Source organism: Gossypium hirsutum, chromosome A12, assembly GCF_007990345.1.
Source record: "Gossypium hirsutum isolate 1008001.06 chromosome A12, Gossypium_hirsutum_v2.1, whole genome shotgun sequence".
Lineage (NCBI taxonomy): Eukaryota > Viridiplantae > Streptophyta > Magnoliopsida > Malvales > Malvaceae > Gossypium > Gossypium hirsutum.
The window spans coordinates 94,347,953-94,473,449 of NC_053435.1; the positions used below are offsets into that span (position 1 = coordinate 94,347,953).

A 125,497-nucleotide genomic window follows, 5' to 3' on the forward strand; every position below is an offset into this window, starting at 1 on the left:
AGTTGATCGGTTGTGTCCAGATGTTAGGCACACAGTGCACAGTTTGGGTTCTCCCGTCTCCCTGATGTCTATGTCATTTCGAATTCTCGTCAATTGTGGTCGACTTTAGGATGTTTATGGAGACTATGGTTAGGCACCATCTCCAAAGCAATGGAACTTCCTAGTTTGAGACGTCGAGGATTACAGGAAACTCGTTCCCCTCATATACGCAATGTGCGTTGCAACGTGTAGATCTCGTCAATGAATTGTTCAACATTTAAGTTTGCTCTCGCACACACTGTATGAACATGCTCGCACATATATCGGAGAGTCTGATATCTCACACACTCGCAACGCCTAATTCATAAATTAACTATGTATGACCTAGGAGGAAGACCCGAGCTATGACTGATGTACTCTTGAACTACGAAAGTCTCCAAGTCACGCGAATACAATTTTGCGTTCATCTTTTGCGCCTTTCGACTATTTACCGTCATGGCCTTTCGAACGGCCTCAATGTACATGTGTCCAACTTCGATTTGCTTAGCTTGTCTCGACCTCATCCCAGGCATCAATGTGGCCAACTTGTAGAATGTTGTCGAGAAAATAATAGAAATTGGCAGATGATGTGTGTGCCTCAATACAGAGTTAATCGCCTCTACCAAGGTGGTCGTGATCTGGTTATATTGAAACCCCTCATCGTAACTTTGAGTCTATTGTTAGTTTTCCATGCTACCCAGCCATGTCCGGAGATTGTTGGTAAAGATGACATTTGAGATTCAAGCCTCGCGAACTTTTGGCTGAATTTTTGCAGTTCTAACTTATGAGCTACATATGTAATTTGGAATCAGTATTTTAAAAACTTATAGGTTGATAAAATTTGAAAAGGAATTTTTGAAATAAATATAAACAATATTTTTTACCCATGTTCACAAGTTTATTTTTTCATTTATTATTCTTATAATCTCTATGGAAGTTTACAGCGATGTGCCAGATGCAATAAACAAACCTCCACAGAACCCTCAATCACTTATCACAGTAAGTAGTCTCTTCGATCTGTCCAATATAAGGCAAACGTTGTCTTTTCTGACAACGTGCATCCGCAAATTTCTGAGGAAAAAGTCCCAGGACTCGAAGCATTCACTCTCCACGATGGCGAAAGCGATTAGAAGCACATTTCAATTATCGTTATGTGCAACAACAATTAGGAGTATTTATGTGTATTTACTGTACAACCATGTCCCATCCACCTACACACGACTTAAGTGTCCAAAATAATCAGTGAAAAACTTGTTTCTCGATTGTATCTCCCGGTTCGGGCCTTTATACGACAGTGTTTGCAAAACAGTCATTATCCCGGGCACATACTCCCGCATCGCGACTAACCACCCTTGAAGCTCCTTGTATGACGTAACCCAGTCACCATACAACTCTTGTATCAGTATTTGCTTCGCCCACCATGCCTTTCAATACGACATTTTGTACTTGAATCGAACTTGCATGTCAGCAATAAAGACCGACACCTGAATGATAGGCACTCTTTCACAAAAAGGATGATGCAATTGCATATGAATTTTTGCATCTAACTTTTGATGGTCTTGCGACATACAAGCAGACGTGCATGTGTGTGGGCCTTCTAGTTTCCTTATCATCCACATTTGTGTTCGCTGCATTAACGCAGCTCAAACACGCCAGTTACACCCACTTAAGGCTTTCCAACATTCTCCAACATACAAAGACTGCGTCGACTTCGTTACTTTATAATCCACACCTAGATTCAAGCTATGTTGTTTAATTGCATGTAAACAATCTTTCTTGTTATCAAATTGTTATCATAAGAACAACTCTTCACCGTCGAATTCATTATCAAGTAAGTGAGTCGTGTAACACTCGTAACCCGTATTCATCGCCGAAACAGGGACTGGAGTTTACAGATAAAATAAATAGACATTTCATATAATATGACATTCATGTCAAAAATCAATCAAAATCAAACATATTGTCCCTTATACGAGCCCTCAGGGCCCAAAATACGCGTTAGAAACAAGTTAGGACTAAATCAGGTACTCAAAGAATTTTTTTAGAAAACATTGAAAATTTTCAAGGTTACAAAAGTCACACGGCCGTGTGGCCAGGCTTTGTGACTCACACAGTCAGAAGACATGCTCGTGTCTCAGGCTGTGTGGGCATTCAAAATAAAAACACACGGCCGTGTCCAGCCCATGTCCATACCAGTGTAACTCTCTGACTTAGGTCACACGGCCAAGTCACACGCCCGTGTGTTAGGCCATGTGAGCATACTGACTTACATTCTTATGAAGATACAGGGGACACACAGCCATGTCACTCAGCCGTGCGTCACATACCGCTGAGACACACGTCCGTGTCTCTACCCGTGTGGACAAAAATAGGCTATTTTCTAAACCACATTTCTCACCCAAATTGACACCAACCTAGTTTCAACAAATTGCACATCAACAAGCCATAATAAAGCATTCAACTCAAGTTAAAATCAAGTATTAAACATGTATTATCACTACATACAACCAATATGCCCTTAAGCACCTCAAATGACAACTTAAAAATATGTTAACCAAGTATCCAAACTTACCTAATTAATTTATCTTACCAAGTTACCAAAGTTCACTATAATTCAAATACATACATATAAATAACACTCATACTAACATCACAATTATACTTTAATCTCATACTAATATGTAAGTTGATAATATAAACAAAATATTATTTATATTATTTACATAAATTAAACTTTGACTAAGACCATACAAAAGCCTATATATGCTATATAAATCGTATTTAACGTTTCAAAAACTACTGAGATAAGCTGGATAGTGTGACTTGAGTGTTGATCTGATTGTCTAACCTTCCGAAAATCTACAATGACATTAAACAATACAAGTAAGCTTAATGAAGCTTAGTAATTCCGACAGGTTAAACAAAAATCTTATCGAACCTATTATAACAAGTCAAATAAATAAAATCTTTTATGTCAACTTTCTATCATTCACAATTTCAATTGATAAATACGTCCATATTCAAATCAATACAAAAATAAATAACATGTCTTTCAAATTCATTAAATAAATCATTTCACTGAAATCTTTCCATTCGAAGAATGACTTACGGATAAGAGTATATCATTAATAGAAGCTCATAAGAGCTAGTCCTCCCGAATACACCAATAGAAGCTCGAAAGCTGAACAGAAGCTCGTAAGAGCTTAATAGAAACTCATAAGAGCTGATCCATCCATTTACGCCAAATAGAAAGTAAAACAGAGAATTCGTAAAAAATGTTGAACCCCGATTTACTTGGAAATAATGCCAATATCTCCCTCTAATACCATCATACACCAAATCACGGATGTACTCAAATCCCGCGTTCAATTCAAACCAAATATCCAATTCAATATTATAATTCAAACAATAATTCATTTTCAACAATAGATTATATACATAATACCAATCATAAATTTCTACAAATGTTAAATTTTAACCGTACGAACCTACTTGAACTAAATTGTAGTAATTGCAGAAGTTTAGGGACTATTCCGCTATTTTTCTTTTTCACGAGTATATATAGGATCTTGATCTAAAATATAAAAATTACTCATTTATTAGCATATATTTCATTTCCAATTTATTTTACAGTTAATACCCTTTTATTTTTTAAATTTATGCAGTTACCCCAAACTTTTATAATTTTTGCAATTTAATCCCTTAATTAGTTCATCTATCAAATTAACTAATTTTCTCAATCAATAATCTATCAAAATATTTTATGCCTTCATACAGCCCCTAATAAACCCAAAATTCACTATCAAACCCTAATATTTTGGCATTTTCACAACTTAATCCTAAAATCAATATTTAACAAAATCACTTTATAAAACCATCATACAACATAATCAAAGCTCTAAATCCATGTTATTCATAAAAAAACATCTAATATTTATCAATGGAAACTTCCAAAATTTTTAATAAAATCAAAAAAGAAGGTACGGTTTAGTTAGACCTAATTGCAATAATCTCAAAAACATAAAAAGTACAAGAAACGGGTAAGAAGTGAACTCACATGAAGCAAAAATATGAAGAACCAACTTAAAGCTCTCTCTCCTATAGCATTTTAAGCCGAAATTGAAGATGAATTGCATAGAAAATTTTAAAGTTCAATTTGTTTGTTTTAATTTCATCAAAATTACCGTTTTGCTATTCCATCACTTTATTTTATTATTTTCTCTTCATATGCGGCCTCATCACTTTAATTTAGGTATATTTATTACTTAAGTGCTTCTATAATTATTTATCAAGCCATTTAATCTCTTAATTATTATAATTAATAAGTTTTACACATTTTTCAATTTAGTCATTTTTAATTAATTAACTATCGAAATCTTAAAATTTTTCAATGAAACTTTAATACCACCTTAATGAAACTCTATAAATACTTATAAAAATATTTACGGCTCGGTTTATAGAAACGAGGTCCCGATACCTCACTTTCTAAAACCACTTGACCTAGGGTCTTACCACTCGAACTTAATAAATCATTATAAAATATAAATTACCAATTCAAAATCCTTTATTTACGAACTTATTGACCAGATTTGGTAGCCTCGAATCACTGTTTCTGACACCACTAAAAAATCAGACTATTACAAGCCGGCACAATGTTTGTATATTTCGGGAACTTGCGTGCAAGAGCCGCATCAGGATCCACATCAGTTCTGAAGGACCCTAAATTATTCCTTATAACTATACCAGGGCCCATGTTCCCGGTCGAATGGGGGTTTGCATTTTCACCCTCTACCAAGCCTTTTTCGTTTATGTCTTTAGGGATGTCATCCAAATCGGGGTTACTGAAATCATCGTTAGGATCACAGTGAGATTGATCATCATTATCGGACCCTTCATCACCATCTTCTATGGTGGCCAACACCTCTGGATGAATCTCTAGACGAGTAACGAGTTGGAGATGGTATACGAACATCCACCGGTGTGTGGATTTTCGAGGGGTAATAAATTGCTATCATTGTCTCTAAATGATCATTATCTTCAAGCTCTATTTCGAGAACTTGAACGAATTTGTTGAAATTGGAAATTTGTAAAACAGTCTCAATATTTGCTTCCCGCAACGGATAGTTATTTTTGTATCGATTTTTTATTTTAAATCCACTAGTGAAACACGCTTGTTGAATCTCATTCTTATTTTTTTCTAACTTTGAAATATACAACCTTTTTTCAGTTGTATTTATCATTTCTCTATCGAAATGAATAACAAACAAAATTTGGGAACTCAGCTTTAAAAAATTTTGCTTTCTTCTTAACAAATAAAAAATTGATATTTTTAATCTCGATTTTCAACTAATAAAACAAAGAAAAAAGCAAACAAAAACTCAAATGGAAGACAAAACATTATATATATCTGATAAATTTGGTGTCTGCCATCAATATCCCAAAACCAAAAAAAAATAATAATCTGATAAATTTGGTGTCTGCCATCAATATCCCAAAACCAAAAAAAAATAATAATCTGATAAAGTTGGTGTCGGCCATCGGCGTCCCAAAACCAAAAAAAAAAATAATCTGAGAAAGTTAGTGCTAGCCATCTGTGTCCCAAAACCCAAAACAAAAATTTTAGGACCCGAAAAAGGTGGTGTCGGCCATCAATGTCCCAGATAAAAAAAATTTTGGGACCTAAAAAAGGTGGTGCCGATCATCAGTGTCCCAAAGTAAAAAAAGTTTGCTTTGGGACACGAAGAAGGTACTTGGTGTCGGCCATCTACTGGCTGACACTAATTTTTTTTAAAAAGAACTTTGGTGTTGGCCATTAGATGGCTAAAATCCAAATTTTTTTTTTCAAATAATGGTATTTTTGTATACTAGTATAATACGATTTAAAAAAATACCTTGATGCCAGCCATTCATGTCCCAAATTTAGATTAGTCATTTTTTTTAAAGCCTGACACAATCATCAGGTAATCATGGGGCCAAAACATGAAGGGTGCCGGCCATTGGGTTCCCAAAACTCAAACTTACTGTTTATTTTAAGTTATTTTAGGGAATGTTTTCAAACCGGGATAATTTTTATAAATATTAATTTTTTTTAGATAAAATGGGTAAAATATCCTCATTTTGATAGATAAAAGTCATGATTTTCTGTAAAAAAAAGTCATTAAATTAGTTCTAACTTTATTTAATTAATAAATATATTATTTATTTTTATAAAAATAGATTTCAAGGCTAAAAAGTCAAGTCCACCTTAAGCAAAATATCATCTATTTATCAGGTCTAATCCAATTTAATATATACACAAGACTAATCATCAATCAAACAATATTCAATTTAAAAATTATGAATAATAATTTTAAATCACTTGTTTTTATTTTTAAATAGAAAATTGTATCTCTCAATGGTTCAAAATTTTAGCTTATTTTCTCCTTTATATTGTTAAATATATATATTTTTAATTTTTATAACAATAAAATTATTTATGAATGGTTGGTAAATTTTAAAGTATTTGTACTAAAAATATATATGTAATAATAAAATTTACCTTTAATATTTACAAGTTTTTTTTTTCAAATTGATCTTTATTTATTTTTTAAGTTAAATTAAACTAATTTTTAAAAATAGTTGAATTGTTATTTTTTATAAAAATATCATATTTTTAGACATTAAAACACACATCACAATTGTAATGGCCCAAATTTTACGGTTATCGGGAAAGTAAATTTTCGGGTCTCCATTTCTAAAAAAATAGATTCGTAAATATTTATTAAAAATATTTACGAAGTCAATTGAGTGGTTAATTAGACTTTAATTAAGTAAATTTAGCTTAATTAAGAGTAATTAGTGGAAAGGATTAAATTGAATTAAGTGTGAAAGTTTAATTATAGAATAAAGAAAAGTGAATGGACTAAATAGGAAATAAGCCAAAAGGGGTGACAAATGTATGGTTAAAATAAGTTAAATGTGTACAAATATAAATGGTACACATGTATTATACATGTGTATTTACTTATTATATAAGTAAAATAATAATAATTAAAGTATATTATATTAATATTATTTTATATTAATTAATTAAATAAATAAAGGTTATGACAAGTGTAAGGTGATAAATTAATACATGTGTATTAATAAATATACACATGTATAAATAATAAATATTATAATAGTTTAATAATAAAATAAAGAAATGAAATAAAGAAATAAATGAAATAAAAGAAATGAAAAAGGAAAACAAAGCAAACGAAACAGAAGAACACGGGAGAAAGAAAGGAAAGAAAGGGAGAAAAGGGAAAATCAAGATTTTGAAGCTTTAAACTTTAATAGGTATGCCAATTTATCCCTTTTTACTTAATTTTGATGTTTTAAAAGCTTTAGAACAAAGTTTTGATGAAATTAAGTTGATATTTTGAAAGTTATTAGATTTATAAATATTGTTCATGTTGAGTAAAATGATGAATTAAGGGCTAAATTGATAGAAATTCAAGTTAGAAATGAAATAAGGATTGAATTGTAAAGTGATTCATAAGTTTTATGCTTTAAGGACTAAATTGAAAGAATTTCGAAATTATGGTTTTATGATGAAAAATAGATAATTATGTCTAAGTTTGGTTAAAAATTGAGTAGAAATAAAGTATGATAAGATAGAAAAGTAAGTGAATTTAGTTAGGATTAAATTGACATTAAAAGTAGAAAATCAACATTTTGCACTAAGACTATTTTGGACAGCAGCAGTAGTCTAAGTTTAAAAAATCACCAAAAATTGTAGAAATTTAATTATAGGATGAATAAAATATGGAATTAAAGCTTATTAAGTCTAGTTTCTTATAAAAGAAACGGTTTAAGCAATTGAATTGTAAATTATGAGATATAATAAATTTTGTGAGACAAGGTCAGAATGAATTCGGGTTCCCCTATTTTGACTTTGGAAAATCACCGAAAATTGGAGAAAAATAATTAGAGGGTTAAAGTTATATGTTCAGAATCCCTAATGAGTCTATTTTTAGGAGAAATTAACGGGAATATTATCCAAGTTCTGTACTGTGAGATAATTAATTTTTAGTGAAGAAGGGTCAAAACTATCAGACAACAGAATAGGGGTGAATTTAAAGAATAAACTGTACTTAATGGCTAAAGCAAAAATTCTAAAAATTTTATGGTAAGAAGATTTGTGAGTCTAGTTTCAGGAAAAATTAACGGATCTTAATTTAGAATTCTGTGACTCAAGATATAAATTAGTAATGTATTAATAATTACGAATTGTATTAATTTCGTAGTCAATGTGGTACCGAAAATCTCGGCTAAGAAAGGACAAGACAAAGTCAAGGGAGTTAGCTCGAAAATTACGGTTTGTATTTATATAACGTGAACTTAATATTTAATTATTGAATTTATTATTTATTATGTATGGTAGGTGCATTGATTAAATTATTTGAAATAAAATGAATATTGATTGAAATTGAAGGGTGAATTTGAATTGAATTGAATTGAATGAAATGGAATGAAACTGTAATATCCCGAATTAGGGCCTAATCGGAATAGTGGTTTCGTGACCATAAATCCGAGATAGAAATAATTATTTTATAATTATTTTTAGGTTTATGATATGATTGCATGATTGTGTGAAAATTTCGTGATGAAATTCTATGCCTAAAGTGCTTAAATTGAAAGTAGGGACTAAATCGAATAAGTTGCAAAACTTGCATTCTAGAAGTTTTTAGTATGAAATTGTTTTGGAATATTAATGAGGAGGTCTTAAATAGAAATTTGACCAATTTTAAGTTCATGGACAAAATTAGGACATGGAAGGAATTTTTGGAAAGTTTAGTAGTAAGGGTATTTTGGTCATTTAGTTATTAAAATAAATTAAAACAAAATTAAAAGCCAATTTTTGTCCATCTTCTTCATTAGGCCGAAATTTCAAGGGTTCTCCATAGCCAGGGTTTGTTTCAAGCTTCCAAGCTCCATAGTAAGTGATTCCAAGCCTCGTTTTTAATGATTTTTACGATTTTGAGATCATGGTAACTCGATAAAGCTTATGTTAGCAATAATTTAACCTAGGGTTTATATTTGGAAAAATACCCATAGGTGAAATTTGTGTATTTTGATGTTTTATGATAGAATATGAAGTTTTAAATTATGTTAGACAACTTGTACTACTCGATTTTAAGCAAAAACGAGTAAAAGGGCTTAATCGGTAAAAATACCTAATAGTCACAAGTACATGTTAGAGTGAGAATTTGATGTTGCCATAGAAGAGAAAAGTGATCAGCATGTTGTAAAACATAAGAATAAGGAATAAATTTTAATCCCGAGCCTAGGGCAAAAATATAAATATGCAAAAGTTTAGGGGTAAAATTGTAATTTTGCCAAAATTTGAGTTAAGGATTAATTTGATAATGTGAGTATTAAATAAGCTAAATGTGTTATTTTAGATCAAGAAAGACGTGGAATCGACCTCAATCGAGGAAAAGAAAAGATTGTGGACTAAATTGCAAAATCTTTGTATTTTGGTACCAAGGTAAGTTCATGTGTAAATAATGTATCATAATGGTTATTTTTAAGTTATTGATGTTAATTATATGTTATGCTGAATTTTATTATGAAATGTATGCTTTGTGGTTAATTTCAAATAATATGTAAATTATGTGAACTACTTGTTAAATATAATTGTTACCGAGTATTGATTTCGGCATTCTACGGAAGACGGCAAGGATAAGTGTTCGAGGAAAAATCCCGTTTGAACCTTAGGAATAGATTAGGATACAAGTGACATGTCACTAGGATGATTGAGCATCCGAACTCGTTGAGTTGAGTCCGAGTTCACTTATGGATGCGAATGTCTGAACTCGTTGAGTTGAGTCCGAGTTCGTGAGATGTAACTAGGCATCCGAACTCGTTGAGTTGAGTCCTAGTTCACTTATGGATGCGAACGCCTGAGCTCGTTGAGTTGAGTCCGAGTTCGCTTATGGGCGGGTTACATGATTGCTTGATTGCATATGTGGCACTTATGTGCAAGTTATTCATGTATCCGAATTATATTCCGATGTGTTCAACGGGTAAAGTTCTACTCAATGGAGGAATATTCGAGATGTAAAGAGAAGTATTGGTGAGTGATGTGAAATGGTTATTTTGGACAGGTATGTATTTAACCCTCGGGTTGAGTATTGATACGACCACGATAAGGTAATAAGATGATGAAAAATGATTAAAAATGTGATATGTGTTTTAGTGATACATGCTAATGTTGATTGGTATGACTGTTTGTTATGTTACTTATTATTTGCATATGAACTTACTAAGCATTTATGCTTACTCCCTCCTTCTTACTCATTGTAGTTTTGGACAAGCCAGCTCAGGAGTCGGGATAGGTCGAAGGCTCAGTCACACTATCCGGAAGACTTTTGGTAATGGCTTGTAAATTTAAGTATGGCATGTATAGCAATATATTTTTTTTGTGTAAATGATCTTATGGTATGGTGATGGAATGGTTGAGGAAATGCTTGATAATGATAAATTATGAAAATATTTAGTTTAGATTATATTTGATGTTAAGGAAAATTATTAAGATACTTAGTGAATAAAAACTCATAAAAGGGATGAAATTTGCCATAAACAGAATACTGCAGCAACACTGACGCGAGTTTAAAAATTTACTAAAAATCATAGAAATTGAACTTGGTGATGGAATACATATCAAATTGAAGCTTATTATGTCTAGTTTCACATGAAACAAATGAAACAGGTAAAGGAATTATATGTTACAAGATATTTGAATTTTAGTAAAACAGGGTCATAGCAGTTTCTGAATCCCCTATTCCAAATTTAGAAATTCACCATAAATTTTAAAGATATAATTAGGTAGTGTATTTTATATTCTCAGAATCCTTATTGAGTCTAGTTTTATTAGAAACAAACCTCATAGTCATATGGATTTTTTACAGAGAGAAATGTGGTTCGTAGTAAACAGAGGTCAGACCAGTCAAGTCCTGAAACAGGGGTAACTTTAACTAATAAACTGTACTAATTCGCCCAACCAAAAATTCTAGAAAAAAAATTAGTAGATAGGTATATGAGTCTAGATTTAGGAAAAATTTACGGATCTTGATTTTGAGTTTCGTAACTCGAGATATGATTTTTCTTGTGACTGTGATGCAAGTAGCTTAAAAGCTGTGAATGTAGAAATAAATAATCCAAAGTTCTAAATATGTTAAATTAAGCTTAGTAACACCTCATACTCGACTCCGGCGACGGTCTCGGGCGTGGGGCCATTACATTTAGTGGTATCAGAGCAGGTTTAGTCGGTTCTCGGACTACGTGTTGTATGTACAGATTTTGCTATACATGCCATATGTATGAATTGTGATAGTGTGACGACTTCTGACCTTTTTAAATGATTTTTATATAGTAAATGGATCCCGATCCAGCTGTGGCAGATGAAGTAGAGAGTAATGCACCAGCTCCGGCTGAAGGGGCAGCGCCGACTGAAAACCCACCTCCTACTGTTGGTAGGGAGGAGGAGAAAGGGATCGGGAAGCCTTTCTCCAAATGATGAGTGCATGGTACTCTGAGTTCGTTCGTACGAACCCAAATGTACGACCTCCCCCACCTCCCCCAATTCCTCAACCTGTACCCCCGATGCCTCAAGGTATGGATATGATAAAATTTCACAGAACCCCCGTTGACAGAATTCGTAAACAAGGGGCTGAAGAATTTAGAGCAAATATTGATGATGATGCAGAGAAAGCAGAGTTCTGGCTTGAAAATTCTATCCGGGTATTTGATGAATTATCTTGTACACCTGAAGAATGTTTGAAATGTGCTACATCTTTGTTGAGAGATTCAGCCTATAATTGGTGGAAGACTTTGATTTCGGTGGTACCAAAAGAGAGGGTAACCTGGGAATTCTTTCAAGAAGAGTTTCGGAAGAAATATATTAGTGAAAGGTTTATTGATCAGAAATGTAAAGAGTTTCTTGAGCTGAAGCAAGGTAATATGACAGTCTCAGAATATGAAAGAGAGTTTGTTCGATTGAGTAAGTATGCCAGGGAATATGTTCCTACAGAAGCCAAGATGTGCCGACGATTTGAAGACGGGCTCAACGAAGACATTAAAGTATTTGTCGGGATCCTTGAACTAAAAGAAATGGTAGTACTGGTTGATCGAGCTTGCAAGGCTGAAGAACTACTTAAAGAAAAGAAAAAGGTAGAGGCTGAGACTAGAAATTGGAAGAAAAGACCGATGAGTAGTTCATTTTCACAGCAACCTAGAAAGTCAAGGAATATGAATCCTCGTTCCCAAGCTTCAGCTGGACAATCATATGAGAATTATAAGAAGCAAAATGTGGGTCCTAAATCTCAAAATACTTCTGCAGCCAGTGTAGGGAACTCGAGATTTGTTAAACCCGAGTGCCAGCGATGTGGTAGAAATCATTTTGGTCCGTGCAGAGCAAATGAATGTTTTCGATGTGGTTCTCCGGATCATTTTATTAGAGACTGCCCAAAGAGAGCTGAGAAAGAAAAATTTCAGAATGTAAAAGCTAGTGGTGCAGACTCGAGGGGAAGGTATCCGAGAAAAGTTGGAAGTGAAACAAGCAGTAAGAATGAAGCCAGGGATGCACCGGTTAGACCTGAAGGAAGGGCTCCGGCTAGAACTTATGCTATTAAAGCGCGTAAAGATGCTTCCTCACCTGATGTGATTACCGGTACATTTTCTCTCTATAATGTTAATGTTATTGCTTTGATTGATCCCGGTTCTACTCATTCATATGTGTGCATGAAATTGGTGTCTAGTATGAATATACCTGTTGAGAACACAGAATTTATGATTAGAGTGTCGAATCCGTTAGGCAAATGTGTGACTGTTGATAAAGTATGTAAGAAATGTCCTTTAATGATTCGGGATCATTACTTTCCGGCCGACTTGATGTTGTTGCCGTTTGATGAGTTTGATGTTATTTTGGGTATGGATTGGTTGACATTGCATGATGCTAAAATAAATTGCAAAGAAAAAGTTATAGAATTAAAGTGTGAAAATGGTGAAACTCTGCGGGTTGAATCAGATAAATCAGAGGCATTGCCTAGTGTGATTTCTTCAATGTCGGCTCAAAGATATCTGAGAAAGGGTTATGAAGCTTATTTGGCGTATGTAATTAATACAAAAGAAGTTGAAAAGAAAGTTGAATCAGTGCCGGTTGTGTGTGAATTTGCGGACGTATTTCCAGAAGAATTGCCGGGTTTGCCTCCAGTCAGGGAAGTAGAATTTGGTATTGATTTGATACCGGGAACAGCTCCAATTTCGATTGCTCCGTATAGAATGGCACCAGCAGAGTTGAAGGAATTAAAGTCGCAGTTGCAAGAGTTGACTGATAAAGGTTTTGTGAGACCGAGTTTTTCACCTTGGGGTGCTCCCGTGTTATTTGTGAAAAAGAAGGATGGTTCTATGAGGTTGTGTGTTGATTATCGGCAGTTAAACAAGGTGACAATCAAAAACAAGTATCCGTTGCCAAGAATTGATGATTTGTTTGATTAGCTAAAAGGAGCGACATGGTTTTCAAAGATTGACTTGAGATCTGGGTATTACCAACTGCGGGTAAAGGAGTCGGATGTGCCTAAAACTGCTTTTAGAACAAGGTACGGTCATTATGAATTTTTAGTTATGCCATTCGGGTGGACAAATGCTCCTGCTATGTTTATGGATTTAATGAATCGCATATTTCGGCCATACTTGGACAGATTTGTTGTGGTGTTTATAGATGATATTTTAATTTATTCAAAAAATGAGACAGAGCATGCTGAGCATTTGAGGATAGTTTTGCGAACTTTGAGAGATAAGCAGCTGTATGCTAAGTTTAGTAAAAGTGAATTTTGGCTCCGGGAAGTTGGATTTTTGGGTCATATTGTTTCAGGTGATGGTATACGGGTTGATCCTAGTAAAATTTCAGCCATTGTTGATTGGAAACCACTGAAAAACGTAACTGAAGTTAGAAGTTTCTTGGGGCTAGCTGGGTATTATCGGCGGTTTGTAAATGGATTTTCTATAATTGCTGCTCCTATGACTAGACTACTCCGAAAGGATGTTAAATTTGAATGGACGGACGAATGTCAACAGAGTTTTGAAGAATTGAAAAAGTTATTAACTGAAGCACCAGTGTTGGTACAACCCGAATTAGGTAAAGAATTTGTGGTGTATAGTGATGCTTCTCTAAATGGTTTGGGGTGTGTACTCATGCAAGAAGGAAAAGTGGTGGCTTATGCTTCGAGGCAGTTAAAACCTCATGAGAGGAATTATCCTACTCACGATTTGGAATTGGCTGCAGTGGTGTTTGCTTTGAAGATTTGGCGACATTATTTGTATGGTGAAAAGTGCCGAGTATATACCGATCACAAAAGTCTTAAATACTTGATGTCACAAAATGACTTGAATTTGAGACAGCGAAGATGGTTGGAGTTATTGAAAGATTATGAGCTTGTTATTGATTATCATCCGGGAAAAGCGAATGTGGTTGCCGATGCTTTAAGTAGAAAGTTGTTGTTTGCTTTGAGAGTTATGAACACTCAGTTGAAAATGTCAGATGACGGTTCGATTCTAGCAGAGTTAAGAGCAAGACCGATGTTTTTACAAGAGATTTCTGAAACTCAAAAAAATGATCAAGATTTGCTAGCCAAAAGAAAACAGTGTGAAGCTGATACGGGATCAGATTTCAGAATTGGTTCTGATGGGTGCTTAATGTTTAAAGATCGGATTTGTGTACCGAAGAATGAGGAATTGATTCAAAAGATCCTACAGGAAGCACATAGTGGTTATTTCTCGATTCATCCGGGTAGTACGAAAATGTATTATTTGTAAATATATTATTTGTAAATATATGACCTTTCAAAGATGACCCAACAAGCTCAAAATCAGGGTTTTTTACATACATAAATGTAAAAAATTTATATACTAAAATAGGTTGACAGTTGAATTATTTACGAAAATAGTATTTTTTTAGTCATGTCTATCTGACAGACGCAACTTCTTTTTTTAATATTAAAATATATTTTTTTTGTTTAATAAAATATTATTAATTTTTTTTCGGATCAGTATATAACCCGTGTATAGATACGAAAATGGTATATAGGTTGCGCTTATCTGATAGACGCGACTGGTTGTGCTTATCTGACAGGCGCGACTTGTTGAACCTATCTGACAGGCGCGACTGGTAGGTCCACAGGCGTGTCTGGTGCTTAATTTTTCGCTTATATATACCCCTCAAAAATCAAATGAGCAACTAACACAAAATTTAGTAAAACGGTATTTTAGTTAGTAATTTTAGTTTATTTCTTTTTAAATAGAATGTAGAGTTTTGTTAGTAATTTTAGTTTATTTGAAAATTATTCTGTTAGGTTATTAATTTTGTTAACTTCTGAATGAAAATTTTTGCATTAAAAAATTTATGTAACATTTTTGTTATTCGAAACTGTTTTGAGAATTTTGAAAATTTTTTAACAGATCTAGTGTTGAAGATGGAGAATCATTTTTTTGTATGTGTTTATTTCGATAGAGAAATTTTGACACAACCGACATTATATACTGGAGTATTGGAGGTTGGCGGAAGCTGCGATTAACAGATACGAGCTGCATTTATCCAGAAGTCACAGATGTGGGAGATACAACAATTTTTTGGGCCTCACAGATGCACTTCAACACATATGAATGAAGATCATCGAAAACTTGATTCCAAAACTATTTGTACGTGCATCATGCTAATGGTGAAAGACATGCCGACCATTAAAGTTTTGGTACTGATTGCCGAAATGCAAGCACGATTCTAGTATCGAGTATCATATCGGAAGGCATTGATAACTAAACAGATGGTAATGAAGCAATTGTACGGAGATTTCGATACATCGTACAATGAGTTACAGGGATAGATAGCCACTATGAGAGAGTACGTGTCGGGGACTATAATTGAGTTGCAGACACGATCTTATTACAGATACATCGTACAATGAGTTACAGGAATAGATAGCCGCTATGAGAGAGTACGTGTCGGGGACTATAATTGAGTCGTAGACACGATCTTATTACGGCTTGAATGACCAACTATAACCAGGAAAAAAAATTTCCATTGGATGTTCCGGATGTTTGAACCATTTGTGCGCGCATTTCCCTGCTGCAAGCCATTTGTGCAAGTAGATAGAACCTGGCTATATGAAAAATATACACAGATCCTATTTGCGGTTGCTCAAGACGGCAATAGGAATGTGCTCCCGTTAGTATTTGCCATCGTAGATAAGGAGAACATGGAATCATGAGAATTCTTCCCTACCAAATTGCGGAGGTATATTAATAGCAATAATTAATTGCCGCCATTAGGCGTTTCGGTGTGCCATAGAGATCCGTTTACTGCATCCGACACATCGTGACTAACTTTTATCGAGACTTTTAGAATGCAGACTAAAAATGGGTAAATGATTACCTTATCTTTTTAATATAAGTTTTAATGTTTTAGGGAAACTCTGTAACTTATCTTTTCTTAATACATATACAACGCACGAGCTAGAGCCACACATTTTTCACTAAAAAATGACTCAACTTGAGAGTGACATGGAGGGCCAAATGAATACATCTTTCCGACAGTGGTTGGGTACTATGGAGCCGTGACAATGGGCTTAAAGATTTGACGAGGGCTTTCGTTATTGTTAAATGACCATAAACCTGGTGGAGGGGATCAACATTGTGTTGTTAAAAACACGACATTTTCCGATTTCATCTATCTTCTCGGCTATATTGTATAGGTTGGTTACCTTGATATCAAGAATGGGTCAATAACAAGTCAACTAGATGGAGGCGGGACACATGTTTGTCGAATATGTCAGGGATGTAATGGTTGCAAATCATCGGAGGGCGAGGTCGATGGCTGTAGAAGTATATTCACGACGTAATAAAATATTTCAAGTTACAAAGACCATCGGTTGTCAACCCGGTATACCACCTAGGTCTTACGAAGTTGATCTCTGAAACAGACGGTGCGATTGTAGGAGGTTTCAGACACTTCATTATCCCTTTGCACATGTCGTGGCAGCTTGTGCTAAAGTTTCGTTCAATGTAGAATAAGTTATCGTTAAAGTGTACACCCTTAAACTCACATTTCATGTATGGGAGAACGAGTTCCCCATGCTTTTTGACCTATCTACTTTGGAGGTTCCTCCGACGGCTTTCGAGCTTTTCCCAGACAAAAGGTTGCATAGGAACCCGAAAAATCGTCCGCAATCATCTAGAATCCATAACGAATTAGACATTAGGAAAAAATCTGAGGAGAAGCTTTATGGCGTAAGCAGATTAGCCGATCATAATCAGAGTAAATGCTCGTTCTGAAACTACCATATTGGACAATCGTCGCGTTCGAGTAGAAATTGAGATGTTTATTACATGTTGAGAGGATTGAATCTAAAATTTATCTACAATTTGTTGCAGTTAATCTAATTTGACTTACATAGTTAGTATAAAGTTTATTTATTTAAACTGCAAAATAAAATAAAAAACCATAAAATTGATAAATAAAATGGCAAAAAAGTCATTACATAAATACAAATTTGGCTATTTAAATTGCAAAAAAAAACTAATTAAATTGATAAATAAAACGCCAAAAAATTCATTACATAAATATGAAATTATTTGTATTACAAAACCCCCTAAAATTGATGGTTTGATGTGTGGTTCTAGGGGTATATTTTTGTGGAGCTCGACGTTCACGTTACGGGCGATTGCGATGATCAACGTTCTTTTCATCCATATGTAGGGATGTGTGAAAAATCATGAGCTTGAGCTTGAGCTAGGAGGAGTCGAGTACGGTGGTGGATAAAGACCAGTAGGAATGGTGTACGGCGGTGGATACCGGCCGAAAGGAGCGGAGTATTGAGGTGCATACAAGCAAGGATGACTAGAGTACTGAGGTGGTAGTGGGCTGAAGATATCAACCTCTGAATGATATCTGTGGCCTGGTGAGCCCAGGAAATAGTTATCGCCCCCAAGTCTGGATGATAAGAACTATCCTCAGAGTATAGTTCCGGCTTTGCCTCCGGCTCTGGCTCTAGTGCATGATGCGGATTTGGAAGGGGTTACCCAATTCGTGTCTTATGTGGAGGGACTACCATCAACCGCCTATCAAACAAAAATGGTTTCCCTATTTCACAGTACCAATGTATGTACTCTAACGAGGACTGCAAATTCAAAGCACGATATATCTGAGATACCCTCTCCAATCGGTTGTTCCACATCGCAATATATTCTTCATGCACTTCTCCCAATCATTTTCATACTTCCCGCTCCTGTTCATCCCATGGATCACGCCAATCGTACTGGCAGTATCGGGATACATTGTATGCAACCGAATTTTCGAAGTACTCGATGGCCATGATACCACTCCATTATCTAAAAATTGATAACGGGTGTGCTAATGCATTATAGGTTTGAGTGGACATGGGCAGATGAGGGAATAATAGCCATGATTTTTGGAACAAAATGCGACATCCAAATGAACTACACAGTTAATAACATTGTTATATTAACGCGGGTCGAGTGAGATAAAATAATAAAATTAAGCTTATATTGGAAAAACTTTTCACTCATCAGACGGTATATCAGAACCGATTATGACCTCTCGATACCCGGATTAGTGCTCCATCTACGAAAACAAATTGCTAGAACAATATAATCTGAAAAAAAGATAACTAATTGTTATAACGAGTAAAAATTCATCACCTATTAACAAGTGGAAATATATATGATTGATGACTAATGGATGCCATGAATGACATCAGGTAAAGTGCCCACGACTGCAGCAGTGTGAGGCATCCACCTATGTCCATCGCAGAAGGATCTGTCGTCTGAAAAAGTTCGCGATACAGATGGCTAACACTGCGGACCCCTAACTGTGTGAACGAGTGTTATGCAAATTGGATTATAGGGGTAAGTACATCAAGTGGACCGTATTGTCGTTTGTATCCGGCATGAGTACACCCCCTATAAGGTGCATAATGTAAGCTCGAATGGCCTGTATCGCCTCCCATTCATTGGCAGTACTCGGCAAATACTAAACATTGGCCGTGACTACATTCCCGTAGATGGTGAGCCCTAGCTGTAGTGTAACACCCTCTAGAGTGATGGTGCACTCCCCACACGATAAATGAAATGTGTGGGTCTCCGGACCCCAGCGCTCAACTAAAGTAGAAATAAAGTCGTATCGCAGATTAAAAGTGCGAATCAATGCACTGATCCAAACCCGGTTAACTCCAAGTATGACATTAGGCGTTCATATGACAGAAATCCTACACTATTAACACTCAATACGCGATACGGGTCCTGACATTATTAAATTAAAAAAATAGTTAATACAATATAATTTAATTTCGCAAATAACATGAGTATCAAATAAAACTTTTATTACCATATTATTAATAGTACTTGATATGTGATTATTATTAATGAAAGGACCTATTTGCTGCAAATCTGCAATTAAAAAATGAATTCATTTAATTTATTTCAAAAAATAAAATAAATTATTTCAAATTTCAGAAACAAAACACGGTAAATATCTAATAATTTCTCATAATTTACCTACAATACAAAAATTATGTTAGGTTATAATAATATAATTAAAATTAATATAAACTATCTAAACATAAAAACATACGAATTAAAAAAAATAAAAATAGAAATGGAAACATACCTGATTAATTTCTTTCAAACAACGTATAAAATTATATAACAACAAATTTAATCAACATTTTAATAAATTAATAAAAATTTTCAAATAAATAAAAATAAAATAAAATTACATTATATAAAAATTCCATTTAAATATCACAAAACACTAAACTAAACACTAACAATTTATATAACCTAATCATAAATTACTAACAAAATAACTATAAAATTATTTTTTTAAAAATACATCACTAAAAAAAATCAGAAAACACATAACTAAACACTAACAATTTATATAGATTGAAAAAAATGTTTGAAGACTTCCTTGTCATAAAAGAAAATTACACAAACATATGATTCATTTCATTTGTCATGCGAGGAGTGCATTATCACTCTAGAGGATTTTGCGCTACAACTAGGGCTAACCATCGACGGGAATGCAGTCACGGGCATAAGTTCGATCTCTAGGCCAGTTGTCCTTTGCTATGAATTACTTAGACGCTCGCCAAGTGAGGGGAAATTTGTCAGTTTGAGGTTTTCATGCCTAAAGGTCAATTTTGAGTATTTGTCGAGTACTGCCAATGAATGGGAGGTGGTGCAGGCTATTCAAGCTTACATTATGTACCCTATAGGGGGTGTACTCATGCCAGATACAAACGGCAGTATGGTCCACTTAATGTACTTACCCCTATTATCCAATTCGCATAACACTCGTTCATACAATTTGGGGTCCGCAGTATTAGCCATGCTGTATTGTGAACTTTGTCGAATGATAAATCCTTCTACAATGGACATAGGTGGATGCCTCATACTGCTGCAGTCGTGGGCACTTTACCAGATGCCATTATTGGCATCCATTAGTCATTAATCGTATATATATTCACTCGTTAATAGGTGATGAATTTTTACTTGTTATAACAATTAGTTGACTTTTTTTGGATTATATTGTTCTAACAATTTATTTTCGTAGATAGAGTACTAATCCGAGTATATGGAGGTTATACACGGTTCTGACATACCGTTTGATGATTGAGAATCATGCTGGAGAGAGGGTAAGTCTTTCTAATATAAACTTAATTTTATTATTTTATCTCACTCGACTCGCGTTAGTATAACAATGTTATTAGCTGCGCAGTTCATTTGGATGTCATATTCTGTTCCAGAAATTATGGTGATTATTCCCTTATCTGCCCACATCCACTCAAACCTATGATGCATTAGCGCATCCGTTATCAATTTTTAGATAGTGGAGTGGTATCATGGCGATCGAGTACTCCGGTAGTTCAGTTGCATATAATATTTCCCGACACTGCCAGTACGATTTGGCGAGATCCATGGGATGAACTAGAGGGGGAAGTATGGAAATGGTTGAAGAGAAGTGCATGAAGAATATATTACGATGTGGAACAACCGATTGGAGAGGGTACATTAGATGGATCATGCTTTGGATCTGTAGCCCTCGTTAGAGTACATACAGTGGTACTGTGAGATAAAGAAACCATTTTTGTTTGGTGGGCGGTTGATGGTAGTCTTTCCGCATACAACACGAATTAGGCAACCCCTTCTAGATCTGCATCATGCACCAAAGCGAGAGTCGGAGGCAAAGCTGAAACTAAACTTTGAGGATAGTTCTTATCATCTAGATTTGGGGGAGATGACTATTTTTTAGGCTTTTCAGGCCACGAATATCATTCAGAGTTTGATATCTTCAGCCTACTACCACCTCAGTACTCTAGTCATCCTGGCTCGTATCCACCTTAATATTCCGCTCCTTCTGGCCCGTATCCGCCGTCGTACTCCATTCCTCCCAGCCCGTATCCACTACTGTACTTCGCTACTCCCGGCTCAAGTTCATTGATGGTGTTTAAGGCATATGATTTTTGGTCTATGTTTCACACACCCCCACATACTGATGAAGAGGACGTTGATTATCGTAATCGCCAGCAACGTGAAAGTCTAGTTCCACAAAAATATACCCCTAGAACCACACCATCAAACCATCAAATTTAGGGGGTTTTGTAATATAAATAACTTCATATTTATGTAATAAATTCTTTGGCATTATATTTATCAATTTAATTTTGTTTTTTTTATGGTTTTTTTTACAATTTAAATATATAAACTTTATACTAACTATGTAAGTCAAATTAGATTAACTGCAATAAATTGTAGACAAGTTTTAGATTCAATCCTCTCAACATGTCATGAACAATATCTCACTTTCTACCAATCGTAGCAATTGTCCAATATGGTAGTTTCGGAGCAGGCATTTACTCCGATTATGACCGGCTAATCTGCATACGTCACGCAGCTTTCCGTCGGATTTCTCCTTAATGTCCATTTCATTATCGAATTTCTCCCTAATGTCTATTTTATAATGGATTCTGGATGATTGCGGATGGCTTTTCGGGTTCCTACGCAACCTTTTGTTTGGGATAAGCTCGAATGTCGTCGGAAGAACCTCTCAAGTAGATAGGTCAAGAAGCACGGGGAACTCGTTCTCCCATACACGTAATGTGCTTTCAAGGGTGTACACTTTATCGATAAATTGTTCTACATTGAGCGAGACTTTGGCACAAGCTGTCACGACATGTGCAAAGGGACAATGAAGTGTCTGAAAGCTCCTACAATCACACCATTTGTTTTGGAGATCAATTTTGTAGGACCTAGGTGGTATACCGAGTTGATGACCGATGGTCTCTGTAACTCGAAACATTTCATTACGTCGTGAATATACTTCTACAGTTATTGTCCTCGTCATCCGGCAGTTTACAACTATTGCATCTCTGACATATCTGACAAATACTTGTTGCTGACCCATTTTTGGCATTAAGGTAGCCAAATTATGGAATGTAGCCGAGAAGACAGATGAAATCGGAAGATGTCATGTTTTCAGCAATACAACGTTGACCCCCTCTACCAAGTTTGTGGTCATTTGACCATAACGAAAGCCCTCTTTAAAATTTTGAGCCCATTACCACGGCTCCATGGTACTTAACCACTGTCGGAAAGATGTGTTCGTTTGACCCTCCATGTCACTCTCAAGTCGAGTCATTATTTAGCGGAAAATGTGTTGATCTAGCTCGTCCGCTATATATTTATTAAGAAAAGATAAATTACAATATTGCACTAAAACATTAAAACTTATATTGAAAAGATAAGGTAATCTTTTACTTATTTTCAGAACTTCTTTCTTCCAGTCTGTATTCTTATAATATTGATGAAAGTTAGCCATGATGTACCGGATACAGTAAATGGATCTCCATGGCACACCAGAACGACTAGTGTCGGTAATTAATCATTTCCCTCTATCTGAGATGGTACAAATATTATCATTGCTTATAACATACCTTCGCAGGTTGGTAAGAAAGAATTCCCACGATTCCATGTTCTCCTTATCTACAATGGCAAATGCTATCGGGAGCATGTTCCTGTTGCCGTCTTGAGCAATTGCGAGAAGTAGGATCTGTGTATATTTTCCATATAGCAAGGTCTTATCTACTTGCACAAACAGCTTGCAGTGGGGAATTGCGCGCACACATGGATCAAATGTCCAGAACATCTGATTGAAAATTCTTTTTCCCGGTTGTAGTTGGTCATCTGGGATGTAATAAGGTCGTGCCTGCAACTCAATGATTGTCCCCAGCACGTACTCCCTCATAGCTGCTATCCATCCATGTAACTCATTATACGATGCATGGAAATCCCTGTACAATTCCTTTATTATGATCTGTTTAGTTAAACATGTCTTTCGATATGATACTCGATATTGCAATTGTGCCTGCATTTCGGTAATCAGTATCGAAACTTTAATGGTTGGCATATCTTTCACCATTGGCATGATGTACATACAGATAGTTTTGGAATCAAGTTTTCAATGATCTTCTGTCATACGTGTTGAAGTGCATATGTGAGGCTCAACAAATTTTCGTATATCCCACATCTGTAACTTTTGGATAAATGCAGCTCGTATCTGCCAGTTGCAACCTTCTACCGTCCTCTAAACCTCTCCAATATATAATGTCGATTAGTTTACTAATATATTCATGCTATGCCGCTTAATGGAAAATACACACTCTTCCTTACTTTCAAATCTCTAGCCTACGAACAACTCCTCAGGATTAGAATATACTGTCATCCGGTGAGCAGGTAGTATTTCAAGGTACTTTGAGAACTTGGCTGCGTGCGCTACATCGGGGTTTATCTGAGACATGTGTACCACAGGATTATTGTGTATTACAATAAAATGAATCTGGTTCTAAACTGAAGACGGGTTAATGTTTCCATCCTCATTCACGCTTTCATCGTCAATATCATCCGGGACCTCGTCCACATTGGGATCAGTATCACTATTGACTTTGTGATCAGAAGGATCACTACTATGGTATACATCATAACCAACCACATTAGTCTCGGGTGCAGCATTAAAATCAATGTCGATCCTGTGTATAGTTGATTGACTATCAACGTACGATATCAAAACCACCATACACGACTCTTAGGCGCCATCTTCTTCACTTAATGGAGTGGGATCTTCAATTGCCTCCACACCAGCTAACTCTGCAAATAACTGAATCAGTGTATTTTGGTTGCTCTAAGTCCTACAATAAAGAGCGACCATTGTCTCCACATCTTCATCATCTACAAGTTCCATTTCGGTGAATTTTATAAGATCAGTTGAAACTGGAAACTTGTAGAAAAGTTTCGAGATCCTTCTCCCATAATGTCTATAAGTTTTTTCACTAATTTTTTTCTTTCATATCATGAAACGAGATATTTCTTTTAAATCTCATTGCTACTTGTTTGCGACATTCAAATATACATCTCACGGTTGTTGTCAAAATTTCTCCATCGAAATAAACGCATACGAAAAACTGATTCTCCATCTTTAATACTAGATCTGTTAAAAAAATTTCAAAATTCTCAAAACAGTTTTGAATAGCAAAAAAGTTACATAAAATTTTTAATGCAAAATTTTTCATTCAGAAGCTAACAAAATTAATAACCTAAAAAAATAATTTTTAAATAATAAAATTACTAACAAAACTCAACATTCTATTTAGAAAGAAATAAACTAAAATATCTTATCATTCTTCTTGTTTTCCTTTCTTTCTTTCTTCTCCCTATCTTCTTACTTTCGTTCTGCTAAATTTTGTGTCTGTTGCTCATTAGATTTTCAAAAATTAAACACCAGACGCGTCTATGGGCCCTACCAGTCACGCCTCTGAGATAGGCTCAACCAGTCGCGCCCCTGTCAGATAGGCTCAACCAGTTGCACTTGTCAGATAGGCGCAACTTCTTTTTTATATTAAAAATATTTTTTCGTTTAATAAAATATTATTAATTTTTTTCCCGGACCAATATATGACCCATGTATAGATATGGCAACGAAATCAAGTAAATCCCTAGCTGATGCTCCGATCATCAAATTAGCTCTCATATAATGATTATAAAGATTAACATCAAACTTATTAGGCTTCCTATTCTCACCCAGCGATCGAACCCAGAACTTGAAAAGATCTTTCACATCAGTTCAGCGTTGTTGGGTCATCTAATTGGCAAAATGGTTCACTAAGCAGGCGCGTCGATTGACTGGGAGAGGTACTGAATCTGGAGTGCAAGGACTGGCCCAAAAGGCCTAGGGGAACAAGCAATTGGGCTAGGGAGGTTAGATTTTGGGTGGCATTAGGGTTCCTCCAGATCTCATGGTATAGAAGGCTGTCGGAGGCTAGGTTGGGAGGGAGAGGGGTGGTTTTAGTTCTAGTAAAGTGAGTCGACCCTTAGAGTTAAGATTCTTGAGAGTGGAAATGGAATTGATTTGGTTTGCTTGGACTAGGGTTTGGGTCAAGATGGCCATTTAATGTTGGAACACAAATTTGAAAATATCAATGTAAATTAAAAAATTATTAAATAAATTTGTTCAAAAAATTAAAAGGACATTTAGACTACATCAAGGTCCCGACACAAACTTGAGAGTTATACTTGAACTAAACATGATACCAAATTATTATTTCTTTAAATTTTAAATATTATTTTTTAATATTTAAAATATATTATTTTTAAAGATACGACCTTTCAAATTTATTTTTTTATAATATGTTTTTTTGTAAACATATTCAAATGTTTTTTTTAAATTATATTAAAAAAATAATATTTTAAAATTCTAAATGGCTACATCAAATAAAATATTATTTTTTAAAATTTTAAATATAATTTAAAAAAAATTGAATATCTTAAAAAATAATTTAAAAAATTATATTTAAAAATTTTAAAAAATAGTATTTGAAAATTTTAAAATATTATAAAAAATTGAAAAAGTAAATAAAAAAGGAAAAAGGAAAAATAAAAAAAAATTAGGTAAAGGGTGTTGGAATAGGCAGCAGAATAGGATATTGCAATTTGGTGGTGCCAAATTATTTTGCTCTACCAGAAAAAGATATATTTGATTAATGCCTACCTATTTTTCAAAAATCGCAATATTTTTTTTATTATTTATACAAATGTCGTTATTCTACATGGCTCCATAAAAAAATTGATTGTTTTAGCTTGATTACTGACGTGGCATGTTGGTGGCGCCAAACACTTTGGCTCCACCAAATTTTACTGTAAATTTTAAATTATTTTCGTATTTTTTTAAAAAATAAATCATTTAAGTAATAAATTAATTTTTGAAGTTAGTTTAAAAAAAAAAAGCCCTTATTGCTCTTTTGGACAATCTTACAGCCAAACTGACAAATGTTACATTGAAAACACATCAATAGCAGTGGCCAGTGGCAGACATATACAGTATAAATGACAGATGCTTTGTATTTGGACTGGAGATTCTGTTAAACTATTTATGGGTTTAGGGATATTCTAAAGATTACTGGTCTATTGATACTAGTTAGGTTATAAGAACAAAAAATGGTGTGAATTTAAAGTAGAATTTGTTTGGCTTAGCACAACGAAATCTATAGGTATTTGAATGAAAATACCGTTATTGGAGGTAAGAACTTGACCGATATATGTAGGCGATAATGCTTTTACATCATAGGGTCTATTGTATCCTTCTAGTATTGATGTGGTGTTTCACTTTATTTAACATTTTTAAGGAACATTAATCAAATTGGTAGTTATGCATGTGGTGTGGCTATGCTAGTAACTTTACATCACAACTTGAAGTTTTACAAATTAGAAAGATGTATTTATCAATTTTTATTTTGTTACTGTGATGATAGAAGTTACTCAAGGTAATAATAAAAAAATTGTCAAATAGATCTTGTCCCTTTAATTTGTGGTTCTTCAAGTTGCGGTGCAAAGTTGCTAACAGGACTGTACAGATAAAAATAGAGTTATCACATCTGCACTAGAAAGGAGTATGATAAACCATGTAATATAAAGCATTACTGCCCGAACATAACGGTCAAGCTCCCTTCAAGAATAACATTTTCATTCAAATGATCATAAGTTTTGTTAAGCCAAGCCAGGCGATTCTACTTTTTGTTTGGCGTAGACACTCGTTTTTGCCAAAACACTTGATGCACAATGTCGAAACCATTTTTTCGAAAAACGAGAATCAACTTTTTAAGACAAAAGTTTGGAGTCGCCATCGATCCTTTTTGATGAGGTGTGATCGGGTCACCTCAAAACATGGTCGTTTTTCAATAAACAGATTGATATATCAAAACAACGATTTTGGTCTGCGAAAATAGGAAAAATGGGTTCGGGAGTCCATTACGTGCGAGTAAGGGTTATCACCTTCGTCACGCCCAAATTTGGTACCTAATTGATTATTCAGTGTCTTAATGTCGAAAATTGAAAATTTGACAAGAGTTTAAAATACGATCCCTCTTGGTGTTAATGCTTTTTTAAAGTATTTGGATGAATTAAAACGTATGTCAAGGACCGTTTCATCTTAAGGTAAAATGTTATATCCAGTATGTTAAGACACAACAACTCGACCTTCGAGTATGAGCTTGCCTTCTATTTCATTTAAAACTCATGTATTTAAATTTTAAAAATGACATTCGGATATTTAGATCAAACGGAAAATCAAAACCCAGTACGTTAGGGCACGACTACTCGAATTTCTAAATACGGAATATTGCCTTTGTTTTATTTAAAACTCATGTATTTTAATTTAAAAGGATAATCGGTTACATAGATCAAACGAAAAATCGAAACCCAGTACGTTAGGACACGATTTCTCGAATTTCCAAGTACCGAATTTTGCCTTTACTTGAAAAATCCAGATAAAAAATAATAATAAATAAAATAATATAGAGATAAAAAATTGGAATAACAAAGAAAATTCGAATGAAAATTTAATTTAAATCGGGAGTGGGCAAATAAACACATGTACAATAAAATATTGAATGAAATAGTTTAAAAATAGGATGGATAATAAAAATAATAGTAATAATAATATAATGGTAATAATATTAAAAAAAGTAAATATATAATGATGATAATAGTGTTAAAAATAATAATAATAATGAATAAATGGCATATTAATGGTAATAGAAAATGATGATAATAATAATGGAAGTAATGAAAATAATAATAATAATAGAAACAATAGTAATAAAAGTAATAATAAAATAGAAAATAATAATGATACATTAATAATAATATACGTGCTAACAATAATAACAATATAAAAAAAGGAAATAATACTATATTAATAAAAATAATTATAGTAGGTTAATAATAATAGTAATGAAAAGGTAAAAATAATAATAAAAAAATAAAAATACTATTACGTACTACTAATAATAATAAAAAAGAAAACAATAATAGCATATAGAATAATAGTAAAAGTAATAAAAATAATAATAGTAGTAGTAGTAGTAATAATAATAATAATAATAACACTCTCCCCCTCCCTTCAAAATCTGGCCATCGATCCGGCCTTACTCCAGTCACCGGACCTCCATGCGCGTCTATCGGCCTCACCGTACACGGCGGCTGGACCTAAAAAAAACCCTCTTTTTCTTTGATTTTTGATTAATCTCGTGTATTTCTTGTATTGAAAGTCTCTATTCGAATCTTTCTTATATTTCCTCAAAAAAAAACCTTTACAATAATTTTGAATGGCTTTTATAGCCAAATTTTACAACTAATTGCCTCTTTCTTTTTGCAGGTAAGTGGGATGATGGAGTTAGTGGGGTGGTTTAGTGGGGTGTTAATTGGACTGTTAATTTATTTGGTACTTTGGGCTCTCCTTGTTGAGCTCGGGTAAAATTTAGGCTCTACAGCTGCCCCTCTTTGCTTGTTATCGTGTAACGAGAACAGAGCAAAGACTTTCGAGGAAGACCAATTTTGCTCAGCCTCACGGGGTCTTGACTTCTTTTGGTGTTTCTTTTCTTCAAATAACCTCATTCCAGTCTTCTGCGTCTTGTTGCTTTGATCCATTCCACCGCAAATTCAGAGAGATAAAACTTGTAGTTTTGATCTACTCTATTGTCGCCTTAATCCACTCTACTGCAACTTCAGGGAGATAGGATTAGATGTCTTCAGTCTACTCCGCTGCAACTTCAGGGAGATAAGACTTGTGGCTTCAATCAGCTCCAATGTAATTTCAGGGAGAAGAGATTTGTAGCTTCGATCTACTTCGCTGGAACTTCAAGAAGGTAAGAGTTGGTAATTTCAACGTGCTCCACTGCAACTTCAGGGAGATAAGGTTTGTGATCTTCAGTTTTCTCCACTGCAACTTTAGGGAGATAAGACTTGTTAATTCAACCTGCTCTACTGCAACTTCAGATAGATAAAGTTTACTATCTTTGATCTGCTTCGCTACAACTTCAGGGAGATAAGATCTGCTATTTCAATCTCCTCCACTGTAACTTTAGGGAGATGACACCTGTAACTTCAACCTGTTCTCTACAACTTCAAAGAGATAAGGTTTGCTATCCTTGATCTATTCCACTGTAACTTCAGGGAAATAAGATCTGGTGGCTTAAATCTGCTCCATTGCCGTTACATGGAGATAAAATTCGCCATATACGATCTACTTCACTACTGCTTAGGGAGATAAGATTCACTATCTTCAGTCTGCTCCACTGCAACTTCAGGGAGATAGGACTTATATCTTGAACCTACTTCACTGCAACTTCAGGGAGATAAGGCTGGTGGCTTAAATCTGCTCCATTACCGCTATATAGAGATAAGATTCGCCGTCCTCGATCTGCTCCACTTCTGCTTAGGGAGATAAGATCTGCAATTTTCAGTCTGCTCCACTGTAACTTCAGAGAGATAAAGCTGGTAGCTTAAATCTACTCCATTGCCGCTACATGGAGATAAGATTTGTCGTCTTCGATCTGCTCCACTACTGCTTAGGGATATAAGATTTGAAATTTTTAGTCTGCTCCACTACAACTTCAGAGAGATAAGATTTGTATCTTGAACCTGCTCCATTGCAACTTCAGGGAGATAAGGTTGGTGGCTTAAATCTGCTCCATTGCCTCTACATGGAGATAAGATTTGTCATCTTCGATCTGCTTCACTACTACTTAGGGAGGTAAGATCTGTAATTTTCAGTCTGCTCCACTGTAACTTCAGGAAAATAAGACTTGTATCTTGAACCTGCTCTACTGCAACTTAAGGGAGATAAGGCTAGTGGCTTAAATTAGCTCCATTGCAGTTACATGGAGATAAGATTTGCCATCTTCGATCTGCTCTACTATTGCTTAGGCAGATAAGATCTACAATTTCTGCTCCACTACAACTTTAGGGAGATAAGACTGGTCGCTTAAATCTGCTCCATTGCCGCTACAGAGAGATAAGATTTGCCTTCTTCGATCTGCTCCACTACTGCTCAGGGAGATAAGATCTGTAATTTCACCAGTGTTGCTACACCGTTCTCTAGGGGACATGTCCTGCAGACTTGGTTACATATGCCTATGTTTATTCCAAATGATTAGGATGCTATGATTAGAATGAATCAGATGCTCTTAACCAAATGCGTTATGAATGATATGAATATAGAAATGTCATGAGAATGATTCCTTTTTAAATGCTTAAAGTGTCATCACTCGTTGTTCATCAGAGTTTTATTACTGACGTATTACGTTGCCATCTTGTTCGACTGGTATTCTCGACAGAAAACCCAAAAAAACAATCACATTCTGCTCAGCCAACTTGTCCCGCTGTAATTTCAGAGTCCCTTCCACTGTACCTTCTGGGACATAAAGTTTATACCTCCCACTGTAACTTAAGGGGAATAACATATGATTTCTTTTATCCATCCTGCTGCAACTCATATGTATAGGATTTGTACCATCTTCAATCAATTTGCTCTGTTACACTATTCTCTGGGTATAATGACCAAATGTATATGTCTGATATTTGCATGAATACAGAGTATCATTTTTCTTTTCCCAAAAATAACCCTATTTTACACTTGAGTTGACATTGCTCGTTATTTGTTGAGGTTGTAGCACCGAAGAAATGTCTTGTCTTTTGTTCTACCGATAAAAAGTCCGTAGAGATAATCATCTTTCTCCAATATTTTCAACCCTTAGGCTTGGTGAGTTCTAAACAATAGTCTTGTTTCAGGTTCTTGTATTATTTAGAAGCTTCTAATGTAATATGCGAAACTCCTTTTATGAAAGTATTAATAGTCCACTAATCGTTATTTCAATGCAAAATGATTGAAAAAGATCATAACAATGGACCGGAAGGAAATTAATTAAGAGTATAGCTCGAAGCAATCAATGATAGCAAATACAATTAAGAAGGAAATTTATTAAGACGTATCTTGAAAAGAATAAGGTAATCAAAGATAGCAAATTTAAAATGGCCAAAATGGAAAATTAGGTGCGCTAGATATCGCAGCTTGAGCTTTTCTGTACCAACTTCTTGAGGACCATTTTGAGCTCAATCTGTGTTTAGGGAATCTGGAGTACTTTGTCGATGCCCGAAGACGTAACATACTTCTTCATTATTAATTCAGGCATAGCAAGACAACTGTATGCCCCACTTTGATCCAAATTTGAGCCGCTCTTTTCAGGTTTTCAACTCAAATCCCATTTGGTCTCAAGGCGCCATTTGCGAGTTTTCGCCTTGGCCTCTCCTTTTTTTTTCTTTTCTTTTGTTTTTGTGTTTTTTTTAAACTATTAAATGTGACTGAATCTGAGTTCACCAGATTGGGCAAGGCCTTGCCATCCATTTCAGTCAATATCAATACTTCTCTAGAATAGGCATTCTTTACTACATAAGGTTCTTCCCAATTTGGCATCCATTTTCCTCTAAAGTCTTTTTGTATAGAAAAGATTTTCCTCAATGCTAGGTTCCCAATTCTCTAAGATCAACCCTTTTGTCGTAAGCCTGCATCATCTGACCATGAAAGATATCCTTTAAATTCGACTGATCATATCGGGATTAGATCCATTCTGCCTCATCCAACTTTAGTTCTGACAATACTCGAAGAAAAGAAATAATGGACAAAACGCTTCCATTCTACAAACTAATGAGAAAGCGTTGCCCCGATGAAGGTCTTAGCTGACATTTGATAAGTATAGAGGGTAAATGATAACTTCTTTATGTCAATCTTTCCATGTCTCAGTCACATTCCACATATTTTTTTGTTGTTTTTGTTTTTTGTTTTTTTTTCTTTCTTTTTGGATGCCTTTGCTGTATTAGGATTTGGTATCTGATCTTTAAACAGACTGCAAGATTTTGACATTGTGCAGTTGTATTAGACATGATCCTTTCTGACATTCCTTGTCGGCACCTAATCTTTTTTTTTAAATTTGATGACTATCGACTTTGTAACATTGGCATATGAAGCGACTTTCACCCTCTTTGTGAAGTAATCAATGACCCTAAAGATAAATCGATATCGATTGAAAACTTTTGAAGAGATCGGCCCCATAATATCCATACTCCACATATGAAAAATCTGTGAAGAAATAGAGGTGGCACATAAGTCTTGTCTTCCTCCATTTGGCATTTATAGTATAACTGATATAATCCCCTTTCATGGTGAATTAGCAGTACCCGAACCTCAAGCTTAGCCTGGCTAACATAAAACCATTAGCATGTGTCCTTCTAACACCCGTATGGACCTTTTTAGCATCTACAAGTCTTAATTGCGCAGGCATATCTTAATACGATCATGCGAAAACACCTTTGAATTCTTGAAATAACTCAATGATGTCTCGCTTTGTCTTTGCAATGATGCTGGCTCCGATCTTTGCCTCTTTCTCTTTTCCTAGGCTCACTGTCCACTAACTTTTTGTAAAGTAGGATTTGTTTTTTATCTTACTCTACCATTCTTAACAAATCAGGAGATAAGTTACAATCTCTGTCATCTTCAAAGTCCTGAGATCATCCTAAACACATATCTCACCCAAAAGGAGACTCTGAGTCAATGACAGCTCACTTACGTCATTGATATCTAGAGACCTGTTGTAGGTACGAAGGTAGATTCCAAAAAATAAATGATTTTAAGGATGATTATTTGTATGGTATGATCATGAATGAAATGAAATAATAAAAGAATATTTGCTCGAAATAAGAAACAAATATGTATTTTATTGAAATAAAGATGCTGGACATAAGCCTATTTCACAAAACAATTCTTATTTGCTCCTAAGCTTAGAACAATAAGCGTGTTCTAAACATTACTCCGAATTGGCTCTAAAAAATATAAGGATTTTTTCCACAGTCCCATTGTTCAAAACACTCCCAAGTACGTAAGGGCGAATACCGGATAAATTCTCTTCCCTGGCTCTCTTTTCAGATACGGTATTAATGTTCAGAATCCCTAATATCCGAGCCCTTGGATTTTTCAAAGAATTCCAACTCTTTATTATCCATTAGACCCTGCACCAAAGTTTTGAATTCAGTGCACTCTTGGATTTCACGACCTTCTTCAATGTGGAATACACAGTAACTCCCCATCCCTTTGGGTATCTTCTCCGAATTTTGGATGATCAACATCATATCTATCATTTGTTTCCAAACCTAGTTCAGTGGAGTTTTTACTTCTGCAATGTTCTTCTTGATTCTCTTCCCCACATTCTCTATTATCGCATTTACCCCCTTATCAGCATGGTTGGGTAACGAATTTTCTACCCTAGACAAATCATCCAATTTTACAATGCCCATTTTGATAAGCCTTTCGATTAACTTTTTGAAAGTAGTGCAGTTTTCTATCGAGTGTCCCATGATTCCCGCATTATAATCACAATGGGCATTCGCGTCGAACCATTTAGGGAACGGAGGTTGCATAGGTTCTGAGTAGAACGAAGATACTACATGGGCATCAAACAATTTTGGTATAATTCTCTATACCTCATCGGGATGGGAGTGAACTGAAGTTTTTTTTAGTTCATCCTCGAGTTGGATTCTTACCTTGAAGGGCCTTGATAACTAGTAGTCATGGCCTCGGTTGGCCAACAGTGACCAATTTGGAATACCCTTTGCTCATATTGTTCACTTCATTTTCATTTTTATTTGGGGTTAATCTTTTGATGTTCTCCCGCGTTTATTTTCCTACACCTTATTGCATTCTCTATCATTTCACCAGACATCACAATGTCCGAGAAACTCTTAGTTGTACTTTTCAGTATGTGATTATTAAAAGGTGCCTTCAGGGTATTAATGAAGAGCATGGTTGTTTCCTTCTCTAGTAGTGGTGGTTGAACTTGTGTGGTGACTTCCCTCCACCTTTGAGCATATTACCTAAAGTTTTCATTTGGCTTTTTCTCCATATTCTGCAACGTGATCCTTTCAGATGCCATATCAATCACATGGCCATACTATTTCATGAAGGCTTGTGCTAGGTCCTTCCATGAATTAACTTGGGCATGATTCAGCTGATTGTACCATTTGGTCGCAGCCCCAGTCAAGCTGTCATGGAAACAGTGAATCAACAACTAGTCGTTGTTGACATATCCTGTCATCCTGTGACAGAATATTGTAATATGAGCTTCGGGGCAACTAGTCCCATTACATTTCTCAAACTCCGGCGTTTTGAACTTAGGAAGGAGTACCAAATTTGGGACCAGACTCAACTCCATAACATCAACTAGCGCTTTCCAACGCCTTGAATTTCTCCTCCAGCCACTTGTATCGGTCCTTTAGTTGCCTTGGGAGCTTCACTATCGCCTTTTATATTTTAACCATATCATCGAGGTTAGGGACAACGGGGTTTACCGGATTATCTCTGGGGTTGGAGCTTGAGCCTATTGGGAAGTGTATCGGTGTCGAAGTACCGATCTGACATTGGGGTTTACTATTGACAAACACCCTTGAAAATTGTACTTGGGTGTTTGTTGGGGTAAAACCTCGAGGATAAGCAATATCCTTGTTATCATTTCTAGTGTTAATCATAGGGTTTTTCCTTTATCAAGACCTCCAGCCAACAGCTGTGCTAACTGGTTCATCATATTTCTCTGGGATTCTAACATCTAATCCCTCATATCCTGTTCGATCCTGGCCAACCGTTCTTGTATCTGTATTTGTAGTTGATCCTGCATCTCCTTTTGTATTTGTTTTAATTTTTCTAACTTTTGGTCCACGGCTTTTGTTTTAGCGAGAGTACCGTAACGATGCTTAGTTGATGAACTTTTATCGGTTTCTAGATTAACCTTTAATAATTTTAAAATAATTAGGGCTTTTTTGTGAAAATCTAATACATATGATGCAATGTAATGCAAATGCATGGGATGAATGCAAAAAGAAAGAGAGGCGTTGATTCTGAATTCAATTCTATTAGAACAACTTTCTAGAAAACAAATTTCGTTACATAAAACAGATACATATACGGCCTTACCCTCATATTTCAAGCAAATAAATCGATCTTTTTCCTCATATCCGGATGTAAGGTCAAATCTTGCGAACTTTCCAATGGATGCCTCTACTAGCTCCTTTTGCTTGATCCAGGCCATGACTCATTGCTCACTTATCCTCGCGATGCTCGTTCGCTTCTTCAAGAATGTCGAGGCGTAATGGTTCTCTAATAATCTTTGTCAGAAGCAAAGTCGTATATTCCTCAACGGACTACCAGCCTTCTCTCGCTATTTACTCAGACCATATTCGAAGAGCCGTATTATATTCCACTTTATCAAGAAATCCATTTTCCATTCCAAGCTCTCTATTTAGCAATCGAATATGAATCAACACCTCCTTTCTATTATTAAAATGCAATGCAATCAAAATAAAAGAAAAGACATTAGCATAGGAGAAATAAATAACCAAAATAGAGCACTTATCCGAGTGACCACTAGGGTTTGGTGTGGCTCTACCTAGGGTAGGCTCTTAGGGCTCTCTATATGCGGTTCGGCTCTAAGGCAAGAGCACCTGAACCGGCAGATTCCTCAATCCCCCCCGATTATAGGTTCGTACGGACCAAGTTCAGTTCAGGGGAATACATTTCCCTATGGCTGCACAGAGATGAAAATCTCACGAAGACATAGGTACAGATGTATCCCGAAAGCGATCCACTATCTTGCACGGAGGTGAAAACCTCACGAAGGAATAACTTATCACTCCCACTTAAAAGGGGTAAGATTAACCGATCATGCGATGCAATGTGTAGAAAGATACCAAAACTCAAACCAATACAACAATTATAAACCATAATGATGAGGATCGTAACAAAGACGGATGAAATGCAAAGAAAGGATCTCTATGATGAAAATGCAATGCAATCCGAAAAGAAACACGTCAGTACAAAAACATAAATGACAAACAGAGCACCTATTCGGGTGACCACTAGGGTTTGGTGTGGCTCTACCTAGGGTGGGCTCTTAGGGCTCATTATATGTGGCTCGGTTCTAGATTAAAGGTACCTGAACCGACAGATTCCTCGATCCTCACCCATTATAGGCTCATATGGATCAAGTTCAGTTCAGAGGAATACATTTCCCTATGGCCATGCGGAGATGAAAATCTCACGAAGACATAGGTACGGATGTATCCCGGAAGCGGTCCACTATCCCATGCGGAGGTGAAAACTTCACGAAGGCGTAGTTTCTCACTTCTACTTCAAAAGGCGTGACCAAATGGTCATGCAGTGTAATGCGAGAGGATATAAAAACTCGAAATACAAAAAATATGAATAAAATGATGAAAACCATAACACCAATGAAATGCAATAAGAGGATCGTATGTTAAAAACCAAATTTTCAATTTTTGACAAAAAGACAGAAAATAATCAATTTATGACTTGACACTCTTATTGTCCCTAGTGGAGTCGCCAAGCTGTCGAAACTATTTTTTTGAAAAACGAGAATCGACTTTTTAAGACAAAAGTTTGGAGTCGCCACCGATCATTTTTGATGATGTGTGATTGGGTCACCTCAAAACGTGATCGTTTTTCAATAAACTGATTGATTTATCAAAACAACGATTTTGGTCTGCGAAAATTGGAAAAACGGGTTCGGGAGTCCATTACGTGCGAGGAAGGGTTATCACCCTCGTCACGCCCAAATTTGGTACCTAATTAATTATTCAGTGTCTTAATGTCGAAAATTAAAAATTTGACAAGAGTTTAAAATATGATCCCTCTTAGTGTTAATGCTTTTTTAAGATATTTGGATAAATTAAAACGTATGTCAAGGACCGTTTCATCTCAAGATAAAATGTTATATTAAGTACGTTAGGACACAACACCTCGACCTTCGAGTATGAGCTTGCCTTCTATTTCATTTAAAACTTATGTATTTAAATTTTAAAAAGGACATTCGAATATTTAGATCAAACGGAAAATTGAAGCCCAGTACGTTAGGGCACGACTACTCGAATTTCTAAATACGGAATATTGCCTTTGTTTTATTTAAAACTCATTTATTTTAATTTAAAAGGATAATCGGTTACTTAGATCAAACGAAAAACCGAAACCCAGTACGTTAGGACATGATTTCTCGAATTTCCAAGTACCGAATTTTGCCTTTACTTAAAAAATCCAGAAAAAAATGACAATAAATAAAATAATATAGAGATAAAAAATGGAATAATAAAGAAAATTAGAATGAAAATTTAATTTAAATCGAGAGTGGGCAAATAAACACATGTACAACAAAATATTGAATGAAATAGTTTAAAAATAGGACGGAAAATAAAATAATAGTAATAATAATAAAAAATATAATGGTAATAATATTAAAAAAAGTAAATATAAAATGATGATAATAGTGTTAAAAATAATAATAATAATGAACAAATGACATATTAATGGTAATAGAAAATGACGATAATAATAATGGAAGTAATGAAAATAATAATAATCGAAACAATAGTAATAAAAGTAATAATAAAATAGAAAATAATAATGATACATTAATAATAATAATATACGTGCCAATAATAATAATAACAATATAAAAAAAGGAAATAATACTATATTAATAAAAATAATAATAGTAGGTTAATAATAATTGTAATAAAAAGATAAAAATAATAAAAACACTATTACGTACTAGTAATAATAATAATAAAAAACAGTAATAGTATATAGAATAATAATAATAATAATAATAATAATAACACTCTCCCCTCCCTTCAAAATCCGGCCATCGGTCAGGCCTTGCTCCGGTCACCGAACCTCCACGCGTCGCCGTCAGCGTCCCCGTACATGGCGGCCGAACCTAAAAAAAAAACCCTCTTTTGCTTTAATTTTTGATTAATCTCGTGTATTTTTTGTATTGAAAGTTTCTATTTGAATCTCTTTTTTTCTAAAAAAAAAACCCTTTTAGAATAATTTTGAATGTCTTTTATAGTCAAATTTTATAACTGATTGTCTCTTTCTTTTTACAGGCAAGTGGGGTGATGGAGTTAGTGTGGTGGTTTAGTGGGGGTGATTTTGTGGGGTGTAGTGGTTGATTTAGTGGGGTGTTAATTGAACTGTTAATTTATTTGGTGCTTTGGGCTCTACTTGTTGGGCCCGGGTAAAATTTGAACTATACACACACAAGTCTCTTAAATTCATGCATTTCCCATTTTTTATAATTGGTCAACCATTTATCAGTAAATTAGTAATGCTTAAAACCTCTCCTAAACCCATAAATAGCTTAAGTTGAAATACAAAACATTTTTCCTTTATACCATCTGTCTGCCACTGTTGTTATAAGTGATGGGATGTGTTTTGAAGGGCTTGTGAGCTTCAATAGGTTCTCGAAGCCTGTTTTCTTTAATCTCTGTTCTGCAGTCGGGTGGAAGCTAAATTTTCTTGGTAACAGATTTTCGGCAGTGTTGACAGCATCAAAAATATAATTATAAAACAATCAAAGTACAGGTAATCATCAAGTTATCAACAAGATTAAACAAAAATATGTCAAAAGTGAAATAGTTATGAAAGTCTTCAGAATTCTGTCTGAATATCATGTTATGTTGAACAAATTATGTAGTTTGCATAACATACTAAGGATATGGGAAATAATTGTAGGCTTTCTTGTTGAAGATAACATTGAGGAAGTCATTTTGCAGACGAACTGGAAAAAAACAAGGTGTCAATTTAATTTGTTGAACATTTATTATTATTATACATCGTCTTTGGTGGTGATCAGACCTTGAAATCTTTCTCTGCAAAGCTTTTTTTAAGGCATTGAATATCTGCAATTACATGTTTCAACTCCCTTCAAAATATTCCCTCCTTTTATCGGAAGCCAAACAATAATAAACATGTGATCAACTCAAACGCGCAGCCCTTCAAAAAAAAAAAAACTCAATTTTACATCGTCAGCATTGGCAGTTGAAGGGGCCGGGAGCTCAACATTGTTTGATTCCAATCAGTAAATTTCAATGGCTATGCAGAGAACATTACTATAGAAACAAATTGATGATCAAGGCTCGAGTGAATGAATAAGCGTATATTGTTTGTATGCATATATGAAGAAGAAGACAGAAAACCCTAGAGTTTGTGATCACAGACTAAATTGGAAGGGCATTGTAAATTAAAGGGTATTTAAAAAGATTGTAAAGTTAGAAGGTTGAAAAAGATAATAAAAATATTAAGCTTGTAGGGAAGCTATTAAAACCCAAAATCGGAATCAATTAACAACGCTAAGAACACCCAAAGGAATGAAAAAATAATTGAGAATTGAGATCAAGTAGCATGATTAGATGAACCAATTGCCACAGTTTTTTTTCTCTTTATCCAATGCCCTGTACTTAGAATGGTATCCGGTGTTTTGTAGTAATTATAAATTTTTGAGTTGATAATTAAGAAATCCTTTTGCCTAAACCTTTTTAGTTGACTATATGTTTTGTGTTTGTGTTGGTGTTGGTAGTATAAAATTTACCTTTATTTCGACTTGAATGTCTATTCCTTCTGCTAAGTTTGATTTAGCAATCTAATAAGTTGTCCACTTCACGTTAAAGAAAATGAAATTTAAACAATATTTTGACTTGGATATCAACAGGGGTTGTAGCTCAAATGGTAGAGCGCTCGCTTTGCATGCGAGAGGTACAGGGTTCGATCCCCTGCAACTCCAAAAAATTGTTATTTTTTTGAATTATCAGTCAAGCAACCCCCTAATTTTGTGTATATAAATGGACAACCACTCTTTTCTTATTTTCTATCTAAAAATTTTTCTCCTTTCTATTTCTCCCAACATCTTTTTCTGTTTCTCCAAACATATTTGTAACAAATTCTCTACGAATACATCATTAACAAGTAAGTTATTTTTTTTTTAAGTTGATAAATGTGAAATTTAGAGATTAGTTGAATGTTTATTGTTATATTTGGTATATATTTTTTATAATTATTACTATATAATAGTTTTCAACTTACGTACTTCTAGACAATTAAATTCTTAATAAATGATTGATAATATATAAATAAATTAAATAATTTTAATGATTAACGATTATAAATGAGTAGTATATGATACCATTTTGGAAATAAATAACAATACAGAGGTAAACAACTTCATAATATAGCAATAAATAATTTATAATGCATAAGTAAAAATTATTATAAATAAAAAGTAAATGGTTGATAGCAGAAGATAATAACAAATTTTATAATTATGATTGTAACAGAAATATATACCTCACTAGTTTACTTTTATTTTATAAATATCACCTTTATAATACCTAAATCGAAAATATATATTTATATATTAAAAAATAATACTTAATTAAAAATACATCAAATTAATTAATAAATTTTATTATAAAATAATATTCATAATTTAATAACTGACTGTTCACTAATATTAAGATTTCAAATTTTGAATATATTATTATTTCATAATTTCACATAGTGGCACTAAAACTATATATATATATAAGAGGGAGGGAGAGAACTTCCTTTGATGTATTTGTAATTATCACATTTTGTGGGCATTGCAAAGCAATGATGGTTAAATACAATGAGTTCAAATATCAAATAATATAGAAATAGACAAACTCAAACCTGTTAAGATAAGTTAAAAAGAAGAATGAAAGAATGAATTGCAAGAAATAGACAAATGCCTTGCAAGAAAAGAAAAGGTAAAAGGATACAGTAAAAAAATTGGACCTACTTCAGCAAACCATTTCTGATATACACTAACAGCCCTCCCCTCCCACCATGCTCATTCTTCAGCGTTTCTTGCATCGCCAATGCTGCCGACACTTCATCCTCTGCCCAAAGTAACATCATCATCAGTTCTATCGACTAATTTAAGGGTCACCAATATGTGTGATATTACTTTTATAATCTATGTACGCGTGATTCCTAGGTGTTTTGTTGGATTAGTTTGAGAATTACCCGTTCAAAAACAAATTTGACAGCCCTGGTCCTGAGACCTTCTGGTGCTACATCAATCATTTTTTCACAAACGGTTTCTGACAAACAAGTAGCCGCTGATCGTTACCATTCTGAACATCAATCACCCTTGCATCCCATCGTACTTGTGTAGCATGTGCACGTGCTAGTTCTATAGCTCCTAGTTTATCAGAGAGCACAACCCAGCCCTGCGAGCAAGCACAACCTCATAACTTCCGATACACAGTTGATCAAGTAATAACTATTTCACAAACTATTCATTAATATAGCATATTTTACAGCATATCAGATGATATGGCATTATAGGGCATTGATTAGAATTATTGTTGTTTTTTTGGGAGGAGAGCACGTTGGGGAGGATGAGGATGTTGAGTATAAAATGATAGTTTTTCCTTCAATCTAACAAACAATTAAGAGGTCTTAGGGGACAATTCCTGCACAAGAAAAGAATAAGAGAAAAAGGGACTGCATTGAATATGAAGTCGACATCCAGAAAAACTAAATACCTCAGGGCGTAGAATTCGATCCATCTCTACAAATAACTCCACCAAACTACACCTCTCTGAAGTAAGATGTGAGAGGAGCCCATTCGCATGAAGCAAGTCGTATGTTCAAGGATATGTTGGGAAGGGTTCACACCTGAACAGATCAGATATATTAGATATTGTTAATATGGTTGATAGAATGATCCGCAGCTGCATGTTATTATGAAAAAAAACAGAGAAAAAGGAACTTCCGAGTGTTCAACAGGAGCTCAAGAGAGAAAATTCCATATGCAGATTCAAAATGTAAATTTCATTAGCAGTCAAATATAGTTCAAACTTCAGCCAACTGAAGATTCTCGTATATAGAAAAATGAAACAGTAATATTCAATTTAAGAATAAATCTAACTAAAGCAAAATATATTAACAGAACCATTATTATTACAAACTTAAATATTAACTTAATCTTGAAACAAAATGAGAAAGTGCACTTCTAAAAACCTGGGAAGATATACACACATAGAACAAAGAAGTTAAAATTTGCACTCCAACGCCAGCTTTTAACTACCAACTTAAACAAATTACTTTCGTGAAGTTTTAAGAAACTAACCAGTCATGATAAACACCAGGAAAGCCTCGGTCAAGAATGAGAGGAAGTGTATTGCGAGCCCTAACAGGTACAACATTCACCACCCACACTGATTTCATTTCCTCCAGGAATGCAGCATTCAAACCCCCATAATGTGCATTCATGTCCATCACATTGCGTACCATATTAAATGGAGGCAATGGGTCTTCATCGCCTGGCCTCTTGGGATGGTCGGAGAAAATTAATGGTGTAAGCAAAGACCAATAGTTTTTTAAAGCTAATTTCCAAACTTGCAAGTCTTCAAAGAAATCTTCTGGACTGACACCTGCAGCCATTAACTTAAATCAACATACTACATGAGCTGTGGATTGCATAAAACAACCCGAGTGCAGAATGAAAACATGGGTGCAGGAAGAGAAAAATAATTTGGGGTGGAACAATACTTTCCATGAACTTCAAGCTCCACAGAGCTCAAATCTGGGCTAGAAGACTTGTTCTGAATAGGAATCCAGCGTTTGCTGGAAGCTCCAATAATACATGGCATCAAGGTTTGATAATAGGGAGCATCATATCCTTCTTTGCATAGGGGTACCTCATTTTTCTTGCTATATTCAAGAAACATAAAGTTAGCAAAACAGCAAAACATCAGCACAGGTCAGATTGTTAAGGGGAACAAATACAACAAAATCAAAGTAAAAGGGTAGAGCAACCAAAAAATGGTTTTAATGAGTTGTTTATAACGAAATTGAAGAAAGATTCACTTTGAAAAGAGTGAACATTTTCTGCATATACTCACAGAGAAGAATAGCAATGAGCATCAGCAGTTTTCTACCAGATAAATGTCTCATCTTGTTGTGCAATAAGACTCCAACAAATCTTTTCAGTGAATTGTGCCAGTGGAGTTAACATGCTTCTTTTCTTCAAACTTGTAGCATGCCCAGGTGGCTTACTTATAGGTGAGGTTATAACAAAAAAACCTCCAGGCTTGAGTAACCGATCAAATTCTACAAGAAACATCCCCTCTGTTTTATATAATCATAGTTAGAAAGTAAAGCATATGTAATTTTTACAATAGGAAGCACTACTATTAAGCTCTGAAAGTACCTTTCTTGTCCCAAACAATACCGCACTGAGCACAATGAACCATGTCAAATGACAATGATGGATATGGTAGTTGTCTCGATATGAAATCGCCAATCATTGCTGGAAGACCTCTCTCAAGAGCTATTTGAACTTGGCTTCCAGTTGCCTCATATGCAGCAACACAAAGAGCCATCAACTTTAGTGAAACTAAATGAGCTCCAAAACTTCCAAATCCACAACCAATATCAAGAACAGTGCGTACCTGTAACCAAAGTAGGAGCATTAAATACCATGTGGTGCAGATAGTTTTACTTCCCCTTGAAGACCATACACATAAGGTATCTTTCTCATATTTGTTAAATAACAATATAAAACATTAGAAAATATTTGATTCCAAAATACCAAACTCTCAAAACTCATGGTACTCCAAAAGGGTAAAATAGTATCATGAAATGAAATAAAGACTTACACCAGCTTGAAAAAATTCAGAGTCACTTCCCAGTCCCATCATCTCTGCAATCTGGCGAGAATAATCTTTGACACCATCAAAGATTAAGCCGTCCTGAGAGTGAAAAGCAATTTGATTCTCTTCGAGCAACATCATTCTAGATAATTTGGTAAAAGATTATGAATGTAAATTAGAAAGCTGTTACTAATGGCATAAAGAAAAAAGAATGAAGGATGATGTATAAGCTGGTATAAAAAAAACAGATACTAGCAAATTATAAAAGGTAAAGTTTGTAACAGAGGGAGATATGCATGATACTTTATGTACATTTAGAAAGCATCCAAATGCATTTACTAAATACCTTTTTGTTATGCTTCCAGAAGAAAGGAATTGGTCTTTGGTTATCTTCACATTTCCAGTCCATATTACATCCCTACCAGCTGGCCAACGGAGTGGAATCTTATAATCCTTCGGAGGGCGAACTAAACAGAACTTTCCTTGGCTTGATACTTCACAATGCCGATCAAACTCCTCTCCATCTTTAAACCCTAATAATACATTTGCAGTTACATTGTAACAAGGAACATAATTTTCTCTTTCTTTGCCGCATAAGCCAAGCTCCCCTTGGCGACCAGCTCCAGACGAGACAGTTCTCAGCTGAAAATAGTCAACTGCGGCTTGCTCCTTTAACCTTCTATAGTTTGAATAAATCTCTGGGACTGGAGTGACAGTTACATAGTCAAATGACTTAGGAAACGATGATCCAAAGACTGCAATCAGCACAAGCACGCTAGTGAAGCACAATACCAACCAACTGACCGGCAGTCTACGGCCGCAAGTAAGAGAAAGCTTATTGAGCAAAGGACTTCTCATGTCCAAAGCTTTAAATAATTGAGGTTTTGGAAAACCACTAAATAACCAGTTCCTTTAGATTAAATCGACAAGAACCACGAAAACCGTAACCTATTATCACATATAAGCTTCTATATAAGTAATCATGTACGGGGACAAGTCCAATAAGCATTGAAACCACCTCCTCTACACTCCTGCCCGCACGGATCTTTCTCCAGTCATCATAAGTAACAGATAAAACGATAGTGGAAAATACCCAAGTTCACTCTAAATCCACCGTAATCAGTACTAAGAAAAACTACGAAAACGAAGCTGAATTTCAATTCTTTATTAAGGATCAATAGTTCATTCCAAAATCGAACTGCCGAGAAGAGAATTACACAATTCTTGGTGCAAAACGAAACCAAACTTTACTGAAGTATACACTTTTAACATAATCCAAACAGAGCCGATCTCAGCTCAATTTTGAGTAATGTCAATTCCTCAGTTTCCAACAAGCGAGCAGCTAATCGCATCAAGCTGCAAATGATCCACCAAAACCAATACTCAAAAGAAGGAAAATTTGATTCTTTTAACGGTCTGTTAGGTAGATGAAATGATATTAAATGTAGCAACAGTATTCTAAAGCTTACAACGAACAATTTAGTATGTATAAAACTCAGAATTCCTATAAAACGTAAATAGTTCCATGTTGGGGAATCCCGTAAAAGTAAGTCAGATCTCGAAAAGGAAACAATAACAGATTGAGATAATTGAAAAAGCAGGAAAAAAGAAAAGAGAAAGGAGTAAATTGAAAACTGAAAATAAAAATTAAAAGAAAAAACAAGAACCCAATTAGAGTTTACGTGGGAGCGTACCGCTGGAGAATTAAAATTCGAAATTGACAATTGTAGAGAGCTACGGAGCGAAAGAAAGGAATGGTTAATAAGATAGATAATCAGATCCAAAGCTTAAAGGCTCCCATTTTTATTTTAAAAAACGACAAATAATGAGCAGAAATCATAATGACAAACTTTAATTGTGTTTTTGGATTTTTTTTTTACTTAATAACTAGAAGTAATCCCCACTTCGTTTAGGGGATTTTACTTTTTAAATATTTTAATTAATTCAACCAATATGTTAAAGAAATAAAATGAAGAGTAATTTGAGAAAAATCCAATTATTAATAAATAATATTCCTTAATCTTTATAAAAAAGTTAATTTTATTTAAATGTAAACAATTATAAAAAAGACTCGTATAAGAGAGAATTAGCAATCCTCAAATAGTTTTTAGTTTTTAACCTCCATAAAGTAATTTTATTTGTTATTTTTTATTTATTTAAAATTTTGGTTAACAAAATAAAAAAAAACACAAAAAAAAACAAGTGAGGGAGGAAATAGGAAACTAGACTATATGTGGCCCGGCCCGAAGGTCTACTTAAAAAAGTGTATTGTTTGGATAAAAGTATAGATTTAAAAAATAGATTTACTTAAAAAATAAAGTTCGTTTTTTAAGCGGGTCAAGTCTTAAGTAATTTTTTGATTCTGGCCCAACTCAATTTGAATTTGCAAAAGAAAAAAAAAGAGGCTGTTTTTTAACTGTTTTGTCACTATTTTTTCATTGTTTTGTTATCATTTTACTATTATATTACTACTATTTTGATGTTATTATTTGGACTTTTGATATTGTATAGCTATTGTTTTATTATTAATTTTACTACTATTTTAAAGGTATTTACTTGCTAAGTTACACTTATTTTAATATTATTTAAGTATCTTTATTTTTTTTAATTTATATGAAAAATTATTCTAAGAGTGAAATTAGAAATTTTTCTAAATCCTTAAATTAAGTTGTATAATTTTACGAGAGATAAAATGTTATTTCATCATTTTAATAATTTAAATGATTAAATCAAAATTTTATATTTTTTAATTTCGTGTAATTTTATCACCTATTAAAAATTTTATAAATTTTAAAGGGATAAAATATATTGACCTTGACAGCCCTCTGCCGCCGCTGATTTCCGTATTGTTCAACTAGATAATGAATCGTAGCTTTGCAAATATTAAACTGCATTCCGCCGATTCTTATTTTTCTTGGAAGTGTTTATCAATTTTGAAACATTTTAAAATACAGGTGTAGGAATATGACAAAATATTTAAAAGAAAGTTGAACATACAAGTGCCAAAACACACACCAGCCAGTAGGCAACACTCGCATTCTAGTCTAAATACAATGAACTGCAGTGCATGATACATATGAATTTGCCAAAAATCTAGAAACCTGAAATTGATCAGATATATAGTATATGTTCACATGTAGAGGCAATATAAATTGCATGTTGTATGTATGCAGGAATTGAACCGTTTGTGACACTCCACCATTGGGATCTTCCTCAGGCATTGGAGGACAAATGCAATCGATGGCTATATCCTAAAATTATGTAAATAGGACCCTCATCATTATAAAAGTAGTACTATTATTACTATTGTTATATATCTTCTTTTCTTTTAAGGGGTAATGAACCATGGCTTTGCCATTTGAAGCAAGGACTCTGCAAATTATGCTGAGAAATGCTTCAAGATGTTTGGTGACAGGGTGAAATACTGGACTACGCTCAATGAACCAGACACATTTACAGTGCAAGGTTATGATGTCGGTTTAGAAGCACCAGGACGCTGTTCCATCCTTTTTCATCTCTTCTGCAAAGTTGGGAACTCTACAACTGAGCCTTACATAGTTGCCCATAACGTTCTTCTTTCTCATGCAACTACTGCAGACATTTACAGGAAAAAGTACAAGGTAAAATGGAATGTCGGATTCAGGTATACATCTGATACAGACTAGTATTTCAAGCAAAATGAGAGAGTTGGTTGGATTACATTTAAAATTTTATAATTCAATTATTTTCCAAGGTTTCATTCTTGGAAGATCATACGCCTACACTATTATCTGGATGTGAATCGAACACAGAAAATTAAAATAAAAAATGGAGAGTCAAGAGAAGATGGAAAAAAGGTTTATATAGGATGATGATGTTTATGTATTGTTGTCCCTTAAAAGTTTATATATATAGGATGATGATGTTAATGTATTGTTATCCCTTCAAAGTTAAGTTATGACCACTTCTAGTCTTGGAATTGCCTTTAAGTAGAAGATCTGAATTTTACTTCTTTTTTTAATTGTTATTACAGATATGGATGATTCAAATAACCCATTTATCCCTGCTTTGAAGGATGAAAAAAGAATCAAATTCCACAATGATTACTTAACTAACCTGCTAGCTGCTATCAGGTATGTAACCATACAAATATACAATGCCTTACATTCATATTCAAATGTTACGTATTTTATACGATATGTTTATGTACTTTTGAAGAGGAATGGCGATTAAGCTTTCAAGAATTGTAGAGGGGCATGGCCGCATGGGAGCTGGTATTCCGAGTGCGCTCTGATATTTAAGTTTCAAATAGCGATTCAAAAAAAGAAATATCCAAAAATTTGACCTATAATTTTATACAGAAAATTCTTATTCTTTGCAATGATTGGGATCTATTCCTTCGAATATGTAACAATGCATTGCATTCATATTCAAATTAATATTATATCAATGGACTTCGAGGTAGACAATGTGACAGAAGGTTCAATTTCGGATACAAGTATAACATCATGATATTTTGTAGGTAAAAAAAAATGGTACATTCATCATTGAACGAAGAAGCATGAGGATAAAAAAGAGAAAAGAAAATGAGTTTTTTAGCTAAATAATATAAAAATAATTATTAATTACAAAAAAAATGTATTGAAAATAAATTAATTACAAAATTAGGCATTTGTTACAATATTTTGATGGTTGGCGGCACCAAACTTTAAATGGACAAATTACTGCATAACCCCCCTTGTTTATTATTTTTGTCTTTTTGACTAAAACACTTTTTAAGTTTTTTTCTTTTTACATCTCTCACATTTAAAATTTTCATTTGCTTCTCAGATCTAGGGAGTATCCAAAGGAGTACTGCACTAGCAACGGTAACCCCAAGAGACTAACTTCAACATCCTCATCTTCTACGTCAACTACGCGCGTTTGTCTAACTATAGTTACAAGTCGTAAACATATTTCTCTTCCCCAAAACTTCAGCCATAACTTTTTTTTCTCACAACAAAAATAAAAAAACAAAGGCTGAAAATTGAACCCTTTACTATAGTCTCACAATCAAAATTAAAACAAAAAAAAAACAGAGAAGAGCTTCTTTTGCAGTGTCTTTGAGGTTTAAAGCAAAAATGATTTCCTTTTTCTATGTAGGATTTGTTTTGCCAGTTTTTGTTTGTTATGACGAAGAAGATGAGGATGTTGAAGTCAGTCTCCTGAGGTTGCCATTGTTGGTGTAGTACTCCTTCGGGTACTCCCCAAATCTGAGAAACAAATGAAAACTTCTAATGTGGAAGATGTTAAAAAGAAAAAAAAAAACCAAAGTGCTTTACTAAAAAATACAAAAATAATAAACAAGGGGGGTTATGAAGGAATTTACCCATTTAAACCCTTTCTTTTAGCTGCCAATCAAAACGATAAATTTTCAAGTCAGGTCCCTGAAAATTTAGGCCATCACATTTTGGGGTGAGTTTGGATGGTGGTGCGCTTCCCTGCGGTTAGTGTAAAAACAACGGTGGCTGTGAGATTAGATACTATTGCGATACTGTAGCGTGAGACAAAAAGTAAACTTAACGCATCGCACCGCACCGTCGCCCCAAACCCACCCTTAGTCTGGTGCTGCCAATATGTCAAGCCGCATCGTCACAACACTATAATAAATGGCTATTTTCGTAATTTATCTATTTTCCTACCTTTTTCGTAATTAATTATTTTATATATTATTTGGGTAAAAAACCAAAAAAAAAATTGATATATACCTGGCTAAAAACAGAAGCTCCAATGATAAGAAATGTGAATCTAGAATGAGAGAAAGATAGAAGTGTAAAAAATAATTGTTTTGGTGGTTAATCCGAACAGAAAAAGCCTTCCGCGGTTTAATTTATCTTCATTTTTTTAACAATAATGAATAATTTCCATTAACAGATAAAAATGGCATTGAAAATTAAAACAAGAAGAAAACTTATCAAAAACTTTCTTCTCCCCTAACAGGCGAAAACAATAAAGCAAATAAGAAGCCATTAAAGAGTTCTCCATACCCGATATTTGGTTGGATTTTCATTGGTTCTTGAGGGAATGTTTTATTTCCCCAAGCACCGTTTTTTACTTTCTTGGTTTTATTATCATTTAATATGTTTACATGCTAAACTATTTATTTATTTAATGAGTAAAATCCATCTATTTTCCATAAAAATATATTTTGTATTTAATACGTTGTTAACTCATTATTTAACCCATTATTTTCGAAAAGAAAAAAAATTAGGTTGATAAATGCTAATCAATCCAACCACATAACTTTTTTTTTTGTTATTTTAACTTTTCTTTAAACTCCCTCATAATTTTTTATTTTTCTCAAAAGTTTTCCAATTTTCTTTTTGACCGTTAGTTTTTCAATTTTAGCTAAGAATATATCAATTTTTTTCCTTCTTTGTCCTTATGCTTCTTCACTCAATGTTGAAGGTATCAAATTTTTTTATATCAATTTTTTTCTTCTTTGTCCTCGTGCTTCTTCACTCAATGTTAAAGGTACCGATTTTTTTGTTGCACTTGATCTAGGTCTTCATTTTAGAGAATGAATGACATTTTTTTTAAATTTCTCCAGTGCCGCAATAGACATTGACAACACCCATTAAAAAATTATATAAAAAAATACACTGGTGTCACCAATATCAAAGCCGGTAACAAAACACTGATACCGCCAATGACAATGGTGATACCAAAAATATATCTGAAATATTTTTTAATAAAAACGTCGGTGCCACCTATGACAATAGCAACAGCTATTAAAATATAATATTTTATTCTTTTTCCCTCAAAATATAGGTATTTTGGCATGACATGTATGCAAGAGTGAAGGTAGAAAAAATTTTGGGGGGGCGAAAATTAAATTTTAATTTTTAATAGTTTATATCTTTATAATCTTTAAAGGATTAAATCAAATTTTTATCATTTTAGGGGGTAAAGTGCAATTTTACCTTACTAATTTAAAATTTTAACATTTTTAAAAAGCCTAAATGGATAATTTTCCATTTTAAGGGGGTCGGGGCCCATACTAGCCCCCTAGATACGCCACTGCATGTCCGCGTATTTTTACTAGTGCCACTAATAACAACAGCAACAACAAAGTTTACTGTAGCTGTAAAGAACTTAGGTAAATTGTTAAAACTACTGAAACAAATCAAATTGGAAAAAGAAAGAAGTTTCTATATTTAGACTTGCAATCTACTGATGTACATTATAGATGTAGTATTTATAGAGTACATTTGTGACTGCTATGGCTAGCTTAACAATCTAACAAACTGAGTAACAAACTAACAGTTCAACAGCTCAGAGAGCTAACAACTCTAATTACCAGAGTATTCTATACTCTTAACATTCACCCAACTTCCCGATAGGTAAGACTTGAAGAAAATTCCGAAATCTAGTAAAAAATAACATAGAAAGCGGCTTTGTTAGAACGTCGGCGACTTGATCACAGGCAGGAACCTCTCCAACAATAAGTGAACTAGTGGCAACTTTCTCACGAACAAAAAATAGATCCAACTCAACATGCTTGAATTTGGAATGTAAGACACGATTTGTAGCTACGGGAACCGCACTAGAACTGTCACACCAATAGTTGGTTGGTTAACACTTTGAAGATGCAATTCTTTCAGTAACAAGACTAATCATGTAACCTCACTAGTAGCTGCAACAAGACTTCTATATTCAGCCCTAGCTGTAGAGCGTAAAACCACTGATTGCTTTTTAGAACACCAAGAAATAGACGTGTGACCAAAGTACATACAGTAGCCTGTTGTAGAGTGACGATCATCAAAATCGAGCCTCCAGTAGCGTCAGCATATCCAACTAAAAATAGACAATCAGAAGGACAAACAACAAGTCCATAATCAAGAGTACCTTTTAGATACTGCAAAATTCTTTTTAATACAATCAGATGAACAGATGTAGGCATATGCATGAACTGACATATACAGTTCACCGTATAAGTAATATCTGGACGGGTTAAGACTACATACTGTAAAACACCAGTAAGACTTCTGTACTCAGTGGGATCAAAGAGATGATCTCCGCCATCCCTAGATAGAGAAAAGCTAACCATTGGAGTATGAACACTCTTAGGACAAGACATAGAACTCTGTTCAAGTAGTTCTTAGATGTACTTTTTCTGAAAAAAATGAAGACGGCCTGTGAAAGAGCAAGTAACCTCAATCCCGAGAAAATAGTGAAGATCACCCATATCCTTAAGGGAGAACTCGTAGCTGCTGAACAAAGTTACTGATACAGGTAGGTACACTCCCAGTAATAATAATGTCATCCACATATACAAGCACATAGAGAACGGAGTTAGTCGTAACTCGAACAAAGAGAGATACATCAGATTTGGACATAACAAACCCAATTGAAACAAGAAAATTCTTTAGTTTATCAAACCAGGCCCGCGGAGCCTGACGAAGACTATACAAGGCTTTTTAGATGACAGAGTAGAGGTTGGCCATCAACTCCATATTGAACATAGCCTGGAGGTTATTGCATGAACACCTCATCAACAATATCACCATTTAAAAAAGCATTATTAATATCGACTTGCCGAATTTTCCAACCCCGAGAAACAACAACTGTTAATATGGTACAAATGGTCGCAGGTTTGACCATTGGACTAAACGTTTCCTTAAAATCACACCCAGGAACCTGTGAACACCCTTTTCGCAATAAGTCGAGCTTTCCGTCAAGCCATCATACCATCAAGATTTTTCTTTATCCTGAAAAGCCACTTACATCCTATAATTTTCCAGCCATGGGGAAGAGGGGCAAGTTCCTAAGTAAAGTTATTCACAAGTGCATCAAACTCTGCTTGAACAGCACATTTCCACTCGGAATCAGCTAATGCTTCTTCAATAGTATGTGGTTCATAGTCAAGAACCTCTGCCATTAACATCTTGGGTTTAAAAATTCCCGCCTTAGATCTAGTTACCATAGTATAAGTATTACTCGTCGGAACAGGTAGAGGAACCAGAGAAGACAGCTTAAAAGAGGGACCCTGGTCATAACAAGCACCATGTATGGTCTCGGTCGCAGTAGACATGTCATGAGCGTTTGGAGATGTCGGTACAGAAGTAGGCTGAGAAATCCCATTATATATAGGTTCTATTCTTGTAACAACATGACAGGGAAAACTGGTCTTAACCAGAGGAACATACGTAGAGACGACTAGGTTAGAATCAGCTGAAGCTACGGAGGACGAAGAAAACAAAATCTTCGTTCATCAAATACAATATGCCTAGACACAAAAATCTTTCCATCTAGTGTGAGACAAAAATAGCTTTTATGTTGAGAGTTATACCACAGGAATGTACATGGCTAAGACCGAAAATCTAACTTGTGACGTGTGTACAGACGAAGATATGGAAAGCAGCAGCACCCAAATACCCTTAGATGATCATACATAGGCTCACGACTATGAAGAACTTGATAAGGAGACTGCCCTTTCAGAACTTGAGTAGGTAGACGATTAATAAAATGTACAGCACTACAAAAAGCATATCCCCAGTAATTCATAGGAAAATTGGCTTGAGCCAAGAGCGTGAGACCAGTTTCAATTACGTGTCTATGTTTCCGCTCAGCGACATTGTTCTGTTCTGATGTATGAGGGTAGGACAGACGATGCAAAATACAAATATCATTTAGAACCTTCGTGAATGCACGGTACTCCCTGCCCCAATCACTCTAAAACTGTTTAATACATTTCCCAAATTGTGTCTGAACCATTTTCTGAAACTGAAAAAAGCACTCAACAGCTTGAGACTTATGCTGAATAAGATAAATCGAGGTGAATCGACTATGCATGTCAATAAACAAAATATAATACAGATTCTTTCCACATGATACTGATGACAGGCCCCACAAGTCAGAAACTACCAATTCAAAAAATCTTTATATTCAGTGGTAGAACAAGTAAACAAAAGTTTATGTGACTTTCCTTTTTGACATGCAGTACATATATTATCAAGAGACAATTTATTGAAAGCAACGTTACATTTATTTAAAACACTTTTAACAACTAAAGTAGATAGATGGCCGAGTCTGTAATGCCATAACGTAAACGCATCATCACCATCACCTGGGGGCTGAAGATTAGTGCTGAAAACAGAAGGGCCACTGACAGATGGGACAGAAGATCCTGGAGAAAAACAGTAGAGGTCGTCACGTGTGTGGCCCTACAATAAAACCTCCTGGGTCAGGATGTTCTTAACAACATAATACGAAGGATGGAATTCAAAAAACACATTATTTTCCTTAACAAATTTAGATATGGACAATAAATTCTTCCGGATATTTGGGACACATAAGAAATTTGACAAATGAAGTATCTTACTTTTTGTATGAAAACTAGAATTCCCAACAGATGAAATTTTCGAAGGCGTACCATCACCCAAAAGAAGACAAGAGGTATCTGAATATAGCGTGGACTCGCCCATAGTCATGTCATCTCAATAAACATGGTATGTCGCTCCCGAATCAGGACACCAAGACATGGTTCCTATAGGCAGAGGTACATAAGAATTTTCATTAAAATCAGACCCACATTGAGTAGTACGAGTATTGGACCCAGAGGAGGTTGCAAAGACAGAAGCATTAACACCGGGAATTCTAGGCAAGCCAATGCATGGGCATCAACATTAGGAGCCCAGGCCCTTGGTTTTGTACGCCATGTTACACCAGATCCAAGATATGAGGCCGAAGCATGTCCAGCATTATCAAGCCCAAGTAAATTGGCATTTGGACTAGGCGCAATATTTCCTCCAAAAAGTCCATTCGACTACTGTGATTCAAAAAAATTGGGCTATCCATTATGACCACTAGGAGCAGAGACTGGGCCTCTAGGAAGTGGGCTAAAGTGCGAACCCGCTGAAACTGGCCCATCCGAATGATAGGTGCCTAAGCAATGTGGCCTAACAGATGGCCTAATTGGCCAAACATGATACCCAACAGATGGCCCAGCGCATATGGAGCCCAATCTCCAAAACGCCCAAAATCAAGAACTCTATTCGGCACCAAAAAGGGATTGACAGTAGGATTAGCAGCCGCCAACGATCCACTCCACCAGTCACTTGGAACGTTCAATAGAGGCGCCATCGATGAAGCACCACCATAGTCTTTATTGTAACGGTAGTAACACCGTTGTGCCAGGTGACCATACCTGCTACAAATTTGACACTGAACACGAGGCCGAAAGCCTCTCCCTCGACTAGTAGGCGGACGACCACCGCGCGTGAAATCCATCATAGGTGACGGAGTGGTTTCCACGAAATTAGCATGAAACTGAACCTCTTGAACCATTTGATTCTGTCCGCTTTCAAACTCTAAGAGGATGTCTATCAATCATTGAAACAGAAGTGGTTCTGAAGAGAAGAACGCGAGTGTTACTACGTCGTCAAACTCTGACAGAAGTCTAGCGAGCACAATCTCAACCTTCTCCGATTCTGAGATCCGAGAGCTAGCCGCATCTATGAGAGCACATGTGTTTTGAATTTTGGCAACATAATATTTTATCATCATGGCACCCTTCCTGATCGAGTGAAGATCATGTCGAATCTGAGAAAGTTTGGCTCCGGAAACAGCAGCAAAGAGACGAGTTACTATGATCCATACATCATTTGCCTTTTTTGCATCTGTAAAGCAAGGTAAAACAGAAGAAGAAATAATAGATAGAAGCCACAAAGTAAGCAACTTATCTTGTTGATCATGAGCTAATGCTTCTGAATTTATCATCATTGAGCCATCCTGTAGTTGCACGAACCTCGGTGGATTAGGTAACGTGCCTTCAAAAAATCCCGTCAATTTGTAGCCATCGGTTATGAGGCGTATATGTTGTCTACACTGTATAAAATTGTTGTCATGATTTAGCTTGACAGTATCGTGGCACGGAAATGAAGTCACTATTTGATTGTTGAAGGTCGTGGAGGAAGGAGCCGTAGTGGATTTTGTGGAAGCAGATGTGGCCATTGATGGATTCGAGATATCAGGTCTCCAAGAAAGAGGCGACTGATACCATGTAAAGAACTCAGGTAAATTGTTAAAACTACTCAAACAAATCAAATTGGAAGAAGAAAGAAGTTTTTGTATTTAGACTTGTAATCTATTGATGTACATTATAGATGTAGTATTTATAGAGTACATTTGTGACTGCTATGGCTGGCTTAACAATCTAACAAACTGAGTAACAAACTAACAGCTCAACAGCTCAGAGAGCTCAACAACTCAGAAAGCTAACAACTCTAATTACCAGAGTATTCTATACTCTTAACAGTAACAAACAATTATTTTTGTACATAATTTTTCAAGTGAATCATTTTATAATTAATAAAAAAAATTTGGATCAATTCCAAAAAAAAAAACACGGGGATGCAATTTTAAAAGAGTACTTCGTGTGGTCTTTATTGGACAATTGGAGTGGGAAGCTAATACACTGCAAGATTCAGTTTATATTTTGTGGAGGCGTTTAGCTCTGTTTTTCAAAAGCATTTTTAGGTTTAAAAACACTTTTGGCTACTAAATAAGTATCATTTGATTGAAAATTTCAGTTTCTGAAAAGTGCTTGCTCGGATGCTAAAGTTTTTAGCTTTTTTTTAGCCGAAAGCATTTTTGACTTTTAATTTACTTTCTTATCCTCCATTTTTCTTTTCCCAAAACACACCATATACTCCCAAATCTTCTTCAACCAAAAGCAGCTTAAGCTGCAATGGAAATTATCTCAGACCCTGTAAAACAAACCCAGAAAGAACCTTATCATGGTAAGATTAACGTATGTAAACTCAACCCTAGAGCTGTCATTTCCAACTCTAACCAGTATTTTTTTATTTCTAAGGGGTTTTTTTTTTCACTCATATTTTTCTTTGTAAATAGTCAACACTAACAAACTTAAAAGGAAAAGATCGAAATTTGGATATGAACTCATGAACGCCATTGAACGCTTCTTGGTTGGAGAAGACGATAGTGAACAATGGTGCTAATAGTGGGAAGATGCGGTAGGGCTTCTTTGTTTTAGAGAAGAAAATTGAAAAGATGACAGATATTTATTTTCTTTTCTTTCTTTTGTTTTGTTAATTTTGAGTAATAATAAAAGTTGAGAAACAAAAATTTCTATATAATTTTTGACAGTAATATTAAATACTTAAATTTTTTAAACTAAAGTTTTTAAATATATTTTTAAAAAGTAATACTAATTAAATTAATGACAACCTTAAAAGATACCTCCAAGGACTCCGTCAAATGGTTCAAGACCTTCCTAGCCTCTTCTTAAATTGTGGGAATAATTGAATACAACAATTGAATGGGAACTGTTGTTTTACGGGGGACATATTATTGATGTTGTAAGAATACTGAAAGATGACAACATTTCAATTCTAAACGCTGCTATCGCTGTAAACGCCACCAAGTTTCCAATGATAAGTTTGGTGCAGCATCATCGGACTGCAGCATTTCACCTTTCGATAACTCGAAGAAAACCATAACCTAAAGATAAACCCCGAAGTTTTAACTCAATTACTTTACGCAACCATCTTTAAATGGTGGTGTTCAAATAGGTCTCAAAGTTTGGATTTCATCATCTTCCATCTCTTCCATGTTGTCAAATTACAGCGTTCTTTTATTATACCAGAAAAGGTAAGCCAGAAGGTGAAAAGGGAATGTGATGTTACACAATTTATTTTTTTGTCTAAATGTTGTGGTCCTTTTAAGACGTTGCTGTTTTGTTTGTTGCCTCACATTTCACATGTCTTTTGGAAATATATTTGCAAATTAAAGAGGACGTTATATATATTTATAGTGTCTAGTGTCTGGTGTTTGGTGTTTGGTCCCTTTTAAAACATACTGTCTTATTTGCAGATGTAATGTTTTTCTCCCTTGATGTATCAACATCAGCTTTAATCACCTGGGATTTGGATGTCTATGCATGTATTAGGTTTGATCATACATTCAATTACATTTACATAAAACATACCTCTCAAAATTTATGTATCAAAATCATAAAAAGTTTGTAAATGATAAATAATAAAAAAAAAACCTTTATTATAAATATACGTAAATTAGTTGACATACGATGATGCAGGTGGGACATCCAAATCGTGGTCGTTACAATTACTATACTTACATATGTATATGTTTTTTGTCCCTTTAAGGAAGACAATCCATGTAGCACATGCGGTTTGGCCTCAACAGCAATAACCCACCAGCTTTGCTTGCAGCACCTATTTTGCATCATAAAATCATCGTATGTTAAATTAATATTTCTTAAAATAATTTTATTTTTTTATATTCAAATATGTTATGAATAGAATCGTCCAGCTAGAGCAACCAGGGGCAGATGCTTTGGTTCTTTCATTAAATTAACATTTTTTTTTCTTTTGATGTCTTCATACATTCAATAAACTAAATAAATCATTATACCTTTTAACTTTAACCTAAAATTTTATAATTTTATTTTCATCCTATCAAAAAATCACTGCATAAAGCTAGAAATAGTTGAGAGATGAGTGCAACCATTTACAGAAGGTGGGCCGACATTCCTTGCACTTTCATCATATTCCAGCATGGGTTAAGGACTTCATATTTTGACTTAATTTTTTTTTTAGTTTGTTTATTTTAATACAACTTTCAAACCGAAACTTTCCTTTTAAGTTCCATCATTTTTTGGCATTATATACACAAAAATTGGAATGTAATCACAATTTCTTGGAAATGAAAATGATGCCCTAACTTTGTAAAGAATCAAATTGATTGAAGGTAGGTTTTAAATCGATTTCAAAGGCCAGATTGTTCAAACAATTCTTCGTTTGACCCATCAGATTATTAAGTTGCTGATATGTTGTTTACATCATCAACTCATCACACGTTAATCCTGTTCAAAATATTGCTAAATAATTTCTTTTTCTAATGACAAGTGTATTAGGTTGTAGACATGAACATTTGGGTTCAATCCCAACCAATTTCATCTCTTAGCCTTAATTGTAAAAAATAAAAAAAATCAATTATTAATTTGGTTTGAGTTTTATTATCTTCAAACCAACTTCATATTTATTAATGAAAATTTACCTTTACACCAAATCTAATTATAAAAAACTTTTTTATTGAAAAGATTATAAAGGAATTTTTTTTTGATACATAAAAGAGAAAATGAACAAAGGTTACTGCTTAATTATCCTGTGATTCCCACGTTGTCAGCATGTAGAGTCAACTTAACTTCTTCTGTAGGTTCATTGAGAAAATGATATCCAAGCTCCTTTATTTTTCGCACCATAAGATAATGCATTAGCTACGCAGTTTATCTCTCAATAAACATGTTCTAGATGCCATGATATAAAAAAAAATGACTCCAACAATAATATATCTAATTATTGAATATCTCATTTTCACTCGTATTTCAACTATTTTTTTAATATATAAATTTTATTGATCAAATGGTCACTTAATTACATAATATATATAATTATTGATTATCCCATTTCCACTCTTATTTCAACTAATTTTTTAGTATATAAATTTTATTGATCAAATAATCACTCAATTATATGTAAATTTTTGTATTAATAAAAAATTAAAAATTAAAATCCACCAAGTATTTGAGAATGTGACTCAACTAACCTTGACCTATAATAAAAGATTGAGAGAAAAGTTGATGATGCAAACAAACAATTCAACCAGGAAAGAAAATAGAATTAATCTTTAAAAACTTAGAAAAGAAGTGAGCAAATCCACACACGTGTCTAAATCCAGGATCTATAGATAATTGAAATAAATTATTAATTTTCATTAACCAAAGATTTCTTTACTATTATATTTCTGCGAATTTTCTTCAACAATTATTTTCGCTTTACTTTTATAGTTTTAGTTAGATTTTCTAGATTAGTTTAGTAAAAATATCATTTTATTTTATTTGGTTAATCATAATTAGTTTTAGATTTAGTAGTTAGTTAATTTAATTATTTAAGTTGTGATACTTCTTTGTTTGTTTGATTTGATTATCGAATTACTTTCTTTTACAAAATTATTTTTTTATAATTTATTTTTACTAGTAATCTATGTACTTGTGTGTAGTTTACGAAAATGATAACATAATATAATATAATTTTTTATATGAAATACAAAGTTAATTATTATACAAAAAATTAGATTTTACTATTTAAAACATTTTTTTTCCTTTACTTTTTTGGTTAGCCGAAATATACATAAAAATAATTCTATATAAATTTTGACTTATATATATATATATAATAGAATTAGAATTTTATTTATAAGTAGTGGTAAGAAAATTTGTTTTAATTAACCAATTTTTTATTAAAATTGAAACTCTTATATAAATAATAATTTTTTTTGATAATTAGAAGAGGTTTGCTTGATATCAAATTTAGGGTCTCATGCCTACAACATAATGCTCTTGTCACTTAACCAAAAGATTGTTAGTAAATAATAAAAAATTATTAAATGGAAAAATCAGTCATATAATGAAGGCTTCATATTGACAAATTGCACCCTAAATTATATTTCTTTACCTAATTTGGTACTTAATTCTTTTAATATTAATATTATAAAATCAAAAAAATAACACATGGTGCTAATGTGGCACAATATAATTGGTCAGTGGGTTTTTTTAACAGTGTTAAGATTTTGGATTATTTGAGTAACGAAGGAATAATTTAAGTTTCACTTCTGATAAAAAATAAAGTTTAGATAACAAGTTGGGAAAATATGTATAATTTGGGTGCCATTTGTCAATTAAGCCTATAATAAATAAAAAATGTTATATTAGTCAGATCAAAAGCTTTTTCAAACTACACTACCAGTGAATGTTTTAGACTTCTAAAGTCAAGAGTTGAAAAGCGCCCTATAAAAGTATAATAAAATATTTAAAAAAAAATACATGTCAAATTTTCAAAACTTTTTCTGAAACAAAAAAAAAAATACAGTATTACTGTAGTAAATATTAACTAATATATATACATTATAAATTAGAATTCTTATCACAAATTTGATTTATCTTGTTAATAGTACTAAAATATTAAAAAAGACAAAATTAATAATATAATCAACAATAAAGAACACTTTTTCAAGAGTCCCTAAAATTCGTTCTTACACGCGTCCTATATATATATATATATGTATATGCTTATAATTAATATTTTAATATTTCAATTGTTAAATTTATTAATATAATTAAAAAAATTATTTATTTAAATTTTCAAATGAATTTGATATCTTTATTATATCTATTTAAACTATAGTCTTTATATATATATATTTGACTCTTCGAAATTTTTAACATAAAATAAAGTCTTAAATATTTTTAAATTTTTAACATAAAATAAAGTCTTAAATATTTTTAATTTATCCAAAATTTAACATATATGATTTACATTAATAAAATATAAAATGTGATGATAAAAAAACAATATTAATCGTTAAAATATCAATTGTATAAAAAAACAAAAAAAATGTACAAAATAATTTTTAATTTTACATTAATGAAAGTAGATCCCTTTACTTATCATATGAAGGCTTATAACGGAACCAACTCTAATAAATTATCAGCATAACATAAAAAAATCAAAATAAGACATGAAAAAAGTTATAACAATATCGAAATTATAAATAATACTAGATTATGGGAAACCCATGATATGGGTAAAAAATTGTGTAACTAATATCTGTACGAAAATTTCATTTTAAAATAATTAATAACTTAATTGAATTGACAAACTTTGAGACTTTAGAAATTACAATGGCTTGTGGACATCAACTTAGTCAATAAATCATTATAAAAAATATTAGATTTTTGTCAAGCATAATGATAAATTTAGCCTTTAAAGTTTACATCTTTTGTCAATTTAACTTTTAATTTTTATTTGAGTTAAATTTGGCCTCAACCTTTTTAAAAGAGTCAAATTTGACCATCAATCTTTCAAAAAGAGTTAAATTGTTGTTGTTTTTTCTAACAAAAATACGGACTAAAACAATAAAATTTTAAAATGATTGCCCATATAACAATTTATGTACTTTATGCTGATCTTTAAAAAAATAAATTTTTTATAATTTTTTATTTTAAAAAATATATGTATAAGTTTTAAATTATTTATTGACTTGACATATAAGATAAATAATATAATGTCAGCATGAAGTATATGTAGATCACTACATTGGTTGCTATACCAACATCATTAAAAAAAAACTAATGTTTTAGTCAAAATTCTTTTAAAAAACGATTTGATTTTTGAAAAGGTTGATTGTCACATTTATCTAAAAAAAGAACACAGACTAAATTGATAAAAGATGTAAAAATTGAAGATTAAATTTATCATTATGCCAAAAATTATTAAAAAAATTGAATCATTGAGTGATGAAGAAATCATAAATAAATCTACTTTAGGCTAGGGTTCAATCTTTATATATTTTACTTTTGATTGTTTTACTTAAGCATTACATATAAAAAATAGGAAAAGATAAAAACAATATTATATTAATATTAATTATTTAACTTCAAAAATTTAAGTAATTTTCTTAATTGAGTTTGTATAGAGTTGACTCATTATGCCTATAATATTAATTCAGTCAAATATGTTATATGATTATAAGTTAAGCATTTCATATATAAAATAGTAAAAGACAAAAACATCATTATATTAATATTCATTACTTTATTAAAAAATAATTTTTAAATAATTTTTTAATCGAAATAATGTCAAGTTGACTTATAATATTAATTCAATCAAATATATTATATAAATATAGATGACACCTAAAATTAATGGAGTAAACTACACTTGTAGTCACCCAACTAATTATCGGTTTTTTTTGTCACTAAACTATGAAAAGTTACAAAATGGTTACCTAGTTATTCGGTTTTTCTTTTTTGTCACTAGTCGCAAAATAGCTAACACAACTTTTAAAATTGGCATAATAGCAACTATAACCCTTAATATTTACACATTGTATCAATTTTGTTTTGATTTTAAAAAAAATTTAACCTTCAATGTTTACACTTTATGTATCTTAATCTTTTTTCCCTTTCACCTAAAAAAAACAAACTTATCAACTAAATTTGATTAGAAATATACAAAAAATGAAAACATCTAAAATTCTAATATAATAATTTTCATATTTTCTCATTCTTTTAAAACTAACTCTTGATGTCACAAATAAAAGTAAAACTACAACAACAAAAAAAAATTACATAATGTGTAAATATTGAGGGTTATTTTTTTTGGAATTAAGACTAAATTGACACAATATATAAATGTTGAAGGCTAAATTTACTATTATACCAATTTTAAAAGCTACCAAATTATCTTTTCATTAGTAATTTAACGGCGGGTGACCAAAAAATAAAATTTAAATAATTAGATGACTATTTTATAACTTTTTATAATAAAATGATAAAAAAAATTAATAATTAAATGAATACCAATATAATTTACCCAAAATTAATTATAATATTAAAATTATATGAAATCACAAATTATTTTATCAGCAAATCAAAATGGAATCAGAATCAAAAGGCAGTAAAAGTGGTCCCAAAGGAGCCAATATTTATCTGTCACACTCTCATGTTTAACATTAACAAATCCAAGTTTTGAATGCCCTTACACAATGATGTGGCCTTCTAAATACTCTGGAAATCCCAACCTAAATAAATAATTAAATAAATCAACCAATTTCCTTCCACTTGGAGTCTCTAACTGCCATCTTAATAATTTTTTCCATAGCTTCCATTTCACTCCAACACTGCACAACTCTCATGTGGACCCTTTTATAATTATTGCCTACACATTTTTTTTGTATTTTTATCAATGAGTATGAGAAGAGGTTGTCCATATTTTAATCCACCAGTTGATGCAGTCAAAGACTTTGTATAATTTTTTATATGCTATAATACTTGCATTTTATCATATAAAAGGTTACAGGTATTATTTAAAAATTAATTAAATTATTGATAAAAATATTTTATATTAAAATTTAGAAAAAAAATGATATTTTTGATTAAATATTTATTTCTGGTAAGAAGAAGAAATTAAATACAATTAATCATAGTAATCCTTTCAGAGTTCACCAACATTTTCTTATAGTAATCCCATAGCAATTTGTTTAAGTGGACTATCGTAAATACGTAATCCAAATGGGTCATAGCCTCCTAGAGTTTCCATATTATCCTCAACCATATTAGTTGAATATGGAACATACAATACCTTAATATTTCAATCTCTTACTAACTAATATCTGATAATTTATATCAAACTCTGACTTGAAAATACTATTCAATAATGATTTAGAAAAATAATTAGCATTTAGGGAAAGTCTATACAAAAATCTCATAAGGTAATTAAATTATAGCATTTCTGATTCAATTTTGGTAATTAGAGGTATTTTAGGTAATTAAATTTTATATACTATTTGACATAATTATAAATAAACTCACTTTGATTTTTTTTTACTAATTTTAGTCCTTTAAACTTGATTTGATTAAAATTTTACTTTTAAATTAAAACTACTAAAACAATATATCAATACCAGGAAAAAAAAATACCTTTAATGTGGTTTAAGTAATTTAATTAATAAATAAAATCATTGGTACTTAAGTGTACGATTTTGATGGGCTAAAAGAAATAAGAATATTCTTATAATTTATATTACATGTAATTGTTTTCATAGACATTTTTAAAATATGATAAAAAAAAAGGAGGATTAAATGAAATAAAAAAAGTTGTGTAGACATTTCAAAGCAATTTAGGTGACTATAAAAACAGTTTAAAGGTCTTCGGTCTTTCTCATTCTTCACCTCAAAGATCCTTTTTTCCTGTTTCTCTCCTTTTTCCCATTGTTCTTCTTCTTCACCCAGATTTTGTTTCTTTTTCTTTGATCTAACAACTCAACACCCACCAAGGTAATTTTATCTCTACTTCCTTTTCAGTCTTTTGGCTTTTGATTTTCACTTGTCAACTTTGTTCTTTTGGGTCACTCCTTTTTTGGTTGTTTATGGTTTTTGGGTTTTGTTAGTTGGTGGATCTCTTGTTGTTTCCATCATTTTTTTGGTCAGATCTCTGACATGAATGTGTTCACTGAACTTCTTGTTTATTGTTTTACAAGGAATTTGTAGATTGACTGCGTATTTTGGTCGGTTTACATGTCGGATCTCAAAGTGTATTAATGTCCTGTTTTTCATTTGGGAAACCATAGATCTGAGTCTGACTTCTTTCTGTGTTTCATCAGCATTGTATTGGGTTTGTTTTACTTTGAAATGAATCTCAGTTAATTAATGTATTGCTGCTGACATCAATATTTGCTAATTCCGATGTTTAATAAACAATACCATGATCTTACAAAGAAATTGGATTTTTTTTTAATGTTGTAGGATATCAGAAATGGTGAAGATCTGTTGCATCGGTGCTGGTTATGTCGGTGGGCCGACAATGGCTGTCATTGCATTGAAGTGCCCTGAAATTGAAGTGGCTGTTGTGGATATTTCTGTCTCAAGAATTACTGCCTGGAACAGTGATACACTTCCGATCTATGAGCCTGGACTTGACGAGGTGGTGAAGAAGTGCAGAGGGAAGAACCTTTTCTTTAGCAGTGATGTTGAGAAGCATGTTTCCGAGGCCGATATTGTGTTTGTTTCGGTTAACACCCCGACGAAAACCCAAGGTCTGGGAGCTGGGAAAGCCGCTGATCTGACCTACTGGGAGAGTGCTGCCCGTATGATTGCTGATGTATCGAAATCTAACAAGATCGTGGTCGAGAAATCAACTGTCCCTGTTAAAACAGCTGAGGCAATTGAGAAAATTTTGACCCACAACAGCAAAGGCATCGACTTTCAGATTCTCTCCAACCCTGAATTCCTTGCCGAGGGAACTGCGATTCAGGACCTTTTCAATCCGGACCGTGTTCTTATTGGAGGCAGGGAAACACCAGAAGGTCAAAAGGCAATCGCAGCATTGAGAGATGTGTATGCGCATTGGGTCCCTGTGGACCGGATCATATGCTCCAACCTCTGGTCTGCCGAGCTATCAAAACTTGCTGCCAATGCCTTCTTGGCGCAGAGAATCTCTTCGGTTAATGCTATGTCCGCATTGTGTGAGGCAACCGGTGCTGATGTGAGCCAAGTGTCTCATGCTGTTGGGAAAGACACAAGAATTGGACCCAAGTTCTTGAATGCGAGTGTGGGTTTCGGTGGATCGTGTTTCCAAAAGGATATTTTGAACCTGGTCTACATCTGTGAGTGCAATGGCCTCCCAGAGGTTGCAAACTACTGGAAACAAGTCATTAAGATTAATGACTACCAGAAAACTCGGTTTGTGAACCGGATTGTTTCCTCAATGTTTAACACAGTTTCAGGGAAGAAGATTGCCATTCTCGGATTTGCTTTCAAGAAAGATACCGGTGACACTCGGGAGACCCCAGCGATCGATGTATGCAAAGGGCTGTTGGGCGACAAGGCTCTTCTGAGCATATATGACCCTCAAGTCAATGAGGAGCAGATTCAGAGGGATCTTGCAATGAAAAAGTTCGATTGGGACCATCCGGTTCATCTTCAGCCGATGAGCCCTACTTCGATCAAGCAAGTTAATGTTGTCTGGGATGCCTATGCAGCAACGAAGGATGCTCATGGGGTTTGCATTCTGACAGAGTGGGATGAGTTCAAAACCCTCGATTACCAGAGGATTTACGATAATATGCGGAAGCCTGCGTTCATCTTCGATGGCCGTAACGTTGTAGATGAAGCCAAGCTGAGGGCAATCGGGTTTATTGTCTACTCCATTGGCAAGCCATTGGATCAATGGCTCAAGGACATGCCAGCTGTGGCATAAGAGCATCATTTTGAGAGAAGTATAATCCGATTACACAGTTTTCATTGCATTACATTTTATTTCTTCTAGTTTTAAGATCCTGCTTCGACTTGTATCGAGTTATTACATGACACAGTAGTGTCTGAATCTGTCTTTAACGGGTAGGATATATTTGATTTTGTTATTGGCTTATTGTAATAAAACCATTTCCAGTGGATTTTATTCCAGTTATCTTATGCATGAATCATGGTGATGACATGCTTATAGAATCAGAGATTTTTCTGAAACAAGTGAATTTTTTTTTATTGATGTTGCATGGAGATGTTTGATTATTCTCAGCCAGGAGTCGTTGGTTTCAATGTTGAAACTTTACTTAAATAAGATCAAGATGAGCAAATCTCTACTCATTTTCATGTTCCTAGGTTACGAGTGATGAATATCCATAAAAGAAATAACATTGTGTACTTTCGACCATTATTTAAATTATACAAAGAAAATCTGGTTTTTAACCCCCTCCCCCTGTATTAGCGTACTTCGTGCAAAACGAGATAGTAAACCAACTTTATTTTATTGATTTATTTTCGTACTTACGAATATAATATATAATTGGGTCGGTATATGAGTATTAAATTTATTTATAGTAAGGATGTTTAGAAAATATATATCTAAAATGTCTAGAATTAAAATTTAGTCCATAAAATTTTAAATTAACCATTCTACGGCTTATTTGGTATGTTTGATGTAAAAAAAAAAAGTGTTAAATTAAATAACATACAAACTTCTGAAATATATTAGTATATCAAGGTGTTTGGTTGCTGAGAATTGCAAATATTTATTTCTATTTTGATGTTATGCTTACTATGAAGTAAAACATAAATCAAGTTTTACATGTGAAAAGTTCTTTAAAAAACACAAATTTAAAATATACCCTCTAATTTATTTTTTTTAAAAAAACAATAGTATTTATGTGGAAATAATTAACTTAGTTTTCAACTAAATTAAGAATGGGTTATAAAATGCAAACCGGTAATTAAGAATTAAAGAGCTTAATGCTTGTTTATAGAGGAAATATGGGGAAAAAGAAGGAAAAAAAATTGATAAATGAGTCATGAACAGTGAAAATTTTCAATTAAAAACTCAGCATTCATAAATATATTTGATATCGCCTCACAAATGAAAAAATTTGAATGCATTTTTTTTTTTTTTACTTTTGTTTGACAACAACGACTTAAAAGGAAATGAACAAAATTGGAGAAAATGAAGTCGGGAGGATGATCTTCGATACTCAATAATTAAAGAATGTGTAATTTTTAGTTTTAGATGAAGATATTATTGGAAAAAGTTTAATATTAAAAAATGTTAACACAAGTGATATTTAAATACCATCTTCCATCTTGAAACAAAAACTCACCTAAGTGTACAAAATTTCAAGCTTGCCAAATAACTTGTTATTTCAAAATTAGATAATACACTAGTGTTAATTAATATACCAAATCAGTATTATGTCTACCAGATGAGCCGGTAAAGTTTTAATATAAAATATGAATTTTTTTCCTCTCATGTGAAGATAATTCTCTCTCATCCAAAGATACATTTATTGTGCCTCTCTTTCTAATAAACCCAATTCCACACCCATTGGCAACTTATTTTTTTCTTCATCTAAATAAAACTTTATTACTTTTCATAATTTCAATATAAATCATATGATAGTCAATGTTAGATATCAGATAAGAAAGATATTTGATTTTCAGTTTATAGTTTTGTAGCGTTCAAAGTTATTTAATAAAAAAATTAAACTGTAGAAAAGGAGAATGGGAGATTTTAATTGGTGCAAGTGGGACGAGTGAAGAAGGTCATGCAATAACAATTTTAACAATTCAATGACTTAAATAAAAACTTTCGAATAGTACAATAACCATTTTGTATCTTTTTAAAATTAAATAACCAAAATATAAGCTTTCTAATAATTTAATGACTACCCTTAATTTTATTGAATCTACTTTCTATCTTCTAATAGAATTAATGAGAGGTAGATTAGTATTACAAAAAATATACATAATTTTATAGAAACAATTCAACTTTCATATATATATATGTATACTACTCTTTTTTACTCGCGTAATGCACATGTTGATTAACATATGGAGCTGTGAGACCATCTTGGCTAATGGTTTGGTTGGGTTTAATCGTAATGTTGGGTGCACCATAGTGGAGGGAGATGAGATGGGGCGCCGGGGGGGGTTTAATGATGGATTGGGACTGGCATGGTTGATGGGTTTGACAGTTAATTTCAGAGTCGGACAGTCTTATGGCGTTGCGGGAGAGATTCGTGATGACTTGGGAGAGTAGCGTTGGGTTTATTGAATTGCTCATGGAAGGTGAAGGTGGTCATGTCTACCGCGAAGGCGATCAAGCAGCGGACTTACTGGCTCAACTAGCAGCTGGGCATGAATTTGGAGTTGAGGTTATTTGAAAAGTTGTTTAAATAAATTTGTTAATTTTTTATTTCTAATTAATTTAAATGTTATGGATGAATTGACACGTATGTAATTTAGCTTCTTCTTTTTTTATAATTAGAATAGAATATAAAAATTTAACTTTAGAATTTCAATTGTTTTTTATATAATAATTCCATTTGTTTTAATTTTAAAACATGCTAATTTTTTAAAATATATATATAATGATAAATTTAGCTTATATTTACTGACATAACTCTATTTTATCTTATATGTAATACTAACAAATAATTTTAAAAATTATAAAATATTCAATAACATTAAATCAAAATTCAAAAGAAAATTATAAAAAGATCATAAAAATTTAAAAAAAAACATAAATTAAACATAAATTGCCATGCATACTATCATATTTAAAAGTTTAACATTTTAGTTAGTACTAATGTTTTAAAAAAAATCAGTTTGACTCTTTTTGAATAATTGGTCAAATTTCATTCTTTTTGAAAGGTCGAGGGTCAAATTGAAAAAAAATATAAACATCAAGGGCCAATTTGACTGTGAGAGAGTACCACATCATCATTTGGAAATTTAAAAATTTTATTTAAAATATAAAAAATTAAAACTTTCCGTTGATGATATTTTACAATTTTAGAATGTCATGCCATAATCGAATCCAAATTTAAAGTTAAATTGAGAAAAATTGCTAAATTTTGAAACAAATGTAAATCAAGAAAAGTTTAAGGTCTAAATTAAAAAGCTATCAAACTTTTAAGGACTAAATGTTAGTTTTAGGGTGAACGTAAAGAAATTAGGGGCAAACCATTAAATCTAACGTCTTTGCTTATGCATATGACAATGGAGCCCTTTTAGTAAGCTGGTAAATGGAGATTATGACCTTTCACTAATTGAGCTTGCAAGCAACATAAAGTATTCCATCTATCCTTTTTCGCCTCACACTCTGATTATGATATTTGGTTGTAATTAGATTTAAAGATAAATCAATACAGTAAGCTTTTTATATATATATTTAATTTATAATATTCAGATTTAAATCTTTATCTAATTTTAATTGATACATTGTTGCTAATACAAGAAAAATAAATTTAAATAATCAAAACTTATAATAAAACTGTTAAAAGAAATTATATAAAAATTTTAAAAAAAATCTTAATTAAAAAATAAAATTAATGATTTAAATTTAAATCTCACTTAATCAAATATTTAAATACCAGTGTAGATATACATGATAATACATTTTATTGGATATTCCTCACTTAAAAAAAAAAGGATATTTTGTTTATATTGAAACAAACTGAAGAAATCTTGAGCGTTGAGTCCATGAGCGAATGGTTCTCAATAGAGTACACGTGCTGCCTATCTTTACTTCCATTTTAAATCTTTTGCTTCCATGCATGTATTTCTCCTCCAACTATAGCACCAAAACAAAGCGGAGAGAGAAAGAAAGAAGGAAAGAGTCATGGTTTTTTGCTTTGATTCTTCTTCTTATGTATAGGCCTCTTCATCGCCATCATTAGAGCGACCCATCTCTTTTCATTTGAATTTTCTCAGTTCCAATAACCCATTTTACTCTCTCTTTTTAAAAAAAAAAATTGTTAAACAATGAAATAAAGAATTAGGGGAGTTCTCGTTTTATGGGTCGGATCTCTTTGTTGTACTTGAAACAAAGAACTATCACATCTCAACTCTTGATTCTTGTCTGATCATCTCCATTGAAACAAAAGCAAGCAATATGTGATCTGTTTTTTCTCTGCTTCTGCTTCTGGATCTGTAAATCTGTTCCTTATGCTTTGCTTTACTTATTCAACATTGGAAGGTGTCTTCTTGGTCACAGTAAAGAAGCAATCATGAAAAATGCAGTATTTTCTAAGGTTTTGAGGTAAGAAATGAGCTACTGATCTTGTTTCCGTTTTTTATTATTATCTGTTTTTATTTATTTTTATTCCTTAATGGAACTAAATCTATAAAGAAAGTTTGTTTGCAAGTTTTGCAACAAAAGGTTCTCATGTTGGAAGTCGTCACATAAGAACTCATATGAAGCATGATAGTTTCGCTGAAACAGAGGAAGAATCTGCTGACATGCCCATAAACAGACTTATTTCCACCGCTAATCCCAGAAACATAAAGAGATTTATCGTGTCCGAAGCTGGTGGCCAATCTGCAGCTTATGGTTTAAGGGAAAACCCCAAGAAAACCAAGAGGTTTTCGGATTCAGGCAATGGTTCTTCACTCAAAGAGATGATGGTGTGTAAAGAATGTGGTAAGGGCTTTCGATCATTGAAAGCTCTTTGTGGTCACATGTCTTGTCATTCAGATAATGGTGAAAAACAAAAGGAGATAATGGATAGTCAGTCAGATACTGAGACATCAGCTCCAAGTAAAAGGAGATCCAGAAGGGGTACACCTAAGACAATCGGTGTTTACCGTAATAATAATTCAGAGAATCTGGGGAATGGTTCTTCGTCTGTATCAGAGATAGTGCAAGAACAAGAAGAGGTGGCAATGTGTTTGATGATGTTGTCAAGGGATTCTGGTTGTAGAAAACGAATGAATTCAGCTCCTGACTCTTCAGATAACAACTCTGTTGTGTTGGAAGACAAGTCATCGTCTATTGATGTGACGATTACTATTAAGAACGACATGAACAGGGGTGGGTTTTTGAAGATGACAAAGCAAAGAGACAACAAGTTGAAGAAATCTCCTGAATCTGATCCTTCTTCTGAGAATTCTGATTCTGGGTATTTTAGAAATGGACCAAAGAAGGTGGAATCAGATGATTCTGTCGATGGGTTTCTCAAGAACAATGAGTTTAAGAAGCCTAATATAGAATCTGGATCTGGGTTCAGAGACATGGATGCAACTTCTAGCAAGTGTTTGAGTAAATTCAAAAGTGTGAAAACTGGATCTTCAAAGTATGATTTAAGAAGAAATGGGAAGAATGATTATTACAGTCCTCAAAAGGGAAGCAAATATGAATGTTTAACCTGTAGCAAGACGTTTGACTCCCATAGGGCTCTTGGAGGGCATAGAGCAAGCCATACAAAGGTGAATGGCTACAATGAGTCAATACAGGAGAGTTATGAAAATAACTTGGCAAATGATTCTTTTACGGCTCCAATGAGTGATACCAAAGTTACCAAGGCTTCTTCAAATGGTAAAAGGCTTGGTGTTCCTCGTGGTTCATCTTACAATGCTGAGAAAAGATTGGGTTCAGAGAAAAACAAGGGCCATGAGTGCCCATTTTGCTTCAGAGTTTTCAAGTCAGGCCAAGCTTTAGGAGGTCATAAAAGGTCCCATTTTGTCGGAGGTTCAGATGACAGAACATTGGCGATCAAACAAGACTCATCAGATATGCCAGCTCTAATTGATCTTAACCTTCCAGCTCCTGTTGAGGAAGATGCATTGGGGAATGCTACTGGGTTCATGCCTTAGTAGACTAGAAGCACTAGAAGCATGACTCGGCTCATGGCCTGACTGATGGTTCTAGAGACTCATCCCGTTTGCTAACTGCCCATGGCACTTACCGGTAGCACAAGCAAAGCTGGGTTTGATCTTCAAACTGAACAAACTTTTGGGCATAGTTTCCTCATGATGCAAGAGATTCTAGAGTGTATAGACAAGTCAATTTACCCCCCTTTTTTGTGTTTCCCCTTTTTGCTAAGGTAAATCTTTCCCCATATGTTGCTTTTGAACTATTAAAAACATGTTCTCTTGCATTTAAAACTAGTTTTCTTTTGATGTTATCTATGTCTATTTGTTCTTGAGACATTATCAACTATGTTTCCTCTTCAAGTACACTCCATTTTCCATATCAAAAGTACAATTTTCAGCTTTGTGTTGCTTCAAATCAGTCCAACAGTGAAGCAAAATGAAGGGGCAACAGCCTCTGTTCTTCAACTTATGTGTCTGTTGCCATCTGCTTTATGGGGGAAAAACAATAAAGAAAGTGCCATGTAAATGGAGTGGGAGAGAAGTTTGCTGCCCCCAAGAACTGCTGCCCCTTCACATTTAATTGCTACGCACGCATTTATTTATATCTATCAAGACAATCCAAGATGTCATTTCAATGTTGTGGAAGACAAGTCCCTTTGGTCTTTGTTCCAATAGCCTTTAAAACCTACTCTTGGGAAATGTCATTACATCTTCTTTAATGCTTTTTCTTTTCTTTATTACAAAGGAAATGATAATTACTTATGTAATGTGACAACAAATGTGGAATTCAAATTAAAAAAAGTTATGGTAAAGGACAACTTGCCTCACTTTGAGCAATGAAAATGTTCCTTGTTAAGCTATTGAAACAAATTGTGGTTGCATCCTTGACTACCATTAAATCATTACATAATTGTTTACCAGACCTTAATAATGGGAACTCCAATTTGATTGTTATATTTAACATTGTTCAGCTATATTCTGGATATAATTAAAAAAAACCACAGCTGATGAAATCATTCCAAATTTGAGTGTTGAATCGCCAGGCCATTGAATTTTGGGTTCTATAAGAAGCTTCGTCTTTTGTGGGTCATCATCCAATCATTATGAAATAGAAGAGTTGGGCCCAAATCTTCATTGCTGCCTTGTCTTCATATAAACTTGTGGTAGGGTCTTTTAGATTTGAATATATAATGCAATAAGTTTTTTCAGGTAAACCTTAAAAAATCGAATTTGAAATTGATGTTAATTGATGCTTTCGTACAATTTTTTTCTCAATCAGTGATTCAATTGTAATACAACAAGTTTTTAAACAATCAATACAGATGGGGCGTTTAACATGAACAGGAACTACTCTGCTATATGAGGGGTACTACGTGATTCTTATGAGAATTGGATGGCAGGTTTTCATAGATTTATTGGAAGAGGCTTGGTTCTCATGGCTGAATTATGGGCAATCTTTAATGGCATATAAATAGCTCGCCATAAAGGTTATTCTAAGGTAATTCTTGAATGTGATAGTAATATTGCAATTGATATACTCAGTGATAATTTAAAGGAAGTCTCGTTTATATCTCTTGTTTGTGGAATTAAAGAAGAATATTGACATTTATTGAACATGTCTTTAGAGAAGCCAACGGTAGCTGACTACTTAGCCAAATATTGTCCCAATAATAATCTTAAGCTAGTTATTTTCGAATTTTCTTTGTTTACTATTAGAAATTTATTGTTAAAAGATAAATTTGAAAAAACTCATATAAAGACAATTAAATTCTAAAAATATAATATCTTTTTTTATCTATAAAAAAAACAATCAATACATGTTTGATGTATGTTTTTGTTATACATAATCCATGCCAAAGCAATATTTACCTAGTGAAGACTGATAAATAACCAATCAAGTCGCATTAAATGTGGTTATAGCACTCATCACTTCCGACATGAATAACTCACGAGGGAAGACTCGCACTCGCCTACAAACCAATCAAGTTGTATTAAATCCACCTATCACCTCTATCGTATAAGTCGTAAATCCTTTGATTAGCCAATACCAAAACCCCTAATACAATCTAATCACATCCTGTCCTACCTCGGGGTAAGCTATAATTCTCTAAGAAGTTCACATCGAGTCATCTTCCCTTATAAAAAAGCACTTCCAAAATACAAAGAGGAAACCAATGGTGTGAACCACCTGCAACCACCAACCTCCAAACCACATATCAACAATTTATGTTGTCTATGGGAATTACGATGAAAAATAACAACTCAATTGAATGGTTATAAACTCCCACTCCAAAAGACAAGAAAGAGCGAATCATTGACAAGCTTCTCAACAATAGAACAACTCAGGTCGTGAGTATGCGACTGAAGATCACTGGAAAAGGCTTATCAACTAAAGCAATCAGTTCAGGGTTGAGAACAACCAACAAGGATACCTCTATGATGAGTGGATATTTATTACATTTTTTAGGCCTTAATTTGCTCACATTTACACTATTTCTGAGTAAATTTTAGTTAATTTCAAGTAAATAGATCCACTTTTTTTTAGTAATAGTTCCATTTTATTTTTAGTTGTTGTAAAATGAGTTTTAGATTTTTTTTAGTAAGGCTTTTAATTCTTTTCGTTAAATAAACTTTTTCATGATCATTTTATAAGTATTAGATTGAGTTCGAAGAAAGATAAGTGGATACATAAGAAGTGAAAGAAAAAAGATAGAAAATAAGATATCAGAAACTGTAAAGGATCAGTTAGTTAGATTGTTAGTTGTTAGTCTGTTAATTAGCTGTTTAGCTGTTGAATATTGTTAAGCTGTTAAGAGCAGTTGAGGAAGTCTATATAAAAGGATTTCAAGTGAGCTTGTAATCAAGCGAGTTTCATAAATCAAAGAAGAGCAGTTTCTTTTATTTTTACCTGGTTTCTAATATGGTATCTTTCGCAGGCTGATCTTGGGCTCTATGGTCGTCACAACCTCCGCTGATTCTAACTCGACTGAGCCGAGTGCTGTTCTCTTCAATGGTGAACGTGTGGTACATTTCTTTCCCCGTCATGATGTGGTTAAACTAACTGATGCAACGTATGTTCTCTGGCAACAGCAAGTCAAGCTGATTCTTGATGGCTATGACCTTCTTGGTTTCCTTGATGGTACTGTTCCTCCACCACCTCGGAACGTTCACACTGCCGATGGTGTCTTAGCACCGAATCCATTCGCGCTGGTGTTCAAACAACAAGATCGTCTCCTCACGTCTTGGCTTCTCTCTACCATCGATGCTGCGCTTTTGTCGTCTTTCACTGAGGCTAGATCGGCGTATGATGTTTGGCACACTGCTTCGGAACTGTTTGCTGCCGATACTGGTGCCAAGCAGTCGCGGTTCCGTCACGAGTTACATTCGTTGAAGAAAGGTACTCTGTCTGTCACTGCTTATGTTCCTCGCATTAAGAATATTTGTTCTATTCTTGAAACTTCAGGCTCGCGGATCTCGGATATTGAGAAGTTGGAGATTATTCTTGCTGGCCTGCCTCCGGAGTTTGAGGGTGTGGTCTCGTCCGCTTCGTTATCGACTGATCCCATTTCTCTTCAACGGGTTGTCAATGCACTTGTTGAGTGCGAAACTCGCCTTCATCGCGCGACTCAGGATGTCAGCCTTCATGCGAATCTGGTTGAATCGGTGTCAGTGGGCGACGGCTCCGTTCGTGGTGGTCGATCGTCTCCTCGTGGTCGTGGACGGAACTTCAGGCCCCGGATTCAATGCCATATTTGTAACCGCTTTGGTCACTTGGCTCAACGGTGTTACTACCGGTATCGTCGCGAGTCTGAGGATTCCCTCCTATCTTCAATCGGTCCTTCGAGGTCTCCTTGCCTGGGCATGGTTTTGGTACGTCGAATGATGGTAAGAGGGAAGATGAGTGGGGCTTTCATGCTAAGGCTCCTAGGTTTAGCTATTCCCTATTTATCGGTCAAAATAGGTTTGGTGTTGGTCAAAATCAATTATATTTTGGTCAAAATCAGGTGCCTGATTCAGCAGGTGGTTATGGCTATCAATCGGCACGTGGGCATTTTGCCCATAATGATACAAACTTTCAAATGGCACGTGGGCCACATTATGCCTATAATGATCCAACTTTGGCGCCTTTGCCAAGGTATTCTGGGCCAATTCCTTTCGGCCGTGATGTTGGGTCTGCAGGTGGTTAACTTCGTGGACCTGGGCTGGTTACTAAAGAGAACTATGTAGCAAGGCCGGATGCTCCAAGTGGACCTATCACAAATCATGTACAAGTCGGTCCGCCATGGGAGCCTGGACCAAATGTTGGACCGGGTGGTGCCTCGGTTCCTTGGCTCACAAAACCTCAGGCTCGGGTTTACTCTGGTTCTGATTCGTGTATTGGTCTTCTTTGGGTTGGTGATATTAATGCTTCTGATTATTCTGATGCATCTGGGTCTAATGTTAATACTGCTCAAGTCGGTTCCAATGATGTTGGTGGTGATTCGTATCTTCTGATGCCGATTGGTACCTCGTCTTGGTACCCTGACTCAGGTGCTAGTCATCATGTTTGTCGTGACCTGGTGGCTCTCCGTGATACTACTCCGTATTCAGGTACGTCTTCTCTCCTAATGGGAGATGGAACTCCTGCTAAAATTGTTTTGATTGGTTCTAGAAATTTATCTACTCCGCTTAAGCTACTCCGTTTATCTAACGTGCTGTGTGTGCCAAGTATACGAAAGAATCTATTATCGGTGTCCCAATTTGCTAAGGATAACGAGGTGTTTTTTGAATTTCATCCGACATGGACATCAAGACCAAGGACACTTTGCTGAAAGGCCACATTCGTGATGGCTTGTATCATTTTTCGGTGTCTACTGTGGATCCGTTTGTTGCTCATACAAAGCTGCAAAATAAACCTGTGGACTGCCCTGTGTTTGCTCTGTGGCATAGTCGACTTGGTCACCCTTCTGGTACTGTTGTTCGTAGTGTTTTACAAAAATGAAATATTGCTTTCAATAAGTCTTGTGTTGATGGTGTATGTTCTGCTTGTCAAAAAGGAAAGTCACATAAGTTGCCCTTTTCTGTTTCAACTACTGTGTATCAACCTTTTGAATTAGTGGTTTCTGATCTGTGGGGACCAGAGGCAGTTGCATGTGAGAATAAGTGGTACTATGTGACATTTGTTGATGTTTGCACTAGATTTGCATGGTTATATTTGCTTACTCAAAAGTCTCAAGCTCTGGAGTGTTTTACACGTTTCAGCAGTTGATTAAAACACAGTTTGGTAAGACTATTAAACAATTTCAGAGTGACTAGGGTGGGGAGTACCGAGCCTTCACTCGTGTTTTAGCGTCTCAAGGAATTGTTCATTGGTTGACGTGCCCCTATTCCTCTGAGCAGAATGACGTTGCTGAGCGCAAGCATCGTCATATTGTTGAAATGGGCCTTACCCTTTTAGCTCAAGCAGATCTATCCATAAGATATTGGGGGTATACTTTTTGTTGTGCGGTTCATTTAATCAATCGTCTTCCTACTCTGGTACTACAAGGAAAGTCCCCTTTTCAAGCTCTATACGGCCAGGATCCTACCTATGACCATTTACGTGTTTTTGGGTGTTGTTGTTATCCTTATTTACGACCGTTTGCGTCACATAAATTGGAGTTTCGATCTCAACCATCCACATTTTTGGGCTATAGTACTCAGCATAAGGGCTATCAGTGTCTTCCGCCCAATGGTAAGATAGTTTCTCGCCATGTCGTGTTTGATGAAACTAAGTTTTTGTCCTCCAAGGATCCTTGCACAACCCTCGGTCTGAATCCTGGTGTGACTGTTTCCACCACTGTTCCTCTTGTTCGAAGGATCTTTTCTTACCCAGTGGTACCTGTTGTTTATTCCCCGACTCTGCCATTTGCGTCATCACCAGCGGTTCCCAGTAATGATTCTGAGTCACTTTCTATGCCTCTTATTCCTGCTGAGCCTACTGCTCCTGGTGATGGTTCTATTGAGTCTCAAGCTCCTAGTGATGGCTCTACTGCATCTTGTGGTTCACATAATGTCTTAAATAGCACCAATACTCATCCAATGGTAACTAAGGCTAAGGCAGGTATCTTTAAACCTCGAGCTTTATCAGTTGAGGCTATGGAACCATCCACAATTGAGGAAGCCCTGTCGTCCGCTGAGTAGCGCGCTGCTGCCCAAGCAGAGTATGAGGCCCTTATACGGAATTCCACTTGGGATCTGGTTCCTCTTCCTCCGGGTCACAAAGTTATTGGATGCAAATGGATTTTTAAGATTAAGCAAAATCCTGATGGTACTATTGCCAGACGGAAGGCCAGATTGGTAGCTAAGGGGTGCTCTTAGGTTCCTGGTTTTGATTTCAAAGAAACATTTAGCCCTGTCGTTAAACCGGTAACTATTCGTGTTATTCTATCTGTTGCGGTTTCAAGAGGATGGCTCTTACGTCAGGTAGATGTGAACAATGCCTTCTTGAATGGAGATATAGAAATTGAGGTGTTTATGCATCAACCTCTAGGATATGTTCAAACTGACTTGGATGGCAAGCAGCTAGTGTGCCGCCTGAAGAAAACACTTCAGTTTGTCAAACCAGGCCGGCAACTATTCGTGTTATTCTATCTGTTGCGGTTTCAAGAGGATGGCCCTTACGTCAGGTAGATGTGAATAATGCCTTCTTGAATGGAGATATAGACATTGAGGTGTTTATGCATCAACCTCCAGGATATGTTCAAACTGACTTGGATGGCAAGCAGCTAGTGTGCCGCCTGAAGAAAGCACTTTATGGCCTTCGGCAGGCCCCTCGCGCCTGGTTTGACAAACTGAAGTGTTTTCTTGTGTCCATTGGGTTTGTTGCTTCCCGATCTGATGTTTCACTGTTTGTTCGGGCCCGGTCTGAGTCCACCCTTTATGTTCTAGTTTATGTCGATGACATCATTATCACTAGCAGCTCATCTACTACTATTGATTGGTTTGTTCGATTACTGCATGAGGAGTTCTCGCTCAAAGATATGGGTGATCTCCATTTTTTCCTTGGGATTGAAGTCACCCGGTCTTCCACTGGAAGTTTACATCATTGTCAAGCAAAATACATTCATGATATCCTTGCGCGTGCGTCTATGGCAACAGCAAAGAGTGTCACCACTCCGATGGTCAGCTCCTCAGTCATATCTAAAGACGATGTAGAGTGTTTAGTAGATCCAACTGAATTTCGGAGTCTTGCAGGAGCTCTGCAATATGTTGTCTTTACTCGTCCTAATATAGCATACGCTGTAAACAGGATCTGTCAATTTATGCACAACCCTACTAGTCTGCACATGACTGCTTTAAAACAAATTTTACGGTATCTATGCGGTACTATTGATTTTGGAATCGTCATTCAGCCGACTGATCGTTTATCCCTGACTGCCTATGCGGATGCAAACTGGGGGTTGGACTTCGATGATCGTCGTTCCACTTCAAGATTCTGTGTTTATTTTGGGGCTACTCCTGTGTCTTGGGGATTTAAAAAGCAGCAAGTGGTTTCTCGTTCTACGGCCGAAGTAGAATACAGGAGTCTTGCCACCGCCACCAGTGAAGTTATGTGGTTGCTTTCACTACTTCAGGAACTACATCTCAAGTCCACTGATACTCCTACTATTTGGTGTGACAGTTCAGGTGCTGTTGTTGTTGCGGCCAATCCTGTGCTCCATTCCAAGTTTAAGCATGTTGAGCTTGACTTATTTTTTGTCCGTGAGAAAGTTGCGGATGGGTCCATTTTTGTGGGTGAAGTTCCCGCTTGTGACCAAGCTGCCGATATTTTCACGAAACCGTTATTTGCGACGTTGTTTTCGCGGTTTCGCAAGTTTCTCTGGGTCTTCTCAGTTGGAGAGTTGGATGAATGTAAAGGATCAGTTAGTTAGATTGTTAGCTGTTAGTCTATTAATTAGTTGTTTAGCTGTTGAATATTGTTAAGCTGTTAAGAGCAGTTGAGGAAGTCTATATAAAAGGATTTCAAGTGAGCATGTAATCAAGCGAGTTTCATAAATCAAATATAAGCAGCTTCTTTTATTTTTACCTGGTTTCTAATAGAAACTACTCAAGAAAGTTGCGACCTTGGCTAAAAAATTTGCACTTTAATTTTATTTCGATTTTTAATTGGGCCTTTTAATTTTTTTTACTCATAATTTTGTCCTAAAAGACCTTGATTAGGTTTCGTTAGATTAAAAAGTTTTTTGAATTTTTCTTAGTTTTCTGGTTGTTTACATCAAGTTCTTAATTCTTTTATCAATTGCAACTACTCTATTTATTATTAAGTTTTATTTTGTTGTATTATTGTCATGCTGTTTTTTTAATATCTTTTATGTTGTTTGTCACTCTATAATAAATTAAATCATTTATGCGGTCACGAGATCTATATGTTAATGGTTTAGTAATCAAAAAAAGATTAAAATTTGGTTTAAGAATAACAATACAATTTAAATCAATATGTTGAAATTAGATCACTGGTGATGACGTATAATTGGTTATTGAATAAAGACAGGAGACCTTGGTCGCAACAAGCTACATTTGCAGATTTGGAAAGGAGACTAACCTGTATGGGTGAGGTAACATTTTCAAAAACAGAGTCGAAGGGCAACGAAATGGCAGATACATTAGCGGTAGCAGGAATGAAAAGGCCTGGTATGTTTAAGGCATGGCGGTGATTTTTGAAGTGATGTTGTTATGTTCGTACAGGTGTGTTGGTATGCTGTTACGGAGTTTTATGGGATCTTTTGGTGTTGGTTTTGTTTTTGTTGAGAGGACTGTTTAAGAGAAGGGATTTATTGTTTGCGGTTATCAGTTTGAGTACTTTAGTTATTGTACTTGGGTGTGGGTCATTTTAGTTGGGGCTGGGGAATGATTACATTTGGTAGTATGTTTGCATTTTTTGCAAATGCTGAAAATTGTAAATCTTGATTTAGCAAAAAAAAAAAACAATTTAAATCTTTGGTTTGTGCGCATGTATTAATTTTAAATCACAATTAAGTTAATAGAAATCCTAAAAAAAAAAAAGTTGGGAGAGCTCCTTACTCTACCTTAATAATCTAGTAAAAAAAACCCAAACTAATTTAAGGTAAAACGATCAATTAAGGACCACATTACACTTAGTATGAGGCCTGTAAATTGTTAAATTACTTGGAGTCCTCAAAGAAGATATGACAATGACACTTGTACTTTTAGCATTTGACCTAAATCATTAAGCTTATTTTGTATTCAAATATGTCTAATTTTATACAATATTTTTATAATCGAATTGGTGGTCGAATTAGTTAGGCCACTTATTTGTTGGTTCAATTAATTCATATAGTTCGTACAGTTTAATTAAATAAATAATTTTAAATTTTAAAAATATTTTTTTTAAAAAACGACTGGCTCTAACTAATTTTTAGCTTATTCAATCTATCCATACCAATTTATAAATCAATACCGCTATTATCTTTAGTTTAATCTAAACACCCCTTTATTGACCCCAAAAAAATGCATATACAATCACTTTTGTTTTGGTTGAATGCGTATACAATAAAAATATTAGATATTGACTTGGTATAATAACTAGTATCTAATACATGAAGATTACCCCAAAAAAAAATTCTAATACATAAAGTAAGGATTGGCAAGGAAAGCAATGTCAGCTGACGGTCAAACTCTGCAGCAACTATGAGATAAAAAACAAAAACAAGTGCCCTTTATTCTATATGATACTGCTAAATCATCGATTCCACCACTTCACAGTCACGTAAACAACCATGAAGATGTAAACAACTCTCCCAACTGCAGAAGAGTTCCAACATTCGGTTCTTTTCCCACATTTTCTTTGAATTTATACATAAGAAAAATAACAAGTAATGTTACTACTTCTATATGATCTGCAGTAATTAATCTCCTAAACCTAACCAACAGGAATTTCAATATTCAGATGCATAAATTAGAATTGAAGGGTTGAGATTAGATAAAATCTGGGCATTATAAGAGATTAATGACCTCATGCAAGCAATATAGCTGAGCTTGTGTAAGTAAATATAATAATATTTATGATATAATCATCTGTGTAAACCTTTTCAGGTAAATGACTCACTTCCATCTTGAGAAAAGTATTGCGTTGCATGACTTGGCTGCCCTTCAGTTTATGCCCTTCAGTTTATACCCATCAATTACAGGCCTGTAGATACGAAAAGGGTTAGCATTAATCTATATGATAAACAAATAATTAATTAAATAAAAAGATATGCAAATTGAATGCTTACTTCTCAAAGATCACTGCATAAACATCTAAATTAACTCTTTAGGAGACAAAATATAGAACAGCAAAACCTGGCTATAATCTAAATTCTAATGCATATTTTATATTATATTATATATATATCCCTTGGCATGGTAAGCAAGAAATGTTATCATTTTGCCATGACTATTGGCTTCCTCTTTTCTTTTATAACTTTTAGTCACCTCCACAAAATGTTGAACAAGGACCTAAACTTGCTGTCTTTTTGCTTTTTCTTTTGTCGATCAACTGTCATGCATGTGCCTTTTTTCTTCTCACATGATTTAAACCGAATGCTACTCTATATTTCTTCCTATTGTGATCGGCATAGCATAATCATGTCCACGATGATAATATCTATATAAAAATATATTAATACTCAATGCTCAGTTAATATATAATTTTATATGATTTTACATATAGTTAGGAGACTGATATCATTTTAAATTCATCCCCACATTCTAATTATATCTTCAAACTATCAATATTATATTAATCTAGTCCTTCAATTATTAAAACTGTTAGTTAAATTACATTTCAAATTTTATGTGACATAATTTAAAATGAAAATTTTAAAGAAAAGTAAATTATTACTGCATCACTTTTAAAAGTTAAAATTTAAAATAAAAAATAGTAAAATCGAAAAAGGAGAGAAAGTGAGTGATGAAACTTTTGCAAAAGTTTTGAAAACCTTAAAATTAAGATTTTGCAACATCCATTTTTACAATATTCATTTTTTTTTAACTTTTCATTTTAAACTATGTCACAAAAATTTTGACATCTTTTTTAAGGGTTAAATTAATATTTGAATAATGAAAGGACCTTATTAATATTATATCCTCGATTCTTGAGGATGATTTAGAATGACAGTTATAGTTTGAAGATATATATGACATAATTAATTCTATAGTTAATAAGCTAATTAATAACATTTAACCTAAAATTCTTAAAAAACAAATTTATTTTACTTTTATTTTTAATAATACATTATTATTTGATTAAAATAATATATCATTATCTAATTCATTAATTATATATAGAATTTCCTACTAAAACATATATTTATTGTATTGTCACGTGATGCCCATCTAAAGAAATGCATCACTGAGAATAAGTGATTTATTCGACCTATGGTGCTTATGCCATCAAGGAAGATTTAGGACCCCTTTAGATGGGCAATGTGTTTATTTGTAATTAGTGTAAAAATATTAGTGATGATAGTAAAATTAGATATTGTAACGATATTATAATTAAGATAAAAAAACTAAATACACAACACTAAAAATAGACACCCAACCAAAATAACCCTCAAATTCCATTAAAAAAAATCTCAAAACCCACCTCCATGGTAAAGTCATCATTTGCATTTCACATGAAGTTGTGATGTAAGATTACCGACAAGTTAATGTTTCCAAAGGAACTCTTGAATATTGGTCAACTTCACTAATTACTAATTAAATAAGTATTATTATTTGATATAATTTTAAAACTTTTAAGTAATTAATATATTAATTTTATCCAGACTTTTTAGGTTTTTATGCCTAACCAAATATAACATTTTAAATATATAAATATGTAAAAGAATATTGAGTATTAAACGCATACCCTATATCAATTGCTCACACTCAAATCTGAAACAGCATAAAACCAACTTCCTAAATTTCTTGCGCAAAGAATCAAGCATGTAAACTTAGAGGTTTTATCAAAGGTTTAAATATTAAACTATATTTCGTATTTAATATGATACTTAAACTATATTTTATTATCTAAATTATCTTAACCCTTAAAATAATTTCTTAATCAATCATTTTGTGAGATATAGAATTTTTAAATTAAATTAAATTAAAACTTTTCATTTTTTTTCGTTCTCTCCCTCCCACGTTTTTTTTTTCTCTTTTAATGCACCTTTTTTAATGGTTAGATAACTTTTATTTACAATTCTTTTATTTTGTTTTCTACTCATCTTCTTCAGAGCATTTAGATTTTATGATTTATTTAGGTTTTTTCATTATAAATATTCACTCAACATTAACTATAAGTATATAAAAAAGAATGAAAAAAAAAATTTTAGAAAAATAATACACAGGCTTTAAATCGGGGTGAGAAAGTAATTGAAATCAAGATTTAAAGATGAAAAAAAAGCTCGTCGGAATCTAGGTTTGTCATCAAAAACCAAGTTAATTTGGATGAGTTTTTAGACAAATTCTTGAATTTCTATCATTTGAGTTTTTGGGTGAAGAACAAAAGAGATTAATAATATATTATAAGTTTTTTTAAATTTTTTTATTTTTTACTAAGAAATTATTTTTAACGGCTAGAGTAATTTGAGTGATGGAGTATAGTTTAGGTACCACTTTAAGTAAAAGAGTATAATTTAAGTACCACTTGTGAACAAAAAAATTTTAAATACTAACTTAGAAGAAAAATATAATTTAGAAACCATTTTATAATTTAAACCTTCATTAAATCTATTTTAAGGCATTTGGTTCATATTTTGCTAAATTGTCCTACTAAAACTTGCTTCTTCTTCTTAATCATTTCCTAATATTTAAGCTTATATTATTTTATTGATAACTTAATACATTTTTTTATTAATTAACATTTCTCAAATAAATAGAGTGAAGCTAAAAATGAACAATAAGTAGACGAGGCTTCTCTTTTGATCAAAGTGATAAGAGAAACGAAAAATAAATACATATTTTTATTAAATTGTGCTATTTGCTATGGTTTAAGGGCAAATTTGATCAAAATGATAAAAGAGATTAGTAAAATTGTTATAAAGTAACATTATAATATAATTGACAGAATGTAAAATTTTCTTAAGTAATAATAATATATATGATTTAAAAGTTACTTGAAGAATATATTAAAAATTAAAAAAATAGATTAATTACTTTTAATTATTAGTTCATCTTATAAATAATCAAAGTCATTAAAAAGAAAATAAAATTATCAAATTTTCACGTTATGTGATATTATTTAAGGTATAATCTTGTAAATGTAAGATTAATTTAAAATCCAAACTAAAAAAATATTATTTTAAAATTATATATTAGCTCTGAAAAAGTGAAATTACTTAAACCAATACCCTTTAGCAATGGGAAGAGTAAGCTCTAAAACATCCACCCAGATGATTGAAGAGCTTATTAAACTGATAATATTTTCGGGTGAAATGGATACAACTTTACCCACGGCAAAGGGCAACTAAAACGTCGATCAAAGTGATTCTACAGGTTACTAAAAATCTTTTCACTAGCACTAAAGTTACATTAATCTATCAAAACCCATGTCTAGAAAGGCCTTTTCAGATATTTGCTAGATAAGCATAAGTAACAATAAGGCAGTCCACAAATACTAAATCTGAAGAAATAGTAGCCAATAAAACCATGCACCTGGCGTTATTCATGAAGTGGAAACAAGCAAAGATATCACACGGAAGAGCCTGGCCTACCAGATCACTATAGATACCAGTATATCGATAAACATACAACATTAAGGGTCCAAGTCCTATTTATTAGTACTCTGATACAGTTAATTGTTCTATTATAGATTAGGAGTGGTCAATCAAAGAGCCTTGTATATCTCAAGCTTGTGGGGTTAATTAATATCAAATAATATTAATCACAGTGGTCCACTAGCTAGTGTACCTACGAAGCTCTAGTCATGTGAAGGCCTCAGGGGTATGGGAGAATGATCAATATCTAAGCTATGCATCTTCCTGTTGCCTTCATAATTGTCCATTAGTTCCAAGCTACTTAAGTACTGATTGTTCCTCTTACGAGTTAATAATGACACTGTAGTCATCTCTTTCGAGCACACAGACACAAAAGAACTTCAGGCATATATATTAAGTTCATTGGATTACTCAAAAAGGAAAATAGGCATACCATATTCTCTTTCTCATCTGCCGCGCATTCCAGGAGGCACAATATCACCGAGTAACCCTTCATCTGTGGGGAGCTGTGAGGTGGGTTCAGGCTCCGGATGTGGTTCTCCTACGTCAACGGGTGCTTGGTGCGGCTGTGATTGTGTTATGCTAGGAGGCATTTGCCTATGTGACTGCACCCCTGGATGATAAATTTGTGAGACTGGCGGTGTCAATTGACCAGCAAAGGCAGCTTCATGGCAGATGAGTCCACCTCTGGGGAATGCGATACCGTGATGACAGTGTTGACCTTCATATGTAGTGATAACAATGGCAGGATCTTCAGAAGAGCGTTCTACCCTCTTCTTCACTGTGCATTTGCTATTTGTACAGCGATAGTAGCTCCTGTGAGATCAAATATGTGGTTGAGATTCGCACACCAATCTGAAAATTTTGCTCTAATTCCATTAATGATTTTACGCTTAAATTCATCATCATCATCTCACTACCCTCAAACCATAATGATTCTGTTACGGGTTTTTGCTACATGGAAAAAATTCAAGTGATGACGCTTTTCTTTATTTTAAAACCAATATTTTCTTTATTCATGACTATTTGCTTTACAAATATGATGAATTTAGACTTTAGATGATCCAAAGAAAGGTGTTTTGTCACATAAAATAAGAGTGAAGAAAAATATTTTGGTAGTTGAAATTTAAGATTCAGAAAATAGAGAATCAATGCTTAGAGTCCTAGCAATGGTATAGCCATGAACTGTTGGAATCTCCCTCTTTGAGACTATGAAAATAGCGGATTAATAATCAATAGTACTTTGTTGAAAATAGTATATAACCCTTTGATTTCTGATAGAAAACTACCCCCTATGACAAAGAGGGAAGAAGATAGAACTTACACAAACTTATGGGAAGAAATGTCATTATTATATTAGAAAATTTACGATGTTTCACTACGGAGTTCTAATTTTTTTTTAAACAGAAATCAGTAGTGAAAGTGGGTAAAATGTCTGTCTTGTTTGAATTATGAATGAGAGAGAAATAGCAACAGACCTAGGAAATGGGCTGTTTTTAACCGCTTTTTGTCCATATTTTCGCCATCGATAGCCATCTTCAAGATGATCAATCTCACTCTTGGTCATAAATGCAAAACGTGGCTGCCGTATTTGCTTTTGGCCCTTCTTCCTCACCTTACTCCTACAAATATATTCCACCCACAATTATAATAACAAAAAAGTACTTGAATTTGTATTGTATATACTTGCATTGACATGGAGGAATCCATGATTTCATGAGATGCTAAGATCACTTCTTTTTTCCAACGAAAAGCTTTTCAATGGTCAGTAAATGTATGAAACTATGAACTATGCAAGAAACGCGTTCTCAGAATTCATAAAGCAAAAACCACACTAAAATCCCATATAACGAATGATTTGCAACACCCATTTCACTTTTATCTATACATTTAGAACAAAAGACAGATTCATAAAAAAACTGTGAAACAAAGCATATCAAAACTAAGATTTATGTTACAAAAGGAGGGATTTCCCAGCTATATACTCGCCTTTTGCTTTTCACTCTCCAAAAAAGGGTTAAATATGGAAGTGAGAAAAGAAATTTAGACAACGGCATATGCCCGCCGCAATGGCGGCGGTATAACGGTGTTCGAGGCCACTTTAGTTAATAGCAAAAAGTACCTTTTGCTTTTCACACCCTATATGATTGCACCTACTATTTAACTGAAATTACGCATCTACCTTATCCCATCCCCATTCCCCGACTTGCATGAAATGATTTCCCTTCCACGGTTTCAGTGTACGGACACCGAATTTTGCACATTCTCTAGTACTGTTACCTTGCTCACCCAATTTGTACTTAATTACGAGACACTCCCCCCAAATAATCAAAAATAAAGAAATAAATAGTCAAATTTATTTTTTCTGGTGGTGTTTTTTCTCGTTTTCAGCATTGTTGATGGATGTTTGTTGACTACTACTCACGGTATCTCGGGCGGTTTTCCGCCGGAGCCCGTAGATTTCTCCGGCAGATCCTCACTGGAGCTCGACGACACCGACGGATTCGATGTCGACACATCAGCTGACCCACCCGGATTCGAAGCCGTCCCCGAAACCGAACAACGAACAACAAGATCAGCTGCAGCACAGCTTTGAGAGGCGCTCAAGTTTCCCGCCAATTCAGGCCTGGCGGAGTCAGTCCGGTCGAGTTCAGCGAACCGTCCAAAGTCATCGGCATGGTCCGGTTGTAGATCCCAACCAAACTCACTCAGTATATTACTGTCCCTGTCAAAGAAGTAATTGACGCTGCTGGAGACTGAGTCAGGTCCAGAAAATGTCCAGCTCGACTCGGATGTAAACGCAGTTCCTGGCTTGCCCCCCTCTTTTTCTTCCATAAGTATAACAGCAAAGTGAAGAAAAATCAAAGGATTCAAAACATGGAAGCAGAATATAAAAGAAACGCGGAAAGGGAAAGAAGAGCTAGGGTTTTGGGGTTGGAGAATGCGTGAGTTTTAGTGTTGGGAAAGCACGCGTGGATTTTGAAAAGCTTTCTTTTTGTCCCATCAATCCAAAGAGAGAGAAGGGGATCGATTAAAGGGAAAAAAAAATTAAAAAGTTAGAAAAATATTGGCGTCAACCGAGAAACAGTGACGGGAGGCTAATATTTAAAGCTCCGGGTATGGAGGAAGGAAGGGGAAAGGACGACAGTGTGTGGGAGCGTCCCCTATGCTGATAGTTTTTAGCAACGAGTTAGGTTAGTTGCTCTCTCTCCAGATTTTATTCACCTTTAACTTTCATTATTTGTAATTGTGTTAGCCCATTTACATTTTTTCGTAGATTTATATGTAAATATATATTCTCGATTATCAATCAGTTAATTTATATATTATAATTATATCAATTTAAAAATTAAAATTAAAATTTCGTTTATTCATTCTACTAATTAATTTTAATTGTAATTATACGAATTTATTAATTATAATTATAATTAAAAAACGCATGCCAAAAGATGAAGTTTAGTTCCCACGAATCTTACCTTTTTTACACGCAGTCTTTCCATTTTACTTATTTAAAAATTAAAATTCAATTGATAATATTTTAATGAATTTTCGTTAAATCTAAATGTGTTATTTTAATATTTAAAATTTTAATCTAAAAATAAAAATATAATTAATAATTCGTATTTAAATTCAACAAATATTAATTAATAATGTTATCAATTGAATTTTAATTTTAAATTAAATAAAAAAATTATTTGCTAAAATATTAAGTATATAATATTATAAAATTGTGTAAATTAAATGTAATTTAAATAGATTCCCTATTTATGATGTTGATTTGATAAGCCAAGTTGATTCGGTTGCGGTTTCATCTTCAGCATACAGAACTGGTCCCTCAACATCTAAGTTTGACTCCCACTTCATGATTTCAATCTACCATTCAATTTTCAATTTAATTTTTTCATACTCTCTTTTTTAAAAATTATTAAAAAATGAAATATATAAATCCCACCACCCGTGTCATAATCATCTTTAATATTAATTATTACTTATAAATAAATAAATAAATAACCATCACGAGCACCTTAAGATTCTTATTTAATTTAGCCGACAGTAGTGGTCCATTAATAAGGGGCTGGAATCATAGTTACAAATGATTCAATTTGTAAAAATATGATGTGTTAGTCTAATGATTAAGGTATTTATTATTTTAGATATAGTCTGAATTTAAGTTGTTTTTATTGTGATACTGTTAAGGCTTTTTCTTATAATTTATTAAAAAAATAATTCAATTTATATCGACCGAATAAAGTCATAAATATTACTTACGTTTTAATTTAAACATTCAGTCAACAATGCATTAGTTAAAGTTTATTTTAATAACGGAGGTTCAAACCCTATTAATATAATTTCTACTCTAACTTTCTTTTTATAATGTAGGAAGAAAATTTATGTAGATTCATTCTTAATATTTTTGGAGCTTTAGATGAAACTATAAATTGGAGTCCATTTAAAAAAATTATAAAATGTAACACAATAAAATAAAAACATATATTAGTAATAAATTAAAATTTTGGTGACTTTTTTTTTCTTTAATTTTCTTTTTCATGTGTACAATGAAGCGTCGATCAAAAAATTTAAAATGCCGAAAAAAAACTCACATTAAAAATTGAAAATTTTATTTTTGGGGGGCCCTTCTAACCCTACATCCTAAGCGGCCGTACTCTCAATCTTCCTCAAGCTGAGCCTGAACTTACGAATTTAAAACTTGTTACCACACAATACCAATTAAGGAACACTTAACATCTTCAAGTATAAAAAAATCTTCATATATTTTCAAATCTACTATTGCTCCATCTCAAAATCATTTGTCGAGTCGCAATGTAAGGCAATTTGAATATATATTTTCAAATCTCTGTATGTTGTTTCCCTATATAATAATTGATATTGAAGCAATTGATTCCGTCAAAAAATGTTCTTGTCCTTAACTGATAATTTGATCAACCCTAGCTAGAGTTCCACATGCAAACAACAAAAAGCCATTGTTAATTATTCCTATGCAATCTTTCCTACAAGTTCGAATACCCAGATTTCCAAATTTTAAAAAAAAAAACTTATTTAATTTATATATAAAAATAATATTCGAATTTGAATATGCTGGCCATGGTTTTCATAATTTATTCAAACAAATTTGCTTGAAGATTGAACCCTTTCTGGGAAACACCTACTAGTCTATGTGGATCAAATGGACATCCAGATATTGATAATTAATCACACCGACAAGCGCATCTAATATAAAATATTGCCCATTTGGCATCATAATCCCGCGTGGCTGTTCATATCAGATGTCTTGTGATGATTGTGAGAGGATTGCACTACCTATAGTTGCCCCCATTTATGTGATCTTTTATTATATTTGTTCAAGCATTGTGGCAACGGGTGACAAAAACCAGATACTGTTGTTGACTACAAATACATATTATTAATGGAGGGTTTGGCTGTGAATTCATGAAAGGACAGGGAACACTAATCCCTATTATAGATGCTTTCATATTTGCTGCCTACACTATAAAGCTGTTTATATGCCGACAATCTTTCTTATTAATATAATTGCTAATGTGGGATTTGATTTAAAGCATTCTACCTATGATTATTTAATTAATGGATCAATAAAGTATCCACTTTAATTTACGTTTAGTTAACACAAACGAACATGTTTTGTATTAAATTTAATTACCGACATTTGGTTCCCAATCTAAGCTTATCTTATCAAAGTTACATTTATCTATCCACTCATACAAATTGATTTGGAATTAGGTTAGATTTGAGTTATTATTTCATATAATTCTAATATTTTTCAATAATTAAATTGATTTTTTTTTAATTTTGATCAAATCAAGTATATGAATTTATTCGAGCTTAATAAGATATTTTTTATCAATTACTTTGCTTGACATAATTTTTTTAAAAACAAAAATATTTTAACTTTAGGTGCGTTTGTTTCATGGACAATAGTTTGGTCAACAAGAAATTATATATAAGTTAATAGAAAATAAGATATTTTCCCTTTAAATCGAATTACCCTTCTGAAAAGCAATAAATCATTTTTTGAAAAAGAACTCATTTATGAGTAATATTATTTTTATTTAAAAATTAACTCCAATAAATATTAATATTTTTTTAATAATATTTATTTTAAAATTTCAAAATATTAATATTTAATATTATTATTAATAATTTATTTAATATTACAATTTTATTTTAATAATAAATATCTTATACTATAAAATATTAATATTTTAATTATATAAATAGAAGTATTTGTTTAAATAATACTTAGCTTCATTTATTCCTTCCAACCTTAATGCGTTGCTATCAACTCTCGTATATATAATATACCTAAGTTAAATTAAATTTTAATTAGACATGGTTTATTATTAAGTTTATATATGATATTAATTATTATAAAATATTATATTATTTATAAAAATAAAATTTGATTGCAGGGCGAAGCCAAAAATTTTGTTTAGAGGGGTCGAGATAAGATTATAAATTTGGGGGTGAAAAAGTTAAAATTTTTGTATTAAAAATATTTAAATTAAATTATTATTTTTTTAAAAAGAGTAAAAATATAAAATTTTCAATTAAATTGATTTTTAAATTTTGAGGGGCTATAAAAAAATTTTCTATTTAGTCAAGGAGTCAAGGTCCTTGCCTGCCCCTATTTGATTGTCAAAAGAAAATGCTACTCTAATATTTTGTAAATAGTATATGTATGTTGTGTTTGTTTCACTAATGACAACTTTGGAAAAAAAAAATCAAAAATTTTGTAAAAAATATTTTACATAAAATCATTTAAACACAAACTTTTTTTTGAAAATTAATTTGTTTTTCAAAGTTGAAAACATATGTATTAAAATGTTGGGAATATTGTGGATTAAAGGAAGTAGAAAAATGGAAATGAAAAAAAGGAGGTTAAAAACCGACATGCACTAAAATGAAATAGAGATAAGTGTGATAGAATTAAACAAAAGTGGGGAGTGGGGCATGGGATATTATACCAAACCAGAAGCATTGAATCTGAATAAAAGAACTGATCATATAATCATATCATTATTAGAGATAGTGGTGGAAATTTGGCAAATTCCATTATTCTAAATAACTATGATAAAAAAAAACTTAGGCAGATATGAAAGTGACATCTCAATTTACTGCAAAAATTCAAGAGTTTCAATTGTCAAAATCTCAATTTCTCTTGGAGTTGAAATGGACCAGATTGAAATAATTTAAAAAAAAAAAAAAGAGATTGAAGAAATATTTTTATAACATCTAACATTGAAATAAATATATAGATGTAAGCAATCTGCACCTTCTTTATCTACTTTTGGTTGGTGTTTAGTTGCATTGTTTAGGGTTTGTAGAGACTCTATACACTCTTTCTCCCCTATAAATCAGTTACTATCTTTTCTATAATCATTTTTTTTCCAAAAAAATACTTGTTCAAGTATTTTTGTTACTAGATTCCATGTATTTTGGGTGGCTTATAATTAAGCAATGGCTTTCTGCAATTGATTAGATGTTCAAAAAGACTCTCCAATGGTCACCATCCCATGAAGGAGAGTACCTGTAAGTCTATAAACCTTTAATAAGAAGAATCATCAAATTGGGATTGTGGTTCCTTAAAGCTAACTCAACATTATCAATCTCTTCTATAAGGCATTTTTTATGCTTACTCAGATTCAAAGCCATACCATACTTTCCCATATACCTAAAGCTTATTAGAGGGATGAGTTGGGGAGTTTAGCCTACATGTAATTCATATGCTTCAAACACTCAATATTTATTTTTGTACCTTGTGATTGTTGATTTTGACTGGTTTAGTGGAGAAACGAATGGAAGGAATTTATATAGTTTTAATTTATTTTCTCTTCTAAAATTCCATCCAATCTAAGCTAGGTGAGGTTAAGTCTTCATAGATAAGGTCAATTTAAGTTGAGTTAGGTTAAAGTATAATATTAACAAATTTTATATTTGCATAAATTATTCTCAATTCAAAATATGGACTTAAAATTTTAACTAAGTATGTCCATTTTAACATTATAGTTAATTCATGCCCATTTTAAGCTTCACCTATATTGTTTTTTAATTTTTTTAAAAAAAAAGTATTTATATTATTTTAATATAATCTTTAATTTTTTATATTTTTTTTATTTATTAAAATTTTATATACAGATATCTTAACATTTTTTTAAATATTTACATTATAGTATTATATATTACTCTAGATTTAGTTTTTGTTTTATAATTCATCTAATATATAGAAAGATTAGTAAATTTCGTACACTAAAGTTTTTAGACTCGGGTCCAGGGGTTAGCATAGTAAAATATTTAAAAAATGACAATTTTTTAAAATTACTTGTGAAATAAAAATAATAAACTACTAAATACCAATTTTATAAAAATAACATAATATTTTATAATAAAGGTCAGACTGAGCTAAAACCATAAATATTCAAGTTCAAGCTTAGCCTATATTTAAAATAGACTTAATTGAGACCATTTTTTGGCTTAATATTTTTATCTAAATCCAATCCCTTCCAAACGTATAATCTAGACACTAATAAGCTTCAAAGTATTGATGCTCGTAAATTAGAGCGCCACCTGAAATTCTTGTTTTGTTTCTTTCCCCAAACGAACTTGAGAAGAATTGTCAATTGAGTCTTATCTCAATTATCTCAATTAACATTGATATTGTTATCAATGCAAAAGAACGTGAGTTTGAACATGCTGAAGCGCATTACCTTCCTATTTATGAGTTGAGAGTGACTATATGTAATTTTAAGCATTGTGTGACAAAGAGCAAATATGATCAAAACCTATAATAAAATTATTTCAAAAAGAAATACTTGAGAAGTGCCAGATTCCAAATCAATCCCAAAACTTATTTGACTATTTAAAATAATATTTTTAGTTTAATTCTTATTTTTATATTAATTTCTATATTAAAAATATAAATTCAACCGGACCATTCATAAAATATCGGTCAAAAGCTAGCCAAAAGACGACCCTTGGAGAAATCTCCCTCCTACAAAGTTCGAACCCTGCTCCTTTCTGTTCTTAATGAAGAGATAGAAAATTCAAACCTTGTTATTTGACAAAAACTGCTTAATTGTCTTTGTATAGCTTAAACAATCAGCCATGAGAAGAAAATCTGAGGTTCCATGGAAGTTGGAACCCAATAATCAAATCAAATTAAAGATTAAAATGAGGGCAAAGGAGAAAAATCACCTCAAATTAAAATTCCATATATACAAACACAAGTGTGAAGTCGCATTGCTACCTAAACATTCAATCCCAACATCTAAACACCAGAAAAAAGGAAATTCAGATACCACACTCACCCAGGAATTTGTGTTTATTCATCCGGAACGTAGAAATCAAACCTCACATCAACAGAACCAGATCGTTCGCCCGTATCTTTGTAATCAATATTAGTTATCGTCCCAGATTCATCTGCCTCTTGGTATTCTGCCCTGACCCGCCGAACAGGCACTGTGACGGAGTAAATAGTTCCCAGATCAGAATCAGTGGAGACGCTAAGCTGAACCTTGTCCTTCGACTCTATCTCAACAAAATCTGACAGTGCATGAACAATATTTTTCACAATTTTCTGTTTCGCCTCATCGCTAACTGCACAGCGGTCGGAGAACAGGATCATCTTCAACCGCTGCTTCGCTATATTTGCATTAGAGCTCCTTCTAGATGCTGGAGATGGGAAAACTATTTTCCAAGCCAAGTGAAGTCGCTCGAAGAAGCTCATGTTTATGGCATGTAAGAGGAAGCTCTCAACCTCTTCGTGGACAGCATTTGGAGAGAACTTATAATCTCCCATGATCCCAACTGATCTTTTATTTTTGCTGCCAATGCTTCGACTATTTATTGTCACTCCATTCCATTTTGGTGTAATTTCAGAAAACCTTGATCCTCCATTCATGAAACCCACACACTCTACCTATAATAGAGCACAAAAGTTCAAAATAAAAAGAACAGAGATTTTGGTACTTTTCCTTAGCATACAAAGCAACCAAATATGTTGATACACATTTAGAACATCAATTAACTATTAGCAACGAATGGTGCTTTGGATGAAACAATGAACTATTTTTTCAAACACGTAATAACTTAAACCAATGCCCGATAGCAATGCAAAAATAACAAAGGCCAATGAAATGACAGCATCCGCTGGACCATCTAGACTCAAAAAGCTAAAGAGCTCGGCTATGTGGTTGGCCTTAAACCAATCAATGGAAAGTCATCACTAACCGGTACAACCAAATTTAACCTATAACTATAAGCAATGGGAACACATCTTCTTTTTACGTCCCTAACCACATTTACCTAACGAGCATATTGTCAGACATATGAAGTTGGGGAGCTTATGAGGAACGAGTAAGGCTTTGGCTTACTTGGAACACCAAACTCATCAAGCTCGGATCTTCCATTATGACTGGCAACATCTTGTGATATTTGGAATGAGGATGTCAATGTCAGTGGGAAGAAGCTAATGTTGATGTCGGTCAGGCAGTTCAATATTGCCAATTATCATATTTGGAATAAGAAAACCAGTCCTTATCAACAAGTAATATATTCTAAACCTCCAGTAAATGTTCCCCAGATAACCTATCTTGCAACGGATTTGTATACATGCTTAAATTTACCTCTACTCGCAATTTAACAAAGATCAATCCATGGTCTTGATTCTGGACGATTTATTTAAAGAGGACAAGAGATCGAACAGTAAACAATAGGTATGTATTTCGCTAGTTTTTGGTAATTGAGGATGGTAGGGATTGAAGTGCCAGCTTAGACTACAATGAAGTGCAATTTCCAACAAAAAGTTAGAAGATTGCAAAGCAAACTGTAACTAGTATTGAAGCTTAGGACTTATCTAAAAAAAAGGAACCCAAGCGGGCCAATAGACTAAAAAATCTAAATAATTTGAGGAAATAACAAGTAGCAAAACCCAGAGAACATTTTCCCGGAATTGAAAAACCGAGCACCGGTAAGGGTTTGCAGAACAACAATGTTGCTTCAAACTAGGGAAACCCAATTAGCTCATGCTCCATTTACAGCAAAAGAAGTGCTAAAAAACTAGGAATTCAAAGGAATAAGAACAGCATCACCAACACTAACCCTAAAAATACACAGAATTACGGAACTTCCCCAATTTTATTGGGCAACCCAAACACGAAATTGAGCAAACAGATGATAAATTACACAAGTAATTCAAATTCAATGTGAAGAAAAGTTCAAAAAAAAAAACAAATAGAGGTGAGAAGCGAGGGATCGAAGGATAATGACCTTTGAAGAGCGAATATAGGTTCGAAAAGGGTGTTGGTGGTGAGATGCAAGAGTGGCATCGACACGTAAATTCCCATATATGGCCATTTCTCAGTCAGCTCGAGTTGTCCTTACTCTCGCTAAAACAAAGTGTAGCTCTTTTGCTCACTGGAGATTCACTGCTTCAGTTTACAAATACTGAGAAAACACGAACAGCATACTACCTACCAAGCTCCGAATCCCTTGGTAATTCCAATGTGAAATGTTGCTCTCAAGAAACGACACCGTTTTCCTCTCAAGTCGCAACTCCTAATAGCGAATTTTTTTTACTTATAAGGACAATAATAAAATAAAATAGAAAGAAAATTATTTAAGTTTAATTATTTTAATTAAATAATTTACTATAATAGATAACTACTCATTTAAAATTTAAGCACACCCTTAAAGAAAATAATTATGTAATAAATTTTAAAAAATACATAAAAATCAAATGAAATTAGAAGTTTTAGGTTTATATTCTATTATATGTATATAAAATAAATATAAAATAATTTTTAAAATAATATTTATTATTTAATAAAGATAGTAAACTTTTGGTAATTTTACAATTAAGTTGGAATTGAGTTGATAGATAACACCAATCCAATCAAATTTTCAAATAATAATATAGATATTTATATACTATTTATGTGCTAGTTCAGTGGCGAAGCCAGAAAATTTGGGGGGGGGCGAAATTCATCATTTTAATAGCTTATATCTTTATAATTTTTAAATAGTTAAATCAAAATTTTATCATTTTGAGGGACAAAATGTAATTTTATCATTATTAATTTAAAATTTTATAAATTATAAAAGGTTTAAATTGAAAGTTTACGATTTTAGGGGGGCCATGGCCCCTTTGGGTCTCTAAGTTGCTCCACCACATGCCACGTTGTGAGTGAAAAAAGTTTATGTAACAAGTGTATTCATAAAATTTGATGTAAAAAATAAATAATGCTTTGGTTGAAATGACAAAGATAAGATATTGAAGTCAATGGTTCTCAAGTTAAAATCTTATCATTTGTACATGTTTTTCTAAATTTCATATGAAAGTATTTAAAAAAAACATTCTTATAATAAAATTTATTACTTTATAAAAAGAATGACTGAATGAGATTTTGGTAATTTCACAACTGAACTTGGACTCAATTGATGAGTGACACCAATTCCAACGAACACTTAAATATTATAGCACACCTACAATATGAGTGAAAAAAGGTTATCTAACAAATTTATAAAAAAAAAAAAACCAAATGAGGCTTTAGTTGAAATAATAAGTTAAAACATTGATGGCTTGTTTGATTATTCATGTAATAATATGAGGGGGGAATTATTTACTATACATGTATTACAATAATTAGGCATAAAATAAAAGAATAGTTATCCAACCAAAAAAATTAATACAAATTTAAACTTTAAATTATAAATATAAATAAAAAAAACTCTTGTAAAAACTAGATCTGCTACCCTAGCACGACTTTGTCTGCCTCTCTAGCATGTTCTTAGGTTTTATTATTTCTTTTGTTCATAGTCAATTTGACGGCGTCAGTTTCAACAATCTCTTTTCTTTCTTCAGGATAGATCTGATTCTTTTATTCATCATCAATTGTAGCAGTGGCTGTCTACCAAATTTCCTTTTATTCTTAAAGATAACCCTGGTTTCGTCTGTTCATAGTCTATTTGGGCGGCGGCCACCTACTAATCTCTCCTCAATCTTCAGAATAGTACGTCTACTGAGGCTTTATAGCTGACCTGTGATCATGAAAAAAGAATTTGCTGAGTTAATGCTCGATGAAGAAGAAGCAATCTTACAAGTACAAGATGAGCCGAATCTGGAAAAGAAAGGGAATTTTTTCGATTGGTGGGTTGTTTTTTAACAGCCAGTTTTATTCATTTTCTGGCAATAAAAAGCACCATGGCAAACCTGTGGCATCCAGTCAGAGGAGTTCAGATCCGAGACTTAGGTGGGAAACAGTTTTTATTTCAATTTTTCCATGCTATGGATATGGATAGGGTTCTGAAGGGTTCTCCATGGACGTTCAATAACCACTTGTTGATTTTACATATGTTACAATGTAGGGAAGATTCATTATAAGTCCATTTAATTTTATCTCTTTTTTGGGTACAAATTCATGATATTCCAATAGGTTTTTTTCTGAAAGTTTGGCAAGGCAATTAGGTAATTTCTTGGGCAAATTTTTGGAGCATGACACTTCAGATCTGGGAAGGGGAATAGGAATTTTATGCGAATTCGGGTTCAATTAGATGTTCGCCACACATTAAAGAGGAAAAAATAGATTATGTTCTCTGGGAAATGTTCATATGTTAGATTTAAATATGAACGACTGACTCTTTTTTTGTTTCTATTGTGGTCGGCTGGGTCACAGTGATTCTTTTTGTGAGGCAAAGATGAAGCTGGGTGTGGAGGTGGCGATAATGGGTTGGGATTTGTCTTTACGAGTGCAGTCCAAGAGAGCTTTGGCCATGAAGAGTATTTGGTTGCGTGAAAATGGAAAAGAAGCGTCAGATGAAAGTCTTAATGGAGATCGCAAGTCAGAATACAAGCCATAGGGAATACAGAATAATTTGGAGATTGGAAAACACATTGATCCGGTGTTGGGGATTAATTTAGAAGGTAATTTGACCTCTGCCTCCCAATGAGGGGTAAATGTATTGGCCAACCAGGCCCATTTTGCAATGGAACATGATTTGGAGGAAAGGGTGCTAATTGGAGAGGAAGAGAAGAAAATGCTTGGGGGGAAGGAGAAGATTCATCACTAAGAGAAGAGGGAGACAATGCAACAGCAAGGAATAGGAGAATCTTAGGCAACGATCTTTTTTTATCGGCGGCTGCCAAAAGGCAAGCCAGCCGATCGCAATGAAAATCTTAAGTTGGAATGTCCATGGTTTGGGAAATTCACGGACAATTCGCAGGCTTCGGCATACGCTGAAGATACACATTCCCCAAATGGTCTTCTTCATGAAGACAAAGATTAATAAAGTACAGATGGAACGAGTGCAAAGAAGTTGTAGGTTTATCAATGGCGTTGATGTGGATTCCGACGGGTCGAGAGGAGGCTTATGCCTAGCTTGGAAAGATGATGTTTCCATTACGCTTCAGAGCTTCTCAAAAAGGCATATTGACGTATTTGTTGATGATCAGAATAATAGACAGCAATGGAGATTTACAGGCTTCTATGGTTCTCTTTATGCACAAGGGAGGGATGAATCATGGAACCTACTAAGAGGTTTACGTAGCAATGAGGAACTATTTTGGCTTGTTTGCGGAGATTTTAATGAAATCATGTATGACTTCGAAAAAAAAGGAGGGATACCTAGAGAAGAAAGAAGAATGGAAGTTTTTTGTAATGCTTTAGAAGATTGTCGACTGATGGATATAGGTTACTCTAGAAAATGGTTCACTTGGGAAAGGGGGAATTTGCCAGAAACAAACATTCGAGAGCGTTTGGATAGAGGAGTGGCAAATGAAAATTGGATGTCAATGTTTTCTAAAGTCACCATTCAATATTTGGTGCACTCGACATCTGATTATTGTCCCCTTTTAATAACCATAAATAAAGATGATAAATGGAGTCAGAAAAATTTTAAATTTGAAGCTTGGTGGGTATTGGAGGAATCGTTCGAAGCTAAAGTTAAATTTCTGTGGGAAAAAAGAGCTTTTAACTTCAAAGCTGTTTGAATTAATGAAAGCTGAGAGGAGTGATAATAATTTAGCAGAGCTGATTGATACAAAGGTGGAACTGAACTTGGAGATTGACAAGGATGAAAGATACTAGAAGCAGAGAGTAAGAGCAAACTGGCTGAAACTTGGGGACAGGAATACAGCTTTCTTCCATAGTCTCGCGACACAAAGGCGATAAAAAAACAGCATCCGAAAGCTACAGAATCCAAATGGAAGAGAGATACAGAATATACAAGAAATGGAAAAAATCGTTAAATCCTATTTCTAGGAGTTATTTGAGGCTGGGGAACCTGGCATGTATGAACATCTTTTAACAGGTATTGAACGGTGTATTACTGAAAAGGATAATAGCATACTCAAGACGCAATATATAATGGATGAGATTAGGGAGGTACTGACAAGCACAAAAGCACCAGGTGAAGATGGCTTTCCGGCTTTATTTTTTTAAAAATACTAGCACATTGTTGCGGGTGAGGTCTCAACTTTTTATCTTCAACATCTGAATAGTGGCATGGAGGTTAGTCCAATCAATACCACACATATTGTGCTTATTCCAAAAAAGTAAATCTGACCAACCTTTTCCATTTTCGTCCCATTAGCTTATGTAATGTTGTTTATAAAATATTAGCAAAGGCTATTGCTAATCGCTTTAGAGGAGTCTCGGAGAAATGCATTGATAATGCACAGAGTGCTTTTGTGCCAAGAAGACTAATTTCAGACAATGTATTATTGGCGTAAGAAATTTTACATACCCTAAGGAGGAAAAAAATAGGGAAAAAGTGACTCATGGCAGTAAAATTCGATATGAATAAAGCATATGATAGAGTTAAATGGACTTCTGTGAAAGAGATGATGAGGAAAATGGGTTTTGACCCAAATTGGATCAATTTTATTATGAAATGTGTATCTACCATCTCCTATTCAGTGATACTTAATGGCAGGTTGGGGAGTTATTTCAACCTATGAGAGGATTATGACAAGGTGACCCTTTAAGTCCATTTTTTTTTTGATTTGTGGAGAAGGCTTATCTAGCCTAATGAAGCTGGCACTTCGAGAAGGGCATTTAATAGGGGTTAAGGCGAGCAGAAGAGGTCCACAATTTTCACATTTACTCTTTGCAGATGATTACATTCTTTTTGGAGACTGAAAGGAGAGCTAGATTCCTAAAAAATATTTTACGCGAGTATGGAAATTGTTCGAGTCAAAGAGTCAATTTTGATAAATCCATAGTTTTCTTTAGCTCTAATACTCGAGAGGAAGAAAAGAGAGTAGTTACTCGCATATTGGGCATACGAAGTTCTAATGATCTAGAACGTTACCTTGGATTACCGAATATGATAGGTAGAAGAAAAAAGAAGTTTTCATTAAGGCTATTCTTCAAGCTATCCCGACGTATGCGGTGGCCTATTTTTTGCTTCCTAAGACTTTATGAGAAGATCTTGAAAGCATTATAGCGAAGTTTTGGTGGCAGAAGAGTTATGGTAAAAGGGGCATTCATTGGTGTGCTTGAAAAGCTCTTTGTCTTGTAAAAGACAAGGGTGGTTTGGGTTTTCAAAGTCTTGATCAATTTTGTAAGACCCAATTTTGGCCCGGATTATACATACAAAAAACCAAAATTAAAACAGATCATCAAATGAGTCCATTTACAAATAAGCCCAAATACCCAATTACATAAAACAACCCAAAATACAAGCCAAGTTACAAATGGCCCAACAACACTAGGCCCAAATTCGAAAACTCTAGGGTTTCGCGCCGCAGCAATGGCCACCAACAGCCTCCATACACCACGCACGACCTCCGACTCGCGCATTGCTCTCCCCACGTCCGTATTCTCCGCCCCCATGTCTTCACGACCTGCAGCATAAGCAAAATGGCCAAAAACCGCATGTTTTGGGGTATAAAGCCTCTGAATTTTGATTGTAAAGGGTTTTTTTTTTACTCTTTTTTTTGAGAGAAATTGAATATGGATTGAGTACGAAAAAGCACGGAAACAAAATTGATTCAAACAAGATCTTTTGAAGGTGATTATTTTTCTATCTTTGATTTTCTTTCGGTTTTTTTATTTCATTCTTTTTATATACGAATTTCAAAAAGTAAGAGAAGGGAAGTACCTGTTATCGTGAGCTCGTCGCCGGAATCGGGCCTTCATCAGTGGCCATGGCGCGACAAATCTTCGACAGGATCGGTGCCGACTGAAAAGGGGAGAAGAGGAGGCGTGAGTTAAAAGTATCTCAAAAGTTTTTTTTAAAGAAAAAACAAACAAGAATTGAAATGTTTTTAAGCAAAAAGTTTTGAAATATGCTTTAAATTAAAGTAATAAAAGGGAATAGCATTGGGGGAAGGAACAGACGGCCTTTTGACTTGGTCTATGCGCCCAATTTCTTTAAATGGTTAATTTTCGCGTTTGGTCCTTCCCCTCTTGCGCTGGCTTGTAATTGAAGCTTGTTTATATTTTCTGTTCTTTTAAATTGTCCCAGGAATTTGCGCGTCCATTCATTTCAATCCGCGCTGAAAGGAATTGTTTTAGGGCATGGTTTATTTACTTTTTCGGTCCTTGCAAATTTACGCGCGCAACATTTGGGTCCTGATTTTGGTTTTTATGGCTTATTTTACTTATTAATTGTCCCATTTAGTTTAGTTTTATTTCAATTGAGCTTATTTCCATTTCAACATGTATAATTCATTACTCCTTTAATTTATTTAGCATTCAACTTTTTTTAAAAAAAAATATTATTTAAACATACATTTTGGGCTGCTTTAATAATTTTACCTTGTTTTTTATTTGTTCAAATTGTAAAGTGTCACTTTAAAATTCTATTTTATGTACTATCATTTTAAATTCTCGTATAGTATATAGTTAAAATACTTTTTATATATTATTATTATACAACATATATTTTTTTTCTTTTTTTTTGATAAAATGAGCTCCATTCTATATACAATATTGTTTTCATAATATTTTATGTAAATATTTTCTTTTAAATTTATTATGTATATATTTTCTTTAAAATTTATTTATGTATAATTTGGCTTTCTTTTTAGGATCTTATTTTAAATTATATATTTTATTCATTTCGAATATTTTAGTATCTTTGTATATGTATTATTTTTTTTATTTTCTTACATGCATCATTAATCACATCAATTTGTTTTACTTGAAATTATGTTATACACTATTTATTTCGAATCCCTTCTTGTATATTATATGTTTTAATAGTTGTTTAAATATTATCAGTTTTTATATACATATAAGTTATGTCGAATTTTAACATATGTTACTCCTTGGTATGTTTTTCATACGGGTTTTTGAATTATTTTGCGAAGGTTCCTAGTTTTCATATGGTCTTTATGTATTATGAGTTTTTTTTTCCTCCATATTATATTGTTTTATATATATAATTATATTTTTATTGTTGCATCGTGATTATAATTCCCATATACGCTTAATATCGATTGTCTTTTATTTCAAACAAATCAAGCAAGTATACTTTGACTCGGTTTTTGTAATTGCTTATTTGAAATTTCACAAATCAAGGCAATGTTTCGTGTTTAGAAATTCGAGAAATCGTGCCCTAACGTGTTGGGTTTTGATTTTTCCGTTTGGCCAAATAACAAAATACCCTTCTAAGAATTCGTTGCGTGTTTTGGAAATTATAAGGTGATCTCAGTTATTGGAGGCTTAAAATATCGTGTCCTAACGTGCTGGATGTGGTATTTTATTTTTTTGGAGCAAATGAACCTTAATCCAATTCGAATTGTTCATACATTTTTAAAGGAATAGTATTTTAAATTTTTTTCCCAAATTTTCAACGATAGGACGTTCAGTAATCAATTGGTACTAATTTTGGGCGTTACGGAGGTACTAATCCTTCCTCGAGCTTAACCGACTCTTGAACCCTTTTTCTCAATTTTCGTAGACCTAAAATTATTATTTTAATAAATTAAATGTTTTATTAAAATGATCACCTCAAGGTGATCCGATTACACCTCAAAAAAGGTCGGTGGCGACTCTATACCTCATTTTAAAGTCGATCCCCGTTTTCTAAAATAAAAATGGTTTTGACAAATTTAATGTTGCCTTATTAGCCAAGCAAGGTTGGCGTCTTATTAATTTCCCAAATTCATTATTAGCACAGGTCTTAAAAGCTAAATATTATCCACAATCAGATTTTATCCATGCACAGCTAGGGAATTTACCTTTGCTTACCTGGAGAAGCGTTTGGGCAGCAAAAAGACTACTGCAAGATGGTTTATGTTGGCGAGTTGGGAAAGGAGACTGAATTTTTGTTTGGAATGATCATTGGATTCCAGGTGTAGAAGACATTGATAGAAATAATAGCAATATCAACAATACAGGAATTGAGTTAGTTTCGGACTTAATTGAGGCAACAACAAGAAAGTGGAAAGCTGATTTACTTGAAAATACATTTTCAGAAAATATTGCACAAAAGATTCTAAAAATTCCTTTGGCGGAAGAAGAACATGGCGACTTTCAAGTCTGGGGAGGAGAACATTCTGGCGAATTTACAGTCAGAAATGCCTATAAACTATTACAATAGGCAACTACAGATCCTAATGATTATTTAATGCAGATCGAAACAAAAAATTTCTAAAGGAAATTATGGAGTCTACGCCTTCCTTTAAAAATTGCCATCACTATCTGGCGTCTTTCATGGAACTTTATCCCTACCTTAAAGAATTTAAGACTAAGAAGAATGGCTTCAGATAGCTCATGTCCCCAGTGTCGAAGTGCAGAAGAAGATAGCAACTATGTGTTTAGACAGTGCCATATAACAACAGAAACATGGCAAAATCTTAGTCTCTCATGGGTCACAAATAATGCTATTACAGATCTGTGGGATTGGCTTACCTAGGTTTTTACCATAGGCAACAGTCAACAGTGTCGGCTTTTTTGTTGTGCTGCATGGATGATATAGAGCTCCAGGAACCAACTTGTTCATGAGGGGTGTAAACGGGTCAATTTGCCCAGGTCCATACCAAAGCCAAAATAACTAAAAAAAAAAACCAAATTAAAACAGTCCATTAATAGTTCGGTCCATTTACATCAGCCTAATAACAAACCCAAATCCCCATTTACAACGGGGCCCAATGGCCCAAAATCCAAACCTAGGTGTAGCCAAGCTAGCAAACCCTAGCAGCCTCCAACGCCGACTGCCCTCTCCATATCTCCATAGCAGCACCGTACGGCCTCCTTGCGCCATAACCACGCCCACGCCTCTACGTCAACGAGCCGTGCACCACAGCTGGCCCCGTACCCCTTGCCTGCAAACAAAAAACAAGCAAACGGCAGCAGGACAACAGCAAATAGGAAAAAACGAAGAAAATTTGTATTTTTTTTATTTTATTTGTTTTGGGATTTCGGCTATAAAGCCAAAAAACAATGTATTTTCGAGGTTACGCATACTATGCATATTGAAATAAAAAAAAAGGCTATCAAAACCAAAAGGTGATTCTCCATTTTCCAGTCTCTTTAATTTTCGATTCCATTTTCTTTTTTTGTTTTGTTGAGTCTTTCATAATTACATGTAAAAAAATAAAAGAAAAAGGAAAAGGTAAGTTTTACCTTGCAAAATGACATGGATTTCTTTTCTTTGCTTCGTTAAAGTCGAAGCCAAAAGAAGATTTCAAGGCTGAAAGTCATTCCTCAGGCTTGAGAGCACTATTGGCTGAGATGAATCGGCAATAAGAGGGGAGATTTAGGGTTTGATAAGGGAAAAAGGGGGTTTAGTTTGATTTGGCTGATTTAGCCATTATAAGGGCACGTTTGGTTCGCTGTATTGAATTAGAGGTGTATTGGATTAGAGGTGTAATGGATTAGAGGTGTATTGGAATAGAGGTGTAATAGCAAATCAACTGTTTGGTTGAATGTAATAGAATAGAGGCGTAATAGTAATCTTGTGTTTGGTTGAATGGAATAGAGGTGTAATAGCATAATGGAAAAAACTAAAATGACTAGAATACCCTTAGCATAAATTTGTTTTGGTAAATGATTATTGTTATTGTTATTTAAATTTTAATAAGATTATTAATATCAATAATAAATAATTTAATCATATTTAAACATAATTATTATTAAATATATTATAATTAAAATATATAATTTAATAAAATTCTTAATAATCAATATTCTTATATGAATTTACTAAAATCATAATATATAATACTATAAATATAATTTAAAATAATTATTATTAAATATAATTTAACAAAAATATATAATTTAATAAAATTCTTAGTATTAAATATTCTTATGATTGTATCAACATAATGAATTAGGGTTTTTCTTCATATTCCCAATTATGTATTCCATTTCCGACCGTAAAGCACCTTTCAACTCATCTCATCAGTGATTTTCTGTCCATTGACAAATTAGGATTCTATTGTTCGTGCAACAACAATTTCGAATTCTAAAATTTAGAATGTAAATTTTATTTTCTCAATTTCATTTTTGTTTCTAGATTTGACTTGAAGCAATTTTGGTCTTCAATGTTGTTTTCTTCGTTCATTTTAACTTCTTTTTTTTTGTTATATTTTCTGTAGAAAGATGGATTTTTTATGATTAAACTTTTAGACATGTTTATTTTCAATTTTTTCCACGAGCATTTAGATAAGAAAAATATTAAAACTATTCAAAAGTTACTTGTTTGCTTCAAAACGAATTATATAAGGACTAAATTGCTCATTTTTATATTAGAGGACCCAATTTGCTCTTGAATTTCTAATAGTTTAACCAACAAAAGTCTTACATGACCTAACAAAAAACCTCTCCAACTAAATTGCACGCATAACTTGTTTAGCAAGGTTCATTATATTGTGATACAAGAAAACTGATCTGAGGCAGTACATGAACTGTCCTCTTTCTCCTCCAGCGTTTGGCACAACTCATCTGCTTCTTCCCTGCATTAGTAAACTGATCACTTAATTTGCTTATATAAAATTCAATATGCAAATACTATACACATTCTCTTAGACATGCTAAAGAGTAAAGATTTCAAAACATGGGGCATATACCATATACACACTTCTAGACATGTTCATTAGTGGTTTAACACTACTTTCTTTGTTTTTGAACTTTTTGCAGTTCTTTATGGGACACATACTTTCTTTGTCAATGAGAAAGTTATTTAGAACGAACAGAATCGCGATCACAATAAACAAATTTAGATATAATTTTTAAAAATAAAGAACTGGAATCAGAAAACCGTAGAGACAGATGACAAGGGGTTTGAATGCAAAGGGGTTTTGCCAATCACCACCAAGCCCTCAATGGCTTAGTACCTCAATGTGCCGAACGCTCGATGTTTCTGCAATGCTGACCAACTGCATGGTGCTTGATTGCAAAATACGGTTAAAGATGTCGGGCACTTACATAAATATACGACATTTAGTAAAAATATCAGTGTTTACCGAACAAAAGAAGAAAGGGCCCTTAAATATAAATGGGTTGCTTATACTTTTTGTTTGCCATCTCTTGACTTTCTCTGTATTAATGAAGGGCTTTTCCCATCTGAAAACATAACATCTCCGAGGTCCTCCAAATACCCTCTAAGCTCGGATGTAGGAATTGTAGAGGAAGAGTTTTGCCTGACACATATTAAATCTTGACCACCGATAGCCATGCCGACTATTATGTGTGTTCCATATGTCTGTATGAACCTACCAAAACACAAATTATTAGATATATACTGCATATTATACTACAACTATTGACAACAACCATAGCAGTAGCAATTTTATAACTTTACGATGGACTAGAGTAACTTATCCTTGTCTCAAAATTTTCCAATTAGGCAATAGAAGCACAATTATGTAACAGTTTATATGCCGAAAGTTCAATCTAATGATCAATAAACAGAATCCTACTTCTTTGAGAAAAAATGTTTAGAAATTAGCTAAAATTGCATAAGAAAGTTGAAAACACATATTGCAGCTCCTTCATCATCCCACATATAATTAGTTACACTATATTTTTACAGCATATGGCCACATGATCGACCCAACCAGTTGAGAACCACTTTAATTCAGCATAACAATAATATATTTTCTTTAACATAGGCAAGCGTTTATAAAGTAGGGTCACCAGTACTATTTCTTCATTCATTCAAAAAGCATCCGCATAATCCATATGATTCTTAATGCCAAAAATGTGCAAACAATATGTGGAAAAGTTACCTAGACAAGGCTGCTGGATCCCAATGAGGTGGAACAGACTTCTTAACTCTGTCGTTTAAAACAAGTGGAAATGCTGTAAGGTGTAAATAGTACAACGAAATAAAGTAACTATCGAAAGCGAGAGTTTTGGTGTCTGTAGCATCATGAAGCCAATTTCCACTCAAATCGAAGATACTGTTAAGATACCCTGAATGAACTTTTCCTTGTATAGAAGACTTCTGATTAAGTAACTCAGACATCTGTAAAAGAAATAAGATTTTGGAACAAATGTAAGGTACAACATCATTAAAACACCAAATTGAACAAACTGCATAATTCTATATACTTTTCTAGCCTTTTCTTTTTCAGATTTCTTCATCGTTAAGGTTACAGAAGTTTTCAGCATGATAGACAGTAGCTATCTGATTAATATCAGCCATTATTAACAATTAGTTAACCTCAAGCTAGTTGTTATTTTTATTTGAGAATTCATGAACAAACATTCATGCTTGCAGGAAGGAAGGATAGGCGAAAATTTTACAGGCCAGTGGAGACCAAACATTCATGAACAAGCAAGATGCAAAATCAACTGCCTGGGAGTTCAACATCGTGGTTCATAATATCTTGTTACTTGTAAATAACTTTTGTGGATCATTTCCATTATTGATTACATTAGACATTGTAATATAGAGAGATAGCCAATTCAGAGAAAAATTGATGCTAATATGATATGTGGATGGTTAAATACTTGGAAGCATTGAACTATCTAAGTTAGCATTGCACTTAAGGTGATTACAAGATGGTCAAAGTTTTGGAAGATTTGCCTCACATGTGAGATTACTACACACAATCACAAACACATTTTGCTCAGATCCTACTTAATATACAGCAATTGTCTAAATTACTGCCATTTCCATAGGCTAGTGAGTGTAAACCACAGCAACCAAAATTTACATTTCACATTATGCTTCACCATCCAAGAATCGTCAATGGGTACCAAAAGGTGAAATAGGGAGAACACTCTATGCAAAGCATTAATGCAGTCAAGTTGAGCTTTCATGAAATAAAATAATATCAGTTTCTAGGTCGGGCTAACCATAAAGAGCTAAGTGCCCGGAGCCGAGAAGTGTAATCACTAAAAACTAGAAGGGCTCGGGCTGCTTGGCGTGTGGTCAAAATTCAATTTTTTCAGAGAACAGAATGAAATGTAAAATGTTAGCAAATAAAAAACCTTTCTTGTATAAGGATGTCAGGCAATGGAGAAGCACCCACACAGATCTTCCCCTCTCGTACTGGTGTCAACGGAATACGAACTGTCAAGACACCGTTGTCCGAAAATGGACACGGATGACTGGCGATCGGCGAGCGGATGAAGAAGAAGAAGCAGTCTGCTGATGAGTGATGATGAAGAATCAGTTGTGGTGGCCGAATGGAAGGAAAAAGTTATGGAATCAGAAGAAATCAGAAGAAGCAGTTAGAAGGGTAAAACAGGGTAGAAGAAATCGGGAGAACTTAATACGCAGCAAAACTGAGCTTTCCTTCCGGAATAGAAATCGGTGGATTTTGAGGATTAGATCTGTAATGTATTAGACCCGTAATAGTAATACACTGAACCAAACAAAAGATTAAAGGGGGATTAAGTGGGGCCCACCGATTAGGGGTGTAATGGCTATACCAATACACCCAACCAAACATTTTCCAGTCTCTTTAATTTTCGATTCCATTTTCTTTTTTTGTTTTGTTGAGTCTTTCATAATTACATGTAAAAAAATAAAAGAAAAAGGAAAAGGTAAGTTTTACCTTGCAAAATGACATGGATTTCTTTTCTTTGCTTCGTTAAAGTTGAAGCCAAAAGAAGATTTCAAGGCTGAAAGTCATTCCTCAGGCTTGAGAGCACTATTGGCTGAGATGAATCGGCAATAAGAGGGGAGATTTAGGGTTTGATAAGGGAAAAAGGGGGTTTAGTTTGATTTGGCTGATTTAGCCATTATAAAGGTTTAGAAAAAGGCGTCGTTCCAAGGGGTAAAGACCCGCGTGTTGACCCATTTAGCAGGCCAGATTCATGTGCCTTGGCTTAAATTGGGAGATTTGCACGCATGACCCCTCACATTCACTCTTATGTTGAATTAGGCCCTATGTGTACTTTAGTTATTTTTAAATGGCATCTGGAATTAAGAAATCATATCAATTTAGCCCGCGTTTAAGCCTTGCGTTTTGGGACCAGGATTATTTCCAACTTTAGTCCCTTGGCATTTACGCGTACTGTGCGTTAGCCCTCCGTTTAATTTCAAAATTTATAAATTATCCCTTTTCATTTCAATTTTATTTCAATTAGGTTTTTGTTTATATGATTCATTATTTTGAGGAGATTCATTTAATTATTTTTTATATGTCAAAACTTTTAATAATTTTTATTTTTGTTTAAATAAATCATTATTTTATTTTACATTATGTGTAAAATTTTATTTAAATATTCATATTGAGCTTGCTATTTGAAATACTTATTATTTTAAAATTCATTTAATGTTCTTATATATGTGTTTTTTTAAAAATAAATTTGCTTTGTTTTTATTTGCATGGTTATTTTGAAGTTGGTTTTATTATAATATTTTTAGCATTTTTTGATAATGTTTCGTCTAAATATTTCCGGGTATATTTGTACATATATTATTTTAATGGCGTTTTTTATTTAAAAATACTTATTGTTTTTAAAATTCATTTAATTATGTGAGTGAAGTTATTTGAGAACTTTGTTTTTTTTTTTGTGTTTATAAAATTATTATTTTGAGATTCTTCTTTATATCATATTATTTTAATATATTATGTAGGATCTCATTTAAATGTTTTTATATATTTGTATACATATAATCAAATTAATTTAATCTTATATGTATTATCATTTCTATGTTATTTTTACATGTGATTGCTTTTAAATTTATATATATATGTGTGTGTATGCTTTTAATCCATTATGTATATAGTATATTTTCTGAAATTCTATTTTATCATGCATTTTGGCTATCCTTTCATGTTTATATATTATTAAATTCTTCTTTATTGCATGTATTTTTAAAATGTTTTTTAACACCTTGTATATTATTTGATTTAAGATATTCATTCTATAACACTCATTTAAAAAATTACATATATCTCTAGTTTTTTTTAAATCCATCAATTCATATATTATACACTACGTGTTTATCATTATTTCAAACTAATTGTATACCACATTGTTTTTTAATTTTCATTTTATTTTGTATATATTGTATTGATTATGTTATATTGGGCTATGAATATTATTGTGGCATATTATTTTCGTCCTTGTATTGTCATATCAATTATTCTCTATACATGATTGAAATTGAATTATATTTTTTAGCTTAGTTATATTTAATTATTTATTTTGTTAGATGATTAAATAAGAAACATTATCCTCATTCATCAAGTATTGTATTTTCTGTGTGTATATTATCCCATATCATTGTTTTCCACTTGGTTTACGAAATGTTGTTTTATAAAGTCCAAATCTTAAAAATTAATTTCGTTTTATTTCAAGTTGAATTAATACGTTTTAAGCTAATTTTATAATTATTCATTTAAAAATTCTTTAAAACGAAAGCAATGTTCGATGTTTGACAATTCAGGGAATCGTGCCCAATCGTGTTAGGTTGCAATATCCCGTTTGTTCAAAATAATCAAATATTCCTTTAAAATTTCACTCATGTCTTTAAAAATTCTTTAAAACGAAAGAAATGTTTGATGTTTGACAATTCCAAAAATCGTGCCCTATCGTGCTGGGTTGCAATTTCCCATTTATTCAAAATAATCAAATATCCCTTTAGAACTTCACTCATGTTTTCTAAATTCTAAAACAAGGCAATGTTCAATGTTTAAAAATTCGAGAGATCGTGCCCTACTGTGCTGGGTTTCGATTTTTTCGTTGGACTAAATAATTGGGCATCCTTTTGTGATTTTCAACATATAAACTTTTGGAAGTCGAAATTTATCGGTGTAAATGATCGTGTCCTATCGTGCTGAATGTGATGCTGTATTCCTCTGAAACAAGAGAATTTTGACGACCAACTTAGGTTATTCAAATGTTTATAAAAGGAACCACATTTCAAAAACATTTTTAAATCTCAAACATAAAGACAGTATTTAATCAATTTTGTACTAATTTTTAGCGTTATGAGGATGCTAATCCTTTCTCATATATAATCGACTGTCAAACCCATTTTCTTATATTTACGTAGGCCAAAATTGATTTAAATGGAATAAATTTTTTTATTAGGTGGTCCAATCACATCTAAACAAAAAAAAATGGTGGCGACTCTACTTAGTTTTCAAAAAGTCGATCCTCGTTTGGTTTTCAAATTTAATAATGGTTTCGACAAGGGGAAAACAACCACAGGGCGAGAGTTGTCAAAACGAGTCCACAGTTACATAGCAGAAATTGATGGAATGGAAGAAAGACCATCTACCTTAGGTGATAACAGACGTCAGAGACAGAACACAAGAAGTACGATAGCAACTATCTATTTTGATGCAACCTTTGACAACAAATATTCAAGATCGACTTCGGGTATGGTGGTGAGGGGGGAGATGGACGAGTTTCTTGCCTCAAAATCAGTACTCCACTCCACAATATCGTCCCCGTTCATAGCGAAGGCATATGCAGGATTACAAGCAGTAAAGTTAGGGATCTCACTGGGTTCTCAATCAATTACCATAATAGGAGATTCAAAAACAGTTATAAAAAAATGCAACTCAACAGCAACAGACAAGTCAGTGATAGGGGCGGTCATCCAATATATCCAAAGAAAGAAACAATTTTTTCAAGAAAGCCATTTCCAGTTTATTCACAAATCAGAGAATCGTCAAGCTCATGAACTTGCAACAGAAGCCTTAAAAACGGGAGAAGAAACATACCTGGAGGATGTAGCCTTCATTTGCCATCAGCGAGGAAGAGAGGAAAGATGGTTGAGAAACCCGGACTGAAGGAAATCTAGAGAAATCTAAAGAGGAAGGGATAGCAGAAATGAAACCTCCTTGGGAAACTGCTATTGTTTTGAACGGATGGCATGGGAACTTGGAACTTCAGATGGTTAGTGGATGCCAGCTATTTTACACCAACTGGATGGGACGTTTGAATTAGATATTTTTCTGTTTCTGTATCTTATCTGTTAGTTTTGTTTTAGCGTGTGGCCTCCTTTCTCTTGGGCCAAATTTTCTTTTTACTTGTTCTTTTCAATTGTAGGGTCCATTTCTATTGTTCTAAAAGACTATGTTATACTGATAATTTTAAGATAAATAAAGCCCAGTCGAATTTTTCAAAAAAAAAAAAAACTCTTGTAAAAAATAAGGCTTTTTCATAAACAAGTCTCGTGATTAGCTAAGAATCACAAATGAGAATTAATTTATTGCTAACTTATATACTAAAATATGATGAAAAATAATATTCTTATCAAATTAGCACGAGAGCGTTTAGTTGTTCAAATTTTACATTACACATGTAATTTTATATTATAAAATAAAATTATATCGTTTGAATTCTCAACATTTCGATTATTTTATAATTTTAATGGAGTTAAGATATAATCTTGATTTCTTATGTTATTAAGATTTAAAACGGAATCTAAAATCTAAGATAAGATTACGCTATCTTTTATTTGTCTAAATTTATAAGAGAAATTGTGATACCATGAACCCTTACATTTTGAGCCATCCAAACTTCATTTTACGATCTTGTACTGTAGTAGTTTTCCTGTTTTGATTCAAGCTTGTTGCTGTTCAAAATCCTTCCCACTTTGAAATTTAAGACAATATATATACATGTTGATTTATTCTAGAAAGTTGTTTCCCCTTTTGTAAATCATTTTTAAAAAAAAATTCTTATAAATAACTTGATTTTTAAATAAAATTTAACTTAAAATATTAATAATTAATTTTTAATTTTAATTTTTTAAAATATTAAAATATTTTCAATAGTATTAAACATACATATTTATATTTAATCATAATAATAAATTATTGATATAGTTAATATAATTTATTGTTCTAATAAAATCATTTATTATTATTACTGATTTTAATAATATATTTTAACATTAATAATTTATCAACTATATATAAAAGTAACATCACACATTTGAAATTTAATTTTTATATTTAATTTAATATATATATGTTTTTTAATAATCTCAATTTTAATCATATATGCTTTTAAAACAATGACATAAAAAATCTATTTTTACATAATAAATTAGAATGTGTATTTTTAAGAAAAGGTTTTCCTCCATAATTTAATTGGAATATCTTTGGTTTAACATTTATATTTAATGTAGTGAGAATTTTATTTATTAATTCTTTTATTCTTAAAATATGTGAAATAGTCTGATGGTTAAGACTGCTCACCGTCTCAAATGTGGTTTGAGTTTTACTATATTATTGTAATTCATCAAAAAAATACATATTTAAAGGTGTCAGTGTGAAAAAAAATTAAAAGTAGAAAATTATTTTATTATTTATTACTTTTTTCATTTCTAAACCATAGATTTTAAATGGGTTGACTTGCAAATTCATACTTAAATGAGTTGATCGGTATTTTCATTCGTTAGTGAAGTTAAAATTGTTATCAAATTCATTATTGAAAAGGGGGCAAAAATGTTTTAAGATTTCCTTATCTGACACGTGTCCAAATATAACTTTTTTTATTATATAACAATAGTCAAATTTTAATTTTGATCCCTATAATATGCTCAAAATTCAAATTTAATCTCTATACTTTTTAATTTGACATAATTTGGTATCTCAAGTTTTATAATACCATTAGTTAATCTAAATATTTTATTATGATTAAAATATTGAGTGAATTTTTAAGAATTCTTAATATTGTTAAAATTTTCTATTAAATTCAAGTTCATTTCAATGTTTTTTTTTTTTGTTACATGGCTATCAAGTGAGTATTTTTTAAAAAAAAAATCCAATATCTCATGCTAGAGAATTTAACCAAAAATTAACAATGTTAATAATTTGATCCGAAAATGAAAAGGGATGAAATTCATGAAAATAAAATTATGATTTTTAAGTCCCAAATGAACAAAGAGTATAAGGACTTGGAGCACATTATGACCTTTGAATTTTCACTTTTTAATTTTGTCCAAAAAATAATTAACCCAATGCAAAGGTGGGTAGAAAACCATACTTAATTTTAAATTTTTTATATTAAAGTTTAAATAATAAATATATATTAAATTTTAGGTTGAAATATGCTACAAGTCCCTATACTTTTCGTAGATTTAGAATTTAATCCCTCTATTTTTATTTTTAGGAAGTTAATCCCTCTACTTTTTAAATTTAAAAAATCTAGTCCAATAGTTTACCTCATTAAATTTCTTTTATTAAATCTACTAGTTTGACATTTTGAAATAAACAAATGCTCGCTTTGGTAGCCATACAATAAAAAAAATAATGTTGTAATGAATCTGAATTTAACAAAAGAATTTTAGTAATGTTAACGATTGGACTTTCATTTTTAAATCTGAAAAGTTTAGGAATTAAATTCTTAAAAATAAAAGTAAATAGACTAAATTTTAAATAGCAGAAGAGTATAGAAACCTGAAATACATTCTAACCTAAAATTTATAAATATTTAGTAATAATTAATGTCTTTATAGTATAAATTATGAATGTTTTAATAATATAAATAAGAAGCATTCTTTTAAATCCAGCAGCTAATTTCTTTTATCCAATCATTATAAAATAAACTTTGATTATCAAAACAAATACTTCTATAATATTTACCTCGGAGTCCCTCTTATCTCACAAAGGCTCTTGAAAAGGGACTGTCTTGATACTTTTTAGGATCTCATCATGCATTCAACATTTATGATGGATCCTAATCCAAGCAGCTAGTTCATGGGGAACTGCTGGAATTAAGGCCTATGCGCTTAAAGGTAAGAGTGACAACCTCCAGGTTCTGAATCCTTCAGGAAGTTATTGAAAGTAAGGATGTTAGCCTCACAATTAATGATGTTAGAGATCGTGTAACTCGAATCCCGTCACTTGTTAAAGAAAATAACTGGACTGACATACCGCATAAGTTGAGTTCGTATATAACTATACTTCTATTATTTGACTTTGATTAGAACAAAGTTTTCAACTCTTGATATAGTCGAAACTCCTTTAGTATCATTCATTTTTTAACATTAGTGAATTTTTTCTCCCCTATTTGTAATTTTTTTCCGAAATGATTTTCACGTACAATTTATATATTTTTATTTTCCTTTATTTATTACTTTACAATCGTTCTACTGCAATTATTAATGCTTATTATAACAGTTGAAAACGGAATACCAACAACGAGGCTGTCAGCATTGAAATATCCAGTAACAAAAGGCATGGCAAGGAAACATTGTGAATTGGGTTTTGCCCATTAGCTGAGCAAACTAGAAAAAAGTTGGGCTGTAAAATCCCCTTACGTATCCATTTAATTTATATAATCATTTTAAAACATTGTTTGAAATTTTTGAAGCTTGAATTCCAATATCTGTCATTCTTTCATATAATGAATCAAACTTATATACAAATTTAGAATTTATCCCTAAAAATTCTAACAATAATGCTGCTGTTAAATGCACTATTTGTATAACCTGTTGATAGGAAATAAAGCAAACAAATTAACATCAATAATTAAAACAGAGATAAATATAATATTGGGATTATTTTATGACAATAGAAATACTTGAACCACAATTACAAATAATGCATCTAAATAATAAAAATCAAAATTAATTATAGTAAACCACTATATGACAAGTGTTTGACACAATAATAAGATTTATTGCATTCTCAAAAAAAAATATAGATTCAAACTTCAAAAATAACATTATTAAAAAAAGAAAAAACAAAATAATTAACTTAAATGATAATGAAATATTTAATTGTTATAAATCTCAAAATTTTCAAAATTAATTAAACCGAAGCTTGATGGATAGTAAAAGAAAATTGAATGTTGAGAAAAAGGATGTAGTAAAGAGAGGGAGAAAAATGTTAGAATAGAGAAGACAAAGGTGGTAAATTTAGGGGATGACATAATTCTTTTTTTTTGGGGGGGGGGGGGGTTTGGGGGTGGGGTGAGGGGAGGATTACTTTCTCGGAAAAGCCGGGGAAAAGCAAGCATGATAAAATGTTGGGGTTAATGATGTGGCTCATTTCCTTGAAATTGGCGGATGAATACATTCATTACCCTTGCCCTTCTCAACCCTCACTCTTCCGCTTCACCCTATTTATTAAAGCTACTTTTTTTAACCATGTTGGAGTGCAACTTTTATTGAAATTTTCAACTTCATCCCAATCACCATTTTAACAAAGTAATTTATTATATTGTAATGATCTCAAGGTTTATATCTTTTGTCAATTCGTCTTTTATTCTTTTTTAATTAAATCTCGTCCTCCATCTTTTAAAAAAGAGTTAAACTATTTTTTAACTAAAATATTAATTTTTTTTAACAATGTTGGTGTAATAATTCGTATGATAGTTCACGTATCCTTTCATACTAATATGATATTGTTTGTCTTATATGTCATGTTAATTAATAAATTTAAAAACATAAAAAATAAAAATATTTTAAATTCAAAAAGTTTATAAAATTTTCATAAAAATTCAAAAAAAAAAAGAGCATGGAGTACATGTGGATTCTCATTTGAACTACCATGTTAAAAAATTAACATTTTAACCAGTATTTCTATTTAAAAAATAACAATTTAATTTTTTTTAAGATTGAGGGTCAAATTTAACTCAAAAAAGAAATAAGAGACAAATTGATAAAAAATATAAACGTTGAAGTCAAAATTTAACATTATGCCTATTGTAATTGGAACAAATAATTATGAATTGAAATCAAGTATTACATTATTAATAAATGGAAAAAGATATTAACTAATCAGATTTATATATATATATGATAATCATATATGATAAGATTAAAAGTTTACTCCTAACAATTATATATAACTAATTAGATATTTTCCAATTTTAATCCATTTGTAACGGTTTACTCTATATTTAGTTATTTTTTATTAAATTAGTCAAGCTATTGCTTCTTGATTTAATTAAATAGTTTAACTCGGTTCTAACAATACTAATTAAGATGGAATTTAAATGATAAAAGTAAATGTGAATTAAATACCAAATAAAAAAATTAAAAATAATATGAACGAATTTAAAATGAGTTTAAGTTAATCTTTTATAAATATAAATAAATTTAAGAAAAATTATAAATTCACATTTCAAACTAATTTAAGTAAATATAAAATATGTTAATATTATATTTATGCCTGACTCATAAATACCTCTACTTAATAATAGAGGGCGAGTTCATGATGTAAAATATTAGAAAAGGTTAGTTCCGTTCGTAAAAGAAAAAAAATGAGGGGAAGGACGTTAATTATCCTCTTTGAGATGGTTAAAAAGCCAAGATTCGTGGACTGTGGACGTTGTTGATCGGCATAGGAATTTAACATTTGAGAGTTGGTGTGGTGACGCTGCAAGCCCCAAAAGATTGAAGTGTACGGCCAATCATGGATCCCTAGGAGTATTTACAAATAAGGTTTGGCCGGTGTTTCTAATTACATCAATGTCCCTCGGTCCACTCCTGTCGTCATTTCACCCATTACTCATCATCTGCCTCTTTTCCTCGTAAACAATTAAATATGTTTTATCCAATCAGCTTTCATTTGTTTTATTATTTTAATTCTAATATGCAACATCATCATCATCATAATCAATTTGATTAGAAGATTGAATATTTAAATATCAGATTTCATTTTATTTTTCTTTACTTTCAGGATTTTTTTAATGTTAAATTTTTTTTCAATCCCTAAACTTTTATAAAATTTAAAATTTAATCTTTATACTTTAAAAGTTTAATTATTATCGTTGTTTGTAATTTTTGTTAAAATTTATCAACTTAATGCGTTTATTTTCCTTCAATTATATGCGATGCCATATGATGATATAGCCTGTAAAATTACCATAAAACCTCCTATACTATATCTTAAATTGTATTTTAATTCCTCTATTGAAAAAATGGTTAATAATATAATAATATGAGAAAAAAACTTATTTATTACACATGTATGAGAAAAAAAATTCTTGTAAAAAACAAGACATTGAAAATAATAAAAAAATTTCCATTCTTTTTGTTAAAATAAATTTATAAGAGTGATTAAATATTATCAATTAAATTAATCTTAAGTAATAATTCATATACAAAAATATGTGTATAACATTACAGCTTAAAAGTAAAAAAGGAATACTTTTTATTTTACATCGATACAATATATATATATCTATAAGCGCCCCAACTCATATCTGATTTTATACTTTATAAAAGGGAATCAATAGTATAATTGGATGCTCCTCCAATGAATTCTCCTATCTTTTCATCTTTATTCTTTTGAAATTAGGTATTATATATATATTAACACCTCTTGTTGTTTTCATCTCATGAACGTGTAAAGTCAAAATTTATGAACTCGTGATCTTTCTTTTATCAAAAAATATATGCTTTGCTTTTACCTTCGTTTTTTTTTCTCTCTTTTTCTAGAAAAAATGTGTGTTTCCAGTCATCAAACCCCATTCTTATAGATTTATCTTACTTGTATGTAATGTAGATTTGATAAATGAAATAATGTAATCATTAAAATCTCAACCCCTGTGTAGATGATGAGGTAATTTTGTAGCCCTAATTTCCTGTTTATTACCTCCTTTGTTTTTCATCATTGACCCAAAATGTCTAGCTTTGTTTGTCAAAAAGAGAGAAAGAAAAATAAAATGTCTATCTAACCTTTACAATTTAAATAATAATTGTAGTTTGTATTTGAATATGTCTTCATTCAACCCCATTCCACATTTAATAAGTTATTATTTATTTTTATTTAAATATAAAAAAATTTATTATTTAATAGTATTTTAAATATTAAAATATTTTTTGACCGGAACCAATTTCATTCTATAAAAAAAAAAAACTCAAATGATCAATGATGGTGATTTCTTTTTGACAGAGACCAATGATAGTTTTAGATGCTCCAAAGCTGCTTTTTTTTTTTCTTCATTCCCATCATCCAATGAGTTTTTCCCAAGTTGCTCTTATCGTATTGACGGTAGCTGCTTGTATAAAAAAATAGGTTCTAGGCGGTGGTTATTTAAAATTTTAATTTTTATATTTTATAAATAATCTGGATTTAAAACATGTGGTATCAAAAATATTCGAGATTTACAAAAATATATTTTTTATGTATAAAGTACACTAGATTGTTATGAGGGTATTTTTTATTTTTAAATTATTATTTAAAATTAATAAAAACTTAATTATGATAAAATATGAACTTGTGACAATAAATTTAAAAGATTTGTTTTATTATTTTATCATTTAATCTTCATATCAAATTTTTTTATTTAGTTCTTTTTATATGAGTGTAGCATCATAATTGTTTGTATTTTGATACAATATCTAAAACTAGTCATAATCCCTTCCCACCCACTTAATTAAATAAGAAGATAATTTATTTCAGTATACTCTAACTCATGTTCTTATAACTGAAAGAAGTTTTTAACTAATTCCTTAGGATTTGTTATCCCTCTCGATGCTCTTTAATATTTTAGGTATTAATTAAAGATGGTTTAATTACTATTTTTAAGGTGAATTTGGATGAGGAATTTGTAGGAAGGGATTTTGTTCGTTTTTCAAACTTATAAAATGATTTTTTTTTGTTTGGATAAATACATTGGAGAATTTTAAAATTTGTGAGTCATTTAAAGAAGAAATTTTAATAGCTCAATTTTTTTTTCAAATTTCATCTAAATAGGTGTTTTTTCAAAAATTTTCATAATTTTATTTAATTTAATACATATGGTTCTACTATAAAATGAATAACTTAAACTTTAAAAATTACTTTTATTTAATTATAATATATATTTTTAATTTTACTTTATTAAGACTATTTATAAATTTTTGCAGATACCTATATTGGATAATTTCTTATACTATTTATTTTAAATATAATTATTATTTAATTTGTAAAATCCTAATAACTTTTTTAAATTTTATTATTACAAATGTTAATATTTTAAATTAATAGATTCTCAAATATTAATATTTAAAAAAAGTGAAGAAATTTAAAATTCTTCATGCAAAACACACAGTTAGAGATTTCTTAAATTTAATTCATTAGTGTTTTTTTTTTTTTAATTTTCAAATCAAACTTTTAAGTCAAAGAAGGGCACAATTTTAAGTCAATCACACTTTGGTTGGAGATATGAGTTTCACCATACATACATACATACATACATACAACCCTTTGGTGGGACCCATCAACATCTAACCACTGCTGAGATTAAAGATTTGGCCACAACTGTACTTATTAATTAATTTCATCTGTACAAATCATGAAAATAACCATACTTTAACGTGTCAATTTTTATGTCCTCCATAATAAACATATATTGATCGGGAACCCAGTATATGTTTATACGATTTATGTATCCAATTATTATTACATACGCAATATGATGGAGTCTACAAACTACACAAGGAGGTAAAATATGTATAGTATTAAGAATTAGATTATATTTAAGTTTTTTTATTAAAAATTAAATAAATTAATCTCTATACGTAATTTAAAGAGAATATTTGTTCATATTGGTTCTTCCTATTAATTTTTTTTATCTATTTGTATTGTTAAAATTTGGCAAGATTGACGAAATAATCAGACAATAATACATGGTATGCCACATATACATTATGATGACGTACGTAAACAAAATTTTAATATTATAAATGGATGAAATATTTAATAGAAGAACCAATTTGCCTTTTGATTTATTGTACATGAATAAATTTGCCTACTTTTTTTTGTTGAAGGTAGAAAAGCAATTTGACTCCTAATACAAGGTCTTCCATTAGTACTTTGATCCAAAAACTAAGGCAACATATTGTATATCTATATTATTTAATTCCTTAATTGAGTCGGTATTATAAGTCAACTGGGCACCAATTAGATTAAGAGAATTACAAAAATATCCTTTTATGTGTAAAATAAGTTATACCATTCGATGGTATTTTAATATTTTAAATTTTTTATATATTAGAAAATTTGAACCTATACTATTTACATTGATAAAATCTTAATTTTACTGCATAACCAAAGCTCATAATATAAATTCAATTTTGAAATCTCATAAAATCCTATTTTTACTTCCATTTTACTTTTTATTGTGTTTTTATTTTATTCTATTTCCCATTATTTTTATTTTCAATTAAAATAATATATATATATTCACATAGGAGTAGTGAGTTATTAAAAGGGTGACAAGGAGATGGGCCACATTCTATCTCTCCTTGGCAACCAACCAAGTAATAGATTGGGAAGAGAGAAAAAGAAATAAAATGTATGCAAGTTTTAATTACTTATTGCCTAATTCATACTTTCATAAAATTACTGCCTATCTTATCAAACATTTAAGAATAAAAATCATATTTTTATTCCTAAGAATACGATCTTACCAAACTTTTTTTTCTTCATTAAAAGTTTGGAGGATTTCATTAACTACTCATTCATGTTTGATTATGACTCAACAAAAATAGATTTAAGCTTCTCCTTACATGGAAATGTTTTTGCATTCTTAATTTCATTCCACAATCGGGGTTTATTTTAGTTTTATACGGAATAATTCTTAAAATTATATATAAATTTTGATTTAATGAATAATTGTATACATAAAATTTTATTTGGTGTAATTATACACGTGAAACTCTAACAGTGAGTTAAATGTATATTTGAAATTTTAATTTTAATTTAACTATACATATTTTAAAAAATAAATATATCAATTTATTTTTATATTGAATAAATATGATTATATGCAGTGGAAGAGCCAAGGGGCAGGTAGGGGCCCCGGTCCCCCCTAAAATGATTTTTTTATTATTTAAGCCCTTTATAATTTATAAAATTTTAAAATAGTAATGGTAAATTTGCACTTTAGGCCCCCAAAATAAAAAAAATTTGATTTAATCCTTTAAAATTATAAAGATATAATCTATTAAAATGGTAAAATTGTATTTCTATTATCGTAAAAATATACAATTTAATTCCGTCCCCAAAATTTTTTTCTTACTCCACTACAATATATAAAATGATGTTTATATCAATAATTGTGATAATAATTTACAAGAATTGGATCAAATTTCATGACAAAATCAAAGTTCATGCGTACAATTGCACATTAAAGTATAAATTTGGTATTTATCCCTAATAAATAAAATTAAAAAAAATTCTTTTTTAGGCAAAAGTAAAGGAATTTACTATTTTACTTGAAAAAAAAGAATTTTTAATTTTTAATAGGTATGACAAAATAAGCCCTTGATGCTTAGATTTTTGTCAATTTAATTTTTATTTTTAAAATCATTAGAATTTAACAATTTAACTTTTTTTTAAAAATCGAATTTTAATCGATTAATGATGCCTACAATTGCACTATTTATGTTGACAATTCCTATTTTCATTTTCAAACATCTCAAGGTACACTTCCAAGTAAATTACCTCATATTGGCCTCCAAATCAAAGAGAAAAAGAAAAAAAAAGTAGGTTAAAATATTTGACAAAATTTTCAACCCCCTTTAACATTGATTTTAGACTTTTAATCAAAGACTTATCCAATAAAAGAGTGAACCTTCCTTAATCCCATTTTTTTACTTCTACGAAATATTCATATTTATTTTAATGTAAATAATATAAAAGCTCTTGAATTTTACCTTTCTATTTTTTTATTATATCCAAAAAAAAATCTTTAAT

At 32.6% G+C, this 125,497-nt stretch overlaps 7 protein-coding genes, 3 long non-coding RNA genes, 1 other non-coding gene and 1 pseudogene across 19 annotated transcripts; 5 read left to right on the forward strand and 7 right to left on the reverse strand.

Moving 5' to 3' along the window:
* The first annotated feature begins 40,048 nt into the window (after positions 1 to 40,048).
* TRNAA-UGC (transfer RNA alanine (anticodon UGC)) lies at positions 40,049 to 40,121 on the forward strand. Its single transcript has one exon. It is a non-coding gene; the product is annotated as a tRNA-Ala (tRNA).
* A 790-nt stretch (positions 40,122 to 40,911) lies between these two features.
* LOC107920768 (probable methyltransferase PMT5) lies at positions 40,912 to 45,869 on the reverse strand (annotated as a pseudogene).
* A 1,551-nt stretch (positions 45,870 to 47,420) lies between these two features.
* On the forward strand, positions 47,421 to 49,226 carry LOC107919344 (beta-glucosidase 6-like). Its single transcript, XM_016848819.1, has 5 exons — positions 47,421 to 47,639; positions 47,914 to 47,947; positions 48,032 to 48,131; positions 48,217 to 48,272; positions 49,141 to 49,226. Exons 1-5 carry the CDS (start codon positions 47,421 to 47,423, stop codon positions 49,224 to 49,226), a joined length of 495 nt encoding a protein of 164 aa, XP_016704308.1.
* Positions 49,227 to 53,901: 4,675 nt separating this feature from the next.
* On the reverse strand, positions 53,902 to 57,038 carry LOC107918916 (uncharacterized). Its single transcript, XR_001690298.2, has 2 exons — positions 54,362 to 57,038; positions 53,902 to 54,203 (listed from the first exon to the last, which is right to left on the reverse strand). It is a non-coding gene; the product is annotated as an uncharacterized lncRNA (long non-coding RNA).
* A 7,715-nt stretch (positions 57,039 to 64,753) lies between these two features.
* On the forward strand, positions 64,754 to 67,105 carry LOC107920024 (UDP-glucose 6-dehydrogenase 1-like). Of its 4 annotated transcripts, none has more exons than XM_016849509.2 (3): positions 64,754 to 64,918; positions 65,122 to 65,255; positions 65,387 to 67,105. In XM_016849509.2, exon 3 carries the CDS (start codon positions 65,397 to 65,399, stop codon positions 66,837 to 66,839), a length of 1,443 nt encoding a protein of 480 aa, XP_016704998.1. In that variant the 5' UTR covers positions 64,754 to 64,918; positions 65,122 to 65,255; positions 65,387 to 65,396; the 3' UTR covers positions 66,840 to 67,105. The 4 variants fall into 4 exon arrangements, with proteins under 4 accessions (XP_016704998.1, XP_040938275.1, XP_016704999.1 ...); XM_041082341.1 differs by having other exon boundaries at positions 65,132 to 65,255; XM_016849510.2 differs by lacking the exon at positions 65,122 to 65,255 and having other exon boundaries at positions 65,388 to 67,105.
* A 3,506-nt stretch (positions 67,106 to 70,611) lies between these two features.
* Positions 70,612 to 73,084, forward strand: LOC107918399 (zinc finger protein 37). Its single transcript, XM_016847960.2, has 2 exons — positions 70,612 to 71,171; positions 71,266 to 73,084. The coding sequence occupies exons 1-2, from the start codon at positions 71,140 to 71,142 to the stop codon at positions 72,722 to 72,724; spliced, it is 1,491 nt and encodes a 496-aa protein (XP_016703449.2). The 5' UTR covers positions 70,612 to 71,139; the 3' UTR covers positions 72,725 to 73,084.
* A 9,447-nt stretch (positions 73,085 to 82,531) lies between these two features.
* LOC107918820 (probable WRKY transcription factor 57) lies at positions 82,532 to 89,697 on the reverse strand. Its single transcript, XM_016848404.2, has 4 exons — positions 88,874 to 89,697; positions 87,927 to 88,070; positions 86,882 to 87,264; positions 82,532 to 82,895 (listed from the first exon to the last, which is right to left on the reverse strand). The coding sequence occupies exons 1-3, from the start codon at positions 89,281 to 89,283 to the stop codon at positions 86,895 to 86,897; spliced, it is 924 nt and encodes a 307-aa protein (XP_016703893.1). The 5' UTR covers positions 89,284 to 89,697; the 3' UTR covers positions 82,532 to 82,895; positions 86,882 to 86,894.
* A 5,956-nt stretch (positions 89,698 to 95,653) lies between these two features.
* Positions 95,654 to 98,045, reverse strand: LOC107920721 (cell division topological specificity factor homolog, chloroplastic). Its single transcript, XM_016850553.2, has 2 exons — positions 97,750 to 98,045; positions 95,654 to 96,400 (listed from the first exon to the last, which is right to left on the reverse strand). Exons 1-2 carry the CDS (start codon positions 97,834 to 97,836, stop codon positions 95,804 to 95,806), a joined length of 684 nt encoding a protein of 227 aa, XP_016706042.1. The 5' UTR covers positions 97,837 to 98,045; the 3' UTR covers positions 95,654 to 95,803.
* A 1,178-nt stretch (positions 98,046 to 99,223) lies between these two features.
* Positions 99,224 to 102,054, forward strand: LOC107920487 (uncharacterized). Its single transcript, XM_016850226.2, has 2 exons — positions 99,224 to 99,731; positions 100,155 to 102,054. The coding sequence occupies exon 2, from the start codon at positions 100,646 to 100,648 to the stop codon at positions 101,465 to 101,467; it is 822 nt and encodes a 273-aa protein (XP_016705715.2). The 5' UTR covers positions 99,224 to 99,731; positions 100,155 to 100,645; the 3' UTR covers positions 101,468 to 102,054.
* A 958-nt stretch (positions 102,055 to 103,012) lies between these two features.
* Positions 103,013 to 104,216, reverse strand: LOC121211006 (uncharacterized). Its single transcript, XR_005906373.1, has 2 exons — positions 103,582 to 104,216; positions 103,013 to 103,324 (listed from the first exon to the last, which is right to left on the reverse strand). It is a non-coding gene; the product is annotated as an uncharacterized lncRNA (long non-coding RNA).
* Positions 104,217 to 105,910: 1,694 nt separating this feature from the next.
* Positions 105,911 to 107,388, reverse strand: LOC107920743 (uncharacterized). Of its 2 annotated transcripts, XR_001690763.2 has the most exons (3): positions 106,598 to 107,388; positions 106,341 to 106,482; positions 105,911 to 106,238 (listed from the first exon to the last, which is right to left on the reverse strand). It is a non-coding gene; the product is annotated as an uncharacterized lncRNA (long non-coding RNA). The 2 variants fall into 2 exon arrangements; XR_001690762.2 differs by having other exon boundaries at positions 105,911 to 106,482; positions 106,598 to 107,349.
* Positions 107,389 to 108,155: 767 nt separating this feature from the next.
* On the reverse strand, positions 108,156 to 114,976 carry LOC107920742 (MACPF domain-containing protein CAD1). Of its 5 annotated transcripts, none has more exons than XR_005906371.1 (5): positions 111,443 to 111,954; positions 110,874 to 111,030; positions 109,664 to 109,902; positions 108,770 to 109,147; positions 108,156 to 108,388 (listed from the first exon to the last, which is right to left on the reverse strand). XR_005906371.1 is itself a non-coding variant. In XM_041083143.1 (3 exons), the coding sequence occupies exons 1-3, from the start codon at positions 114,596 to 114,598 to the stop codon at positions 108,940 to 108,942; spliced, it is 474 nt and encodes a 157-aa protein (XP_040939077.1). In that variant the 5' UTR covers positions 114,599 to 114,976; the 3' UTR covers positions 108,156 to 108,939. The 5 variants fall into 5 exon arrangements, 1 of the variants encoding a protein (XP_040939077.1); XR_005906372.1 differs by having other exon boundaries at positions 110,874 to 111,033; XR_005906369.1 differs by lacking the exons at positions 110,874 to 111,030; positions 111,443 to 111,954 and adding an exon at positions 114,572 to 114,976.
* Between the last annotated feature and the right edge of the window lie 10,521 nt (positions 114,977 to 125,497).

Coding starts and splice junctions, on each gene's coding strand:
- LOC107919344 (XM_016848819.1), top strand. CDS start 47,421: ATGTTTGGTGACAGGGTGAAATACTGGACTACGCTCAATGAACCAGAC. Junction 47,640..47,913: donor TTTACAGGAAAAAGTACAAG/GTAAAATGGAAT, acceptor TTATATATATAG/GATGATGATGTTAATGTATT. Junction 48,273..49,140: donor GCATGGCCGCATGGGAGCTG/GTATTCCGAGTG, acceptor TTTTCTATGTAG/GATTTGTTTTGCCAGTTTTT.
- LOC107920024 (XM_016849509.2), top strand. CDS start 65,397: ATGGTGAAGATCTGTTGCATCGGTGCTGGTTATGTCGGTGGGCCGACA.
- LOC107918399 (XM_016847960.2), top strand. CDS start 71,140: ATGAAAAATGCAGTATTTTCTAAGGTTTTGAG. Junction 71,172..71,265: donor GTATTTTCTAAGGTTTTGAG/GTAAGAAATGAG, acceptor CTATAAAGAAAG/TTTGTTTGCAAGTTTTGCAA.
- LOC107918820 (XM_016848404.2), bottom strand. CDS start 89,283: ATGGAAGAAAAAGAGGGGGGCAAGCCAGGAACTGCGTTTACATCCGAG. Junction 88,071..88,873: donor GGAAAACCGCCCGAGATACC/GTGAGTAGTAGT, acceptor ATATATTTGTAG/GAGTAAGGTGAGGAAGAAGG. Junction 87,265..87,926: donor AAAAACAGCCCATTTCCTAG/GTCTGTTGCTAT, acceptor TTGATCTCACAG/GAGCTACTATCGCTGTACAA.
- LOC107920721 (XM_016850553.2), bottom strand. CDS start 97,836: ATGGCCATATATGGGAATTTACGTGTCGATGCCACTCTTGCATCTCAC. Junction 96,401..97,749: donor CCTATATTCGCTCTTCAAAG/GTCATTATCCTT, acceptor GCTCTATTATAG/GTAGAGTGTGTGGGTTTCAT.
- LOC107920487 (XM_016850226.2), top strand. CDS start 100,646: ATGAAAATCTTAAGTTGGAATGTCCATGGTTTGGGAAATTCACGGACA.
- LOC107920742 (XM_041083143.1), bottom strand. CDS start 114,598: ATGGCAAATGAAGGCTACATCCTCCAG. Junction 109,903..114,571: donor ATGAAGGCTACATCCTCCAG/GTATGTTTCTTC, acceptor TTTCTTTTACAG/ATGTCTGAGTTACTTAATCA. Junction 109,148..109,663: donor GATCCAGCAGCCTTGTCTAG/GTAACTTTTCCA, acceptor GTGTTTTGGTAG/GTTCATACAGACATATGGAA.